Source organism: Pongo pygmaeus, chromosome 4 (assembly GCF_028885625.2).
Source record: "Pongo pygmaeus isolate AG05252 chromosome 4, NHGRI_mPonPyg2-v2.0_pri, whole genome shotgun sequence".
Taxonomy (NCBI): Eukaryota; Metazoa; Chordata; class Mammalia; order Primates; family Hominidae; genus Pongo; species Pongo pygmaeus.
The window spans coordinates 10,674,293-10,795,683 of NC_072377.2; the positions used below are offsets into that span (position 1 = coordinate 10,674,293).

Sequence of the window (121,391 nt, forward strand, 5' to 3'; positions counted from 1 at the left end):
GGGGTGGACTGGATAGGACGAGAGGCTGGGGACGGTGGGAAGGTGCAAGAGGAAGAAGCAGTGGAAAGGAGCTGCCAGGTGTTGGAGACAGTGTGAGGGAAGTGAGGAAGTGGCCCCAGTAGAGTGCCCAAAGCAAGGGTCCCTAGAGTGCTGGAGTGGGGAAAAGGAAGGGCGTTCAGTTGAAGATATCATTAGGGCTTAGGAAAAAAAGACTTAAAAAATACACTGATAGAGTTCAGACACCTTCTTCAAAGAGAGGATCATCTGAAACTAAGGGAGAAGCGAGATTTGCTTCCATTCTTCTGACAACCTGGCGAGGGGCAATTCAGGCCCCAGAATCTGGAACTCAAAGAGAGACAGTAGAGATTGAGTTGTGCAGTGAAAAACCATATGTAAGAGAGAGAAAGAGGCTGGGCTCAGTGGCTCACACCTGTAATCTCAGCACTTTTGGAGGCTGAGGTGGGCGGATCACCTGAGGTCAGGAGTTCGAGACCAGCCTGACCAACATGGTGAAACCCCGTCTCTACTAAAAATACAAAAATTAACTGGGCGTGGTGGCAAGCGCCTGTAATCCCAGCTACTAGAAAGGCTGAGGCAGAAGAATCGCTTGAACCTGGGAGGCGGAGGTTGCAGTGAGCTGAGATTGCACCACTGCACTCCAGCCTGGTCAATAAGAGCAAAATTCCATCTCAAAAACAACAACAACGACAACGACAACAAAAACCAAAAAAAAAAAAAAAAAAAAAGAGAGAGAGAATTCTTATATGAAGTCAAAACCGGCTGTGCTGCTCTGTCCTCTGAGGCATGTGTGTGTGTGTGTCTGGTCTATTCCCCTCAACAGACTATGCTTTCTGCTCCACCACCTAAACTTGAGAGTTTTATTGAGATCCTGTTCTTTTCAGTGACATCCCACCTCTTCAGCAACACCTTCCCGCCCTTCCAGTTTGAGTGCTCTGTAGCTGCACATCCGGTGAACAGGTTGCACACACAGGAATCTCATCATTATGAATAAGTGCAAACAGGACGACACCGGCATCCTTATCTCTCCCTCCCAATGCCTGCAGTGGATGTCTGGACTACATATGTACGTGATACATCAATACTGAGTAAATACTATTGAGGAAAACATTTGCAAAGGATGGGAGGAGAAGTCTATGCCAACAAAGAGACTAGAAGCCACAAGCCCCAAGGCATCCTGGCAGGTCTGCTGCGGGGCCCGGGAGCTGGCTGCTGACACAGGGAATGTGGGCATGAGTCACTGGTGGGGGCTCCTGAGGAGGAAAACCATGACAAAGTGTGCATATTGAGAAGTGGAGTGTGCATCTGCCGCACTCAGTAAGCCAGTTGACTGAATAACTCCAGATTAGGAGAGAGAATAGAACTTGGGAATTTTTATCATTATAAACTTGGGGTATTTTTGGTTCTAAAAATGAAATACCAAAATGTTCTGGAAAATCTATACCTAATATACGTATACGGCCATGGAAACAGAGGCAATCATACTCAAGCGCAAAAAAAAAGTGTGCTAGTGAAAAGTAGTAACCGGCCAGGTGCAGTGGCTTGCACCTGTAATCCCAGCACTGTGGGAGGAAAAAGCAGGAGGACGGCTCGAGCCCAGGAGTTCAAAACCAGCCTGGGCAATATAGCATAGGGAGACTCTATCTCTACAAAAAATAAAAAATTAGCTGGACATGGTGATGCATGCCTGTGATCCCAGCTACTTGGGAGGCTGAGGTGGGAGGACTGCTTGAGCCCAGCAGTTGGAGGCTACAGTGAGTTATGATTTGCCACTGCATCCCAGTCTGGGTGACAGAGCAAGACCCTGTCTCAAAAAAAAAAAGAAAGAACAGGAAGAAAATTAGTAACCATCAGCTCCAGCTCCATTGCCGTCCACGTCTTAGGAGCATGGATTTAGTTCCCACACACTTTGTGCCAGGGTTGAGCTGAGCTTTGGCACTGCTGAGCATGTCGCTTCCTGGTTAGGTAGATGGAGTAGGTTGCTTTAGGTTTAGGGTCACAGGAGAGCTGGGCTGGCTCAGCCATCCCTCCTTCACTTAGTCATCAGAAATGTTTCCCAGGCACTTAGGGCCACGTGCTGCTTTAGGATACAACAGGGAACCGTCTCTGTTCTAGAGAATTCAGTCCTCAGCCTTGCCCCTCTGCAAGGCTATGAGCAGAACTCCAGGCTACTCTCCCTTCCTGTGGTCTCAGGACTGCCAGGGCATAGAGTATGGGGATCCCCACTTTCCAGCTCTGTTTACAGTGCTTGGATGACCATAGTATGGACAGCTGAAGGGAATCCAGGGGGCCGTGTCTGTATTTCCCGGAGATGATCACTGTTCAGGCAAAGTATGGGGTGCATGTCGTCATCAAATATGGCTTAGTGTTGGAAATGTCCACTGAATTTCATAGGAAAGAAACCCCTGTGGGATCCCTGGGGAAGCCAGGGATGGGGGGGGTGTGGGTGGGGCAGGAGCAGATGGCAGCAATTCAAAGAGCAGCAGGAGGAAATGAAAGTAAAGACACTACCTTCTTTAAAAAATGTTTATTTTATTTTACTTTTTGAGACAGGGTCTTGCTCTGTTGCTGAGGTTGGAGTGCAGTACTGTGATCATAGTTCACTATAGCCTCAACTTCTCAGGTTCAAGCAATCCTCCTGCCTCAGCCTCCCAAGTAGCTGGGATGACAGGCACAGCCACCATGCCCGGCTGACACTGCCTTCTTACTGTGTAGAGCATAATGTTTGGGAGGTTTTCCCAAGAAGCATGGATTACTTTTGTAATTTTCGATTGTATGTATTACATATGTCAAATGAAGAAATGGAAGATGAAAAAGTGCAGCTTGTGCAGATCTGTCTTGCAGAAGGTTCAGCTGTGAGCTGAGCTGGTGGGGGTAGCGCAGGAGCGTGTGGGGGCGTAAAGTCTGTTGTGGAGTGGGGATCTGAGTGGGCTGTGGATGCAGAAACAGATGCCACACCATGACGGGAGGACCTCAGGAAGGGTTGGGAGGGATCCAGAGTCCCAGGGAAGGAGGGCTCAGGGTTAGGCTGCAGGGGAGGGTCCTCTTCTGTGTTCCCTCAGATCAGAATGACAAAGTCACGGATGCTGATAGCTGAGCCTCCCAACATGCAGTCGCTGCCCAGCCTGCATTCTCCCTGCCTTCAGCTTTGTCCCCATGGGCACATTTTGACCTGAAACGGACCCAAGGGAGAATAAGCTGAGTGACAAGGGAAGCCAAACTGTGTGATTCACCACGGTAGTTTGAAATCCTGATTTACGCTTTGCTTTGCTGACTGAATTCGTGCTCAGTTAGGGAGAGGATGGGGTGGCAATTTGTAGGCCTGGCATTAAGCACACTGGCCCCAGCTGAGAGCCAGGCACGATGCCCCCATCCCTCCTGGTTCACAAGGTGCTGCCTCCATCAGCTCCAGTCCCCTTGCTTGGTGTCCCTGAAGTCTCAGTCTGGCAGTTTTACACGTGCTAAGGCATTAATCTGGCTTTACAGAGGGCCATTGATCCTCAGAAGCTGACACAGAATCTGAGTATCCTCCTGAGTCCCACATTTACCTACCTATGGCAGGAGGTTTTTAAAAAAATCCTGAAGATACAAAGACTTTGAAGTGTAAGTGGCTAAAGAAAGCTCAGGTTCCTGGTGATCAGCTGCTCTGTGCTGACCTTGTGTACGTTCAGAAGTTTCCAAGATGCAGCAGAGCTGGGTCTAGCAGGCATCACCTTCTCTTTTGTTTAACACATCTGTTGAACATCAGCCAAGATGGTGAGGCATCCTTTTAGATGCTGGGGATTCAAAAAGAAATTAACGAGACCTGGTTCCTGCTCTTGGCAAACTGTCAGCTTACAGAGGAACATAGTTTTGCAAAAAGGTATTGGAAAGCAAGGCAGTAAGAGTGATTACAGGTGCATGTAATAGGGGAAGTGATAGGGAAAAGGGTGGGGTTTCTCCTGCACTTGGGAGAGGGCCATCAGGGTGGGTCATGGGGAATCCCTCAATTAGTAGGTCATTTTTTTTTTTTTTTTTTTTTGAGATGGAGTCTCGCTCTGTTGCCCAGGCTGGGCTACAGTGGCATGATCTCGGGTCACTACAACCTCCACCTCCTGGGTTCAAGCAATTCTCCTGCCTCAGCCTCCCGAGTAGCTGGGATTACAGGCACGTGCCACCACGCCTGGCTAGTTTTTGTATTTTTAGTAGAGATGGGGTTTCACCATGTTAGCCAGGCTGGTCTCCAACTCCTGACCTCATGATCTGCCCACCTCGGCCTCCCAAAGTGCTGGGATTACAGGCGTGAGCCACTGCGCCTGGCCGATGAGTAGGTCTTTTAATAGGTTCTCACCTCATAGGACTCCCTCAACTGGCCTTGTAAATCCAACCACATTTATTCTGTGAATAAAAGTTTCCGTTGGCAAAAGACCCAAGGCCTTTTGTCCTTAGAGCAGGAATGCATTTTCTAGTGATTCCCCACTATTGCTAATCCCATGCAGAGCAGGAAAAAGGTGGCAGAACTGGCAGTTAAGTGCACACATGCATTTACTTCTAGACATTTAACCACAAAGGCAGAAAACTTCCTTAAAAGAAGCTGAAGTTCCGAAATGGTTAAGTGAATTGAGATTATAACAGGTGGGATCTAGTTGCTGTCAATTGAATGGAGTGAGGCCCAAACAGCAGCTAATCTCTTTAATAGGGAGATCCAGAAATACACAGAGACCTTTCTTTATTTTCCTAAACTGATGAGAAAGGTAATCTGGCCTAGCGATTCCGCAGATTGACTTCAGGACACTCTAGGTTGCTCCCACGAGTGTGGGAATCAACTCAGAGAAATTTGCAAAAACTCCAAAACAAATCATTTTGGTTTTTAAAAACATGAGTGTTTTAAAATTGTTTTTTAAAAAAATGAGTGACTTAAAGTATAATAAAAAAAAATGAGTGACTAAGAGATGTCCCATTCCCCACTCACTTCTTCTCTCGTAGGCAGTGGGAGAGCTGGAGGAGCCTGTTACAAACCTCAGCCCATTAGTATCTCCCAGCTCTGTCTTTTGAGAAGATGACTGAGAGGAAGGTGGTATTGAGAAAACAAAGCATCCAGCCTTTGTGAAGCCGAGCCTTAAGGTCCCCTCTCCAGCCCGGGCTGACCCCAGACCCTCGTTTTCTTCTCTGGCGTCCAACTTCAAGGATTGGCCTGTTTCCCTTTAACTATAGCTACCACTCAGCCCACTCACTGAAGAAGGCAGAGCCCACGCCTCCTGGCAGTTTCCCCTGGGCCACCTAAGGCAAGCAAGTGAGTCTTTTTCATTGTAATGAGCTGTATTTCCCTCACTATGGAACAACAGGGGCTAAACAAATTAATAAATATGCTCAGCTTTTCCTTCTTGGTTTGTGAATTCTCTCTACATTTTGGCTATCATCCTAACCACTTGCCACAAGCAGCACAATTAATGTTTTTTCTGCAATTAATGTTTTTTTTCCCATTTAGCTTTCTTTTTTTCCTTCCTTCTTTCCTTATTTATTTCTTTCTTTCTCTTTCTCTCTCTCTCTCTCTCTCTCTCTCCCTCTCTCTCTCGCTCTCTCTCTCTCGCTCTCTCTCTCATTCTCTCCTTCTCTGCTTCTCTCTTTCTTCCTTTTTGTGCTGGGATTACAGGCATAAGCCACCGCGCCCGGCCAAGTGTTTTTTCTTAGTATGCTGTTTTGCTGAACTGAGTTTTAGTTGCTAGTAACAGAAACTAACTCTGGAAAGCTTTAGTCAATGACAATGAAAACAACAGCAGCAAAAGAAATTATCAGACGGTTGTTATCTCATGAGATCTACTTCAGATTAGTGTTGTCATGTTCCCCTCCAAGAATTCACACAGGAATTTGGTCATGTCATCTCTAGAACAGTATGAAGACAAGTAGGAGGTTTACAGCCCTGAGTCTTCCCATCTGAGCTCGAGGTCTGGCTCTCCCAGTCTCTCTCACTGAGAACAATTTTTACACATAATACTGGGGTTTAAAAAGCTCAAGCCACTTGAGGCGGGATGTTTTTCTGAGGAAATACCTGGACAAGGGTGCATTTGTGTCCACTAACGAAAATGTTGGAAATACCCTAAACATCAAGAATAAGAGATTGGTACCCCCATAGTAACAGACATTCAAAATCTAGAACTATTATCATTGTAACTTAGCAGTGGTAAAGCCATAATTGGAAGCCAGTCTGTCTGATATGACTATCTGGTCTTTACCCCAAGCTGTACTGCCTTCTATATGCATTTCTCATTCACTTCACCTGGGCTAGCTCTCTCGGCAAATAAGGCAATGAATCTGGAGGAGCAGGTCCTACAGAACAATTTATATCAAGGTGAATGGATACTTTAATTTTCATACTAATGAAAGTTAACACTGTTGCTAAATTCCAGACAATGTGAGAAGGTTTTAAATCACTCTCTCATTCAGTTCTTCATTTAGCCTTGGGAGGTGGGAGCTGGTTATTTTATTTTCTTCTTTGGTGGGGGATGGAGTCTCACTCTGTCACCCAGGCTGGAGTACAGTGGCACAATTTCGGCTCACTGCAACCTCCGCCTCCCAGGTTCAAGCAATTCTCCTGCCTTAGCCCTTCCTGAGTAGTGGGGACTATAGGCGTGCAGCACCGCATCTGGCTAATTTTTGTATTTTTAGTAGAGATGGGGTTTCACCATGTTGGCCAGGTTGGTCTCGAACTCCTGACCTCAAGTGATCTGCCCACCTTGGCCTCCCAAAGTGCTGGAGCTGGTTATTTTATGAACACTATGGTGCACTTGTGTGCTCCTCCACCATTAGGTTCCCCCTGCCTCCCTCCTTCCAAACCAAGGTGGGGTGGGCCCTATAGGTGTGTGCAGTTTTCTCTCTCTTTGAGATAAACACACTGCTTGTAATTTTGAAAGGCATGTTACAGACATATAACTGAGCTAGTGCTGAATTTTTTAAAAATGGTCCAAAGACAAATTATTCAACTAAATGAACAAATTGTGTAATTGCTATGTATATCTTTCAAAATCATAACAAAATAATTCATTGAAACTTGACAGTCGGATAAAATATAATTTCTCAGAACTTCTCTTTTTGTTTTGAGACAGGGTCTCACTCTGTTGCCCAGGCTGGAGTGCAGTGGCACCATCAGGGCTCACTGCAGCCTCGACTTCCCAGGTTCAGGTGATCCTCCCACCTCAGCCTCCCAAGTAGCTGGGACTGCAGGCACAGGCCAGCACACTAGGCTATATTTTGTATGTTTTGCAGAGATGGGGTTTCACCATGTTGCCCAGGTTGGTCTTGAACTCCTGAGGCTCAAGGGATCCGCTAGACTCAACCTCCCAAAATACTGAAATTACAGGCGTGAGCCACCACATCTGGCCTCCGAATGTTATTAATTTAAAAGTTATCCTGAGTTGGCAGTTTTGATAAGCTACTTTCTCCTACCTATGCAGATTTTGTCCACATAATAAATGTTGGCTTTACTAAAAATGCCTATGCCTGATTTTGTGTCTTTTTTTTTTTTTTTTTGGTTTTTTGTTTTGTTTTTGAGACGGGGTCTCGCTCTGTTGCCCAGGCTGGAGTGCAGTGGCACAATCTCGGCTCACTGCAAGCTCCGCCTCCCGGGTTCACACCATTCTCCAGCCTCAGCCTCCCGAGTAGCCGGGGCTACAGGCGCCCGTCACTGCGCCCGGCTAATTTTGTTTTTGTATTTTGGGTAGAAACGGGGTTTCATCGTGTTAGCCAGGATGGTCTCGATCTCCTGACCTCGTGATCCGCCCGCCTCGGACTCCCAAAATGCTGGGATTACAGGCGTGAGCCACCGCGCCCGGCCAATTTTGGGTTTCTTTTAGCCCATCTTCCAGAAATGTCCAGACTCTACTGTCTTTGTTGTAAAAGAAGCATATTTTATTTTTTATTTATTGTTTCTTCTTAGCGGTTTATTTTTAAAAGACAGGAAAATGATCAGCTTGCATCCTGAATCGGACCACTTACTTATAAACGATAGTTCTTCTTTGAAGCAGACGATGACATTTTAGTTTATATTTAAGGGGAAACACATTCAAATGCTATTTGGACTCAAATTTCTAAGGAAGAAAAGGAAGTGGTAAACTCTGAAGATAGAACCTCAATTCCCTTGCTGAGTGACGCGGTCAACGAGCACCAATCGCCTGCGGTAGGCCAGAAAAGGCTGCGTGGTGCTCCCCTCTCAGGGCCTGGCCCTGTCCACGTCCACCTGGGCCTTGGTGACGCGCAGCCGGGACTCTTGCTGTAAAGTGACGCAGTGCTCTCCCTGGGAGGACAGTGGGTCCAGCAAACCCAACTCAGCCCTCAGGGGGCACTTGAAATTGTAACTACCCCAGGCCTTTGGAAACAACCCTCAACCTTGAAAGGGGAAATTCCCCGTGGGAATTGATGCAAACTGTGGTCAGTTACACAAAAAGGTAGAGTTTACTGTAATCTGGGGGTTATTTTTGGTTGCAAAAAGAATCCCCGGAGTAGAGAAGGAGGCCAGCGAGTCTCAGTTCGCTGCTCGCTCAGAGCCGCCCAGGTTCGAGGGCGTCTTCACCAGAAATCGCTGCTCCCGCGCGCCCCACCCTCCGGGGCCCTGCAGATGCCGGGTCCTGGGCCTGCAGCAGGCCCTTTGGCTCCTGCTGGAGACACTGGAAGACCAGGCGACCAGGACAGCAGGTCGGGCCAGTGCGGTTGTGACACGAGGGCTCGAGCGGCTTCGCAGTTTAAACCTGTCCGCAGCCTACACTTCCCACGGCTGTTTTGGATTCGGTGCCCTCGTACCCCTCAGCTTGCCCAGCGGCACGTGGGCCTCAAGCCTTGTCCCCAGCGGCTGTGCCAGCCTAGCTGTGTTCACCTTGGGGCCGCGAGGGCCTCCCACCCGCTGGCAGCTGGTGGACACGCTGTCAAGATCGGGGGAAAAAAGGAAGGAAGGAGGCTAGGGGGACACAGGGTTGGTGGCCTCCGCAGTCTTTGACCTGCGACGGGCGCGAGCGCACCACCGCGCCTTTGCGCACAGACGTTCTCCCAAGATTGGCTCACGACGCCTCCTACCCCGAAGTCAAGGGCTCCCCGTGGCAAATCCTCACACGCCCTCCTCCTCCCCGCTCATCCCCGGCGCCAGGACTGACGGGGAAAGGGCAAGGCCGGGCCAGAGGGGCTCTGGGCCTGGACTGCGGCTGTCGCCCGCGGCCCTGCTTTTTTGGGCAGCCAGACGCGGGGTCAGCGCCCAGTCGCAGCCTCCGGATCTGCTGAGTCCGCAGATCCCAGCACGTGACACAGGCCAGGCGTGGGGACGCGGAGCTCCTCGTCGTCCATTCCCACCCAGATGCTCCCTGAGGTTCCGGAACACACCGCTCCCAATCCCAGGATCTGACCAACCCTCAAGCCACGGCCGGCCCCGGTTCTGCGAGGCGCGGGACACTGAGGATCGTCCTCCCTTCTGGGCTGGGACTTCCCCACGGCAGCCGACCGCCCCCAGTTCAGAGTGGCCGGGCCCGCAGCGCTCCCTGGGCACAGGTCCCAGGTGGACGGCTCCGCTCCCGCGCCCGGCTCCTTTGCCCGCCAAGCGCCCCGGGGATTCCCCGGCCTCCGAGCGGTCGCTGCCGGGTAGAGTCAGCCCTGAAGCCCGGGATCCCCCGAAGGGAGAAAACCCGCTCGGCACCTCGGAAACGGCGGGAGAAACTGGCCCCACCCAGGCCCGGGGGCCCGACGCCCTCGGCGGGGGCCGGCTCCAGGGGTCCGAGGTTCCCGAAGCTGGAGGCCGGCTCCGCCCCGGCGTCCCCCCGCCGCCACCTCCGCCCCCATTCCGCGGGCCGGCGGAGGGAGGGGCGGGGCCGCTTGCCGCCCGCGACTCGGGTTCGGCTTCTTTAGTGATTGCTTCTGCTTCTCCCGCGCCAGCTGTCCCCAGCTCTGGGGCAACGCTGCCAGGCGCTCCGTCTCCGCGCTCGAGAGAGCGCCTGCCTGGCTCTGAACTCCGGCCAGGAAGGGGCCCGAGGGGAAGGCCCCGGGGGAAGGCGTGTCCCCGCGCCCCGCCCCGCCCCGCCCCGCCTCGGAAAGCCCCCGCGGTCCCGCCCACCCCAGGGGCTCGCTCAGCCTCCGGAGACTTCTTTCTTTGAGCGCAGCCGCCTGGTGCCGGTTTCCGCCGAGCTGGAGCGCGCGGGCCACGGCTTCTCTGGGGACGCAGAAGGGAGAAGCGGGGACCTCGGCGCGCGCCCCGCGTCCCGCTCTTCCTTCTCGCGCCCCGGCCCCCGGCCCGCGCCCCGGCCGCCGGCATGGTGCTGCTGGCCGGGACCGGGCCGGAGGGCGGCGGGGCGCGCTGCATGACCCCGCCACCGCCGTCCCCACCCCGGGTCGCGCAGGTCGAGGAGGACCCCGCTGACTACGAAGAGTTTGAGGACTTCTCGAGTCTGCCCGACACCCGCAGCATCGCCTCGGACGACTCTTTCTACCCTTTCGAGGACGAGGAGGAGCACGGCGTCGAGAGCGCGGAGAGCGTGCCGGAGGGCGTCCCGGAGGCGGCGACCCTCCTGCGCGCCGCCTGCGCCAACAACGTGGGGCTGCTGCGGACGCTGGTGCGGCGCGGGGTGAGCGTCGAGGAGGCGCAGGAGACTGACCGCAACGGCCGGGTAAGCGGGCGTCCCCGCAGGATTTGAGCCCCCGCACTGCCCCCACTCCCCTCCTCCCCACCACATCCCCGCGCCTCCCAGGTCCTGGCTCCGGACGGGTCCCTCGGTCACTCAGCCGCCGCCCAGAGCACCTTTTCCCCGCTGTTTGGGAGCGCGGTGTGCGGGGTGCCCTGGGTGGCCTCCCCGTCCCAGGCTGGGGGACGCGGTGCGGGGAGGGAGCAGTTTGCTCTGCCCGAGGTGTCAGCGCGTCAGGAAACGCCAGTCCGGTGTCCTCACCGCATCCCCTTCTCGTTTACCGGTCCCCGTGGACCGCCTGACTGAATTCGCGCTGGCGGCCCGTGCTGCAATCCAGGATTGGCTTCTTGCTGCCCGGTCCCCTCCTGACCATTACCTTTCCCCAGGTCCCTGGCAGGGGACCATTCCTCCTCGCCTGCAGGAGACAGCCCCTCCTGCCCAGCGCCCCATTTGTCCCCTGGGCCCTTCGCGCCGCCCTTGTCCTAACACGCTGGGGCGCAGATCGGCTCCTCCAGCCGCAATGATTTGGAAGCAACAGTTTCTTCCCTCGCCGGGACGGCTTGGTCCCCTACCCCACCTCCGCTGAGCCTTGTGGCCCGCGCCGCGACCAGCCAACGTGATCTCTGACTGGTCTGTCCGCAGGTCACCTCCGCGAGCCAATGCCAGCCGGGGCTCCCCAGAGGCAGGGCCTGGGGAGAGCCCTAGAGCCGCGGGCATCCACCCGGGTAGGGCAGGAGGCGTGGAGGCAGGCACAGGCTATCCATTCGTTATGACCAGACTCAGAGAAAACAAGAGATGTTTAGAAAAGAAAAGAAAAAAAGTTGGCTTAAGAAGACCTCAGAAGGACTGGCTAGTGGAACACCTTCCACCAAGCAAAGCACTTCAAGGGAAAACTGCAGAGTGACCACGGTGGCCAAGTCCCCAATAGTCTGTGCTCAGTGGGCAAATGGCAGCGTTCTCACCCGATTTTTATATTCCCCAAGGACCGTGGTATCTGCAGATGCAGCCTAGCACAAATGCAGATGCTTTTTGCTCAGGAGCCTGCAGCAGACAGAAAACATGTGCTTTGACTTGGGGACCCGGGTGACCTTGTGCCTTTGGTTTATCCTGCAGTGGGTGGGGCAGGTGGTTTGCCCGACTGTGGTTTGGGCTGGGCTTAGGTGGATGGGAAGCCCTCGAATGTCACTTTCCGCTTGTACTACATTGCCCCGGTGATTCAATTACCTCCCACTGGGTCCCTCCCACAACACGTGGGAATTCAAGATGAGATTTGGGTGGGGACACAGCCAAACCATATCACACAACATTTGAACTTGGAGGAAGGGTCTGTGCTTGTCACATGTTAGGCAGTGAGACCTGAGTTGGGGTCCCTGTAGGTAGCATCACCTGGAGCCCTGTAGTTCCTGCTGCCATTCCTCTTGCAATGCCTCCTCTCCCCAGCCCTGGCGACAGATGCCCTGGCTGGCATGTGATTAGGGCTTGGAGCCCCACCGGAAGTCCTAGGGCCTGTTTCTCAAGTTCTACATTTGGTTTAACTGAGTTTTCAGGCCCAGATGTGTGTAATCAGAAACCTTGCTTTCTGGAAGCCAGTATGGGGGCCAGCTTTAAAGGAAGCCCCACCAAGCTCATAAAGGAACAGGTGGGGTGGGTCTCTCCCCCTGTTCTGGGCAGCCTGGTGGTCTCCAGTGGGCTGGAATGGGCACAGGAGGGGCCTGGCTCGCCCAGTCCCCACTTTAGGGCACCACTGGGCTCAGCTTTATATAATGTTTCCTTTAGGGGCAAAACATAAATGTTTGAAAACAGCTGCATTGAAGAAAACTGACAGCAACGTAAACCATCCCCAGGGGCTTGAGCCTAACAGACTGAGTCTCCAGGCCACACAGCAGAGAGGCAGGGGAGGGCCGTGGTATGGGAGGCTAGCTCCAGCCTCCCAGCAGCTCTCTGCCTCAGTTTCCTCGTCTGTAAAATAGGGATAACGGCAGCCTCTCCTCTTAGGATGTGAGCATAAAATGGCTTAGTGTCCACAAGGCTCTGGGAAGGCCTGGCCCCAGGCTTGTGTTTACCATCTTGTTTCTCATTCGCCTGCCTTCTCTTGGCTTGGAAGAGAGCACCTTCCAGTTTTATTTTGTTTTGTTTTGTTTTTTGTCTTCTGCCAGGTAAAGCTTTTTCTCTCTCTGCTTTTCTTCCCCTTTGATTACAGCAGAAGTGAAGATCTGTTTCTCTGTGTCATGTAAAATAATGATGTAGGCCCGGACATAGCCTGCTAACTTAGAGACCCTTGGACTCTTTCATCTTTGGATCAGAGGGAGCAGGGCCTGTGTTCTGTGCTTTGTGGGACCAGGAGGGGAGCGGGGCAGGAGCCTCCATTCTTTTCATTAGCTTCTCAAGGCTGTTGATCAAACAGTCTCCATCTTCCTGAAAAACAGCTGAAAGAATCAAGTGTGGCAAAGCCCTGATGCCCTGCTCTATGGTAAATGGAGTGAGTCATTGCCAAAGTGTTTACCGCAGACCTACTGTGCTCCCACTAGGTATTTTAGCAGACTCAAAACTGAATCCGGCAGTCCCTGCCTTTGAGAGTCCTAGCCTTTTAGTGAGGAGAAGAACTTGCAGAGGAAGAGCGGCTAGCTAAGACCTAGGAAACTGGGAGATGGACTGCTTTTCGCATGATGGTGTCCAGTCTCCCCCAAGGCAGCATGGCTCACTCCCTCACTGCCTGCTGGCTCCTGGTTTAAGGGCACCTTCCCTGGGAGGCTTTTCTGTCTCCTCTTGTCCAAGCCTACAGAATCTGGAGCTGAGCAAGGGTAATGTAGGCATTCAGACATTTAGGGCTGAAATTATAAATAGGATGGTCATTTAGAGAGCAGGTGACGTTTGAGCAGAGACGGTATCTAGGGGAAAGAGGAGTTAGACGGAGGGAACAGTGTGTGCAAAGACTGGGGTGGGAACCTCGTTGGAGCCTGGTCTCCAAGCTTATCATGATTAGTGGCAGCGAAAACCTTAAAGAAGGCCCGGACAGCTTTGGTGCAGTGGAGGGGTGATTGCATTAATGACAGAATGACAGCTCACAGGTACAGCCCACAGCCGGCTTTCTAGGAGGAAATGATCTCTAAAGGCGTCTAAACTTTTCTGGGACGTGCTTGTTGAGCTCTTCATCTCTGGGCATTTAAGAAGGGAGCTTTGCCTGAGCTGACAGGCATTCCATTTGGTCTGGGTAACTAAGGGTCAGATGTGTTTTGTTTAAGAAAATGCATTCTCTCCTGCCTCCTGAGACTGGTAGGATGTTGGATGTGGCTCAGCACACCATTTTCCTTCTAAAATATTTATTGGTCTAAAAGCATTGCATGATTTAATATGCAACATGTAAATATTTGTCAGATAATTGCCCAATAACATTCAAAGGTTGCTCCCGATGTCTTCTGGATTTATGGTTGTTTTGTTCCCTCTGACTTGAGGCAGTGAAAGCTGCCATAATTCTTTTTCTTAATTCTTCTCTTCCACTTACTATCACCTGAAGTTCACCTTTATGGCCTTGGCGGCTCTTGAGACGACAGTGAAAACACATAAAGTGTGTTGTTTTAATTGTTGCAGAAGGGCAGTTTAAATGTCAGACAGCTCTTGGACTTAATTAGGCCCAAATACGTGCTCAATTTAAAATACTGCACTCCTGTCTTGATGGGATTCTGCTTCTGCATGTTCGTGTTTGTTTTTGAGACTGAGTCTTGCTCTGTCACTCAGGCTGGAGTGCAGTGGCGCAACCTCTGCTCACTGCAACCTCCGCCTCCCGGGTTCAAGTGAATCTCCTGCCTCAGCCTCCCAAGTACCTGGGATTACAGGCATGCGCCATCATGCCTGGCTAATTTTTGTATTTTTAGTAGAGACTGGGTTTCACCGTGATGGCCAGGCTGGTCTCAAACTCCTGACCTCAAGTGATCCTCTTGCTTGGCCTCTCAAAGTTCTGGGATTACACGTGTGAGCCACCGTGACTGGCCTGCTTCTGCGTGTTTAAACTTCCAGGGTCTCTTGGTTACGTTTTCCAAAGGCCCCTCCATTGGTTTGTTTTGTTAGGTCAGCAAAGCCCACATCATACCCAGTGTGGGTGTTTCCCTTTACTCTTGAGGTGCTTAAAATTAAAACTTAATTTTCATACATTTATAGCGATGATCAGGACTTTATCTTGAAATGTACGTGAGAAAATTTTTATTTATTTATTTATTTATTTTTTAGTGCTTCAGAAAGATTTATAAGCTCCAGAATCACTTTTCCCCTAAAATGAGCATCCGGTTAGTGCAACAGCCCTCCATCTTTACTGGGCCTCGGTGCTCATGGCCTGTGTGTGCACAGAAATGGGCTGACTAGCATAGAAAGTGACTTCTCTGGTTCTTGTTAGTTACCATAGAAAGTGAATAGAAAGTGAATAGAAAGTGAATTCTGGCCTCAGGCTTGTGGAGGGCCTGCAAGCACAAGCTTTGCCTTTTAGGAATGTATGTTAGGCTGGGTGTGGTGGCTCCTTCCTGTAATCCCAGCACTTTGGGAGGCCGAGGCAGACAGATCACTTGAGCCTAGGAGTTTGAGAACAGCCTGGGCAACATGGTGAAAGCCCGTCTCTAAAAAAATACAAAAATTAGCCAGGCATGGTGGTGGATGCCTATAGTCCCAGCTACTGGGGAGGCTGAGGCAGGAGACTCACTTGAGCCCAGGAGGCGGAGGTTGCAGTGAGTTGAGATTGCACCACTGCGCCCCAGGCTGGGCGACAGAACAAGACCCGTGTTTGAAAATAAATAAATAAATAAATAGAGGCATGTATGCTAGTGTTTTAGTTGCATCTCCAAATTCTGAACTGTGAGAAAGCGGGTGAGGAGGGCAAATTGAGCAGAATCCTAGACCGGGAGTCCGAGGGGCTAGAATCAGAGGAGGTCTCAGCTGAAATGGGCTTGGCGATGGGTGGGCTGGCAGATATCTGCCTCTTCCTTTTCTGCTGACCGTGGTGGGGAGCACTCTAAGTCTAGCAGCAGTAGAGAGGCCCATGTGTTTTTTCTTTGTTTGTTTTTGTTTTTTTGTTTAGAGATGGAGTCTCACTCTGTCACCCAGTCTAGAGTGCAGTGGTGTGATATCAGCTCACTGCAACCTCCGTCTCCCAGGTTCAAGCAATTCTCCTGACTCAGCCTCCTGACTAGCTGGGATTACAGGCATGCACCACCATGCCCGACTAATTTTTATGTTTTTAGTAGGGATGGGGTTGAGCCATGTTGGCTAGGCTGGTCTCGAACTCCTGAGCTCAAGTGATCCACCCACCTCGGCTTCCCAAAGTGCTGGAATTACAGGCATGAGCCACTGTACCCAGCCCCCATGTGTTTTTGATATGAGTGTCAGTCATCTGTGGCCACAATCATGCTGCCTAACAAATCGCTACAAAACCTCACAGGTGTTTACAACTGTAAATGTTTTGCTGCGGGTAGCCTGTCTCAGCTGATGGAGGCTGGATTTGCCCATTCGTCTGCATTCAGCTGGTGGTCAGCTGCGAATGGCAAGACCAAAACAGTCTTAACTGGGAGGACTCATCGCTGCTCCATTTGGTCTCTCATCTTCCAGCAGGCTGGCTCGGCTTGTTTTCCGTGGCAGGGGCAGGGTTCCAGGAGAGCAGGCTGAGCAGATATGGCCTCATGATGCTTCAGCTTGGCTGAGGTTCAGTATCACTTCTGCTGAAGCAAGCCACAAGGCCAAGCCCAGATTCAAGGCATAGGAAAATAGACTCCTCTCAATGCAAAGTCACATAACAAGAGGTGTGGATAAAGGGAGGGGAAGAATTGTAGCCATTTTTGCAGTCAGTCTGCCAGAATAGGGATGCGACTTTGATAGGGATTCGCTGATAAGCTCTCCCTCTGGGCCATCTCAAGCTGAACATGTGGTCTGCAGTATGCTTCTAGCTTTTGAGCTGGGGCTGGGGAGCTGTGGAGTCCCTGGAGGGGAGCTTAAGGTCTGAAGGAGTCAGTAGGTTTTGCCGGAATTTTCTGGCTGATGCAGTTTGGCTGCTTTGTCAGGTATTGCTTCTTTATTTCATTTTATATTATTTTGAGGTAGAGTCTCACTCTGTTGCCCAGGCTGGAGTACAGTGGCATAATCCTAGCTCACTGAGCCTTGACCTCCTGGGCACAAATGAACCTTCCATCTCAGCCTTCTGAGTAGCTGGGACTACAGGTGCACACCACCATGCCAGGCTAATTTTTATTTATTTTTTGTAGAGACAGGATCTTGCTGTCTCAAACTCCTGGCATCAAGCAGTCCTCCTGCCTCGGCCTCCCAAAGTGCTGGGATTATAGGCATGAGCTACCATGCCTGGCCTCCTTTATTCTTTTTAATGAGATTCTTTAACAACATGACTCAAATATCTTTTTTTTTTTTTTTTTTTTTTGGTCAGTTAAGACTCATGAAAGAAGAGAAAACAGGCATTGAGTTTTTAAAAAGATTCCTTGATATACGTGTGTTTGTGTTTATAACGTTGTAATTATTATTATTATTGGTCAGCTGCCAACCTGAAAACAAACAGAACAGGTAGAATAACCTACTTCAAGCCTGTACTTACAGTGCTGATTTCCCCCATAGTCTGTGACTTTGCCCCTGATCTACAGTGTGAAATGGAGAGGGGGCTCTGCTGCGTTTGGGTTTCTTCAGTACTTATTTTAAAATCTTATTTGTTTATTTATTTATTTTTTTTGAGATGGATCTCGCTCTGTTGCCCAGGCTGGAGTGCAGTGGTGCGATCTCGGCCCACTGCAACCTCCACCTCCTGGGTTTAAGTGATTGTCCTGCCTCAGCCTCCTGAGTAGCTGGGACTACAGGCATGCATCACTATACCCAGCTAAATTTTGAATTTTGAGTAGAGTCGGAGTTTCACCATGTTGGCCAGGCTGGTCTCAAACTCCTGACCTCAGGTGATTCACCCACCTCAGCCTCCCAAAACACTGGGATTACAGGCGTGAGCCACCGCCCCTGGCCTCTTGAGTATTTATTTGAGCCAACAGGTGTCCACATTGGGGCTTGTGCCTGGACCCCAGAGTATGCTTTTCGTTTCCTAGTCCTGATCTCCAGCTCTGATTTTTTTAGATTGAGGAAATATCCATCACCTCAAGGGGTTAATAGTTTTCTGAAATAAATTTAAAAAACAAAATTTGGATAAATTTAAACAACGACAAAGTTGAAAAAAATGTGAGTCCAGATTTCTGAGGTGTTTTGCACCAGGTAGTCTCCCAGAGATGGTGGTTCCCAGCTTGGACTGTACATTAGAATCATCTGGAAAGGTCTGTAAAAGTCCAAGCGCCCAGGCCACATCTCAGAATTAAGTGAGAATCTGAGGGTGAGATAAGGCATCAGTATTTTCTTTTTTTTTTTTGAGACGGAGTTTTGCTCTTATTGCCCAGGCTGGAGTGCAGTGGCGCAATCTCAGCTCACTGCAACCTCTGCCTCCCAGGTTCAAGTAATTCTCCTGCTTCAGCCTCCCAAGTAGCCGGGATTACAGGCACCCGCCACCATGCCTGGCTAATTTTTGTATTTTTAGTAGAGATGGGATTTTACCTTGTTGGCCAGGCTGGTCTTGAACTCCTGACCTCAGGTGATCTGCCTACCTCGGCCTCCCAAAGTGCTGGGATTACAGGCGTGAGCCACCACGCCCGGCCAGGGCATCAGTATTTTCTAAAGCTCCCAGAGTCATTTCAATGTGCAGCCAACATTGACAACCACTGGTGCAGACTCTTGAACTCAAAGTGGGGTCCTCAGACCTGGAGCAGGGGGTTCCCTGCTGGGGAACTTGTTAGGAGTGCAGAATCCCAGCCCTCCCCACCAAGACCTGCTGAGTCAGGGCCTACTTTTCAACAATACCTGCCAGGGGCTTTGGAGGCAATGGAGCCTTTGAGAAGCCTTAGCACAGAGCATCTCATTCTACCCTTGGAGCCCTGCGATGTGGATGTGGGTGTCTGTGGTGAATGGATGAAGTTACAGGTTCAGGTAGGTGCCATAGGTGCTCCTGTGGTGGAGCCAGGAGGCAGTACCAGTGCAGTCTGAGGCTGAAACTTACCATCCCCACAACACATGGCTTCACCTACTGCCTATGCTACAGCGTTAGTGTCAGGCAGCCCCATCTGGGCCTGTTCCCCAAGTGGACACTGGAATGTGACTTCTGTCTTTCCTTGTCTCAGAAAAAGTGTGCCACTATGAATACACTTAACACCCTTCACTGGGCACCTCTGCTGAGCACAGGCTGATGTGGTTACGCCTGCTTCTTCCTGGGCCTCCCTGTCTATGCCTCTCCCAGCTGGAATGTCCCTTGCCAGAAGTGTGGATCCTAATTCAAGGGCCAGGTAAACATCCCAGAAACAGAGGTCAGAGAGAAATGCTTCATTCTTCATTCCCATCTGATCAGATGCCTACTTCTGATCTGAGTTTCATCAGACCTGACATAAATATGCCTCTGGAAGCATACGTCGTTATTTCTCTGTTTCTTTGAAATTGCTCTCAAATCCCACCACTCCAATCCAATCAGTTGCCACTGAGCCAGCTGTGACATGGGATTTCACTTCTACCTCAATTTCTGTATCTCTGACTTAGTAGAAATAAGTAAAATCCACTTTCAACTATCCTTTAAATTTAGGGACACCATTTAAAAATAATCTCTTCCAGCTGGGCACGGTGGCTCACACCTGTAATCCCAGCACTTTGGGAGGCCGAGGTGGGCAGATCACGAGGTCAGGAAATGGAGACCATCCTGGCTAACACGGTGAAACCCCGTCTTTACTAAAAATTCAAAAAATTAGCTCGGTGTAGTGGCACACACATGTAGTCCCAACTACTCGGGAAGCTGAGGCGGGAGAATCACTTGAACCTCGGAGGTGGAGGTTGCAGTGAGCTGAGATCACGCCACTGCACTCCAGCCTGGGCAACAGAGCGAGACTCTGTCTCAAAAACAACAGTAACAACAACAACAACAACAAACTCTTCCAATTCTTTTATGGACATACATACTGTATTAGTCTGTTTTCATACTGCTGTAAAGAAATAAAGAACTGCCTGGGACTGGGTAATTTATAAGAAAAGAGGTTTAATTGACTCACAGTTCCGCATGGCTGGGGAGGCCCCAGGAAACTTACAATCATGGCAAAAGGCAAAGGGGAAGCAAGGCATGTCTTACTACATGGCGGCATGAGAGAGTGAGAGCGAGGGGGGAAGTGCCACATTAAAACCATCAGATCTTGTGAGAAAAGTGGTGTCATAAACACCATGTTCTCTGAATTTGGTTAATTTTTTTTTTTTTTCTGAATCTAACACAATTCTAAATAACTCTTAGGTAAAAAGGGAAACCATAATGTAAATTAGAGCTGAAAAGTAATAAAAATATTACATATCAAAATTTGTGGGGAAAAGCAAAAGTGGTATCTTGAAGGAAAATTACAGGTAGCATAAAACTAAAGGAAGAAATAATCAAATGAAAAGCAGAAATTGATGAAATGATGACGATTATAGATCCAGGACAAAAGCTGATTATTTGAAAGTAATAATAAAATAGATATTTTTGACAATAGCTGTCATCAAAAAGAGAAATAGCACAAATTTGAAAATACAGGCTAACAGGTTATAGCACAGTTAAAACAAAGATTAAAAAGAGATCCTGTAAGAATGTCATCCTATTAAATTTTAAAACTGGCCAGCTGCAGTGGCTCATGCCTGTAATCCCAGCACTTTGGGAGGCTGAAGCGGGAGAGCTGCTTAAGGCCAGGTGCTCAAGACCAGCGTGGGCAACATAGCAAGACTTTGTCTCTACAAAAAAATAAATAAAATAAAAAATAAAAATAAAAATTAGTTGGGCGTGGTGGCACATGCCTGTTGTCTTAGCTCCTGGGAAGGCTGAGGTGGAGGATCACTTGAGCCCAGGAATTCAAGGCTGCAGGATGAGCTAGGATGGTGCCACTGCACTCAGCCTGCATGACACAATGAAACCCTGTTTCCAAGAAAAAAAACAAACAATTCTCACTTAAGAGTCTTGCTGGCGGGTCGGGTGCGGTGGCTCACACCTGTAATCCCAGCACTTTGGGAGGCTGGGGTGGGCGGATCATGAGGTCAAGAGATCGAGACCATCCTGGCCAACATGGTGAAACCCCATCTCTACTAAAAATACAAAAATTAGCTGGGCATGGTGGTGTGCACTTGTGATCCCAGCTACTTGGGAGGCTGAGGCAGGAGAATTGCTTGAACCAGGGAGGCGGAGGTTGCAGTGAGCCGAGATCGCGCCAATGCACTCGAGCCTGGCAACAGAGCGAGACTCTGTCTCAAAAAAAAAAAGAGTCTCGCTGGATTTATTACTCCTTCCCCATAGTCCTAATTCTGTGCCATTGTTGGGCCTTAGCTTTATGAATAAGTAAACAGGGCCTGGCAAACGGAACCAGTTTCCTGTCCTTTAGAGCCAGAGCTAAGGCTAAATGTGATAGGCAGAGTCCCCTATTTAAGTTGGAGAGTTTTCTGTAGTTCCCAGGGCATGGCTAACACCATCTCCAGAGACCTTCTGCTGCACACTCAAGCACTTCTAGGCCACTCTGCTTCCCTTCACAGGGACACTGACTTACCCTTGCTGATTTAAAAATAAAGGAAGGCCAGGGAATTACAGGGAGTGAAAAGAGCCAGTCTCAGAAGGTTCTATGCTGTATGCTTCCATTGACGTCGCAGTCTTGAAATAATGCCATTGTGGAGATGGAGAACTGATCAGAGGCTGCTGGGGCCGAGCGTGGGGAGGGGAGAAGTGTTACCATAAAGGGGTAGCTGGAGGGGGCCTTTCAGTGCTGGAACCTTTTTGCGCCTTGATGGTGGTGGTTACAGGAAGCTACGTGGGGGTTAAAATTGCATAGATGGATGTATACACACACACACATACCCACGATTGTGTGCATACAGGTGCAATCTGAATAAGCTGCGTGGATTCCAGCAATGTCAAGTTCGTGGCATTGTTATTGTACGGTAATTGTGGAAGATGCTACCTTTGGGGAGGACAGGCGAAGGGTACAAGTTCTTGTGGGGCTGTAACTATTTCAAAATAAAAAGTTGAATGAGCGTGAAAAGCTGCATGCGTGACCTTTTTTCTGTAGCCTTGTTTCCATGAATCAATTGAATTTTGGACATGAAAGCAGGGTCAGACCTAGTTATTAATAGGTGGGAAGAGGACTCACTGGAAATATTGGGCGACAGAACCTGGCTACCTTCACTGTGGTTCATGGGCCAGCAGCGTTGGCATCGCCTGGGAGCTTCTACCAAACGCAGGATCTCAGGCCCCTGAGAATCTGCATTTCAAGGTCCTGAGATGATTTGCACATACATTTAAGTTTCAGGAGCTCTAGAACTTTTCTTAGAGTAGAAATCCAGTTTGTTGGTTGCATGATCCTGGACAAGTCCCATGATCTTTTGATCTTTAGTTTCCTTTAGATCCCCATCTAGAAACTGGGAGGCTTACTATGAAGATAATAACACCTCCTAGAGGTTCTAGGCAGAATTAACAAGTAAGTTATAGAGAACGTGCTTGTGCCATAATAGACACTCAGTAAACAGAGCTGTTGTTTCTATGGGCAAATGAATCTCCAGATGGTTTTCCAGTACTGCTAGTTCCATTTTAGCCAAGGGGAAAAGTGGAAGCAAATTGAATGTTTAACCAAAAGAGGAGTAGTTAAGAAAATAGCACGTCCACATGGTGAAGCCTCTTTTGTAACTGTTAGAAGTGGCAGCCACGGGGAGAAGCCCAGAAGAGAGCAGAGGAGGGTGCTGGGGCTTCTGGTGCATCTCGTGGGCACCTCGGATGACGCGAGGGTGGAGCCTGAGACACTGGCCCAGGAAATGGAACAGAAGCCTATTGTGGGTGGGAGGAGAATCGGAAGCGGCATAAGGAGAGTTTTTCAAGAAGGGGGAGGAAGCTGGTGCCGGGGATGGTCAGAAGCCTTTCCTCTTTCTTTTCTCTTCCCTTTCCCCTTTCCCTTCCCCTTTCCCTTTCGCTTTTCTTTTCTTTTTTGAGATAGAGTTTTGCTCTTGTTGCCCAGGCTGGAGTGCAATGGCACAATCTCAGCTCACTGCAACCTTTGCCTCCTGGGCTCAAGCAATTCTCCTGCCTCAGCCTCCCAAGTAGTTGGGATTACAGGCACCCACCACCGTACCTGGCTAATTTTTGTATTTTCAGTAGAGACGGGGTTTCACCATGTTGGCCAGGCATGTCTCGAACTCCTGACCTCAAGTGATCCACCCGCCTCAGCCTCCCATATATTACAGGCGTGAGCCACCCTGCCCGGCCGCCTTTCTCTTTTCTTCAGCATTTCCCTTGAGTACCAGTTACTGCAAAGACCCCTGGAGTCAGGGCCCATCCTGGGTCTTGCAGGGACTGATTCGGTCCGGTGTTGGGCTATGCACAGGCAGCTGTGGTGGATTCCTGGGTTCTCCCCACATCTGCTTCCCTTTAACGTGTCAAGGCAGCCATCCAAAGGGCCTGGCCCTTTCCATGTGTAGCGGGAGAGTCAGTCTGTATCGTTTCCTTCTAGACCTTGCAGCTTTTGTATTTTAAAACTCGAGAGACAATAGTCATCTCCTAAAAATAGCGGCAGTGACATAGCTCCACAGTCAGTTTTGCTGGCACTGGGAATTCAGCTTTTGTCTCTGGTGTTAGATAATGGGCAGGTTTCTAGGAAATGAATTCCATGTACAGTAGAACCAGGTTCAGTTGACCTCACTGGAGAACTTGAACCCAGCTTGCTGTACCGTGTGGTCCTTTAGTCATCTCCCTGCTGACCTCCATGCTTTGGAGGGTCCAGGTCTCAGGGGGACCTGTTTCTTTGGGAGTACGAAGACCCTAGACACTTAAGAGTCGCGTTTTAGGAAGCTGGCACAGCCTGTGATGGGCCCTCAGGAGTGGGGAAAGGGGCAGTGCCTTGTCACCTATATGTCCTCTGTTGAAGAGTGAACTGCACCAGGCCATCTCTGAGGCTCTTTCACACACTGTGATGGGTGGAAGGCCACTTTCAGCTGCAAGTATAGACCCTGTAGATCATCAGCTCATTCTAGTTTGCCTGGGACTTTCCGGTTTTTTGTTTTTAGCACGGAAAATCCTGCATCCTGGGAAACCCCTCTGTCCCCAGGAAACTGGGATGGTTAGTCACCCTGACTATGAACACGGCCACCCTAAGGTTGAGGCTGCACACAGAGTGCTGCCTAAGAGAAGCTGAAGGACCCACCAACCACATAATTTCTCCTTTAGCACTATCTGGCCCCTGACTTCGGAGGAAAGCAGCGTGTTAAGTTACGTTATCTGGAAGGAAGCAGTGGACTAAACTTAGTCCCTTATACTGGGTTCTTTTATCACACAAGAAAGCCATCACCCAGCCAGGGGCAGGACCTGCATGGGGACACAGGACAGGTGGATCTTCTTGGGGGATTTTGGGAGATAGGACAGCCCTTGATCAGAGAGGGCCCATGGGGTGGAGGGTGGGGCTGGATTAGAGTTGGGGAAATGTAGATTAAATACATTTCTTGAAAAAAATTCAGTTACTTAAGATATGCTAGAGAAGCTACGGTCAATTTCTTTTTAATAGAAATAATCATTTTTAAATTTTATCAAGTGTAAACAAATCTGAACCATTGGGTTTGTTTATGAGGCACAAGTGTATTGAGTTAATTTTGAAAAACCCCAAACCTATCTCATTTTTTAGAGATAGTGACTTACAGTGACTCTACTAATAATTTTATTGGGTCTAAGAATACTTAAGATACTCTTGGCTGGGCGCAGTGACTCATGCCTGTAATCCCCCAGTGCTTTGAGGGGCTGAGGTGGGTGGATTGCCTGAGCCCAGGAGTTCAATACCAGCCTGGGCAACATGGCGAAACCCCATCTCTACAAAAAAGTACAAAAGTTTTCTGGTCATGGTGGCATGCACCTGTAATCCCAGCCACACAGGAGGCTGAGGTTGGAGAATCACCTGAGCCCAGGAAGTCAAGGCTGCAGTGAGCCGTGATCGCGCCACTGCACTCTAGTCTGGGCAAGGGAAGTGATACTGTGTCTCAAAAAAAAAAAAAAAAAAAAATACTCTCTATACTCTCTCCTTCTCTCCTTTTTTTTTAATTCCCTAGTTTTAATCTGGTAGAGGGACCTTGAAAATACTTAAATACTCATATCACTCTTATGGATTGGTTTGGGTGTGTGAGTTCTAACATAGACAGGAAGGCTATTTTTCCTATCAGTAACATCCAAGAAGCCTGCTAAGTAATGGTTTTCTTTTTTTTGGAAAAACCATTTGGAAAAGAATAGATTATCCTGAACTTTATTAAAACACAAATCAGGTGCTGAAGGGATAATTTCGAAATTCTGTATTTTGAATGTCTTTCCACTTGCATAAGAGGTATGTAGTTTTAAAAATTTCTGAATAGAACTACTTGTGCGTGACTTTGAAAAAGTCACTTTCACTCAAAAAATACCAGGTTCTTTACCTGGAAAATTAATCGATGCACATATAGATGATCTCTAGCTCTAAAAATTGATGGAATTCTATCTTATGATTAAAAAAATTAAGTGAGTAGAATTAAATGATTAAAATAAAGTAGTCACAGGATGACTAGAAACACATTTTTTTTTTAAAGAAACCTAGTGAGAAAGGTCAAAGTAATGGGAAATCCCCAAAAAGCATAATAAAAGGAAGCAATTTGAAAGTGAAGAAAAAGGAACCTTTTAAATAACAGCTGTATTGATACAGAATTCACATACCATACAATTCAACCGTTTAATGTCTACCGTGGTTTTTAGCATATTCACAGATTTGTGCAATTATCCCCACAGTTAATTTCAGAACATTTTCATCAATTCAGAAAGAACCGCATACCTTTTAGCTTTTACCCTCTATTCCCTACCCCCTCCAGCCCTAAGCAACCATTAATCTACTCTGTGTGCCTGTTTATATGATTTATGGGAGGATTTTTATGAAAGAACCAGATCCTGGTAATTCTATGTCACCCTATCTTGACATTTTCCTCAGTAAGAGAGTAGGACATTCACTCCACCACCAGGAGTGGCTGCCACATGCAAGACATATGTGGGTTCTACCTGCAGGGGTCTCACCATAAATTACCTGTCAATTACAGTGGAGGATGAGGGGCTGAGTCTTTTAAAGTATGCAAAGCCCTAAGTCTGACTCATTCTGTGTTGAGCGTTGGGCCACACTGTCTGCTCATTCATCTCTAGTTGGTTTGCTGACCTGTCGCTGCAGAGGTCCTCCGAGTGTGGTCCCCACCCAGCCTCACTTGGGACCTCATCCTAGACCCCTTGCTGGGGCAGGGTCAGCACTCAGTATGGAGCAAACCCTCCAGCGGATTATGTTGCCTGCTCACGTTTGAGCACCATGGATGGACTGCTTTCAGGACATCATCTATTTTGATGTTTCTTGCCCTCCACCCCCAGCCCCACCCTGCCACCCTTCAGGTTTTCTCTCCCCTGCTTTCTTTTCTGAAGAGAAGGTTGCGATTGGTTTATCTGGGTCTTGTCTATTCCCTCTCACTATTTTCTTTCTTTTCTTGGTCCTGCCTCCGGTTTGGGGTGGGGGCAGCTCTGTGGAGAGTAGGCCAGTTGGTCTTGCCCTTGGTGGGGTGTCCAGGGGTGAGGCTTGGGAGGGACTCGGGAGTGGACAGACGTTGACGGACATCTGCTTCTGCCAGTGGCTTTGGTCCGGACTCGCCCCTGGACCAGGTCTTGTGAGTGGCCTCCTCCCACTGCCTGCTCCATCCTTCCCTCTCTGCTGGTTCTTTCCCTCCTTTTTATGAACATACTTAGATCCCTCCTGTCATAAAAACAAAACCAACGCAACATCCCAAACTCACTTGGCAGTGGGTTGGGCTCTGGCAGGTCTTCTAAGTCTTCTGCTTCCCAAGGCCAAAGGGCTGCCAGTCGGTGGGTCCCATGTCCTTGTCCTGCCTCCAGCCTTGGGGTGGGCTGGTTCTGCCCTTGCCAGCCCAGGGCTTCTGCCTTCTCAGGCTGCTTCTCCGCAGTGTGTGTTGGTTTTATTGGTGGGCGTCATGAAGCATCCGTGCCTGGGGCCTGGCCCCACCCCTCGAGTCCTGATTTCTTCCCCATCCCACCCACTGAGACTTCTCGTGACCTTGGCAGGGCTGCCTCCTCCTGCCCCAGCGTTTTGGGCACTATTGTCAGAATTGGAATATGATGACAAACCTGCTTTGGGGGCTGGGATGCCAGGGCAGAGTCTCAGATTCCCTTGGCCCCCTGCCTCTCAACCAGGTGTCCTGGGGGAGAGCAGCCTGTTCGAGATGCACAGTGGCCCGGCCCTCTGGGCTCGCCAACACTGTTGCTCCTAGGAACTGCTCTGCATCTGGGATCCTCTACCCTGGATCCGGGAGCCTCTTTTTGCTTTTTGCTTCTTTACACTGCTCATTTTTGGTCTCCCCTGGATGGTCTGGTTTCCCTTCCTTTGTTCCATGAGGCACTTTTCACAGGCTGGCCTCTTTACTCCGTCATGGTTAGTTTTATGAGTCAGCTGGGCTAGGCCACAGTACCCAGGTATTCAGTCAAACACTGGTCTAGGTATTCCTGTGCAGGTATTTTGTAGCTATGGTTAACATCTACAATCACTTGACTTTAAGTCAAGGAGATTACTCTCTATAATTTGGGTGGACCTCATCCAATCAGTTGAACAAAAACGGAGGTTTCCCGGAGGAGAAGAAATTCTGCCTCAAAGCTGCAGCCTCAACTCCTGCCTGAATTTCCAGCCTGCCTGCCTGCCCTGTAGATTTTGGACTTGCCAGTCCCCACAATCTCATGAGCCAATTTCTTAAAATAAATCTCTTTATGTCTGTATCTCCTCTTGGTTCTGTCTCTCTGGAGAGCCCTGACTGATGCATTCCCATAGGAATATTGTCTGCTGGCAGAGCTTCCTCAGGCTCACGCAGCTGGTGCCAGCTCTCAGCCCTGGACCACTTTCCTAAGAGTCATGTGTGCATTCAGCCTCATGTGCAGAGTTCCTCCTGCCGGTCTTCCCGCAGCATCTCCTTCTTAACGTATTCCTTTTGCCTCCGGGGCCAGCTTCCTGGGTGTACAGCCTGTCCAGTTCACAGGCCTGTGCTTAAAAGGGCCCTATGTCTGATGTAACACACTGCTGTTACTGATTTGAAATTCTTAATGGTTTTGAACCAGGGCCTGCATTTTCATTTTGTACAGGGCTGCAAAGTACGGAGCTGGTCCTGGCTGTCCCTGCGTTTCTGGCTGCCCATGTTTACAATCCTAGAGTCAGCCCAGCCTTCCTCGTCTCCTGTATCCAGTCACTTCCCAAGCAGGGGGGGATGTCCACCATGATGGTCTGCCACGTTTCACTGGGGTCTCACTTAAACAAGTGCTATAACCCCCCGCCCTGGAGTCTCTCACCAGTCTGTTCTGCTGCCACTTCTAGATTTATCTTCATGTATGTGGCTTTTTAATTTTCTTTTTTACAGCAGCATCATCTTTGGAAACTCTCCCTGCAGGGCTCCTCCCAGCAGTTCTCCAGATGCTTCCCTCTGTGTCACAGAAGCCAGGTGACTTGCTGTCCCCCCCCCAGCTGTGCGCTGTGCCTCCTGCTCCCTGATCCGCCATGGTGGATCCTTGTTCCCCATGGACCACACATCTGTCCCTCCTTTGACTGCAAGGCCACTCAGAGGTCCCCTCCCATGGACTTCCCCTGGGCCCCTTTGCTGCATGGCTTCCCCGACTTTGGACCCTCATCGCAGTTTGCAACTTGGTATAGATGCCTTTCATTCCACTGATTGGTGGATATTTTCTCTTGAAGTTTGGTCAGCTCCATGAGGGAGACGCTTAACCTCATTCAGTTTCTGCCCTGTGCAGTCCGGCAGTTTGTTGGACATGGTTGGTGGATGATTGTCCCTGCTTTTTTTTTTTTTTCTTTTTTCTTTTCTTTTTTTGAGATGGAGTCTTGCTCTGTCGCCCTGGCTGGAGTACAGTGGGGCAATCTCGGCTCACTGCAACCTCCACCTCCAGGGTTCAAGTGACTCTCCTGCCTCAGCCTCCCGAGTAGCTGGGACTACAGGTACATGCTACCACGCCTGAGTAATTTTTTTGTATTGTTAGTAGAGACAGGGTTTCCCCATGTTGGCCAGGCTGGTCTTGAACTCCTGACCTCAGGTGATCCTCCCGCCCCAGGCCTCCCAAAGTGCTGGGATTACAGGCGTGAGCCACCGCGCCCGACCTGTCCCTGCTTTTTGAACGTGATTCAAGTACCGTGCCCTGTTGCCAGTTACATACACTATTTTGAAAATTCTTAAAAATAGGGTAGGTCTCAGCACCGTGGACATTTTGGTTCCAATAATCCTTTGCTGTGGGAACCCGTCCTGTGCATGGCAAGGTGCTGAGTAGCATCCCTGGCCCCTGCTCACTGGATGCCAGCACCAGTGCCTTCCCCTCTGTGACAACGAAAGTCTCCAGACATTGCCAGTTTCCTGTGTTGAAGTCACTGGAATAGGGATAGAGACTGAAGGGAGTAAGATTGTTGGAGTTGTGAACCTGGGCGCCTTCTTACCTGGAAGGATCTGCGGTATTTGGCACACCTTGCTGCTCTCTCCTGCCTCTTCCTCACCAAGAGTTTTGTCAGGTGTTTTTTACAGTTAAAGAATTCATGTACTTTGGTAGGAAAATTGTGTTTACCAGCCCTTCCAACAGGCAGTCCTATTCTGTAAGATGGAAGATACCTATAATTAGAATTACTCGCTCTGTAAATGCTTCTCTTTGTTATTTGGAGTGTTTGTTGTTGTTTGAATCTTAACATTTGACTGTATTTTCCTCTTGGAGTTGTAATAGGACAAGGGAGCTTTTAAAAGTGTAATCTGAGGAGATTAGCCCCAGGAGGCATGAAATATCCCTCCGAAGATCACAGTCGGTCTTTCGAGGACATCCTGCCATGTTTATCCAGTGCCCGGCGTGAGCAGCCTAGAAGATGAGTGGTGGTAGCTGCCACCTGCCCAGAGAAAATGTAATTGACAGGAAGTTAATGAGGGGCCAGAGATGACTGTTTTATGCCTAACAGAACTGCATGACACGTGTTTTACCAAGAAATCATGCATTTGGCTTTGATTTTCAAAGTGATTTTTATGAACTAATAGCACTTCAAGCAGGCACTTTCTGTGTTGGAATTCTCCCTTTAAAAAGAACTGTCAGCTGGGGGCGGTGGCTTATGCGTGTAGTCCCAGAACTTTGGGAGGCTGAAGTGGGCTGATCACTTGAGCTTGGGACTTTGAGACCAGTCTGGGCAACATAGTGAGACCCTGTCTCTACAAAAAATGCAAAAATTAGCCAGACGTGGTGGTACATGCCTATAGTCCCAGCTACTTTGGAGGCTGAGGCAGAAGGATCACTTGAGCTGGAAAGTTGAAGTTGCAGTGAGCCATGATCATGCCACTATATTCCAGCTTGGGAGACAGAGCAAGACCCTGTCTCAAAAAAAAAAAAAAAAAAAAGAAATGTCACAAAACAATTTGCGATTTGCGTTAAATAAGCCTCTTGATTCAGCACGAAGTTGCCTCTTTTTCAGTTTGATGTATTCATTTATTTAGCAAATATTTACTGGACAGGGGTACCTGTGCCAGGTGCTGTTCTAGGGGACAGAATGCCAGACAGAAATGGAGATTGCTGCTGAAGTGGAGCTCATGTGATTTTGGGGGAGAGAAACAATATCAAGCTTAAATACATGCACCTCTTCTCAGGAGGGAGCAAGTGCTCAGGAGATGTGATAAGGCAGGCAGGGAAAGGGTTTCGCAGCACTGGGCTGGTGCTGAAAATTTCCCTCCTCACTGAGGAAGGAACCTTTGAGTAAAGACCTGGAAGGAAGTGAAAGTCTTGCTGTTTGGAGGTCTAGGAAAGAGCCTTCCAGGCTGGTGGAGCAGGTGGTAGAGCTGGAATATTCTAGAAGAGCCAGGAGGCCAGAGGGACTACAGCAGAGCACCGTGGGGAGAGGGCAGGAGATGAGGTCAGAAGTGACCAATGTTTAACTCACAAAGGGAAGGACAGACTTGGGTAAGGAGAGCTGGATGGGAAGGAAGAAGACCCAACTCCAGTGGTAAGTGAGAGCTCTGCTAGCGTCTTGTTGAAGTTTGATCCTCTTTCAAGTGGACAAAGTCTTCCAGGGCAGATCTTAGGCTCTGGTTGTGGTGAGCTCATCTCTTACATTGTGCTTACTTAGATCAATGCCTTTTCAGTGTTTGTTTAAATCAACAAGTGTTTTCCTGGATGCATACAGAGGAAACCTGAGGTCCCCTAAACATTGTACTTGATGGACAAATCCATATTTGGGATGCTGATCTGTGGTCCTCAGCTTAGACGTTTTAGGTCTGACTTCGAGTCTCCATAGTCATTTCCATTTGACAAAGGGAGTTTAAGCATGTGATTAGATGGGGTCTGTGGAGCATGTGGCTTTGCTTGTTCTGGGGAAAAGAAACACACTGAGAAACACCTAGAATTAGAATTAGAATTAGAATTAGAAAGCACTTCCTGGGTGTTTGTGGCTTCCTCTGTCAGCCCCGGAGATGTGGCTGCCCAAAGGCCTGTGTGGCTAACAGGTGTGCTGGAGATGCCTGGGTGGTAGCCTTGCTGGGCGCCCTCATGAAAGACGATGCCCTGGGCCCAGGTGTTTGGTGGGTTCCCATGCTGGGTGAGGGTGCTGTGCCAATGGCATAAAGCATGGGGTCATGCGTAAAGCAGAGCTGTGGGTCTAGGGTCTGACATGTGGGACTCACCGCAAGACCCCTCCTCTCTGTCCTCACCTGAAGCAGATGCATCCATCAGTCCTTCGCCCATCCCAGAGTTTTGGTGATGGCTTCCCCGTGCCAGGCTTTCTGCAGGAGACTGGAGGCCAAGACAAGTACAAGCCATGGGGCTCTATCATCAAGGACCCAACGGGCAGCAACATAGGCTATGGTGAAGACCCTGAATTCTATGTTCTTGTGGGTCTTGGGAGTTTCTCTGTTGTCTCTGCTCGATGCCAATTGCATAGCATTTCTTTCTTCCATTATGTAACACCGAGAAATACAGTCATCGTTCAGGACACGTGAGGAATTTGTTCCAGGACTCCCCCACCTATACCCAAATCTGCATATACTCAAGTCCCACAATCCACTTTGTGGAGCCCCTGTATACAGAGTCGGCCCTCTGTAGGTGGATTTCACTTCCCACGATTTGGTTGAAAAAAATCTACCTGTAAGTGTACTCTGACAGTTCAAGAGTTGTTTAAGGTTCAACTGTAACACAGCCCTATATGAAGAAGAAAGAAAGGGCCGGTGTTGGTGCCACAGCCAGCGGCTCTTTACTTGATTGGAAGTTCTTGTTTAGACCCGATACACTGTAAGAATACGACGTGCATTGGGTTCTTGTAACTTGGTGTGTGTGTGTGTGTATACTGCTTTCTTCTCTTTATTTTCCATACAGTTTATAAGAGGACATTTAGACCAACAAACAGTTCTCATCTTCAGTCTTTTAGTGCTGAATAAGTTTTGCTGTTTGGCATCTTAATGCACAATTTAGGAAATTGCTCTTGGTATCTTGCAGTCACAGCCAGATTCAGTTGGTGAAGGATCTTTCCAGTGCAAACATGGCCTTTTCCAATACATTTACATATCCTGGGACATTACTCATTTGTTTCCTGGCTTTTAACAGCACTGCAAATATGGGCCTTTTCCGATACATTTACATAGACCAGGACATTATTCACATGTGTTGCCTGGCTTTTAAATCAACAGCAGTATTTGCTTAGCTAAGAAGTTGGGAGAATCTTTAGCCTACTGAATTTAAAAAAGCAATGAAGTTGGGGATATGTGAAGTTTTCATTGTGGGAGAGTGTTTCCAATTTTAGTGATTTTATTATTTATTTATTTATTTATTATTTATTTTGAGATGGATTCTCGCTGTGTCGCCCAAGCTGGAATGCAGTGGTGCGATCTCGCCTCACTGCAACCTCTGTCTCCTGGGTTCAAGCAATTCTCCCACCTCAGCCTCCCAAGTAGCTGGGATTACAGACGCCCACCACCATGCCCGGCTGATTTTTGTATTTTTAGTAGAGGTGGGGTTTCACCACGTTGGCCAGGTTGATCTTGAACTCCTGACCTGAAGTGATCTGCCTGGCTAATTTTTGTATTTTTAGTAATGACGGGGTTTCACCATGTTGGCCAGACATGTCTTGAACTCCTGACTTCAAGTGATCCGCCTGCCTCAGCTTCCCAAAGTGCTGGGATTACAGACGTGAACCACCACACCCGGCCAGATTTTAGTGATGTTAAAGATCTTTCTGAGTAGAGTTACTTTGTTTTCACCGTGAATGATCACATTCACAACATGTTCCTTATTCTTTTACTCGGACAACATTGAATAGTAATATTTATTAGGTATTTTATTATTCTTCTGATACAATTTTTTTGTTGTTGTTGTGGAAAATGAAAAAAAAAGAGAAGTACAAAGAAAAAAAACAAAAACCAGTCACCTGTATTCCCAGTACCTGGAGCTAATGATAGTGAATTGTTCAGTGTTCTTTTCTGATGTGTGCTGTGAAATATATATGCTCTGCCTGATTAGCTATCTGTAAAGTTATCTATCTATAAATAAAGTTTTGAGTCCTGGTTTATTCACTTGTAGGGGTCATTTCTGTATTAGAAATACTTCAGAAACTTGATTTTAAAAATCTGTTTTCTGCATATATCATAGTTTATTCACTAATTTTGGATCTTTTTTTGTTTCTGAATTTTTTTGCCGTATAAATAATGCTCTGATGTATGAATGTCTAAATATGTCTGTTATTGGCTGTCTGAGCATTTCTCTTTAGATCAATTCCAAGAAGGTATATTATTGGTATGTTATTATTGCACCAAGTTTTCCTTCCACGAACAGGGTATGAAATTGCCTGTTTCACTATATCCTCGTGACACTGAATGTTAATTATCAAAAATATTGAAACGGCTTTGCTGATCTTCACAATATTAAGTCATGCATACTTATTGTAAAATATTCAGATAACATAAAAAGGTAAAATGCCAAAGATGAAAAAAAAGTGACTGCCAATTCATGATCTAGGCATAATTATGTATTTGAGGTATAACTTTAGCGACATTTAATATAATATGATACTTATAATCTTTTTTCCTTAGCAACTTCATGAGGGCACCTTTCTTTGCCAGCAAATACATGTCGTTTTTAATGACCACAATGTACTCTTTCTGGATATGTTTGTTTCTTTAACCTATGACTTCCTAGTGGACATTGAGGTTATTTCTAGTTTGCAGTTTAGTAACAACACAGAGATTTGCACGTCTTTGTACAAAAATCTACTGACTCTCTTAGCAAATTGTTAGATTTTGTTTGGATCTGTGTGGTAAGTTCTCTTATTTTTGAAAGTAAATCTGCCCTTCCCTGGGGTAGGATTAGACTTCCCTCCCCATAACGTCACACTTGGCCATGTTACTTGCTCTGGCCAATTCAGTGAAAACTGACTTGTGTAACTTTTGGCCAGAAGTTTTAAAATCCAGCGTATGATTTGCCATATCCTTTTTCCCCTCTTCCAGCCAACCCACAATTTTCCAGGTAGAGTTTTCTCCATCAGCCTGAGTCTTGGAAGGGAAAACAATGTGGAAAAAAGCTGCATGCAAACCATGTGGCATGAGCAGGAAGCAGACGTTTGTCGTACGCCATTGGGATGTGGTGATTGCTTGTTCTGCTGCACAGTCTAACTCACCCTGACCCACCAAATGCATATTAGCTAGTGGCCCCCTAGAGAGAGTGAACTTGCTTATAACGTCATCACTTATGCATATGAATACTGCCTCAGTGTCCATCTGCTTGTCCTGTTCCTGGCTTGTCATCCTTGACTAACATATTTTGAGGCAGTCTTCACGCAGCTCCTGTGTTCATGTTCTGGGTAGATAAGACCCCATACCCTGAGCTGCCTGACCACATTACTTCTGCTTTAAGCCTGGGGAACCTGATAAGGTAACCCGAGTTCCTGTGCTGAGTCTCATGCTTCCTTCAAATGAACCAATCCAACTGTGCTGTGGGAAACCCACCTAGGTAACCCCATAAAGGATCCAACCCACAGGCCCCTAGTTTCTCTCTTGTTCTCCACCTGCTGGTCGAAGGAGCAGGTCCTGGATGGCTCCTCCCTGCTTCTCTTTGGTCTTGCCAGGGGTGCTGGCCTCTTCTTTCCAGACCTATAAGTAGTAAACTTGATTCCTTTTCCAGTCTGAGTGTCCCTCACTGTGCTGCACCTGACTACACCAAGCCTCACCACCTCACTTAACATCACAACACTTAAGCTTACTAGCAAGGTAAGGGAGCAACATTTCCTTCTACACTTTTGCCAACACCGATTAATTTGACTCTTTTTACTCTTTTCCAACTTGTCAAAAAATAATACCTCCCTTTTATTTGTGCATTTTTGTTGATTAGTGAGGCTGAGACATATTTCATATCACGTTTACTAGCCCTTTGTATTTCTTTCTTTGAACTACTTTACCAATTTGTTTGTCAATTTTTTGATTAGTCTGTCTTATCTTCTTGAGGTCTAAGGATTTTTTTACATATGCTGAAGTTATTATATTCTGCCTTCTTTTTCTAATTTGTCATTTAAAAAATCCTGTTTGGGGTTTATAGAGTTTCCTGAATATGTGGCTTGATATCTCTTGTCAGTTTTGGAAAATTCTCTGCCATTATCTTGTCAAATATTGTTTTTGTTCCAATCCCTTTTTCTTCCTATCCTGTGACACCAAATTCACACACATTAGACCTTTTACACCATGCTGCCTATGTATGTTTTGCTTTTCTTCCTATCTTTTAAATCTTTTTTTAAAAATTTTCTGGGCATTTTTGATTAAACTTATCTTTTGATTCACTAATTATATCTTTACCCTAATCTACTATTTAATTGCTTTTTACATTCTTAATTTCAATTATGTTGTATTTCTAAAATTTTTGATTATTGATTCTAGTTCTGTAATAAAGTTCTTCATTTGTCAGTATTTGCTTTCACATATTAGTTATTTTAAAGCCTGATAGTTCTAATATCTGGATCTTCTGGGGATGTTTTCTATTTTCTGTTTTTCTCTTGGCCGTGTCTCCTGATACATCTGGTAATTTTTGGAATGCTAGACATTGTGTATGAAAATTGAAGTAGCACTAGATTGTGTTATCTTGTCCAGGGAGTATTTAATTTGCTTCTGGCAGCCAGAGTGGAACAGAAGATTGCAGGCTAGGTTGTAGTTTTTATAAGATCTGGCCTCTTTCTGGCCTGTCTTGTAGGGGATAGCCCTTTTGGCTTCCTATAGAAATATGGCCTGGGCAGATCATGAATGCCACTTTTGTCTCTTTAACCCGAGCTCATCCAACCCCTGGCCTGCGGGCCACATGAGGCCCAGGATGACTTTGAATGCAGCCCAACACAAATTTGTAGACTTGCTTAAAATATTATGAGATGCGTGTGTGTGTGTGTGTTTGTGTTTGTTTTCAGCCAGTGTTAGTGTTAGTATATTTTATGTGTGGCCCAAGACAATTCTTCTTCCATTGAGGCCCAGGGAAGCCAAAAGATTGGATACCCCTCTCTGCAAACCCTCGAGAGTATGTCAGACTCTGCTTAGCTCCTCCTACCCTTCACTACTGCTCTCTGCTTGGTTTCTCAGCACCCAGCCTTATGACTCACCAAATGCCCTTAGGGAAAGCCGTGAGAATGGAAGCTTATCTCAGGATTTCCGCCTTCTTTCTGGAATATAGTCAGGCCTTGAAGTCCTGGTTGTCTTGGAAACTGGATGCCTCCAAATGGATATTTAGGGAAAAAAAAGTATTCAGTTGTTCTCAGGGGAAAAGTGCCTCTGATTGAAGCCAGTTTCTCAGAGTTGAAAGTGAGAGTCCCTGTCATTTGCCTTTTTACTTTCTTTATACTGTTGTTTTGCTGAGAAGGTTTAAATTTTTATATAGTCAGATGTATCTATTTCTTTATGGTTTCCGGCCTTGCTCTATTGCTTCAAAATGCTGTTTCTAAGCCACGTTTATAGAAATAGTCATCTACATTTTTTTTAGTGTTTTTTTTTTTTTTTTTTTTTTGAGATGGAGTCTCATTCTGTTGCCCAGGGTGGAGTGCAGTGGCACCATCTGGGCTCATTGCAACCTCCCCCTACCAGTTTCAAGCAATTCTCCTGCCTCAGCCTCCTGAGTAGCTGGGACAACAGGTGCGTGCCACCATGCCTGGCTAATTTTTTTTGTACTTTTGGTAGAGACAGGATTTCACCATATTGGCCAGGCTAGTCTCGAACTCCTGACCTCTTGATCTGCCAGCCTTGGCCTCCCAAAGTGCTGGGATTACAGGCGTGAGTCACCGCACCGAGCTTTTTTAGTGTTTTTATGGTTGAATATTTAATGATTCATTTCAGCCTGAGATATGAGATAAAGATCCAACCTTATTTTTTTTCCATATGACTAGGACTTTTGTCCAGAACCATTAATTAACTCATCCTTTGTGGAGATCTGAAATGTAATATTTATTGTTAAGCATATGGTGTCTCATTAATATTTTAATTTACATTATTTTGCTTACTAGTGAGATTACATATATTTCACATGTATTTACTGGCTTTTTGCTATTTTTTGGTTTTTCTACTCATTCCTTTACCCTTGAAAAATTGTACTCTTGGTGTATTTATGCTGATATTTAATAAAATATTTCTGTTGATATTTAAATCGTTCTGTGAATGTCACTAATCTTGATTGCTTTTTCATTTTTCTTTCAATTTTACTTATGATTTTGATATAAGGGAATATTGTATTTATGTAGTAAAGTACATTTATATATTTATTGTTATCTTATTCACTATTTTTAGCTTTTGAATCTCTTATCTCGATCAGTAAACTATTTTAGGATATAAGTATGTATGTATATATATTACACCCTTGACTTTTTAGTCCTTTTGTATTATCTTTTGATTTTATGGTATGTGTGTGTGTGTGTGTTTACTGCTCAGTAATCAACTTTTCCAGCAATGTTGGTTGAGTCATCCATCATTGCCCAGATTGCTCCTTTAACACATGTTCCCCTTTAAAGACAGGGTCTTATTTTGGGCCATCTGCTTTATTTTCTTCTCACCAATTTGTGGGAAAACTTTATTCTTGTTAGTATCATACTTTTCTTGTCTCTCATTTTTGTTAAACAGAGCATATATGTGATAGAAAATAGAATCCTGGCTGGGCGTGGTGGCACCCATGCCTGTAATCCCAGCACTTTGGGAGGCCAAGGCGGGCAGATCACCTGAGGTCAGGAGTTTAGGATTAGCCTGGCCAACATGGTGAAACCCCATCTCTACTAAAAAAAAAAAAAAAAAAAAAATTAGCTGGATGTGGTGACGGGCGCCTTAATCCCAGCTACTTGGAAGGCTGAGCATGAGAATCGCTTGAACCCGGGAGGTGGAGGTTGCAATGAGCTGAGCTGAGATTGCACCACTGCACTCCAGCCTGGGCGACAGAGTGAGACTCTGTCAAAAAAAAAAAAAAAAAAAAAGAAAAAGAAAAGAAAATAGAGTCCTGCAGATGAGCTTGCAGTGAGAGACCCCAGGCTTCTTGGCCACCTGTCTGCTTCTCAGAGCTGTCTCTTGCCACTGTTCCCACTTTCATTTTGTCTGGCAGTCCCCTCCCTGCCAATTGCAACCTGCTCATCATAGCTACTCTTGGTTTGTCCATTTGAGGCAGTGGAGATGATTGTGTGCAATGGCAGTGGAGTTTTTTGCTGACTTGCCCTTTTCACCCTTCTGATCAGACCCATCCACCTATCATTTTTCATATGTATTCTTTTAGTTTCTTATATATTTTATTTCAACCCCAGTTCCTTCTCCGTCAATTCTAGCTGGTATTTCCTGACTTTTCCTCTGTTAGGTAAGGACTTTCCTAACCTTTTCCCGCCACCCCGCATCCACCCCTTATATTGTCTTCACTAGCTTTCCACTTACGAGACTAATAACATTTTCTTGGATCTCAATTATGCTTATTATTTCAACTTTATCTATAGTTTGATTCTAAAAGTAGAAAACAAGTAACCCTTATGTTGTTATAACACTACAACTATTATTAGTTGAGTCAACTGACATGCTAGGACTATCTTTTTGCCTGTGCAATAACGTATTTTAAATTATTATAGCAGATAATATATTTTGCTCTGTCTACTTTTTTTAAAAAAAAGCATTAGCTATTAACTCTTTTAAGAAAAAACAAAATAAAGCAAAAACCTGTACCATCAATGAATGTACGACCCCATCTGCAATGAGAGAATACTTTCCTCCCCTTTAGACACTGAATATTTGAGTGGGGAGCTTCTCAAAGGGGTCATCTACACATTTGTTGCATGACATTTACTTTTTAGTGCCTTAACTTGCCTTGTACTGTACCTCGCCCCTGTCTTAGTCCACACCCTACCCTGCTCATCCCAACCCCATCCTGGCTCAGCCTCCTGTTCACCATGACTCCAGCCCAACTCCTCCAACCCTAGCTCACCTCCAAAGCTCTGAGTCTTCCCCTCTCCAGCTTCTCTCCAAGTCACCTCCTCCCTGGCAGGGGGGCTCACATCAGACCCTGACTCAATGCCCCACTCACTCCCCAACCCCTCACCCTGGCTCAACTTCCCTGACCCTGGCTCACCTGGATCCCCATTCCAGCACAACCCCTACCCCTCTCAACTCACTCACCCTCACCTCCCATGAACCCTCTCTCATTTAAGGATAGTTCATCTCCTTTTCTGCTGCAAGACTACTCTTGGCTGTTGAGCTACAGTTTTTTCAGACCCAAGGCCTGTGCTGTCTCTGAGCCAAATTCTGGTCCTGTGGCAAGGCAGAACCTGCCCCAGAGTCTCAGAGCAAAGCCCAGAGACTCAACAGCGAGGAGTAACCACATGTGGGAGCTGTCAGCTCACGGGGATTTTCTCTCCTGTCCAGGGGCAGGAATTCTGTTCATTGTCACAGATCTATTCCTTATTTAAAGCTTTTTTTCACTCTTATTCAGGGAGGGATGTTTAAAGATATCATGTATTTATTTATTGATTGATCTCCAATACTGCAGAAAATATGCATTTTAAAAACACACATCCTTTTTTTTTTTTTTTGAGACAGGGTTTCTTGCTCTTGTTGCCCAGGCTGGAGTACAATGACACGATCTTGGCCCACGACAACCTCCGCTTCCCAGGTTCAAGCGATTCACCTGCCTCAGGCTCCTGAGGAGCTGGGATTACAGGCATGCGCCACCACGCCCGGCTAATTTTTGTATTTTTAGTAGAGACAGGGTTTCTCCATGTTGGTCAGACTGGTTTCGAACTCCCGACCTCAGCTGATCCGCCCTCCTCGGCCTCCCAAAGTGCTGGGATTACAGGTGTGAACCACCACGCCCGGCCAAAAACACATTCTTCTTTCTACTTGTTATTCCCTTTGTTCATGCACTCATCCCCATGCATGCTGAGGGCACATGTTCTGGAAGGCCCCTGGGAGCCACATGGGGTTCACGACCTCAAAACTGAAGCCCTCGGAGGGTGTTTGATTCATTAGGTGGGGTAAGACGTGAACCTAAGAAGAATGACTCCTTGGCAGAAAATGAGGCAGCAGGAAAGGAATTCACTGATACGTGCCAGGAACCCAGAGCTGCCTGCGACGTGGGTGGGATTCGGCACTGGGAAACCTTGTGTGTGGGTCCTTCGGGGAAAGTGGGAGTTGACTGCTGTTGAGGGGTAGGAAAGTGCCTTCCAGGTACAGGCAGCAGGAGTGGTGATTGTCTTGGTAGAGGATGGGTGAACTGCAAATAGAGTTGAAGGAGCTGGGCTGAGCAGTTGGGATTTCACTCCCCGGGTGATTGGTGGGACCCAGCAGGGGCAGTCTTGGCCTTTCCTATGGCAAGTAACTCGAGAGCTGCAGGAGCAGATGTTGTTAAGCAGGGAGGAAACACCAAACATGGATCCCTAATCTCTAGCGAGTGTGCCCTGTGACTGTGGAGGGTGGAGGGGAGTCACGCCAGAGGCAGGTGCTGTGTTGGGGTCAGGCCGGAGGGTGATGTCCTGAGCAGGAGAGGAGGGAGGAGGCCAGGTGGAGGAGCGGCCTGGGGGACATGGGTGGTTGCGGTGTTAGATTGGCAGTGGATTTTTTTCTGAAGTCTGCCGTAACAGATGACCACAAAGTAGGTGGCTTAACATCAGAAATTGATGCTCTCACAATTCTGGGGGGCAGATGTCTGAAGTCCAGGTGACAACAGGGCCACGCTCCCTCTGGCAGAGCTGGGGATTCTGTGGTCTGTGGCAGCATCGCTCCAATCTCTCTCTGTCCTCATCTGTCCTCTCTGCACATCTGTGTCTCAAATCTCCAGGATGATCTCATCTTAGGATCCTTAATTATGATCTATAAAGATGCTATTTCCCAACAGAGTCTCAATCACAGGGACCGGGGTTAGGATGTGGACATATCTTTTCTGGGCGATACATTTCAACCTACTACAGGCAGTTAGTGGGTAACTGAAGGAGAGGGGCTCAGAATCCTCTAGTGGGGCCCAATGTGCAGGGGAGAGACGTGGACACCCTTAAGAGATGAAACAAATCTTCAGAAGTTTAGCCATTGCTTGCGATGTCATCTTCTGGGCTCATCCCTGCACTCCAACCCTGGATATTTTCTCTGGTCTTTTCTAGTGGCCACCATCTGGATGATTATGACTCTGGAAATCTCTGTCCATCATCCATTTTTTTGCCTCCTCTGTGAACGAGCAGGTGTGATGGCCTGAAACCAGAGAGGGAGAAGGCTGAGTGTACCAGGGCAGGAGAAGTGCTTCCTGGAATTACGTGTCCCAGGACAAAAGTGAAACTGCCTTCGCTGACTCATGGGAAAGTTTGAAAATACCATGTTTCGCCTATGCCTGGGAGATCTTTGTTTTTGACATAAGCCGAACAGATTGTTCCAGGCCAGAAAAAAACTAAGCCAAACCAAAACAACAGAATGACTTAATTATGTACCAGCACCCTTTAAAATTAATTATGCTTGCTTTCTTTTTTTTCCCCTCAACTTTTAGTTTAAGTTCTGAGGCACATGTGCAGGATGTGCAGGTTTGTTACACAGGCAGTGTGCCATGCTCATTGTGGTTTGCTGCACAGATGAACCCATCAGCTACGTAGTAAGTGCAGAATTCTTTAGCTATTCTTCCTGATGCTCTCCCGCCTCCCACCCCTTGATAAGCCCCTGTGTGCATTGATCCCCAACTGTGTGTCCATGTGTTCTCATCGTTCAGCTCCCACTTATAAGTGAGAACATGCAGTTTTGTTTTTCTGTTTCTGCATTAATTTGCTGAGGATAATAATGCCTTCCAGCACCATCCATGTTCCTGCAAAGGACATGATCTTGTTCCTTTTTATGGCTGCATAGTATTCCATGGTATATAAGATTATGTAAAGAGATCGAACCTACAACTGATTGGTGTACCTGAAAGACATGGGGAGAATGGAACCAATTTGGAAAACATAATTCAGGATATCATCTGTGAGAACTTCCCCAACCTAGTAAGACAGGCCAACATTTAAATTCAGGAAATGCAGAGAAACCCAGTAAGATGCTCCATGAGACCATCAACCCCAAGACACATCATCATCAGATTCTCCAAGGTTGAAATGAAAGAAAAAATGTTAAGGGCAGCCAGAGAGAAAGGCCAGGTTACCTACAAAGAGAATCCCGTCAGACTAACAGTGGACTTCTCAGCAGAAACCCCACTAGCCAGAAGAGATTGGGGGACAATATTCAACATTCCTAAAGAAAAAAAATTCCAACTCAGTTTCATACCCAGCCAATCTAAGTATTCATAAGTGAAGGAGAAATAAGATCCTTTTCAGAAAAGCAAATGCTGAGGGAATTTGTCACCATCAGGCCTGGCTTGCAAGAGCTCCTGAAGGTAGCACTAAATATGGAAAGGAAAAAACCACTCCCAGCCACAACACACTGAAGTACACAGACAAGTGACACTATGAGGCAAAAACATAAACAACTCTGCAGGTAACCAGCTAGCATCATGATGACAGGATCAGACTCACACATAGCAATATTAACCTTAAGTGTAAATTGGCTAAATGTCCCAATTAAAAGACACAGAATAGCAAGCTGGATAAAGAGTCAAGACCCATCAGTGTGCTTTCTTCAAGAGACTCATCTCACATGTAAAGACACATGTAGGCTGAAAATGAAGGGATGGAGGAAAATTTACCAAGCAAGGGGAAAACAGGAAAAAGCAGGGACTGCAATTCTAGTTTCTGACAAAACAGGCTTTAAACCAACAAAGATAAAAAAAGACAAAGAAGGGCATTACATAATGGTAAAGGAGTCGATTCAAGAAGAAGAGCTAACTATCCTAAATATATATGCACCCAATACAGGGGCACCCAGATTCATAAGGCAAATTTGTAGAGACCTACAAAGAGACTTAGACTCCCACACAGTAATAATGGGAGACTTTAACACCCCACTGACAATATTAGATCATCAAGACAGAAAATTAACAAATATTCAGGACCTACCTGAACTCAGCTCTGGATCAAGCAGACCTCAGAGATATATCCAGTACTCTCCACCCTAAAACAACAGAATATACATTCCTCTCATCAGCACATGGCACTTACTCTAAAGTTGATCACATAATCAGAAGTAAAACACTCCTCAGCAAATGTAAAAGAACTGAAATCATAACAAACAGTCTCTCAGACCACAGCACAAACTAATTGTGCTTTCTAATATGAACCTCTAATTCTTGATTATATCTTGTACATACGTGTGATTTTTCTTTTAGTTTTGGATTTCTGGACCTTGACATGTTTACCAGGAGTACTAGATTTTCTTGCTGTGTTCCTTTTCTTGGCATATGACTTTGATCCTTCTGAGGGGTTGGAGTCAGAAGCCAATTACCACTACTTTTTCCTCCCTCCTCTCACATCCAGATGTCTGTTCTCCAGCCTCCATTTCTTCTAAGTTTGCCTTCTCCTCTCAGCACCTGGATGTGACCACCCCATTCAGTGGTGTCTTCTCTACCTAGTGACTCCTAGGAGACTTTTGAGTATTTTCTGACTTCTAGCCTGCCCCTTCTACCACTCTCAATGCCTTGTTGCATTTTAACCATATTTTATATATATATATATATTTTTTTTTTTTTGGAGATGGAGTCTTGCTCTGTTGCCCAGGCTGGAGTGCAATGGCACAATCTCAGCTCACGGCAACCTCTGCCTCCTGGGTTCAAGCGATTCTCCTGCCTCAGCCTCCCAGGTAGCTGGGATTACAGGCATGTACCACCATGCCTGGCTAATTTTTGTATTTTTTGTAGAGATGGGGTTTCACCATGTTAGCCAGCCTGGTCTCGAACACCTGACCTCAGGTCATCCATCCGCCTCGGCCTCCCAAAGTGCTGGGATTACAGGCATGAGTCACCGTGTCTGGCCATGATTTTTGTTTTGTTTTGTTTTGTTTTGCTTTTAATTAAAAAATTTTTTTTTAATGTTTAGAGACAAGAGTCTTACTATGTTGCACAGACTGGTCTTGGAACTCCTGGGCTCTAGCAATCCTCCCACCTCAGCCTCCCAAAGTTCTGGGATTGCAGGCATTAGCTACTACACCTGGCCAATCATATTTTATGTTAATAATACTTGGTTAGCCAGGCATGGTGGCTCATGTCCGTAATCCCGACACTTTGGAAGGCTGAGGCAGGTGAATCACTTGAGCCCAGAAGTTTGAGACCAGCCTGAGCAACACAGAGAAATCCTGTCTTAAAGAAAGAGAAAATAAAAAAATACTCTGTTGAGGTATAAATTGACATATGATAAAGTACACAAATTCTAAATGAACAGCCGTATGATTTTGACAAATATATACACCTGTGCTGTCATCCCCCTACTCAAGATATAGAGCATTTCCATCACCATAGTAAGTTTCCTCTTGCCCCTTTCTACTCAGTCCCTGTCCCATTGGAGGCAAAGACCTGTTCAGATTTCTGTCACCATGGATTAGTTTAGCCAGTATTGAAACTTCAGTGGAATCACACAGTGTGCGCTCTGGTGCCTGGATTCTTTCACTCAACATAATGGTTTTGAGATTTAGCCATGTTGTGTGTACCACTAGGTTGCTTTCTTTTTTCTTTCCATAGTTAACAACTTTATTGACAATTCATCCATTAAAGTATACAACTTGATAGTTTGAGGCATATTCCATTATTAATTTTAAAAATTGTGGTGAAATATATATAACATAAAATTGTTCATTTTAACCATTGTAACCAGTGTACAGTTCAGTGGCATTTGCAATGTTGTGCAAACATTATCACTATTTCCAAAACGTTTTTATCATCCCTCTCCCCACAGTCCCTCTTCCTCCTCCTTCCCTCTTCCCCTCAGCCCCTGGTAACCTCCAACCTATTTTCTGCCTTTATGAATTTGCCTATTCTAGATATTTGCATAAATAGAATCATACAATATTTGTCTTTTTGTATATGGGTAATATCACTTAGCATGATATGCTCAGTGTTCATCTATGTTATAAAATGTATCAGAATTTCCCTTTTTTAAAGGTTGAATAATATTCCATCATATGTATATACCACATTTTGCCTATCCATTTATCTGTTGATGGACATTAGGTATTCCATGTTTTCACTACTGTGAATAACACTGTTAGGAACATGAGTGTACAAATCTTTGTTTCAACCTCTGCTTTAAACTCATTTGGGCATATACCTAGGAGTGGAATTACTGGATCATATGGCAATTCTATGTTTAGCTTTCTGAGGAACAACCAAGCTATTTTCCACAGTGGCTGCACCCCATTAAACTCTGACCAGCAATGCACAAGGGTTTGTTTCTTCACATCCTTACCAAACAAACACTTGTTATTTTTTATATATAGGTGTGTTTTAAATTGTAGCCATCCTAATAGGGGTGAAGTGATCCCTTATTGTGGTTTAGATGAGCATTTCTCTTGACTCAATGACTAATGATGTTGAGCATTTTTTCACAGGCTTATTCAGCATTTGTATGTCTGCATAGGCAAAGTTGCTTTTTCTTCAATCATTGCTTCATTGAGAGATAATTTACATACAGTGAAATGCGCAACTCTTAAGGGTATAGTTCAATGAATTTTCACAAATGAATATGCACGTGTAAATATCACTCAGATTAAGATATGATTCCATTGCCCCAGGAAGTTCTCTTGTGCCACTTTCTAATAACCCCCTTCACAATTTTTTATTACTGTATACAGTATTAATCTTGCCTGTCCTTGGATTTCATTAAATAGAATCCAACAGCATGCACTTTTTGGTGTCTGGCGTATTTTGTTCAATGTAATATGCATGAGATCCACTGGCATTGCTGTGTGTATCAATATTTTGTTCTTCTTTTGTTGCTCAGTAGTATTCCCAAGTTTGATTATAGCAGACTTTGCTTATCTAGTCTCTTGATGAATATTTGGGTTGTTTGCAATTTCGGGATGTTATGGATAAAGCTGTCCTGAACATTCTTGTATACATCTTCATGTGGATATAGACTTTAATTTATTTTGAGAGTGTATCCGTGAATGGAGTTGCTGGCTTATAAGGTAGACATGTGTTAAACTTTAATGGAAACTGCCAGTTTCCCAATGTGGTTCTTCCATTTTACACTCCCACCTGCTGGGAACATGAGAGTTCCGCACCCTTGCCAACATTTGGCATTGTCAGTCTTTTTAATTTTAGCCATTCTGGTGGGTGTATGGTGGTATCTCATTGTGGGTTTAATTTGCATTTCCCTGTGACTAACGATATCGAGCCCTTTCACATTTGGAAAAGGTTATAATTTAAATTTTGTACATAAAAAAAAAATCAAGTTAGAAGACATTAATGAACACCTGCAGAACAGACATCCCAAAGCCCAGAATGTCATGTGGAAGCCACCGCCCTGACAGCTATGAGTCAGACAGACAGATGTCAGTTTCAGTTACACCTTAAATCACAAGTGAGTTGCCAACTCAGTTCAAAAAGAATAGGGTTGGGGGGCATATATTTAAAGAATATTTTGAAAATAGAAGAAAATGGCAAGGCTGTCTCATCCCACACCAGCTCCCACCTGAGAGCCAGATATTTAGCAGGAAAATCTGATGACGCTGCTTTCTAAGACCCTGCGTGGTTCTCCACCAGCTTTGGATGCACTTCAGCCTCCTCAGCCCTCGTGGAAGCCCGTCATGACCCAGAATTCCCCACTCGTCAGCTCCACGCCTTTGCACATGCTTGCCTCCTGCCTGGGACACGGTCCCTCCACCCTCCCTGGTGCTGTGGACCTCCCACCATTGCTTGGCTAATGAGGCTCAACCTGGCTGGGTGCCAACTCCTCCCAGCCTGGGCCAGTTGCCAGTCGTCTGTGCTCCCACCATCCCCTGGGCCGAGCCTGGCATTGTCATTGTTTACTTCTCTGCCTCCTTCCCCAGACTGAATGTCCTGAGGGGAGGGACTCGCATTTCAGCTATCTTTGTATTTTCAACACACAGCCAGGGACCAGTAAGCCTGCTGATGGTGAATAAATGCTCATGGGTGATGATGACAGCCAGCTGAATGCGGTGCAGCCCTCCTCCCTGCAGGGCACACTCTCCGTGGATGTGCTGGTTTAGTCACACACGTTTTAAGTGTGATGACACCTATATATTCCTAAATCTGTAAGACAAAGTACACGCCACAATATCTTGAGATCTGCCCTTCTCCTTTGACCACTCCACCACAGCCTATGACAGGGGGCTGCCATTTCCCCCCATGGGGCTAGGGATGACTCTTGGGTAGAGCACCCAGGAGCTGGTGCACACGACAACAAGACCAGTTGGGGGCATGTGAGGGAGTGCTGTAGGCACCGAGGCCAGGACTAGGTAAGAATTTATTGGATTTATGTATAGCAGAGACTGGGCAAGACAAGAAGGTGGGTGCATTGCCCCACTGAAAGAAAGCCAATCAAGTAAAAATGAACAAGAACACAAACTGAGCTTTGTGTCCTGTGTCCCCGAAGGGGTGACTGAGCAGCCTCGGTGCCTGGGTGTAGAGTTAACACCACCACTGTCCATCCTGGGGCCTCACCCAGGGCGTCAGCATAGCGTGCTCACACTTTAGGTCCTGTAGGCAAAAGTAATTGCAGGCTCCCAGCCAGGAGCCTGGGCTGAGGCCTGAGGATCTGCATTTCTAACACGCTCCCAGGGGACGCTGATGCCGCTGGTCCTGGGACTGCAGTATGAGTGGCCAAAGTCAAACCTGCGCCTGGCAGAAAACAGTAAATAGGTCGTTTGGCTCAATCATTAGCCAGGTTGTTAATTCTGCATCCATTGGGTTGGCTTATACTAAATTAGGCCACACTTTTTGTGAGGTAGACCAGTATTTGTGCATGACAGGTCCAATATTTGTGAAAACATTGCCTTGAAAATAGTTGGAGAGTTTTATTTCTCATGAATAGAACATGCTGTCATCTGAGAGCCTGCCTCAGAGCAGCTGGCTGGGAGCCTCCGGAGTGGGAACCGCTTGGCAGAGTAGGTAAAACATTCAAAAAGGGTTTCAAGTCTTTGAGTCTGAAACGAATGGACAATGTAGATTCCTTTCTTGAAATTTCGTGCAGCATTTTGCAAGGAACTTATAAAGCTGACCATAGTCTATAGATCCTGAAGGTCCAATTTGCTTCCCATTGATTGCTTGTCATTTTTGTTTGTTTTTGAGACAGTGTTTCAGTCTGTCACCCAGGTTGGAGCGCAGTGGCATGATCACAGCTCACTGCAGACTTGACCTCCCAAACTCAAGCAATCTTCCTGCCTCAGCCTCTAGAGTAGCTAGGACTACAGGTGTGCACCACCACACCCAGCTACTTTTTGTATATTTTTGTAGAGACGGAGTTTTGCCATGTTGCCCAGGCTGGTCTCGAGCTTCTGAGCTCAAGCCATCCTCCGCTTCAGCCTCCCAAGGATCTGGGTTTATAGGTGTGAGCCACCGTGCCCAGCCTGATGGTCTATTTATATCCTCCCGACTCTTTCTAGAAAAGGATGGGAAGCAGCTTTCTGTCTTCTGTACAGTTTTCTCACAGCCCGTGAACCCATTTGCGTAATTAAGCAGGAGACTGGGAAGCTTCATCAGAATTTTTTCATCCTTAAAAAAATTTTTTTTTTTGAGACAGGGTCTCGTTCCCTCGCCCAGGCTGGAGTGCAGTGGAGTGATCTCAGTTCACTGCAACCTGTGCCTCCCGGGTTCAAGTGATTCTCCTGCCTCAGCCTCCTGAGTAGCTAAGATTACAGGTGTGCACCACCACGCCAGGTTAATTGTTGTATTTTTAGTAGAGATGGGGTTTTGCCATGTTGCCTGGTCTTGAACTCCTGACTTCAGGTGATCCACCTGCGTTGGCCTCCCAAAGTGCCGGGATTACAGGGGTGAGCCACTGTGCCCAGCCCCTGTCCTTAAAAATTTTGTATTTTCTGATTATTAACTAAAAATAGATGTTCATTGTAGGGAAAAATGAGACTTTTTACAACTTTTTATAACCTCCTCATTCAGAATCAATTGCTACTGCAGGCTTAGTGCATTTCTCTCTTATTTTTTGTCATGCATTGTTAGTAGATGATTTTATATAATTGTTTTAAATGTATATTTATTTTTATGGTAATTTAAGCCTTTCCTCATGATTAAAATTCTTTATATACCTCAATTTTACTAATATTTGATAACATGTAAGATTATACCATAGAAAAAAGTTTTTTTTTTTAACTTTTTAAAATAATTTCAAAAGGAGAACTTTTTTTTTTTTTTTTTGAGATGGAGTTTCACTCTTTTTGCCGAGGCTGGAGTGCAATGGCACAATCTCGGCTCACTATAACCTCTGCCTCCTGGGTTCAAGTGATTCTCCTGCCTCAGCCTCCCCAGTTAATTTTGTATTTTTAGTAGAGACAGAGTTTCACCATATTGGTCAGGCTGGTCTCAAACTCCTGACCTTGTGATCCACCCTCCTCGGCCTCCCAGAGTGCTGGGATTACAGGTGTGAGCCACCGCACCTGGCTTTTTTTTTTTTTTTTTTCAGACAGAGTCTTTCTCTGTCACCCAGGCTGGAGTGCAGTGGCGTGATCTCGGTTCACTGCAACCTGCACTTCCTGGGTTCAAGTGATTCTCCCGCCTCAGCCTCCTGAGTAGCTGGGACTACAGACATGCGCCACCGCACCCGGCTAATTTTTGTATTTTTTGGTAGAGATGGGGTTTCACCACGTTGACCAGGCTGGTCTCGAACCCCTGACCTCAAACAATCCTCCCACCTCAGCCTCCTAAAGTGCTGGGATTACAGGTGTGAGCCACTGTGCCTGACCAAAAGGAGAACATTTTTGAAAAAAAAAAAGAAAAACGTAGCACTGTCCTAATGTCTTCCGGGAATGTAGTGAAGTCCAGAGAGGAAATTTTCTTAGCTGATTTGTGGCATTAATTATATCTAATCTCGCTGCACCTAACATCTAGTAGATCTCAATGGCTATTAATAAAATACTAATATGTTTTATTTAATTATATATTGTCTTATATACACATATATTCAACTTTAATGAATGATCCAGTTCTCAAGACAGAAACATAGAATTATATGTTAATATGACAGGCTTTGGAAAATTGTAACTGGATTTTGTCATTATTCTATCCTTATGACTTGTTGATGTTTGTATTATCTAATGCTACATGCATCACCCCAAAACATAGTGGCTTAAATAATAATTATCATTTATTTTCTCTCACAGTATCTATGGCTCGGGAATGTGGGAACCTGGTTGGGCAGTTCCGACTAAGGGTTTCTCGTGAGTTGCAGTGGGATGCTGGCTGTGGCTGTAGTTGTCTGAAGGCTTGACTGAGGCCACAGGGTCCTCTTCCAAAGTGGTTCTCTCTCGTGGCTGGCACATTGGTGCTGGCAGTTGGCTGGGGGCCTCAGTTCCTCTCCCTGTGGATCTCTCCATAGGGCTGCTCGAGTGTCCACAGGGCATGGCGGCTGGCTTCCTCAAGAGCCTACAATCCAGGAGACCAGGGTGAAAGCTGCAAGATCTTTTAGGATCTGGCCTTGGAAGGCACACACCATTACTCCTGCCATATGGGGCCAGCCCTGATTCAGCATGGGAGGTGATCACCAAGGATGTGAATACCAGGAGGCAACGAAGATCACTGGGGCCATCTGGGAAGCTGGCTACCACAATTGTGGTTGTGAATATTAGAAGTACAGGGTATGGAATGAATAAGAAAAGTATACTCATGGCAGACATACATGGTACTAGGACGGAGTCCGTGTTTTTGCTGTTGTAATTCATCCCCTGCATGACCTCTTTCTCATTGAGTGAGTTTCTTTCTTTCCTTTTCTTCCTTTTTTTTTTTTGAGGCGGAGTTTTGTTCTTGTTGCCCAGGCTGGAGTGCAGTGGCAAGATTTCAGCTCACAGCAACCTCCGCCTCCCGGGTTCAAGTGATTCTCCTGCCTCAGCCTCCCAAGTAGCTGGGATTACAGGCACTCGCCACCATGCCCAGCTAATTTTTGTATGATTAGTAGAGACAGAGTTTCACCATGTTGGCCAGGCTGGTCTTGAACGTCTGACCTCAGGTGATCCGCCTGCCTCAACCTCCCAAAGTGCTGGGATTACAGGCATGAGCCACCATGCCTGGCCGAGTGAGTTTCTATATTCTGCTCTTCTAGCCTTGCTAATTCCTTTAAGTTCTCTGTCGAGCTTTGTACATCCATTGTAAAAATTCCAAGCTTAATTTCAAAAAGATTAAGTGAATCAATGGTCAGAAGAACATGTAATTGTTACTGACAGTCACTGCCTTCAGGTCAACCGTTAACAGGCTTAGTTTTCTTTCATCACAGAATGCTTGTATGATCACTGCGTGGAAACCACTCCCAGTGTCGGGAAAATTAGACGAGCCTCTGAGATAGCAATAGATTAGGTGTATACATGAACTTGGCAGAGGGAATACAGTTGAACAAAGTAGTAGTTTCATACATTACTAATCTAAAATCATAAATCCCAGCGAGAGGTGATAATAAGATTTACATTTTATGCAAAATTTAGTCTAAAGGGAAATTGTTTTGAATTACTGACAACCTTGAATTTATCAAATCCTGATTACAGGGCTACAAGGTGACCCCATGTTGGAAGGAATTATCTTGATGTATTTTACATATTTATTTATTTAATTAATAAAATGTCTTATTTCTTTATTTAAAACAGTTTATTAGGCATCTCTTTATTTGAAGCAGAAAAGCATAGATAAAAATACAAATATTGGCCTGGTGCAGTAGCTCACGCCTGTATTCCCAGCACTTTGGGAGGCCAAGGTGGGCGGATCACAAGGTCAAGAGATCAAGACCATCCTGGCCAACATGGTGAAGCCCTGTCTCTATTAAAAATACAAAAATTAGCTGGGCGTGGTGGCGCGTGCCTGTAGTCCCAGCTACTCAGGAGGCTGAGGCAGGAGAATTGCTTGAACCCACGAGGTGGAGGTGCAGTGACCTGAGATTGCACCACTGCACTCCAGCCTGGCGACAGAGCGAGACTCTGTCTTTTTTTTTTTTGAGATGGAGTCTCACTCTGTCACCCAGGCTAGAGGGCAGTGGCGCAATCTCGGCTCACTGCAAGCTCCGCCTCCCAGGTTCACACCATTCTCCTGCCTCAGCCTCCCGAGTAGCTGGGACTACAGGCGCCCGCCGCCGTGCCCGGCTAATTTTTTGTATTTTTAGTAGAGATAGGGTTTCACCATGTTAGCCAGGATGGTCTCGATCTCCTGACCTCGTGATCCGCCCTCCTCGGCCTCCCAAAGTGCTGGGATTACAGGCGTGAGCCACCGCGCCTGGCGAGACTCTGTCTCAAAACAGAAAACAAAAAACAAATATCACATATAGCAGCTGCTGCCAACATAACTTTACTTGTATAATTTAAAAATATGTGAAGTCAAAAGGACATTGAAACAGACCCAAAATCTATAATAAAATCCAAAAAGACTCCTCCCTTTCAGTATGTGCCTTGATGATGGCTACTTAAATTTCCTACATCCTCTTTCAGAAAAATGAAAGATCTTTTATGAACATAGCCATGTCAGAGGCACGCACACATTTTAGAAGTTCGCAAAAGAAGAAATAATATCATATCAGCTCCTCTGACCTGTGGCTATTATTATTACTTCTCACTGAAGAGTCTTCCATGAAGATCTTCCCACATCAGCACATGCATCACGGCTTCATTCCTGTCTTGGGTGAGTGACATTGTGTCCATAGCATATATTTGTTTGTTTTTTTGTTTGAGACTGAGTCTTGCTCTGTCACCCAGGCTGGAGTGCAGTAAGTGGCATGACCTTGGCTCACCGCAACCTCTGCCTCCCAGGTTCAAGCAACTCTGGTGCCTCAGCATCCTGAGTAGCTGGGATTACAGGCGTGCACCACCCCGGCCAGCTAATTTTTTGTATTTTTAGTAGAGGTGGAATTTCTCCATGTTGGCCAGGCTGGTCTCGAACTCCTGACCTCAGATGATCTGCCTGCCTTGGCCTCCCAAAGTGTTGGGATTATAGGCGAGAGCCACCATGCCCGGCCTCCATAGCATGTATTTCATTAGCCAGTCATCTCTTGATGTATGTTTTATATTTGGGTGTTTTTCAAGCTGTGTAGTTACAAATCTTTATACAGATACAAATCTTTTGACTTCCTTTTTTTTTTTTTTTTTTTTTGAGACAGGGAGACAGGGCCTGTTGTCCAGGCTGGAGTGCAGTGGCATGATCATAGCTCACTGCAGCCCCCAACTCCTGGGCTCAAGTGATCCTCCCACCTTAGCCTCCCAGATTGCTGGGAGTACACATGTGTGCATTGCACCTGGCTAGTTTTTAAATTTTTTTTTAGCGATAAGGTCTCATTATGTTTTCCAGGCTGCTTTTGAACTCGTAGGCTCCAGCAATCCTCCTGCTTTGGCCTCCCAAAGTGCTGGGATTACAGGTGTGGGCCCAGCTCTTGACATATTGTTGATGTCTCTGAAGTGAATTCCTCAGAGTGGAGTTCTTGGGTCCACTTTCATTTTCTTTTGAGTTTGGCTCTTGCTTTCAGATCTATATTGTTCATCCCCAGATCTTGGGGCACCTACCAAGAGTGACACTACACTGGAAGGGAGCTGCGTCTTTGAGGTCTCTTGGGACCTGAAGTCGTTTCCTTTCCTGACTGTAGAGGAAATGTAAAAAGCTTCAAGCTCACGGCACTGTGTGTCGGCCCTCAGTTTAGAGTAAGCTGGGTATTATTCCGGGTAGGAGGCACTGACCCATTTCAGAGGTGTGTGCCTTCATTCAGCAAATGCTTATTGAGCATCTTGTAAATGTCAGGCACTTGGGAAACAAAATTAAAGATATGATCTTCTTCCACTTGGAGCTTATTGTTCAGTGAGGGCTGGTGTGTGAACGGCAGCCCCGTGAGAGCGTCAGACAATGGGCGTCAAAGGGTTTGGGCCATACTGGAAGGAGACTCAGAAATGTGCAGGCTGACTTGCTGATGGGGCCAGGGGCAGGGAAGACAGGCATTCCCGGCAGAGGCCACTGCACCTGCAAAGGCTTTGAGGCCTGAAAACGTGAGGCGCGGCACCAGGGGGAACCCAAATCACCAGGAGTTTGGTGTGGCCACGGGGAGTTCAGAAGCGATGGGTGTGGCACGCTCGGCTGCTCAGTGGCATAGCACAGGACCGTGGCGCCCAGGCTGCTGGCTTCACCTGGTGTAAAATGGTTTTGGAGTAGGTGGCATGACATAGTTGCCAAATTTTTGTTTTGCAAGCTAAGAAATAAAAAGTCATAAACGCATGTCGCCATCATTTATTTATTTATTTATTTATTTTGAGACAGGGTCTCACTCTGTCACCTAGGCTGGAGTGCAGTGGTACGATCTTGGCTCACTGCAACCTCCACCTCCTGGGTTCAAGCGATTCTCGTGCCTCAGCCTCCTGAGTAGTTGTGATTACAGGTGTGCATTACCACGCCCGGCTCATTTTTTTGTATAGAGACAGGATTTCGCCATGTTGGCCAGGCTAGTCTTGAACTCCTGACCTCAAGTGGTCCACCCACCTCAGCCTCCCAAAGTGTTGGGGTTATAGGCATGAGCCACCACGCCCAGCCCATTTTATAAGTACATTTTGTGCCCAATCAAGTATCAAAGGTATAATCTTAAAATAAAGGACAGTTCTTCCCAAGGGAGAAAGAAAGTAGGCAACCTGACACATGACTAGATGATGTACGCTACTGTTACGTGCACACACATACACTCAGAATAGACTGTGTTGCTGTGATAACAAACCACTTCAAGTCCCAGTGGCTTAAAATAACAAAGGTTTGCGTCTTGCTCATTCATGCTCTTGTGCGCCAGCTGGAGGGGGCAGGGCTTTGTTCTCTCTGCCCTCACCCCGGAGGCCCAGGCTGGGAGCAGTCGCATCTCTGAGCTTCAAGGGCAGTCAAGTCAAGAAAAGGGAAGGTGGCACATCATCCACCGTCTCTTGAAACTTCCTCCTGGAAGCGACACCTGCTATTTCACTTACATTTAATTACCCAAAACAAACCAGATGGTCAAGTCAGAACTCAGAAAGGGTGGGGAAATGCAATTTTACCAAGAGGCAGGAAGAAATAGATAACGGAATAACGCCAGTGACTACTGCAGCTGAATCCAGTGCAACTGAATTGTCCTGGTTCAAACAATTAAAAAAGACTTTGTGTGTGTACTTTCACCAGCTTCTTCACAGACCGTTGCCCATACTTGAATGAATATTCCTCCTGTGCGTGCTACTGTATAGGATAAGTGGAAGAGAACGGAGAGTGTTGTCAGGGACATTTTTGAGGAATACTGAAGTCTGCTTGGGACGGTGAAACACACTGGACGATGAGCTTCCAGCTGCTTGTTTTCCTGCTGGACTCTCTGTGAGTTCATCTTCTTATTTAAAGCTCCTTGTTACTGAGTGCCTCCTAGCAGCAGCTTCCTTTAGCCCTCTCTAGGAGGAGCACAAATGCCTATTCCTGGCAGCCTGAGCATGTCGTCTTAGGCATCCTCTGGTGACCTGTGGTCTGGTGTTTTGCACAATCTTCATCACCACTCCTTCTAGGAGGATTGAGAACTAAATTCGATTTTTAAAACGAAGCTTGGTAATCAGGAATAGCAACAGCAGGCTGAGTACGGGGGCTCACGCCTATAATCCTAGGACTTTGGGAGGCTGAGGTGGGTGGATCACTTGAGGTCAGGAGCTCGAGACCAGACATGGTGAAACCCTGTCTCTACTAAAAAAATACAAAAAACAAACAAAAAAAACTGGGCGTGGTGGTGCATGACTGTAGTCTCAGCTACTCAGGAGGCTGGGGCAGGAGAATCGCTTGAACCCATGAGGCGGACATTGCAGTGAGCCGAGATTGCACCACTGCATTCCAGCCTAGGCAACAGAGCGAGACTCCTTCTCAAAAAAAAAAAAAAAAAAAAAAAAAAAAAGAGCCATGGCAGTTCTTAACGGGAAGAGCAAGGAAGGTGTCTTCCCTGCAAAACACAAGGCTGCAGTAGCAAATCTGGATTGCCTTGGGGCCGAGGTAGATTGCTAGACCAATGTGAGCAACTCTCGGGTTCATTCATGTGTTTATGGGGAGGTGGGATAAGCTTGAGCGTGCTGTTACTACCAATGGGAAAAGAATGAATATGTTTGTATATTGTGCTAGGAAAACAGAAAAAGGTAAAATTAAACTTCTATAATAAAAACCATGGTGGATTCAAGACCTCACTATGAAAAAAAATAAACTTTGAAACTTTTGAAATTAAATACAGGGGAATATCTTTAGGGTTTTTGAATAGGAGGCATTGCTTAAATGCATGACAAAAAAGCATTCCTATAAAGGAAAAGATTAATAATATGACTGCATCGAAATGTAAAATGGGATGGTAAATGAAAAAGCAAGTGGTGCAGAGAAAACAATCACAACACCCTTGACAGAGCTTCAGGTCCAGGGGCAGCATTTACAGAGGTACCTACTCTCTGTGGTGACTGAGAGGGAGCACCTCTTTAAATTTGGTGCCCCAGGGCCTCCTTTGCCACATCTTAGTGCCAGCCTTGGGCGCCAGTGCCATCTTGATGCCAGCTTTAGTGTCTAGGGCTGTGTTGCCCAGTAGTGTAGCTGGTAGCTCCAAGTGGCTGTGGAACACAGTGCAACTGAGGTGTGCTGTAAGTGTAAAATACGCACTAGATTCATCCAAAAAAAGTAAAATAGCTCATTAAAATTTTTCTATTGATTACATTTTGAAATGATAATATTTTGGATATGTTGAGTTAAATACAATATATTCATTAGGATTTCATTTGGCTTTTATTAATTTGGCCACTTGAAAATTTAAAATTATCAGCCAGGTACAGTAGCTCACGCCTGTAATCTCCGCACTTTGGGAGGCAGCGGCGCGCATATCACTTGAGCCCAGGAGTTCGAGACCAGCCTCGGTAACATGGCAAAACCCCATCTCTACAAAAATACAAAAATTAGCTGGGTGTGGTGGTGCTCAACCATAGTCCCAGCTATTAGGGAGGCTGAGGGGGGAGGATTGTTTGAGCCTGGGAGGTGAAGGCTGCAGTGAGCTGTGATGCACTCCAGCAGGTAACAGACCAAGACCTGTCTCCAAAAAAAAATTTTATATTACATTTGTGGCTCCCCTTATGTCTTTATTGGACAGCACTGTCCTCAAGTATTATGAAGAATTCAAACTGGGCTGGGTGCTGTGGCTCACTCCTGTAATCCCAGCACTTTGGGAGGCTGAGGCGGGCAGATCATTTGAAATTGTGTGTGTGTGTGTGTGTGTGTGTGTATAAACATACATGTAGAGAAAGATTTGTTTTGAGGAACTGGTGTGCATGATTGTAGGGGCTGGCAAGTTCAAAACCTGGGGATCTGGGTAAGAGTTGCAGTTTGACTCTGAAGACAGCACTGCTGGTCAAGTTTCTTCTTTCCAGGGTGTGGGGAGGCCAGCCTTTTTTCTCTTAAGGTCTTCAAATGATTGGATGAGGCCCACTCACGTGATCAATCAACTCAAAGTCTGTTGATTTAAATATCAGTCTCATTTAAAGAATACCTTCACAGAAATATCTAGAATAATGTTTGACCAAATACCTAGGTACTGTGGCCTAGCCAACTTGATGCATGAAATTAACCATCACACACCTCCCATTCATCTTCCTTCCGTTCTTAATATTTTTGTGTGGTTCTTCTAGATGTTTTCTATGCAGTTTCCTGTGTGTGCTTGTGTATGTGTTGAGAGCTTTAACTCACTTAGATAATGATCATCTTCCCCCGTCCCCAACTTTTTTTGAGACAGGGTCTTGCTTTGTCACCCAGGCTGGAGTTGGCAGTCGCATGATCTTGGCTCACTGCAGCCTTGACCTCCCAGGCACAAGCAATCCTCCCATCTCAGCCTCCTGAGTAGCTGGGACTACAGGCATGTGCCACCGTGTCTGGCTAATTAAAAAAAAATTTTTTTTGTAGAGATGGGGTCTCACTGTCTTGCCCAGGCTGGTCTCAAACTCCTGGCCTCAGGTGGTCTTCCTACCTTGGCCTCCCAAAGTACTGGAATTATAGACATGAGCCACTGCACCTGGCCTCATTTAATTTGTTAATATAATAAGTGATGTTCTGGCTTGGTGCCATGGCTCATGCCTGTAATCCCAACACTTTGGGAGGCTGAGGTGGGTGGATCATTCGAGGTCAGGAGTTCGAGACCAGCCTGGCCAACAAGGTAAAACCCTGTCCCTACTAAAAATACAAAAATTAGCCGGGCTTGGTGGTAGGCACCTGTAGTCCTAGCTGCTCAGGAGGCTGAGGCAGGAGAATCGCTTGAACCCAGGAGGCAGAGATTGCAGTGAGCCAAGATTGCACCACTGCATTCCAGCCTGGGCAACAGAGCAAAACTCTGTTTCAAAAAAAAAAAAAAAAGTGATGTTCTTAGGCTTCTAAATATTATATCAGCCTTCCCAAGGTGGCTGTCAGCAGGTGCCTGCTGCACATTTTGGGAAGTTTTACCTTAGGAAGCTGGAGGAGTGTCGTGGGGAGAAGGAGGTGCTATTAGTCCAGAGCAGAACCCTTCTCTGGTTGACGTGAGAAGGAGGGGAGAGGAGGGTGGTCCTGAAAGAGACCTAATTCAGGAGCCAGATACTTCCAGAGCCCTGAGAGTGTCTTTCTTGTATCCACCTAGGGAAGGTGTTCCTTTTAACCTGAGCCCTTTAAGTGCAGGTTGGATGTCAGGGTTGGCAAAGGCAGATGCCATCTGGGACCTTCCTGAAGAGCAGGTTTGCAGTATATGCTAAAAGCTTTCAAAATACCTATTTTCTTTAATCCAGAAATCCTACTTCTAACAATGTCTCCTGAGAAAACAAGAAACAAAATACACAAAGCCTTAGCTCTAGGGGTTTTCATTGCGGGTTTTACTCATAAGAAAGAAAGTGAGAAACAGATCATCTGAGTATCCAAGAATAGGGATTTGTTAAATAATGACAATTCTACCTTGCATAGAATAGAATACTCTGTATCTACCAGAAATTTTGACACAGAGTTACTTTTATTGATGTGAAGTTATTGCTGATATAGTCCTAGCTAAGACATATAGCAAATGGTCCTGTTTTAGTTTGAAGAAAAATGTGTGCATATGTGTGTGTCTGGTCTATAACTTTTTTTCTTCTCTTTAAATTTTGGATCTTTTTCTGCAATAAATATGAGCTACTTGTGTAATTATATGCAAAGGAAGATGTTACATTATGTTCAATATGTTTTATTTATAAGTCAGGAAATTGTAGACTACTAGAGCAATATCTCCATCCAAAGAAGTTAAAAATGATTTTTGGGTGCTCCCTGGTGGGATGACAAGTTTTCCGGCACATTTATGCGAAAGCAGGTGGGTAGGTTAGCTGGGAGAATGGAGGTGGTGACGGCAGCGAACTCTTAGTTCCCAGAGAGGCTGAAAACCTCAGCGGCTTCTAAGTAGAGCCTGCCTGCAGCCCACTCTTTTCTATTTAAAATTAGATTATTGTGAAACATTTCACCGTATAGATGGAATGACCTATTTCAAAGGGTGCATAAGCTAGAGTATATTAAAGAGCCTTTACCATAGTCAACAGTTATTGAGTTGATTATGCCGTGGTATGGATGTCAGTGTTAGAAAATCAATGGTATTCTGTAGAACTTTAAACATGTGAATATTTGTGATTTAATATTCTTCTGTGGGGCAACTAGGAGCCTTATTGAGATAAGTGGGCAGGGCTACTGGAGTCCTGTTGTTGTTCCATGAAAAATTATATTCTTACTAAAAATTGGCTGGGCGTGTTGGCTCCCACCTGTAATCCCAGCACTTTGGGAGACTGAGGTGGGTGGATCACGAGGTCAGGAATTCGAGACCAGCCTGACCAACATGATGAAACTCTGTCTCTACTAAAAATACAAAATTAGCCGGGTGTGGTGGCACATGACTGTAATCCCAGTTTCTTGAGAGACTGAGGCAGGAGAATCGCTTGAACCCAGGAGGTGGAGGTTGCAATGAGCTGAAATCGCACCATTGCACTCCAGCCTGGGCAACAAGAGTGAAACTCTGTCTCAAAAAAAAAAAAAAAAAAAAAATTCTGGCGAAAATTGGGCTGGGCCACTGTGGAGTTGCTCTCAATATAAACTTTGTGCCTCTCCTGCAGTGGTGGTGTGACTGGCAGTGCCAAGAGTGACACTTTGACACTTGATTGCCCAGTCATTAGCTCCTACCCTGGGTTGAATTTTAGCATCTCACTGTATCTCCGTCTATGAGGCGGTGAGCCTCACACCTGAGTCTATGCTGTTCTTTGTTACGAGGTCTCTTCGTCAACTTGGGTTGCTGCAACAAAGCACCATAGACTGGGTACTTATTCAGAATGGAAGTTTATTCCTCACAGTTCTAGAAGTCCAAGATCTTATACAGAGTGGAAATTTATTTCTCACAGTTCTTGAGGCTGGAAGCCCAGGATCAGGGCGCTAGCATGGTGGGGTTCTGGCCCGGGCCCTCTTCCAGGATGCAGACTTCAGACTTCTTTCTGTGTCTTCACATGGAGGAAAAAGGCACAGGAGAGCTCTTGAGGTCCTTTTTATAGGACACTAATCCCATTCATGAGGGCTCCACCCTCATGATCTAATCACCCCACCAAAGCCCCACTTCCTGCGCTATTCCACTGGGAGCTAGGATTTTAACATTTGGTAATAATAGATCTACAAAATCAACTATCAGTGTATGTATCCAGCTTGGTTCTCTCTCCATGACTCCACGCTGCTATCCATCTCTACCTGACGTCACCACTGGGTTGTCCAGAGACAGTCTCATACAGTACACTGAAGTCTGCATGCTATCTGTAGCCACGCCCGCTCTGTCCCACATCCTGTCCCTCTCATTTGATGGCAACTGCATCCTCTCAGCTGCTAGGGCCGAAACTTTGGGGTCATCCTGGACTCTTTTTCTATTCAACCTCACCTCCATTCTAACAGCAAATCTTCCTTTCCAGAATCCAAATTCGCCTCCCCAGCTGCTGCCCCCACCCTGGTGTGACACCATCTTCGCCTGCCTGGCCCCACAGTGGTCTTCCATCAGCCCCCCGCCTCCACCCCATTCTTCTAGAGCCTGTTTCCCACCCAGCAGCCAGAGTGGATGCAGATGATTGGCAGCCGATGGCTCAGGACACTCCCCCTACTCAGGGGGTCCCCAGGGCCCTGTCCACAGTCTCTGAGACCCCCCGTTGCCTCCTGGACCCGGGTTACTCCTCTTCTTCTCACTCACTCTGGGCTAGCCCCGCCGGCCGCTGGGCTGCTCCCTGGATGCACCAGGCACGGTCCTGAGTTGGAGCCTTTGCTTGAGCTGTTTCCTCTACTGGGGCATTTCCCCCTCTGTGTATCCCTGTGGCCCATTGCCTTGCCTCTTTCACACACGGGCCCCAACATCACCTCTGCCAAGCCCAGCCTGACCACTCTATTCCCTAGAGAGCTGCACCCCGCCCTGCACGCACCTTTTTTACCCCATCGCCGTCTGCCGTGCTCTGTCGTTTATTTCTCTACGCGCCCCATAGTTGGTGCGTTTCCCTCCCTGGAGAAAGCACACCCCAGGAGGGCTGAGACCTTAGCAGTTCACTGATGTTTTCACGTCTAGGCCCTCACTCGAGTCAGTGCTCAACACACATTTGAGAAGGATCGAGCGGCTGACTCACTCTAAACCATCTCTGAGAAATGGGACTCCAGGTCCCTGTCATTGCCTTGTCCAGCCCCCTGGAGGGTAGTGGGTGCCCCTCGGGGTCCCCAGTGCTGACCCAGCATGCTCCGGCTCTGCCCCTCTGACCCGCTTCCCCTCTTCATTTCTAGACCGGCCTTATTGTCGCCTGCTACCACGGCTTTGTGGATACCGTGGTGGCCTTAGCAGAGTGCCCCCACGTTGACGTCAACTGGCAGGACAGCGAGGGGAACACAGCCCTAATCACAGCTGCACAGGCAGGTAAGAGCTGGCTTTCCCCTTTCTTCTCAGAGTCGTGGCCAGAGCAACACTGCCGGGCAGCCCGGGCTCCCGGTGCGATGCAGTCAGGATGGAAATGATCAGAAACCATGTCCTGCTACCAGGGGGTGCCAGGGAAGGGCTGATCGCTGTGACCACATGCTATGCATTTACCCACTTGTTCAGAATTCAGTATGGGCAGATCAAGCTCTGATACTGCCCAAAGTTTTTGAATATGAATCTGCACCAGAAAGCCACCCTTGTCACTGCTTCACCTGAAGCCTCACACTCCATCCTGCTCCCGAAGACTGGCGGTGGCACGAGGCTGGCAGACCCACCAGTGGAAGAGACACAATCATGTGTCTCAGTGATAGTTAATCATGAAAGTAGACACGTGTAGAAGGTGAGCTTGCACTTTACCTGTAGAGTTAAAGAAACGCCAGGAACCATTTCTGAGAGCTGTTAGAGCATCCGTATAACAAGCTGAGACGAAATCAGTGGGAGCATCTTGTGAGCGGGTATCCAAGCACGTGGCCCTCAGCCCACCAGTCATCAAGAAGACGGCACTTATGTCAATATTGCCAAGTGCATTGCGACTCTCCTCCTTTGGAACTGTATCCAGACATTTTTTTGAGGACAGACATGAAACCTGTGCTTGCCTCTTCATAATCACACTTCATTTGGAACAGTGGTCTTGACCAGGTTTATCACTGACCCCTTTCAAATTTCTTGGCCTCCAAAGATTTTGTCTGTTTCATCGGTCGAGTTCTCAGTTGCAAGCAAAGAAGCTGCCTGCGGCTGAGCCAGGAAGAACAGGCGCTTGTGTGTTGAGGGAAGGAGGGGAAGCGTACATGGTTGTCAGGGGTTGTTGAGAATCCCACTCAGGGCCTGGAAACTGGAGGAAGTGCCCCTGACCACACTGTGTGTTGATTCTGGTTGGGAAATGGCTGTTGCTGTCACCAAAAGGAGACCTCCTTGTCCCTTGTTGCTTCACAAGCCCCTGTACCAAAACCACCCTGGGTGGATCTGATGGGTGAGGGGCCAGGGAGGCTGGAAAAACCAGTGTTTGACAGTTTCATCCCCCTGTGGTGGGAGTGGTCTGGGCACCTCACTTTTCAATCAAGACGAATAGAATGGGGAACTCTTCAAACTTAGAAAGGGCCAGGGGCTGTGCTAACATGTGTTCACCTCCTCAGGTTTCGAAGCGTGAGGCATCACTTCCATGGAGGATTCCAGGCTTTGAAAGCCTAGCAGGAGTGTGAAAGGGCTTTGTAAGAAGGCATTCAGTGATTCATTTCCTCTCGTGGGCCAGCCGCCATGTCAGGGACCAAGGATATAGAAGTGCAGGGCAGCCCCGTCCCTGAGTAATTCTGCAGCTCATGGGACAGAGAAACACACGAAGCCCAGCACCATCTGTCTGCCGGAGCTCGGTGCTGTGGGATGAGAACACTCTATCTAGCCTGAAGTTCATGATAAGGCCTTGCAAGAAGGGGGTTTGAGCTGGGGCTGAGAGGGAGCCGGGCAGTTCTCAGGAATGGCGAGTCTTAGGGACAGTGTACGTGGGCATGGCTGTAGGATGGCATGTGTCTAGGAGAGATGAGGGGAGGATGGGGACCAGACCATTAAGGGTCTAAGCCCAGTGCAAGGGAATCTATTTCAGTAGCGTGAGACTGCGTGAGTGGTGACAGGGGTGAGAGGATCCCAGGGGCCTAGCAGAGGGCTCAGAGCACAGGGAAGGGCCGGGAGCTGTGTGGCTGGAAACGCAGTTGGCGGTGGTGGTGATGCGGGCCATGGAGGAGAGCTGGGGGTCTAGGATGGCTTTGGGCTTTGGTACAGGGGATAACACCAACTGCAAAGGGTGTATAAGTAAAAGAAGATGAATGGGAGGAACATTGGTTTTGAGCTGGCTATCACGACTTTGAAATGCTCTGAGACCTCTAAGTAAAGAGGTCTCCATGGCAAGTCAGGAAGAGATGGAGCTCCAAAATCTGGTCCCTGCTAGAAATACAGATGAGGGACAGGTGTTGCTGGTGAGAGCTGGGACAAGGATTAGGTCATGACAGTATGAGAATGTACGATAAGAGGGGATTTCTTTTCTTACTGATCTGCCAGAGCTCTTTTTGTGTGTTAGAGATAATAGCTGTGCTTTGACACCCATGAGGTGCTTTCCAAAGTCTTGCCTGTTTGCAGGTGTTTTGATTTTATATTCACCCATGATTGTTTTTTCAGAGTCAGGAGCACATTGTATATTTTTGGCAAGAATATGGCATTGGCCATGATATGTCCTTGGTGTGTCCTATCAGGAGCACATACTGCCAGTTTGTCCTGGTGTGGGTGATGCTAAATTTGACGAACTGCTTACATTTCTCCATTTTAAAGGCAGATATTTCCCCTGTGTAATTAATAAGTAATCTGCAAGGTGATTCTTAGAGATGTATGAATATCCTGTTTCCCCACCAATTTTTGCCATTGATAATCCTTTTCTGAATCATTTATTTTACACTTATTATCTGATATTTTTCTATAAAGAAGAGCTTTCCTTTAGCCCCACCCTTTTTTTGGTACCATTACTCATTTTTTAAAAATTTCGTGTGTTCTACTTCAATAACGCCTTCGTTCTTTTCAGTGCTGAAGTTATCCCAAACCCAGCCAGTTGGTAACCCTGGAGATGGCTCCAGTGTCCTTTTGTCATATTTCTGTCAGTTTTGGGTATTTTCTTGATTTATGGCACACCAAAGTGTTCCACATTCTCCCTGGACTTTCCCAGTCCCCGTCTGTAACCAGCTGTATCTTCAAGGAATGATAGTTCTTTTTAGTGAGGAATGGTATTTAGAAACCAAAATCTGGGCTGTAGCTGTGCTCATTCGCACTAAATGTTATTGCTTCTAGGCGTTTCAGTGAGCAGAGTTAGAAAAAAAAAATATTTAAAAAATAAGGATACCTCCAATCCAAATGCAACACCATAGTCTTCCTCCTCTTCACCCTTTCCATATGCTTCCCCCATTCTTTGTCAGCAAGAAACCTGGTTTGCAGCAATCACAATGCATTTACCCATTTTCCTGTCCTACGACAAATGTGCACAAAGTGGTGATACTAAAGGATAATTTTCAAAAGCTTAAAAATTTGACTCTCTGGCTTCTCTCTGTTGCCTTTGGTCACAGATGGTGTCTTCATCTGCTCAGGCTGCGATAAGGAAATAAGCAGCTCTCTGGGGCCTCTTTTGTGAGGGCACTAATCCCACCACGAGGACCCCTCCCTCAGGACCTAATCACCTCCCAAAGCCACCTGCTGTGGTGTCGTCCTGGAGGCAGGATTTTCGCACAGGAATTTCGGAGGACAGAAACATTCAGACTGTGGCAGGTGGGAAGCTGGGTAGGAGCGAAGATTCCTGTGTTCTCAGCTCTCTTGGGAGCTGGCCCACCCAGGGGGAGCCATGCTGCCAGACAGAGCTGGAGTCCAAGTCAGGTAGCAGGATTGGGTGGCTGGGGTGTGTACCAGGGTCTGGGCCATCCTGAGGGCAGCGTCACAGCTGGAAACCTGCCTGGGTGGACAGGAGGAGGTGGGCAGAGGCCTCAGCCGTTATCCTGCTTCCTCCACTTGGCCTGGCTGATGTTCTTGGAGGCTGATTTAAAAATACAATGCACAGTGTTTTGGGGGAAAATAACCCCACGTGAGCAAGGAAATTACAGGTGAATATCTCTTCCACCTCACTCTCAGCCCTCTCTTCAGTCTGCTCTCTGGAGATAACTGTTGTTAATGATTTGATGCCTAGATGGGTTTACTCTGCCTTTTCAATTTAACTAAAATCATTATTATAATGTATTTTTTCTTTACTTCTTGTTGTTTTCTTTCCTTCTTTCTTTTTTTTTTTGAGTCTGTCTTGCTCTGTCGCCCAGGCTGGGGTGCAGTGGTGCGATCTCAGCTTTCTGCAACCTCTACTTCCCAGGTTCAAGCGATTCTCTTGCCTCAGCCTCCCGAGTAGCTGGGATTATAGGCGCCAGTCACCATGCCCAGCTACTTTTTGTATTTTCAGCAGAGGCGGGGTTTCACCATGTAGGGCAGACTGGTTTCGAACTCCTGACCTCAAGTGATCCGCCCGCCTTGACCTCCCAAAGTGCTGGAATTACAGGCATGAGCCACTGGGCCTGGCCTTTTTTTTCTTTTTTACTGGCTTTTGTTATCTTCCCCTATTTACTGATTTGCTTGAGCTCTCTGTGGCCGCCAGTGTGTGCACCCACCCTCTGGCCTGGGCTCTGATCCCTGGACACCCAACCTAGGCCGCTGCCTGAGGCTTTGGGACTGAATTGTTGAGGTTGCATAGGGAGGCAGAGGGGAGAGGGACTTTACACCATTTAAACAAACACAGATTAAAAAGCTTCCTTGTGTGTGTCTTAATTGCCTCAATGTGCCGAAGAGATTTTCCCTAATTTCTTTCTGAACCTCCAGGGGCTGCCCCTGTCCCCATGGGCATAGTTGCCTTAGACACTGGCTCCCAACCTTGCACCTCCGGTGTCAGCATCACCTGGGCTGGCTCATGTGAGCATTAACACAGATCTGGTGGAAACACAGACTGCCAGGCCCTGCCCCTGGAGTCTTTCTTTGAATAGGCCTGGGGTGGGGCCCAAGAATGAGCAGATCAACAGGTTTCCTGGTGAGGCTGATGCCACTGGCCCAGGGACCCCACGTTGAGGATGGAGAGCTTTGAGGATTTTATGCCTGATGACGGCAAAGGACCCCTATCAGTGGGCACTGAAGACCAGCAGAGTCACAGACCCCACGAGAGATGTTGTCAGACAGACACAGAGGCATCACGGAATTAAAGTGAAAATGAGGAAAGCAGGTGAGCATCTGTTCATGACTTTCCTGTGCTGTTTTGTCAAAGAGGCTGCTTAGGCCCAATCAGGTGATGTCCCATTTTAATCAATTTCATAACCAGTTTTATTTATTTGATGATTTGTTAATTTCAAAAGCTGTCCATGCATATGTGCTTACAGCCAAAAATGACTACAAAAGTATTATCAGGAAGGAAGAAAAAGATCCCTTCTCAGTCTTCCAAATAGTCCAGCTCCATTATCAGCACTCAGGAGTCACCTCTTTAGACCTGATTCAGTCCTTTCCAAACACACACGTATGTACGTGCGCTTTTTATTCACATGACTAAGCTAGTTCTGTTGAGATTGTGTTTTTAGTGGTTTTGTTCACTTGATTATTAATCTAGAAGCTCCTGCTGCGTCGATGTCCCTGAGCCCTGCTGGGTGCTCGTAGCCCTGCCTTCCTGCACGGGGATATGTGGCTCATGACTGGTTCCCCACCAAGACTTCAAGTTTGAGAGGCTGCGTTATGACTGGCTTTCACTCATTGTGGTGGACCCGGCTTTTAGGCCAGTCCTTGGACATGAAGCACTTGCTTCTTAAACTTGTTTGAAAAGAGGATATTGTGTAAAATGCATGAACCATGGTATACTTAACTGTCCCAGTTACTGGACAGGTGGGCTTTTGAGTTAACCAGCAGCAGCAAGGCTGTAGTGAAGTCGTTGGGTCTGGGGTGCATCTCTGAGGAGAGCGTGTTAGGGTCCTGGCAGGAAGCATGTTGAGCGACAGTTGTGCACAGAGGGCTGAACAGAGGAATTGATGAGGGCCTGTCAATTATGGGGGAAGGGTTGAGTTAAGGGAACCAACATTGAAAGGATTAAGGGGAGGGGCTCTGCAGAGAGTGACCCAGGCCAAGAAGCTGGAACCCGAGAGGCAGCCTTGGCCTAGAATCCCAGCCAGGGGCTGGAGTGGGAGGTAGGGCCAGATATCCCGCTTCTTCCACCCTGGTCCCCTGCTGAGCCAACCCAGAAACCTCACTGGGGCAGAAACCGGGCAGGTGCTGTTGGTGCAGGTCAGCTTCCTAGGCCAAAAGCAGGGCAAGGAAGAGGAGAAGCAATGTGCAGACGCACTCTTAGAACAGAATTGCTTCCGCAAGGGCTGTGCCTGTTTTAAGTGTACGCAGCTGCCAAGCGGCCTTTAGAAAGCTGTGGCGATTTCTCCTTTCCCCTGAGTGTCCAAGAGTGTTCTTGCCAGCCCTGGCTGAGATCAGTCTTTTCAGTATTTCCCCACTCAAAATGAACCAAAACTCTGGTTTTCAGTTGTGTTTCCCCAGCTCTCTTTTGAGCCTAGTACCTGTTAGGATGCTTTTGGCTTCAACCACAAGGACACTGCCTTCTCTTGCAACACAAGACATCTGCGGGCGATGTTGCAGGGTTGCTTCACTGAGTAGCTGGGTGATGCTGGGACCCAGTGCCACTTCTCAGAAATACTTTCGCTTTTTCCTTCATGGTCCCGAGGTGGCCCCAGCCGCTAGAAGCACCACGGCTTCACGTTGCAACACTCAGGGACATCAAGGAAGAGGAGCAAATCCCTGTCAGGTTTCCTTTTATAAGACAGGAAACATTTCCAGAAGCCTCCAGCAGAGTGTCGTTGCCATCTCACCAACCAGGGTTGCGTCACAAGCCCGTGCCAAACCAATGATGGAGGATGGCTTGTGTAGACAGCAGTCACACTAAGCAGAATCAGCATTGTGAAGCACAATCTTAAAGCAACCATATGTTTATATTATTTGCTATGGCAACTGGGTTGGTTGTCTGAGAGTTGGGAGCTCTGGGTTTCTGGAGGACACAGCATTTATGAGTACGAATTCGGATGCAAATGCCTTCATCTGCCTTTTGAGTGTTCTCTAAAATGTCTAATTTCCTCGGCTATTTAATGCACAATAAAAATACAGCCAAATCTGTACTAGATCTGTAAATGGAGAGAACGTATGAAAATAAATCCTCATGTAATCCCTAAATCTCATTTAGCCAGTCATTTCAACTTTCACCACCGCTCCGCTAACAAAAATAAAATAAGATAACCAAATAAATGAATAAGAAGTCCCATGGATAGAGTTGTGTGTTTATTTCTGTTTCCTTGTTGTGCTTTAACAGAATAGCATGGACGTGGTGAAGTGAGGAAACGCCAGGGGTCTCTTTGAGCTGGTGATGGGATAGAGCCCGTGAAGCTTGTTTTGGGTATAAGGAACCTCTGAAGTGTGCTTGCAACTTGTTATTTCTTGCATTTAATTGTAAAATTCTGAAGGCTATGTGCTGAGAGCCAGCCTGGCAGGATGCTGCCCAGGGACGGGGACGGAACGGGAGGGATTCTCAGGGGTAGCTGTGGGTTTGGGCTGCGGGGGAGCCCTGGTTCCTGAGCTGAATCAGGGAGAGTCCCAGTTCAGAGGAGAATTTATGACTTGGTCAGAACCCAGGAACAATGCCTCTTCATGTTATTTATCTTATTTTATTAGCAGTGCACATGATCACGATCTTAGTGTGATCTCATTGTGATGTTCATGTTGTTTTGAAGTGCTTCCTTTTTTCTCAGTTTATACTGTTTCAAATAAGAGAGTAGAACTTGGCGAGTCTCGCTTTCCCAGCGTTGCCTTATCTTTTCCTGTGAGCTTTTCTGAGCTCTTCTGATTGGCCATGGCAGCGCCACACCCCTGCCCACTGGCCAGCCAGAAGGGCTCCTCAGCCAGCTTGGGGCTTGCCTGGCTCCTCCATCAGACCCCTGCCTGCCCTGCAAAGAGCAGGGATGCTGCCCTCCCCTACTAACCCTGCCCCTCCATCTGCATGGTAAATGCCTTATGCTAAGAATTCCTGGAGTCTGTTCATGCCGCGTGGCTGGTATGATGTCATATTTCCAAAGCCGACAGCCCCCTCTACTGGCCTGGTCTGGAGAACTGCAGTTTGAGTGCCTTGAGTCAGTCAATCTTAGACAACCCAATTCTGTAACATTTTCCCATTTTTAGAGCAGTTTGTGTTTATTGCCTGCTTTTTTTAGATGGAGTTTTTCTCTTGTTGCCCAGGCTGGAGTGCAGTGATGTTATCTTGGCTCACTGCAATCTCCGCCTCCCGGGTTCAAGTGATTCTCCTGCCTCAGCCTCCCGAGTAGCTGGGATTACAGGTGCCTGCCACCACGCCCGGCCAATTTTTTGTATTTTTAGTAGAGATGGGGTTTCACCATGTTGGCCAGGCTGGTCTCGAACTCCTGATCTCAGCTGATCCACCCACTTCGGCCTCCCAAAGTGCTGGGATTACAGGCGTGAACCATTGCGCCCGGCCAGCCCAGCTAATTTTTATTTTTTGAGATGGGATCTTGCCATGTTGTCCAGGCTTGTATCTAACTCCTAGGCTCAAGTGATCCTCTAGCCTCAGCCTCCCTGGCCTCTTCTGGCCTCGGCCTCTCTGCTGGGATTACAGGCATGAGCCACCTTGCCCACCCTGATACTTTCAATAAATCAACTTTTCCCAAAGGAGAAGTAGGAATGTTTCAGCCTTTTCATCTAATGCATATTTGTTCAGCACCCCAGAGCATGCACTCAGTTGGAAGTTTTCAGCTTGTGAGCTGGGTAATGAGGGCTGTGGCGGCTGTGGGAACCCACATGTGCATGGGAACGTGGACGATGAGACACTGTGGGTCAAGGGGCACCAGGGAAGACCTGGCGTTGGAAGGGATGGCTCATCAGGTCACCAGGTAAAAAGAGGAGGCAGAATATTCCAGGTAGAGGGACTCCTTGTGCAGAGGCCACTAGATTAGAGGAAGTGTGGCTCGTGGGTGAATTACACGGAGAGCTGGCTATGTGACCAGAAGTGGATTGGGAGGGCATTGGCGGTGAGAGCTGAGGGTGAAGAGGTAAAAACCAGCTCATTGAAGAGTTGAGACCTCATCTAAAGAGCAGAGCCCATGAAGAGTTTCGGATGAGTAGTGGGGATGGTCAGAGGCCCCTGTTGGTGTCACCGTGCTGCTGGTGCGGAGAATGAATGGGGGCAGAAGTGGGACCAAGGAGGCTAGTCAGGACAGGAGCTGTGGCCCTATGGGGATGTAGTAGCCCAGGTCAGGGATGGAGAAACAAGGACAGCTTTAGGAAATTTTAAATTTTTTTTGTAGAGATGAGGTCTTGCCATGCTGCCCATGCTGGTCTCAAACTCCTGGGCTCAAGTGATGTCAGAGGTGCAGTTGGCAGAATGTGCTGATTGCTTGGGTGAGGGAGGATGTGGAGGGCTTGAGACTGAGTCCAGCCGTCTGGCTTGGGTGATGGGGTGACTGGTGGTGTTCATCACTGAATAACGGATGTGGGAGAGGAGCAGCTTTGGAGGAAAGATGTTTTGGGTTTGATGCCTTGAGTTTGTAGGATACCCATGATGAAATACTCAGTAGACAGATACTCAGGTAAAAAACTGAAGAAAAGAGATAGAACTGGAGAGAGTTGATGTGGAAGCTTTAGAGCTGAAACGTGGATCCACAGGAGTGTATAGGATCACCAAAGGAGAGTGTATGAGATGAGGAGGGGGCTTAGCAGGTAGCTGAGAAACAGCAGCATTTCAGGAAGGAGAGAACAGGAGCTCAGAACGTTGAGAAGGCGGAAAATCAGAAGGGTGAGCATCTGCATGTCCATGGAAAGAGTGTGTTTCAGAAAGGATGAAAGAGAGGAGTGAGTGGGAAATGCTGGGGAGATGTTGAGTGTGATGAGAACGGACAAATCACCATTGAGTCTCATTGTAAGAAGGTCACTGGGGACTGCTGGGGGTGGTTTCAGCAAAGTCAGAGAGTGTCGGTAGCAAGAGTGAGAGTAGATAGGTCTGGAAGTGGACTGAAGCGGAGTTGAATGGTTGATGGAGGGTGGCGGGAACATGAAGTCAGGCCCACAGGGATTGCTGTGAGTCACATATGCTTTTAAGATGAGAGACCCTTGAGCATGCATGTCAGCTAGTTATTGCTGTGTAACAAACAACTCCCATGCTCTGGGATGTTTTTATTGCTTATGCATCTGTGGACGGGCTGGGGATCCGTTGATCTAAACTCTCCTTGCTCAAGTCTGTGGGCAAGTCGGGGACCTGTTCTTGGGCACTTCGGCTGGGGCAGCTCTGCTGCATGCATTACTCATCCTCTTCCTGGGAGCAGTGAGCCAGCCTGGGCATGTTCTTCCTGGGGAGACAGCTGAGGCACAAACATGCATGTAAGTCTGGATAAGTAAATTTCAACCTTCTGCTTCCATCATGACTGCAAACATCCCATCGGCCAAGGTTCCACTAGACAGAGAACTGGGAAGTCACTCAACAGAGGGCAGTGTGAAGAATACAGGCCATTAGTGCATTGTAGGAACTAAGGGCCTTCTGAAGTTTCACTGAAATCAACTTGCAAAAGGCAGGTGAATGAGAGAAGAGGCATACAAAAAACATGCGTACATGGGAGCCTTCAGAATGAGCAAAAATACAGGAGGAATTTTCCATTTTTCTGCTTAGGTTCAACAATGTGTGGACAGTTATGTAGAAATATAGTTGGACAGGCCAGGCGCAGTGGCTCATGCCTATAATCCTAGCACGTTGGGAGGCTGAGGCAGGAGAAGGGCTTGAACCCAGGAGGCAGAGGTTGCAGTGAGCCGAGATTGCGCCACTGCACTCCAGCCTGGGTGACAGAGTGAGACTGTGTCTCAAAAAAAAAAAAAAAAAAAAAAAAGAAGAAATATAATGCTAATAGACTGAGTGGGGAAACCCCACAGGCCTGCCTGTCTCCTCGATTCTTCCAGGTTTCTCTGAGCAGCACTCCTTCCTTCTGGGAATGACCCTCCCTGGAACAGGGGTCTTATGACCTACAGTCAGACTTGGCAAGTCAGATAATTTCTATATTAGAGCAGTATTTTTAGGTTTTATGGCTGGCTTTAGGGAAAAGGGGTTCTGGTTTCAAAGATCCGCCTTGGGGAAGGGATTCCAGTTTGGATGGCTGGCCTCAGGGAAGAAGGGACTGAGAGACGAGAGGGCAGGAGGGCAGAGAGAAACCTTTGCTTCTGAGGCCTTCACTGTGGGGTATTGCTTTCTGAGCCCCAACAGCATTCTGAGGGAAGTGGGTCTGCAAGGAAGGAGAGGTTGATGAGAAACAGGAGGGATCTGATAAATATTCCACAGCAGTGGGCAGGGAGTGGCTGTCAAGCACAGGAGGGGAGGAGCAGGGATAAGCCTCTTTCAGCAAGAGGAGAATCCCCTGTGTTTTCAATAGGAAATGTGAACTGAGGACTGACTAGGTTCATAAACTTGGAAAGAAGGACTTTCTTCTCATAAAAGGTTGCAGCCTGCAGGGTGGCCATTGTGGCAGGGAAGCAGAGCCTCCGGCCAGAAGCCAGAAACAGACCCTTCCAGGGGCAGAAGAACAAGACAGAAGAACAACGCATGCTGAACGAGGTGGCTCAATACACAATACACATATTCCGTAAGCTATGGGAGAAGCATTGAATATCAATGAGAGGAGAAACACACACGTGTGCAATCGAGCTCCGTGCCTCTCCCTGGGACCTGTGTTCAAAAAGTGACAGCGTTAGCATGATCTGAGGGTGGAGTTTTCAGGCCCTGACCTCAAAAGGTGAAGCAGAGGACATGAAAACCCTCACTGCGTGTCCTCTGTGGACCTGCTGGACCCACTCCAAAGCCATGGCCAGTGTCTCTCATGAGGACGGAATGCTGGTCGGTTGTTTCGTTCAAATTGCAGAAGGGTGGGGCAGCATCAGGCAGTTGGTTTATATCAGTGGAGGAGTCTTTAGAACGGGCTGGTTTCTATTTAGACTTAGGAAAGAAAGCCTCACAGTTAGCAAGGAATGGGTATAACGAGGCATATCACCCTTCCATCCTGTCATAGACAGGACTCAGTTTTCAAGGGTTCTCTGGGGTCCCCTTGGCCAGGAGGGGGTCAGTTCAGTCCGTTGGAGGGCTCAGGATTTCACTTTTCTTTCTCGGAGGCCCATGAATGTTGGCAGCATGGGGGGCGATGGGGGAAAGCCGAGGGACTTCCCTTCTGGTGGTTTCGGTTCCCTCTGTGAACTTGAAGACGAGTCATACAGGAGAGGGGTTTGCGTGAGGTCGGTGACTTCCATGTGAAAAGTTTAACATTTTCCCCATGGGGCCTGGGGAAGAGTCAAACGGGAAGCACAGGAGCACTGTTGGGCCAGGCTGAGAGGCCGGTCAGGCCCAGTGGCATGGGTGTCCACCTCTCTGTGTCTCCCAACAAAGGCGCCTTGGCATCCATGCACAGCGGAACCAGGGGTGCGGCGGGGCCAGGCGTCATTTCCAGCTTTCCTCTTTTGCATACCACAGACCTGTCCATCCACTCATTTAGGAGCTCTCTGAATTAAGCACTCCTCTCCCTCCTTCTGCCTGGGGTTGGGGGCTGGGCTCCATCTCTGCCTCCTGAATGCTCTGGTGGCCTCCTGGTGAGCTCCCCACCGCTGGGAGAGCCTCAGGTCCAGGGTGGAGAAGGCCCCACACCAGGCTGCACAGCCAGCTGTGAATCATCGTCCCGACCTTGCATTCGTTTTGAACGGCTTTGTGCTAGTTTCCCCTTTTTTATTTTTATTTTTATTTATGTATTTATTTTGAGACAGCGTCTTGCTCTGTTGCCCAGGCTGGAGTACAGTGGCATGATCTCTGCTCACTGCAACCTCCACCTCCTGGGTTCAAGTGATTCTCCTGCCTCAGCCTCCCGAGTAGCTGGGATTACAGGCACCCGCCACCACTCCCAGCTAATTTTTGTATTTTTAGTAGAGATGGAGTTTCCCCATGTTGGCCAGTCTGGTCTTGAACTCCTGACCTCAGGTGATCCGCCCCCCTCGGCTTCCCAAAGTGCTAGGATTACAGGCGTGAGCCACCATGCCCAGCCAGTTCTCCTCTTTTTTTTTTTTTTTTGAGATGGCATCTTGCTCTGTCACCAGGCTGGAGTGCAGTGGTGCGATCTTGGCTCACCGCAACCTCCACCTCCTGGATTCAAGTGATTCTCCTGCCTCAGCCTCTGGAGTAACTGGGACTACAGGTGCACGCCACCATGCCCAGCTAATTTTTGTATTTTTGGTAGAGATGAGGTTTCACCATGTTGGCCAGGATGGTTTGATCTCTTTGCCACGTGATCCACCCATCTCGGCCTCCCAGAGTGCTGGGATTACAGGCGTGCGCCACCGCGCCAGGCCTATCTCCTCTTTTTTTAAAATAAACTTTTGATTTGAGAATAGTTTATGCTTACAGAGAAACCACAAACATTGTACAGAGAATGCCTGCGTGCCTCACACCGGTTCCCTCTGTTGTTAAGATCTGATGTCCATGATGCATTGGACACAATGAATGGACCCGTGTCAATGCACCATTATTAACTGAAGTCCATTCTTTATTCAGATTTCCTCAGCGGTTCCCGGATTTCCTTTTTCTGTTGCAGGATCGCATGTGGCGTTTAGCACTCAGGCGCCTCAGGCTCCTCTTGGCTGTGAGCTTCTCAGACTTGTCTTGTTTTTCATGACTTTGACAGTTTTGAGGAGGACTGGTCGGGTACGTTGCAGAATATTCCTTAATTTGGATGTGTCTGATGCTTTTCTTGTGATGAGACTGGAGTTATGAGTTTTTGGAGGAAGACCCCCGATAAAGGGCCGTTCTCAGCACATGGTATCAGGAGACACGCTACCAACCTGACACATCGCTGATGATATTGGCCTTTGTCACCTGGCTGAGGTCATGTTAGCAGGTTTCTCCACAGGGCGGTTCTCTCCCTCCTCCCCCATTTCCGTGTAATAGTCTTTCACGGGGAGTCAGTGCACACAGCCCGCGGGTTAAGGAGAGGGGAACACGTTCTAGCCCCTTGACAGTGGAGTGCCTGCCTGGATTATTCAGAATTTTTCTTCCAGATTTTTCTATTCTGCTGGGCACCTTTTACACATATTGTCTCCCGTAATTTTCACAAATGGGAGGTTGATATTATCCCTCATTGTACAGATATGGAAAAGCTGACTTCCAAAAGCCACCCAGATTCTGAGTGGCAGGCCTGGGCCTCGAACCTGGCTGTTCTCAGAGCCAGCTCTCTTCAGTACTGAGCTCACTGTCTACACTGTGTTCCAGTGATGCGATTTCATTCAAATTCACTTCCTCCCTGGGTCACTTGTGACCCTCTCTTAAGCAGGGTAGGCCTTATTGGGGGAGAGTGGGTGTTCTGGGGTTCTCTAGGTGAACCTACCCTTTAAAAGAGCTTCTCTGAGGATTTCAGGAACCAAGTCCGATTCCATAATGTCCAAGTTGGACTGGGCTCAAACTAGATTTTTTTTTTTTTTTTTTTTTTTTTTTTTTTTTGAGACAGGGTCTCACTCTGTCGTCCAGGCTGGAGTTCAGTGGCGTGATCTCAGCTCACTGCAACCTCCACCTCCTGGGTTCAAGCAATTCTCCTGCCTCAACCTCCTGAGTAGCTGAGAATATAGGCAAGCACCAGCACACCCAGCTAATTTTTGTATTTTTAGTAGAGACAGGGTTTCACTATGTTGCCCAGGCCGGTCTCGAACTCCTGGCCTCAAGTGATCTGCCTGCCTTGGCCTCCCAAAGTGCTGGAATTACAGGAGTGAGCCACTGCACCTGGCCTCAAACTAGATTTCAATATGGCGTGTGTTTGGGTTCCCTCGTGCAAGGAAGGCTGTGTGTCTCATATATGTAAAGAAAAGGAAAGCTCCCTTTGGTTACTTATCATGGTTTTTAAAGAAGAAAGGTTAAAACTTATACATTCTTAGAAGTATTGGGTCCACCTTTGATTTCCATTGAATGGGGTCATCTGTGTGATGAGAAGTATTATTCTGCCATCCTGGGAAAACCCGTGGGAAGCAGGGCGTGATTTCTTGGATCATCGAAAGCTCAGGCCTGTAGTCAGAAAAAGTTGGCTGCATGTTGGTTTTTCTGGACTCAACATAATATGCAGAACAGATCTGTATAATGGGCGGTTTGCTCTGTAGACTTTCAATTTTTCCTCTTTCCACCTGTTCAAAGTGCTGAGGATATATCAGTGCAAAGGAACATCCTGCAGAAGATTGTGACGGACGTGCTATTTCACAGTTTAAAGAAATGGCTCCAAATGAATTGCAATTCGTTTTACTATGCCCCTGGCTAAATCTAACTGACAGGTGTCGCCAAGCATTTAACTGGACCATAAACCAAACTGAGATCAAAGGATTCGCTCACCTTCCCACACCGCCCAGTTGAGAGTAATTCAGCAGTTCTGGGTACCTGACAGCTGGCCTTAGCCCCTCCCCGCACATAGTAAAGGACGAGGGAGGGCAGTGTGGTGTAAATGAGTCAAAAAAGCACCAGTGACTGACTGTGAGTCACGCAGCGAGGGGATCGTACCCTTTGTTTCCCGCTTATAACCTGAACACTGTTAGACTCATCAGGGCTTCCTTTTCAAAAAAATACGTGGTTCCCCTTTTCACATTTGTGGAGAGCTCAGGAGATGGGCTGAAGTCAATGGCAAGCTTGCTCCTCAGCAGAGTTCACCCCTGATTTTGGTTGACTGTTCCTTCTTTGCTTGGATTGATGAAGAGCAAACCCACAGGATTTCATACTGGTGGGGCAGCAGCCTGGAGTGGCCCTCAAAGGAGGAAACTGGGTTCCAGCCCCGGCAGTACTATCCCTCAGGGTATGGCTGGGGAGACAGAAGCCACTTGATATATCAGAGGGTTTCATATTGGATTTGCTGAACTGAAGGGGCTCTGGGAGAGCAGAGGCCAAGGGTGCCCAGCCCTGCCTACTGGAGATCTCAGCTGCAGCAGGGAATCCTGGAAGCTGCTGCAGCCTCATGCTCACGTAGTATTCTGTCTGCAGAGGCGGGCTGGGCTGGGGAGGCACCTCAGGTCTCATGCCTGCCCGACCCCAGAGTAATGTCCTTACCACCTCTCTCCCATCCCAAATCTCAGGCAGTGCCACCCATTGGAAGTTTCTGTGCAAACCAGATGCCTGTGGGGATTCTGGGCCCAGGGCCCGGCTTCTCCATGATTCAGGGATTCCTGGGGGGAGGTGATGCCAAGTTAAGGAGAGAGTGCATAGAAATATCCACGAGGCCCCTGCAGCTGCCACAGTGGGGGCTGAAAGGAACATGCTTGAGTTGGAATGAATAAGTGGGGATTTCTGTGCACTGCATCATTGGTGCATAAGAATGGGGACTGTAGCCAGGCACAGTGGCTCACGCCTGGAATCCCAGCACTTTGGGAGGCTGAGGCAGGAGAACTGCTTGAATGCAGGAGTTTCAGACCAGCCTTGGCAACGTTGGGAGATCCCATCTCTACACACAAAAAAAATTGTTTTAATTAGCTGGGCATGATGATGCTTGCCCGGGAGCCCAGCTACTTGGGAGGCTGAGGGAGGATCTCTTGAGCCCAGGAGATCCACACTACAGTGAGCTATGATTGTGACAAAGAGAGACTCCATCTCTCAAATAAACAAAAAGGATGGGAACTGGGTATCCAGCACCTCCTCCCCTGGGGTTCAGGAGGAGAGACTCGGGCAGATTGCTCATATTCCCAAGGGTTTCAGACGTCATCAGCAGGGGCCTGGATGGAGGTGGCAGCTAAGGGGAGGGTTTCAGACGTCATCAGCAGGGGCCTGGATGGAGGTGGCAGCTAAGGGGAGGGTGCAGTGGAGGGAGAGAGGAAGGAAGCTCTTTCCACCTGGTGGCCATGAAGGAGTGAAGTCTGAGCTTCGGGGACAGTGGTTCTCACCTGGGGTGTTCTTGCTCCACCAATGGCAGTTTGGCGGTGTCTGGACACAGTTTTGGTTGTCACAACCTGTGCGAGAGTGGGGGTGGTTGCTACTGGCATCTAACGGGTAGAGACCAGGGATCTGCCCAGCGTCCTGCAGTGCACAGGGCAGTCCCCACAACCAAGAGTCATGCGGCCCCCTGTGTCCACTGTACCAAGGCTGGGATGGACCCTGCTCCAAGGCACTGAAGTGGGGGAGGGGGAGGTGTACTCACACAAGGACTTATGGGCTAGCTGGCATCAGGTGGCGTGGACAGTTGACCCAAGAGGATGCTCTTCCACTCCATTTTGGTTTTCCATGGGAGAATCCTGGAAACAGGACTGTTGCTGTGATGTTCTCCTTATTCACCATTAACTGAGAGCACCATGGGCGTGCCTGGGAATGAGCAGAAAGTTAGATCCTTTTTGGAGGTGCAAGGTGAGAAAGGGGAGAAATCTGTGTTCTCTGAGAAATCTCCTTACCTACTTTGCTTTATAGCTGAGGGCCTTGCCTGCAACACTCTGTGGGATGTGTGTGGGGGTAGGTAGGTAGTTAGAGAGAGAGAGAGAGAGAGACACACACACACACACACATACACACTGCGACGGGGGGAGGGGGGTGGCGGGTACGGGTGGAGAGAGAGACTCCTGCTTCTGGGTGGGAACAGAGGGTGCCAGCGTGAATTGGCACTGTCCTATTGCTATGATGATGACTTTTTCCTCCCTGCAGCTCTGGAGCACTTGGAAGTGGTTCTGAAGCTCATTTGCAGCTTTGCGTCTGTTTGCACGGGCGTCTCCTGCTGGGAGTTGAGGCTTCCTGCCCGCATTGGCTGTCTGAGGCTGTGCTCCCTACCTGCCCGCAGTGTCCCTGTCCCCCACATCCACCCCCAATAGTGTGATGGGACAGCTCCTCCCTCGAGTGCTTTGCGGAAGGGGACCTGCAAGAACCCAAAACAGCAGTGCTGCAGCCAGGGTGGTGCCTTCTGCTTTCCTCTGTTTCCTGGGCTCCAGGAGAATTCTGTCTTGGGGTCCAAGAAAAACTCACACATCAGACCGGCTGGCCCAGGGCTGACTCGGTGTTTCTTTCTTTCTCTAGGAAGGCCTGGCTGGAACCAGCACATTTTGTGGAAGTGGGAACCAATACACATGTACACTTCTCTTTACAGGGCACGCTATCATCACTAACTACTTGTTGAACTATTTCCCTGGTCTTGACCTTGAAAGGAGGAACGCGTTCGGGTTCACCGCCCTGATGAAAGCCGCCATGCAGGGTCGAACGGACTGCATCCGAGCCCTGATGCTAGCAGGTATGTCCACCTGTCCTATGCAGCTTCCAGGGGCCCTGGGACACCAGAGCTGCTCCTTAACAGAATATGTTTTGAGATGAATCACTCCCATAGAAACAATGCCTAGTTGCTGCAATAAATAATAGTTTCTTCACTGACATATACTTCTGTAATTATCTGAGTTTTTAAAAAAGCCACAGCATTGGTTCCCTTTAGGACGCCCCTTCCTGCTCCCTGCTGAGCTTTGCAGTGGGTGGCACCTTCCCTCACCTGCTGTTTTCCTCCTGCCCACCCATTCTACACCCCAAGCCCTGTCCATATCTGTTCCTCCTCAGAAAGGGGTGATCTCTTGGCTGTAAATGGCAAGACTGTGCTGTTGAAGGTGGGCGTAGGGATGGTGGGAACGGCCCAGGCCATCTTAGGTCACTGCTTGCTGGTGGGTGGCATTGCATAGTAACGTTAGGAGGCGATGTGGAGTTGCATTGTAACATTACGAGGTGATGCAGAGTTGCATGTTAATGTTGGGATGTGATGTGGAGTTGCATGGTGACGTTAGGAGGGACGTGTTGCATGGTAACGTTAGAAGGTGATGTGGAGTTGCATGGTAACATTAGGAGGTAACGTGGAGTTGCAGGGTAACATTAGGAGGTGATCCGGGGTTACATGGTAATGTTAGGAGGCAACATGGTGTTGCATGGTAATGTTAAGAGGCAATGTGGAGTTGCGTGGTAATGTTAGGAGGTGATGTGGAGTTGCGTGGTAATGTTAGGAGGTGATGTGGAGTTGCGTGGTAATGTTAGGAGGTGATGTGGAGTTGCGTGGTAATGTTAGGAAGTGATGTGGAGTTGCATGGTAACGTTAGGTGATGTGGAGTTGCGTGGTGACGTTAGGAGGTGATGTGGAGTTGCGTGGTGACGTTAGCAGGTGATGTGGAGTTGCGTGGTGACATTAGGAGGTGATGTGGAGTTGCGTGGTAATGTTAGTGGGTGATGTGGAGTTGCGTGGTGACGTTAGGAGGTGATGTGGAGTTGCGTGGTGACGTTAGCAGGTGATGTGGAGTTGCGTGGTGACATTAGGAGGTGATGTGGAGTTGTGTGGTAATGTTAGTGGGTGATGTGGAGTTGCGTGGTGACATTAGGAGGTGATGTGGAGTTGCGTGGTGACGTTAGGAGGTGATGTGGAGTTGCGTGGTGACGTTAGCAGGTGATGTGGAGTTGCGTGGTGACATTAGGAGGTGATGTGGAGTTGCGTGGTGACGTTAGCAGGTGATGTGGAGTTGCGTGGTGACGTTAGGAGGTGATGTGGAGTTGCGTGGTGACGTTAGGAGGTGATGTGGAGTTGCGTGGTGACATTAGGAGGTGATGTGGAGTTGCGTGGTAATGTTAGTGGGTGATGTGGAGTTGCGTGGTGACGTTAGGAGGTGATGTGGAGTTGCGTGGTGACATTAGGAGGTGATGTGGAGTTGCGTGGTAATGTTGGGGGTGATGTGGAGTTGCGTGGTAACGTTAGGAGGTGATGTGGAGTTGCCTGGTGACGTTAGCAGGTGATGTGGAGTTGCGTGGTAACATTAGGAGGTGATGTGGAGTTGCGTGGTAATGTTAGTGGGTGATGTGGAGTTGCGTGGTGACGTTAGGAGGTGATGTGGAGTTGCGTGGTGACGTTAGCAGGTGATGTGGAGTTGCATGGTGACGTTAGGAGGTGATGTGGAGTTGCGTGGTAATGTTAGTGGGTGATGTGGAGTTGCGTGGTGACGTTAGCAGGTGATGTGGAGTTGCGTGGTGACGTTAGGAGGTGATGTGGGCGTGGTAATGTTAGTGGGTGATGTGGAGTTGCGTGGTGACGTTAGGAGGTGATGTGGGCGTGGTAATGTTAGTGGGTGATGTGGAGTTGCGTGGTGACGTTAGCAGGTGATGTGGAGTTGCGTGGTGACGTTAAGAGGTGATGTGGAGTTGCGTGGTGACGTTAGCAGGTGATGTGGAGTTGTGTGGTGACATTAGGAGGTGATGTGGAGTTGCGTGGTGACATTAGGAGGTGATGTGGAGTTGCGTGGTAATGTTAGTGGGTGATGTGGAGTTGCGTGGTGACGTTAGGAGGTGATGTGGAGTTGCGTGGTGACGTTAGCAGGTGATGTGGAGTTGTGTGGTGACATTAGGAGGTGATGTGGAGTTGCGTGGTAATGTTAGTGGGTGATGTGGAGTTGCGTGGTGACGTTAGCAGGTGATGTGGAGTTGCATGGTGATGCTAGCGGGTGATGTGGAGTTGCATGGTGACAGCGGGTGATGTGGAGTTGCATGGTGACAGCGGGTGATGTGGAGTTGTGCGGTAATGCTAGTGGGTGATGAGGAGTTGCGTGGTAATGTTAGGAGGCAATGTGGTATTGCATGGTGATGTGTGTGGCAATTTCCGTTTTCTATGATGTGTCATAGAGTGGAAAATTCTCAGGCTATCAACCTGGATCAGCTCCCCTTTGTCTTTTGCGCCATCTTGGAGAACGCACTTTCCTGTTCCCATCTGTGAAATGGGAATAATGACCTCTTTCTCCCTCACCTCCCTGAGGCTAAAATATGACAATACTTTATACACTCCTAAAGGCTGTCCAGCTTCAATGAGCTACTAAGCTAAATCCCACACAACTAATAGCTTTAACTCTTTTCTTCACTCTGAAATAGAATCAATGATCATCCTTCGTGCAACCTCATCGGGTTATTTTGAGAATTAAATGAGAAAATACGTGTCAAGCACATGTCGTGTTAGATTCAGTTAGCAGCTGACATCTCAGATGCTGCTTTTACCGTTACTTAATTCTGTTATTTTAATTTCTCTTTATTTTTGTTTTTGGCACTGGGTTCAGCCAGTCCTGCTTGGCGCTGCAAGTTCCTGAAGAAGTGGATTTCCTCTCTGTCTTAGTTGTTCTGCTGCTATAACAAAATACCTCACCTGTGTAATTTATAACTGTAGAAATTTATTGCTCACACTTGGGGAGGCTGAGAAGTCCAAGATCAAGGTGCCGGCAGGTTCGATGTCTGCTGATGCCCATTCCTTCTTACTGTCTCCTCTCATGGCAGAGGGGACACCGAGGTACCCTCAAAACCTCTTTCATAAGGCACTAGTTTGATTCAGGAGGACACAGCCCTCATGATCTAATCACCCCCTAAAGGCCTCACCTCTTAATACCATCCCAGTGGGTCTGAAGTTCCAGCATAGGAATTTTGGAGGGTCGTCAACATTCAGATCACAGCACCACCCCTGTCTTGGTTATCCTGAAGGTGGCATCAGAGTTTTCCCAGGCATCAGAGTTTTCCCAGGCATCAGTGCTTCCCCTAATGTCACTTTTCTGTTCCAGGACCCCTGCTGGGCTCCCACATTTAGTTGTCTTCTTCTTAGTTGTCCCCAGTCTTCTTTTTTTTTTTTTGAGACAATCTCACTCTGTTGCCCAGGCTGGAGTGCAGTGGTGCAATCTCGGCTCACTGCAACCTCCACCTCCCGGATTCAAGCGATTCTCCTTCCTCACCCTCCGGAGTAGCTAGGATTACAGGCAGCTGCCACCACGCGCAGCTAATTTTTGTATTTTTAGTAGAGACGGGGTTTCACCATGTTGGCCAGGTTGGTCTCAAACTCCTGACGTCCCGTGATCTGCCTGCCTTAGCCTCCCAAAGTGCTGGGATTACAGGTATGAGCCACCGCGCCCTGCCCCTAGTCTTTTTGGGTCTGTGAAGTTTCTGTCATAACCTGTTGCCCATGACAGGACAGTCTTGATTCTAACCAGTGTGCAGCACCGCCCAGTCTGAGCCCGTCTGTTGTTTTTCTCGAGATCAATCTGGAGTTACAGGATTCACAATTGCTTCAGATTATCTTTCTTTCTGCTTTAACCTTAGGGGATTCTTTAGTCTTAGGAGATGCTATAAGAAAAATAAGTTCAGTGAATGAGAATAGAGGCTTCAAAGATGAAAACTTTCTTGGAAATAAAAAAAATCATAATTAAAAACGAGTCCCATCGATTGTACTTTTGATTCAGAGATGATAGTTTCATTTTAAAAAAAGGAGATATCAGTTTCAACAGAGTTTCAGCCCTGCCTGCCCTCATCAATGAGAAATGGTTCCTACTAATTAAATGGTAATTATGTGATGCTTTTGTGTTTGGCGGGAGCTTCAGACACTTTTACTATTTCTGGATCTAGTTATAATTGGGCGTAGATGTTTGGTAATTGACTTTTTCAACTGAACATTTATGATGTCAGTCACATCACTGCACTTTCCCATTGAATTAGTTTGAACTGCAAACCTTTTTTAGGTCAGTTGCCCTCTAATCACTCCATTTGACTGCCGTGCTTTCTTCCCTGGGTCTCCTGGGGGTTTCAGGCATGTGTGACAGCATTTAGAGGATTCCAGAAACACCTTGCACATCTCTTGGAACGATGAGTCTGCGGGCAGTGGGTTTTCTGCTGACATTGCTCTTCCCCATCAGTTATTTGGATACAAATTTGGCATTAGATTTGAGACTCTCCCTCCCCTATTCTGCACTTTGCAAGCCCATCCCCCATCACAGTCTAGAACAATCCACAGATTATTGTCTGTGGGATCCTCTAGTGAGTCTCTCCCTGTACTATATGAGGTACAGAGCAGGGAGCTGAACAGAAACAGTCCAGGAGCCAGGACCCAGTTTCAAATTCGTCTTCTCCACTTCCCATCTCTACACCTGCAGCCTGTCACTCACCTCTCTGGGCCCCAGTTTCTTCTTCTATAAAATGAGGCTAATGATAGCACCCACCGCAGGAAAGCGGGGTGCGGATTGAGCAAGTTCACAACAGAACAGCCCTTGGGTGCATGCTGGGCTTGGAGAAGCCTTCGGACGTGTTGGTTGTGATTATTGTTATTATTATGATTATTGGTGAGTTTATGTGTTCAATAGTTATCTGTTAAGTGAATGAAAAAATGTGGTTTGTTTTCCCTTTGAAAAATATCTTGTGAATGAGATACTTAAACTTTCTTAATGAGGGTAGTAAGCCCCTACCTCAGGGTTTTTGTTTTTTGCTTTTTTGTTCTGTTTTTTTTTTTTTTTTTTTTAAGACGGAGTCTCACTCTGTCGCCCAGGGTGGAGTGCAGTGGCGCAATCTCGGTTGACTGCAATCTCTGCCTCCTGGGTTCAAGCGATTCTCTTGCTTCAGCCTCTTGAGTAGCTGGGACTATAAGCATGCACCACCACACCAGCTAATGTTTGTATTTTTAGTAGAGACAAGGTTTCTCCATATTGGCCAGGCTGGTCTCAAACTCCTGACCTTGTGATCTGCATGCCTCATCCTCCCAAAGTGCTGGGATTACAGGTGTGAGCCACCGCACCTGGCCAGGGGTTTCTTAATTTTAGCACTACTGGCATGTAGAGCCAGATAATTCTTTGTTGTGGGGGCTGTCTTTCAAATTGTAGGATTTCTAGTGGCATCCCTGGCCTCTACCCACAAGATGACTGTAGCACCTCCTCAGTTGTGACAACCAAAAATGTCTCTAGATGTTGCTAAAAGTCTCCCAGGTTGGGGAAAAAATTGCTTCCCATCGAGAACCACTGATATAAATAATTTAAGGGAAAGGATATACAAAGTGAGAAGAGACATTTTCCCCTCTGTGTACTCTTCCTCACTTGTTCTGTATTCCTCCCTCAAATAAAAGTGTGACATCTTGGCCGGGCATGGTGGCTCACGTCTGTAATCTCAGCATTGTGGGAGGCTGAGGCGGGTGGATCACCTGAGGACAGGAGTTCGAGACCAGCCTGGCCAACATGGTGAAATCCCGCCTCTACTGAAAATACAAAAAAAATTTAGCCGGGGATGGTAGCACAAGCCTGTAATCCCAGCTACTCGGGAGGCTGAGGCAAGAGAATCGCTTGAACCTAGGAGGCGGAGGTTGCAGTGAGCCCATATCATGCCACTGCATTCCAGCCTAGGCAACAGAGTGAGACTCTGTCTCAAAAGAAAAAAAAGAAAAGTGACATCTTTTTTAGGGAGCTTTTGAGCTGCCCTCTTAAGCTTTGGTTGTAGTGTAGAACTTATGGAATATTTTCATCTTCTACTATTACTACTAAGCTTACAGTTCTCCCAAGAAAAGTGGGTTTTGTTTTCCTTTTACAGTAGATGGGTAAGAATTAAAAAAAAAAAAAAAAAGTGTTGAACTGCTTCCCCAGGATTAGTGGACAGCAATAAGGACAGATGTTGATATATTTCTAAACTTCACACAAATATTTTAAGTCTTATTCTTTCCATTTAAATATGTGATATTAAGAAAAAAATAAACCATTTAAAGAAACTAATAGCCAGAGCCTTTCTTTTAGATTGACACTTCAGATTGTAATAAAAAGTATAACTGGGTTCTGAGAGACTGATCGATTGCATCTTTGGTTTGGCTTCGTAAGGAGTAACGCAGGCTCTGCTGAAGAGCATCACAAGGGAGTTGCAGAACCTTGTTAATTCACTGAAGTATTAATGCCCACAGTGACAGGTCTATTTAAATAGGTGGCTCTGAGAAGCGTATCGAGGATGTGATTTTTTTTCTGAAGAGAGGCAGAATCTGTGGAGGTTGGCAGGTTCCAGGCTTGCTTAAGGGAGCTCACTTTCAGACCTGAAGTGTGGTGTAACTGCCGCAGCCTTCAGGAAGCAAAAACAAGCAGCAATAACCTCAAATCTTGCTGTGATTCCAAGCAGCAAAGTGGATTTAAAGGAAGGTGAGGAACAGAGATCAGAGATGCTCCCCTGTGGGTCAGAGGGTTGCTCTTGTCTCAGGGAAGCCCTGGTTATCTCTTTCTGGAAAGTCAGATGATTTCCAACCACATAGAGGTTTCTTTCTGTTTATAAGGAAAACTTAAATTTCCTATGAAGTGTGAATTTGCCAAGTAGAATTGTTTGAAGTCATTAGCCAGAGAAAGGATGAAAAGTCAAGCATTCTGTGTCACCTGAAAAGCAAACCTCGAGACAAGGACTTCGGGGCAAGTAGTTTTGTGGGACAGTGGCCCCAGGAAGTGGAGTGAGGGGGCGGCAAGCGAGATTGGGAAGAATGGAAGCTAAGAAATGTCCACCAATGAGCAGGTTCTCCTAGTGGGCAGCTGGGACTCAGACCCCCTGGACCCTCCAATATGAGGAAAAGATATCTCAGAGATGCTGGAAAGTTTATTTCCCAACTCCAGTGCCTCTTTGAGGGGAGATGAGAACTTTGAGCACACTTCCCACCTGCTATGTGGTGGGGGTGGCTTGTCCTCCCTGCCGGGCTGGAGCACAAGCTCTTTCTTGGGACCCTGCGTCCAGATTTGTCATCCCGATTATACCCACAATGCCCAAGATACAGGCTGGAGGTGACACGAGGGGAGGCAGTGAGGGCTGGTCCACAGTGGTCCCCTGTGGCCAGGAAAGGCCCCCTGGCAAGAGGGAGACCTGAGCTGGGGTTTGTAGGGTGGATAACATGGGGGTGGGTGGGGGCTGGTGGAGAAACAGGAAAGGAAGTGACACATTCAGGGCTTCATGCTCCACCCACCTCCTGCTAGTCCTAGGCCTGGCCATGGCTCCCAGAGAAAGCCTTCTTGAGGATGAGTGATGGAAAGTATAGATTTTTTCCCATTAGCACCTGTTTGGAATGTTTTTGGCTGCAAGTAACAGAAATCCTGACTAGACAGCGGCTTAAAGAAAACAGGCCGCATTTCTCAGCTCCCTGGAAGTCTGAGGTTGGCAGTCACCCTCCAGAGCTCACCCTGGATTCCATGAGGACAACACAGACCCCAGTGGTTTCCTCCCGTCCATTTGGCTCCCCTTAGCCTGTTGATCTGTCACCCCTTGATTCCACGAGAATCACCCAATCCATGTTTCAGACAGGAAGCTGCAGCAGCACCAACCATGCTGGTCCCTTTTCGTCAGGAGGCAAAACCCTCTTTAGGGCTCAGTCACCAGTGCTGGGTTGCTTGGCTACTTTTAGCTGTAAGGGAGGCTGGAAGAATGAGGAACAGGATTGCAGCCGTTAGATTCGACTAGTGATTCTCAGCTGGAGGTAATGTTGCCTCAGGGGACATTTGGCCATGTCTGGAGACATTTTTGGTTGTCAGAACTGGCGGAGTGCTACTGGCATCTAGAAGAAGGTAGAGATCAGGGATGCTGTTAAATGTTCTCCAATGCAAAGGACAGCCCACACCAAATAATTACCTGGCCTAATATGTCAATAGTGCTGAGGTTCAGAAGTCCTGGGTTAGACTGATCGTGATGCATTACCAAGAACTGAGGATGTTGCTGCCTCAAGTGAAATAGAGGATTTTGTGTAGACTTAGAGCACTCAACAAGGCAGCGAGTGGACCCAGGGGTGGCAGCTCCACTTTTGTCCACATGGTTGAGCCCTGGGCAAAACAACACTGGGTGGGAGGTGAGGATGCTGGGGGGTCTGCTGGTGAGAAGATGGATACAGTGGCATTTCAGAAATCCTCTGTATTCTCTGGAAGATATTTGTATAAAATGTTAATAATCGGTACTTTTATAATTTAATTACTGTGTTCATGTCATTAATATAACGCTTTACAGTCGCTTCCTAAGGCAGCAGATCCCTAATTTATAGCATGACTCTGATTCTAGGGCTCAGTGGCCTTTGTTCCTTAGAGTATTTGTATTTTCTGAGATCATTTTGAAAAGATGGACATCAGGACGAAGAGTGCAAAACTTTGGACAGATCTTCCTCTCGTTTTCCATTAGCATTTGAAAAATGTCTTTTTCAGGCAGTGTTCATTAAGATTTTAATTTTGTAGTTTGTTCCTTTTTTAAGTGACATGCAATTAATTAAGGTTTAATGTGTCATCTATTTTTTGCAATGACACTTTTACTGCCCCCTTTTCATTTTAGTCAGTTTATAAATTGTACTCTAGCTAATGAGTTCCATCCTGATATCCAGTTCCAAATAATTACCACTCTTCTAATATGGCTATTCTTTAATGTGTCACAGAATTAAGATCCTTACCAGGCAAGCTCAGGTGAGCTGGGTCTGCCAGAGCCATGAGGCCACTGTGGGCCGGCAGGCCAGGGCAGTGGCTGGGGACCCGACCTTCCTCAGTTCAGCACACATTGATCAACCATCACATGTCAGACACCTGGGTCTGCATGGGGTATAAATGAAGAAGCATCTGTTGGGTCCGGTCCCCGATGAGCTCACAGACTAGATAATTGCCCTAGTTCTCCACGTTGCTTTGCTGGTGGAGATACGACTAATGGGACTTGAAATCCTCAATGATTTTTTTTTGTTTTTGAAATGGAGTCTCGCTCTGTTAATCAGGCTGGAGTGCGGTGGTGCGATCTCGGCTCACTGCAACCTCTGCCTCCCGGGTTGAAGTGATTCTCCTGCCTCAGCCTCCTGAGTAGCTGGGATTACAGGTGCCCGCCACCATGCCCAGCTAATTTTTTGTGTGTTTTTCGTAGAGGTGGGGTTTCACCATGTGTTGGCCAGGCTGGTCTCAAACCCCTGACGTCAGGAGATCTGCCCTCCTTGGCCTCCAAAGTGCTAGGATTACAGGTGTGAGCCACTGTGCCTGGCCCCTCAATGATTTTTAACAGTATGTGGGACTGAGATTGGACCAAGATTAATTGAACAGCAATTCCGTATTAATTTCTATACTACAAGGTTGAAATTTATGCAGATTTCATCAAGTTGAGTTGAAGTTTAACTTTGCAATATTTGGGGGCAGTGGGTGGCCTGGGGAGATTGATTAAGGGAGTGACTAGTGTCAGGGAGACTCTGTAAGGGGACCTATCAGTCAACCAATAGGATGTGGATATCAAGAGATTTATTTTAAGGAATTGGCTGTGTGGTTTGGGGGGTTGGTGAGTCTGAAATTGGTGCAGTAGGCTCAAAGGCTGGAAACTCAGGCAGCAGTTAAGTAGATGCTGCAGTCTTGAGGTGGAATTTCTTTGTTTCCAGGAAACCTTGGTCTTTGCTCTTAATGCCCTCAACTAATTGGGCGAGGCCCACCCACATTATGAAGGGTAATCTCCTTGACTTAGAGTCAACTGATTATAGATGTTAACCACAGCTGCAAAATACCTTTGAGGCAACACTTAGATCCATGTTTGATTAAATCACTGGGTATTCTAGCCTAGCCAAGTTGACATAGAAAACTAAAACTAACCATCACACCAGGACTGCCAGGTGGTAGGAAGTACATTAGACTGAGGTTAGGACACCCAAGTCTTAGACCCTCTCTCTGTTACTAGCCCACAGCCACTGTGACTGCCATTCATTTTGCAACAAGCCTTTTAAAAATTCATGCCCCCTACCCACCAGGATGAAATGTGTTGAGCAAACAAAAATGAATTTTTCTATCCTGGAAAAGCCCACCATCGGTTAAAGGTAGACAGACCCCGGCCAGCTAGGCCGCAGTGGGAGAGGCGAAGGAACCACCCATTTCCCACAGTCCAGGACCCATGGCAGTCCTCAAGAGTGAGACCACAGCTGGGGTGCCACCACTTTGCAAGTGACTGTTACTGGTCATATTTTTAGAACTTTGTAGCCACAGCATTCAAGTATGCAAGGCAGCTTTGTTGTCTGGTCATCTCTCCATTGATGGAAAGCTATAGGATCTTATTTCTTTAAAAAATGCTGTAATTTGGCCGGGCGCAGTGGCTCACGCCTGTAATCCCAGCACTTTGGGAGGCCGAGGCGGGTGGATCACCTGAGGTTGGGAGTTTGAGACTAGCCTGACCAACATGGAGAAACCCCCTCTCTACTAAAAATACAAAATTAGCCTGGCGTGGTGGCACATGCCTGTAATCCCAGCTACTCGGGAGGCTGAGGCAGGAGAATCGCTTGAACCCGGGAGGCAGAGGTTGCGGTGAGCGGAGGTCGTGCCATTGCACTCCAGCCTGGGCAACAAGAGTGAAATTCTGTCTCGGAAAAAAAACAAACATTCTGTAATTTAGGTGCTGAATTCAGGCGGGGTTTTATTCAAGACAGATAATCAATGGAGCACTTAAAAGGCAGGTTGGGCTGGGCACGGTGGCTCACGTCCCTAATCCCAGCACTTTGGAAGGTGGAGGCTGGAGGATTGCTTGAACCCAGCAGTTCGAAACCAGCCTGGGCAACATAGCCAGGCCCCATCTCTACAGAAAATTACCTGGGCGGTGGTGTAGTCCCAGCTATGCGGGAGGCTGACTTGGGGGGATGGCTTGAGCCCCGGAAGTCGAGGCTGCAGTAGGCCGTGTTCCCGCCACTGCACTCCAGGCCCGCCTTCTGGCGCTCAGATGAGCACAGGGTTCACAGAGTGAACTAGGTGCAGTCTGTTAGGAGACTTGGGGCCAGGGGTGGGGGGTGAGGGGTGGGGGCAGTTTTGCCTTTGCCCCAGGCTCTGCCTTGGGAGGGAAGAGTCCTTGTTGCCGCCACCCACTTGTTTGTGTTTTGCGTTTTGCAGGGGCGGATGTCCACGCGAGGGACCCCCGCCGTGGGATGTCGCCGCAGGAGTGGGCCACTTACACGGGCCGCGTGGATGCCGTCCGTCTCATGCAGAGGCTGCTGGAGCGCCCCTGCCCGGAGCAGTTCTGGGAGAAGTACCGGCCCGAGCTGCCGCCGCCCCCTGAAACGGCGCGGAAGCCCGCGGGCTCCAAGAACTGCCTGCAGAGGCTCACAGACTGCGTGCTGTCCGTGCTGACGCCGCGCTCCGTGCGGGGCCCGGAGGACGGGGGCGTCCTGGACCACATGGTCCGAATGACCACGAGCCTCTACAGCCCCGCTGTGGCCATCGTGTGCCAGACCGTGTGCCCTGAGAGCCCTCCGAGCGTGGGGAAGAGGCGGCTGGCGGTGCAGGAGATCCTGGCGGCGCGGGCTGCGCGGGGCCCCCAGGCGCAGGAGGCGGATGAGGTGGGGGGCGCGGGGCAGCGCGGGCGGACCGGGCAGGAGGACGCGGACTCCCGGGAGGGCTCCCCGAGAGCCGGCCTTCCGCCCGCCTCGGGGTCCCGGGGCCCCGCCGCGCCCGCCCCGCGGAAGGCCAGCCTCCTGCCCCTGCAGCGCCTGCGGCGGAGAAGCGTGCGGCCCGGCGTGGTGGTGCCCCGGGTCCGAGTCAGCAAGGCGCCCGCGCCCACCTTCCAGCCCGAGCGGCCGGCGCGGAAGGGCAGCACCAAGGACAGCGGCCACCTGCAGATCCCAAAGTGGCGGTACAAGGAGGCCAAGGAGGAGAAGAGAAAGGCGGAGGAGGCCGAGAAGAAGCGCCAGGCCGAGGCGCAGAAGGAGAGGCGCACTGCGCCCTGGAAGAAGAGGACGTGAGGGCCCGTGTGCCTGGCGCGGGGTCCGGGGCCGGGGCGAGGCCGCGGGGCTGCGCGTGGAGAAAGGCGGCCCCGTTGCGCATCGCACCACGGCCGCTCCCATGGACCACGGGGCCGCGTGCATTTCCAGGCTGTTTGTCCAGGCTGCTTCCAGGAGAGGGCTGGGGGAGCCACATCGATTCGCCTGTCACCAGCCCTCCTAGCAATCAGTATACCTAGCGGGTACGTTGCCTAAAAGGCTCCCTTTAGAGAACCTCAATTAAGATTTTTTTTTAAAGATCAATTTATCAAAGGGGGTTTTCTGCATAATTTTGTATTTTTAATCATTATTTATCAAATTTGCAACGTTTTACAAGTGATAGGGCCCCTTATATCCAAGGCAGTTTTAATACACTTGCCTGAAGACCTTTGGTTTAAAATACTGTTTCTAGCAGTAAGTATTCATGATACCTGTATGAGTTCACACAGACATCATGGGATTCTCCCCTTTTTGGCTGTTTGGTCTTTTCTCCTCATCGTGGGTGTAGGTGCACACTGGATGTTCTTAGTCATTAGATTAAGTGATGCCGGATATTTCTATTTGACAGAGGCACTGGCTCGTTCAGCCACATGATCAAGTGAGACAGAGGATCAGATGTTATCGTATCTTTTTAAAACTCTTATCCATATAGTAATATATTGAGGAAAAACATATTGTCAAATTATAAAACAATGGAGTGATAAACATGTATTTATTGCTAGAATTAAACTCATTTTAAGCAAGGGGTTTTAGGTAAACTGGATACGAAATAGATATGAGAAAAAAACTGTCATTTGATAAAATGGGGCAAATTTAATAATAAATGATTACCAGAAATACAAAATTAAGCCATATGTGCTCTTAAGTAATTCGAATCCAGATATCCTTAAAATGTCAAAAAGATGCAACAAGAGTCAGGAGCCCAGAATGATGCAAATTACAGGAATGGGGAGGAGGTGATTTTTAGAACAGGTGAGAGAATGGAATGGGGAACAGACTTGTTTTCGGCAAATTCTCCTGGAGCAGACCAGGCAGCCCCCTCCTCCAGGCTCAGTTCCAAAGAGTCCCTTGGGTGGGTATTTCTTTTACTTTTCCTTTGAGGACTGCACTTGGTGTTTAGTTCATCCTCATGCTGACCTCTTAGAATTTCCAAGATTCGGGGCCTTGGGCAGGGCAGGGCACGGGTGCGATTTGCCTTGGGCCACAAGCTCTCGGTGAGAGTTTTACGTCCACACTTTTATCTCCAAAGTGGCATGGAGATCACTTTTCTCAGTGATCAAATTTGAATTTATCAAAGGGGGTTTTCTGCATAATTTTGTATTTTTAATCATTATCAGATTTGCAGCATTCTAATTCGGCAGGGCAGGGTATGAAAGCTGGAAACTCAGGCTGGAGTTTCTAGTTCTAATGGCTCTCTGGCCATGTGGGTTGTAGAGTGTCTGTCACATATGCACTTTATTTCAGTATTAATTGAAATACTTGGACACGCACGATCACAGGCCTATTTGGAGGCTCTGTACTATGACCCTAATAACCCTAGATACATCATGATACGTGGTGTCTGTCTCAGGACGCAGGCATGGCTGGTGCAGGCTTCTCTGTACTCCCTTTCACTTGGCACCAGTAGGCATCGAGCAACCAGGGATCTTAAACTGGCCTTTCCAAAAACTGCATTGAACAGGACTGCAGGCTGCACCCAGGCTAATGGGAGATTGGTGTGATGATGATACAGTGTTTAAGATCAGATTGCAGTGAGTTCCTCCTTAATCCCAGAAAGGCACCATGATGAATGCCGCAGGAGACTGGACCCTCTTGGAGAACTGCAGATATTAGTTGACTGTGGGTCACCCTCATGGCCAAGGAGTTGGGATTGGCCACGTCCCCTTCGAGGAGGTGGGGACTGTAACTGACACTGGTTATCTTTGGGGTTGTCTTTCCTGAATCCTTTGGCATGTGGCACCTTCCTGCCACACGTAGATAATTCACGGCATTACCAAGTCACCACGAGCCCCACCCTCACCTCTGTCAACCGAGGGCCCAGCCAGGCGGTGCCACGTGGTATCCCAGGCACGCTTCTCAACACCGGCTACCCCTGCTGTGAAGGTTCTCAAGGCCCTGGTCCGGGGAGCCAAGTCCTGGGAGCGTCCTAAAGCTCCGCAGGTAACTGCACTGCAGCATGCATTGAGAACTGCGGCTCTAACACAGTGATTGCGAGAGGACACCCATTCTGAGCTCCCACAAAGGGCTCCACCTTCCCAAGAATGTCTAATTGTCATTGGAACAGCCAGGGTCAGGCAGCTTCTGCTCGGGCTGACGTGGCGTCTGACCCTTGGTGGGTTGCCAGACGTTCCTGCCTGTTTCCACCATGGGAAGCTGGCACCAGGAATGGTATGGAGCCCTCACTTCTACCCCAAGCCTGGGTGTCTGCTGCCTCCACGTCAAAAATGGACATTTCTGGTCCTGCCCAGCTGCTACCTCACCACAACCCATGCTCAGAGTCTCCAGGGATGCATGGAACAGCAATGACGGGACAGCAAATGACTGACGATTTCCCCAGGTCCCACGCTGTTCTGGAGTGGACGTGTTGCAGCCCTGCCTCCGATGTGTTCCAGCCTCATCCAGGTGCACAGGATACTCTGGGGCCAGCACAGGGCTTGTCCAGTGATGCTGCTGGTGTCCACAAAACAGCTCTAGAGATACCTGCATTTTGAAAAGGCTGCTGAGCCAACAAGCTTGGGCCAGGACACGGATTTCTTTAGCAAATCTGCAGGCGAGCTGACCACTTGCCTGGTGAGTGGAAGCTGCTGTTACCTGGCCAGTGTTTGCAACTCAAGGGAAAATGACAGCTGCATGGGGGGAAGCCTGACTTCCTGGGGAGCTTTATTGTGGCCTTAGTGGAAAGATTGGGATTTTGAAACCTGCCAGACCCAACTGAAAGAAGGGTCATTCCTGATTGAGTTGGAGACTCTCCCCAGTCCCTCTCTCTAGACTCATTCTAGCTGTGGTCTGCCTGTGGACAGCCCTTCCCTTTGGCCCATGCGGTGGGTCCAGGCAGCTCCTGCAGCTGTGCTCATGGCTGCTGGCCCAGAACTTCTCATTTTTGCCATGTGGAAGCAGATTTGCTAGTAGAGGAATTTTCCAAGTCAAGGGAAGTGTTGCCAAGCCTCTTGCCTTGACCTGTGGGGGGCCTGCTGCTCTTGTTTTCTCATTCTCTCTGGAGTGGGCACCGAGGGGACAAGTCGGCCCCCAGTGAGGCTCAGGGAGTGCAGGAGACCAGGGAGGGAAGCCCAGATGATGGGGAAATGGAGCCACCTTGAGGGGGTGTCGTGGGGTCAGTGTTGGGGTGATCTGACGGGTCAGTTTATACTTAAGCAACATTATTCTGTTCACTTCTTTTGGGTAAGGGATTCCTCATGGGAGGTGTGGTCATCTGGTCGTAGAGATGGAGAGAAACACCCCCTTGTCTTCCTGAGCCATTTGGAAGCCCTTTCCTCTAGCCCTAGGTAGTGGTGACACAGGCCCCTCGGTCTCAGGATGTGGACAGGGCTGGGAGGTGCAGGCTTCTTGTCCGATCCCCACTCAGCATCATCAGGTATCTGGTAGTCAGGGGTCTCACAGTGGCCTCTCCAAAAGCCTGGTGTCCTTGGAGAACATTTTTCATTTTGTCTGTTTTCGTTGCTTTGAACAGCTGCATTCACTCACCGAGGGCTCACCCTCCCTGGATCTGCCATGTGGTTCAGGGAGGAGGGGACCGATGAGCACCGACCCCTTCTCCTCGCCTGTCAGTGGCCACCGCAGTGCCCCCTCTGGCTTTGCCACCACGTTCTCCTGCCCCCATCACCTCATCTCTTCTTCCTCATTAGGCTTTCCTTCCTTTGCCTGTTTTCTTCTCCCAGCTGGTTAAGTTCTTGATCATCCCTGGCACCACCTACCCTAAGGTCTACCAAGGACAGAAAAGCCAGGGCTTCTGTGAGGCAATGTGGTGTCCCTGTGGGGTTATCATGGTGGGACCTCCTAGACCCCAGAGTGAATGAATGGCAGTCCTGCCAGTGACTGTGCTGATGGCTTAGAATTCCTACACAGCTGTGCCTCTCCCACCCCGTCCTCTTTGCTTGGAAGGGAGACCTGGTTTGCTCTCCTCCATGACAGCCTAGCCCCTGCTGTGCACAGGGGTGGGGCTCGGGATCCCTCCCTGCACCCTGATGTTTATTAACTGTAGATAGTGAATTTCAAGTTGACAGGTACCTTCTCAGGGATTTATATATAAATATAGTTAGAGCAGAAGTTGAAGTCTATTTTACTACTTTTTAGTGTTTGAGTAAATTATGCTTTAACTGGACAGAAGAAATATTTCTCAGACAATGTCGATGCTGCTGATGACAACTGAGATGCCTGGAGCTCACCCTTGATGGAGACTTCCTTGGTGATTGGAGATCGGGGACTCTGGTAGCAGAAATGGCTTTGGGGTGGGTGTGAAGTCGCTTCAGTCCCTCTGAGTTGCCTCTTGTGGATGGAACGTGTGTATCAACAACAATGAAATGCACCTCCGTGTGCATGGAGGCGGCTGATGAGAATACAGATAGGCCAGTCCTTGCTCTTTCCTCCAGAACCGGCCGCTCCCGGTCTGACGTTGGAGCACGTGAACTAAGAGTGACAATTTTTTCTACTTGCTTCTGTGAATAAAGTGTTCTACAGTCAGCCCAGCACTAAACTCACCAGAAAAGAGGAGGGAACAGCATGGAGCCATTCATCTGGAATTACATGATGTGCAGAGGCTGCCCCTTGGCTGCACTTGGGAACATCGTGGACATCTTCCTTCCTCTCAGGCTCCTCCTGACAGACTCCTGGCAGCACTGGAGACCTCAGGACTATGGAGATCAGAATTGCAATGGCTTTGTCGTCTCAGCGTGGCCACTCCTGAGGCAAGAGGCTCCTCCTGGGAGCAGGAGAGAGAGAGTTCGTGATGTCGGTTGGAAAATAGGATTTATGGATGCAGGAGGGCCGTGCTAGGCCCCTCTGCCCGCTTCTCTCCCTGCTGTTGGCGGTGACCAGGTCTCAGGAGTGGAGACGAAGCTGTTGTGAGTGAAACAGAAGCCCCTGGGGTAGGGCCAGACCCTAGGCCTGAAAAGGATGCAAAGCCTGCTGTTTTCAGGCTGTTGGGAAGAATCGTGGGTACCGAGTGATTATGATGAAATGCATCCCAGAGAGGAAATGAATGGGACCTGAAAAGTGGGTCTGCCACGTCCCCGGTAGCCCACCTGCAAGAGCACTACACTCCCCCCAGCCCCGCTGGCCACACTACATGACGTGGGAAGGCTGTCTGTTCATCCTTACCCTGGGGACTCAAGTGTGCTCTGCGGAGTGAGTCACAGCCCTGATGTGCGCCTTGCACTACTCTTTCCCCAGGTGCACCGGAGACGCAGGCTTGCTCATTTCCATCCTAACACAGCTCAGTTTCTGCGGTGGTCAGAGTCCCCCTGTGCTGTGTCAGCTCCTAGACACTATTAGTCTTTCACATGATAAAGCGCGAGCACTTTCTCCCTTTTGCAGTATTTGGGGAAATTCTAACACATTCCCTGGGGATTTGCACAGGTTCCCTCAACCTCCCACGGTGGGTAACTGTGTGGATTCTGCACCTGGCAATCGGTGCTCCCCCTTGGAAACACCTGGGGGCCCTGTTTCTTCAGGCCTGGTCCTTGGTTTCTACCCCAGCCCCTTTCAGCCGGCACCTGCCTGGGACTGCCTGGAGGGCCACGGTCCAGGGAAGGACAGGTGGGACCCTGACCATGACAGATCTTTCTAAAACAATGAAGTCCCATTGATGACAACTGCAGTGGGATGAATGCCATTGCAGCGGTCATGCTGGGAGCTGCCGAGAGCTTACAACAAAAGCAGTTCCTTTCAAGACACTGCTTGCATCTTCCCCTCCACGCCTCTCGGTGCATTTGGAACTTGCTTATGCGCTGGTATAACTCGAGTCAGCTGCTTATTTCTGTGCCCTTGCACTCACAGGTTCCTTCATTAACATTTTAAATAAGTTGCTAAAAAAACTCCTCTGGAGGTTTTTTTTTGAAAGAAACAAGAAAAAGAAACACACAGTACCTGGATTGTTTTGACTTATTTTCAAGCGACTCAGCTGAAAGCTGGTGTTGCATACAGAGTTCCCTCACGCTGACCCAGGCTGACTAAGACTTGATAAAAGGCACAGCCCTTGGCAGCAGGCAGTGCCAACGTGGAGAGTGTACACTAAGCTGTGAGTGTGTGCACGGGCGAGCACATGTATGTGTACTCATACATACAAATGAACTAAAGGGACACTGGGCTTTGTGCTAGCAAAGGTTACGATGCTGCTGTAGCTTGGCTGTGGGCCCCAGGCAGTGTCAGATGGAACCTGCTTTGAAGGCGTGTTGTTCAGTGTACTCAGTGGGGTCTCACATGGCCCGAGGACCCACTGTGAGCACTCTGCCTGCTGTGGCACAGAACACAGCTGAGGTAATCATAGCGCAGGTCTTTGTTGAAAGGCGGTGTTGAACCAGGCGGCTCATATAGAACCCATTTGGCCAGGTCTGGGCTATCTCTCTGCTTCTGCCCTACCTTGGCTGCCCGGAGGGACCCAGACCCGAGGGGCTCAGGCCCAGGAGGATTCTTTACCCCTGGAAGAGCTCCCCAGGCATTCAGCCTATGGCCCTTGACATTTGGCTGCAGGTTACCCTCAGAATCAACACCTTATCCTGAGGAAGCCCTGGTATTTCCCCAAGTCTGCCTATGTATTAGACACTCTAATCAGTGCTAACACAGTTCGGTTTTTGAGGGAACTAGTTTTGTCATAATACTACACCCCTCTATTGTTTTTAAATAATAAGAGAAAAAAAAACCACGAAACTTTCCATCAAAGCAATGGTCCGTGTTGACCTGAGGCTTTAAGAAGTTTGAGGAGGTAGATATGGAGGCACCTTAACACCAGTTTTTGAGCAGAAGTTCTAGAAGCTGGTTTAGAACTACACAGCTATGGATACACCTGATGAAAACCACAAAAGGCGATGACAGGCCCAGAAATATGACCAGCAAGCCCGTGAGCCTTTGGGGCATCCGACGGAATTTGAAAATAAAACCCCATTCAGATGAACACTAAAAGCCAATATACTGGAATTCTCTTTTTTCTGCCTGGCATTTGGGGGTGTCCAAGGACCTGTGTTTTTAACAAAGATGATTTTATGACCGTTCTAAGGATTGAACAGATTCCTGCACAGGGTGCCAGGTTTCAAGTTAGGTCCTCTTAGTATAAGCTCTCTTTTTTTCTGAATGTAAACCTATTTGCATTGTCATTTCTAATAATCCAGTAGGTTTCTGGATATTGTAAAGATACTGAGTACAGATATAACTGTGTAAATTTCATAGTGTTTTATTTTGAGGTGAGAGTTTTGTTATAGTTTATAAAAGATATTTTCCTATTCAGACCTCAGGGCTATTTTGGGACCTACAAATAAATGTGATTCCCAGCAGCTTCAATTTTTGATATTCAAAAAGTTAATAATCTTTAAGCTAAATATAATGTGATATTATTCAGAAAAAAAAGTTTTTCCCTTTTAACTTCTAACAAATTATGTATCTAATGTTTAAAAAATATGGAAAAAAAGGGATAATGTAAAAATGTGGGAGAATTGTGGCTAAAGAATAAAAAATCACTTGTTAAAACACATTCTTATGGTACAAACGTGTGATATTTAAATAAACTTAAGTGTGTATAAATTAGAGAATGATACAATGAAATATACCAGGATTTTTTATGTCACTTCCTTTTTTTCATTGAAATAGACGTGCACTTTCTTTTTTTTTTTTTTTTTCTTTTTTTTCTTTTATTATTATTATTATTATTATCATTATTATACTTTAGGTTTTATGGTACATGTGCGCAATGTGCAGGTAAGTTACATATGTATACATGTGCCATGCTGGTGCGCTGCACCCACCAACTTGTCATCTAGCATTAGGTATATCTCCCAATGCTATCCCTCCCCCCTCCCCCCACCCCACAACAGTCCCCAAAGTGTGATGTTCCCCTTCCTGTGTCCATGTGTTCTCATTGTTCAGTTCCCACCTATGAGTGAGAATATGCAGTGTTTGGTTTTTTGTTCTTGCGATAGTTTACTGAGAATGATGATTTCCAGTTTCATCCATGTCCCTACAAAGGACGTGAACTCATCATTTTTTATGGCTGCATAGTATTCCATGGTGTATATGTGCCACATTTTCTTAATCCAGTCTATCATTGTTGGACATTTGGGTTGGTTCCAAGTCTTTGCTATTGTGAATAATGCGGCAATAAACATACGTGAGACGTGCACTTTCTTATTGTGACAAACTTTCACTTGATTTTTCAAAGGTAAGATTTAAAAATTGTGAGTTCCCCACAAATAGTTTGTCACATGTTCAGATGATCTCATTACAATCCTCCTCTTCTCAGAAGAACCCACTGGCAGGTGGGCATCCTTCAGGGATGTTGCCATGAATTTATGTACATACATAAAAACAAGAATATAGTTCAGTTTCTGTGTGTACTTTTACCTAAATGGTACACTCTACAGGTTGTCCGTTAGTTTCTTTTCTTTACTTAAAATATGTCCCTAGAGAGCTTTTTAAAGAATTTAAATATTAGTTTTATTTTCTTTTGACAGCTAAAAAAGTAATACACAAATATGAGAAAAAATGTAAACATTGTACAAAGTTCTCAGATGAAAGTGACTTTACCTTCCCCCAAGACAGTCCCTCAGACCAGCTACTTGTACATCCTTCTAGAAATACCTTTTTAATGCGTTCTTCCCTCCGTACTGTGCAAACAGAACTCGATGGGATACAGAGTCCCATTCACTCACTGTGTTTTGGGAAGGGCGTGTTGGTCCCTGCTTTGTTCTTTTTCATTGCTGTGTAGTATTCCTCAGCAGAAGTGCACCATGGTTCATTTAACCATTTTTTCATGGGTGAACTTTTCAAATGGTCCTGGTTTTTACGATTTGCTAGTAATGAAGATCCTTGTACCTACCCAATTGTATACACAAATGGATGTTTTTAAGATAGGAGTGTAGAAGTGAGATCTGCCAGGTTTAAAAGAATATGTGTTTTAATTGCTGTAGTCACTGCCAAGGCGCCCTTTTCAAAGCTCTGTGGTGTGTGCAACCACCAACAGGGAGCAAGAGAGGCCCTTTCCCAATAGTTAGAAAAATGTATCTCGTTTTAATTTTCATTTTCCCAGTTGTTGATGTGGCTGAACATCTTTTCACCTGTTTTTCAACATTTTAATTTCCTATTTTTACACATTTCTTATTTATATCCATGTCTCATTTGGTGTTTTTTTTTTTTTTTCTTTCTAAGGATGGGGCTGGTGGGTGGAATTTTATTTATTTTGTTTGTTTTTATTTTTGAGACGGAGTCTTGCTCTGCCTCCCAGGCTGGAGTGCAGTGGCACGACCTCGGCTCACTTCAAACTCTGCCTCCTGGGTTCAAGCGATTCTCCTGCCTCAGCCTCCTGAGCAGCTGGGATTATGGGCACTAATTTTTGTATTTTTAGTAGAGATGGGGTTTTGTCATGTTGGCCAGGCTTGTCTCGAACTGCTGATCTCAAGTGATCCGCCCGCCTCGGCCTCCCAAAATGCTGGGATTACAGGCATGAGCCACAGTACGTGGCCCCTCATTTGGTTTTTATTTCACTTTTTGGTGTCATTTTTGCTGGAGGTTGATATGTATTTGGGATCATATTTCATTCATGTGTGCATTTTCTCGTTTTATCACTTATTAAGGTATTTTCGGTAGTGTAGAAGATTTAAATTATGATTTAGTCAAATTTGTCTAACTTTTGTTTGTTTTGGTATTTGCATCCTGTGTTTTTTTTAAGAAGGCCTTACCTACCCCAAATGAACAATCTTTTTCTTCTATATTTTCTTCTAATGACCTATAGGTACTTTGCTTTTTTCCTTTTAGCTGAAAGACATGTACATGTATACACAACTCGTTTAGGTTATATTTGATGGGACTGAAAACAACCAGCCCCTATTTATTTGGGAAGCTCCATTTCGAACGTAGGAAATCGGAAGTCTCAATCATTAAATATCATAATCTACTTGATTATTAAGGAAGGGTCTAAGTAGGGAATAAAATTTTACATATGAACCTTTGTCCTAGGGCAACAGTGTTATTGGAGATTATTTGTGCTCATTTGTGAAAGAGCCAATGATGCATGTGTGTTGGGTGAAATATGATTGAACAGGAGGGTAACACACAAGGGAGGATCCCCACAGGAAATCCGAAGAACTGTGATGGGAAACGGGAAATGGGGTTGAGGAGGGTTGGGAGAAAGGTGATCTTGTCTCCTTCATCTTCCTGACTGGAGATACTGGGGGAACGGTGCACTAAGTTCTTTCCTGTGGAAGATGGGAGCATCTTCCCAGGGAGCTCGCCCAGTCCAGCTGCCTCGCGGCTGTGTCTGCCCACGCTGGGCTGAACTGGTCAAGAATGTCTGCTGAGGATTTTGCGCATAGCCCCTTGTGGTCCTCCTTCACCAAGGCCCTTTACGTGGTCTTTGCTCCCAGCAGGTCATGCCTGCCATTTTCCTTGATGATGTCCAGGCTGGTTTCCATCCAGGGACATGAAAGGTGGCCCCAAAGCTTCCAGTCTGATGACAACTTTGATGTGCAAATTGCTAGGCAGAAATTGTCAGCTTGCCAGCCAGGGGTTTCCCAGTCCTGAGGGGTCACTGTTCCTCCAGCAGCGTGGCCTGGGCAGGGGTGGAGAAGGGGTGACAGCCCCCGGGCAGGACGGCCACCACCGCCATCCCCCTCACATCGCCTGTACTTCCAGCCTTATGCTGCCTAAGCCCTTTACTGCTTTCCCTTAAAAAGCCAACAGGGCCGGGCATGGTGGCTCACGCCTGTAATCCTAGCACTTTGGGAGGCCGAGGCGGGTGGATCACAAGGTCAGGAGATCGAGACCATCCTGGCTAACACGGTGAAACCCCGTCTCTACTAAAAAAATACAAAAAATTAGCCAGGCGTGGTGGTGGGTGCCTGTAGTTCCAGCTACTCGGGAGGCTGAGGCAGGAGAATGGGCATGAACCGGGGAGGCGGAGCTTGCAGTGAGCCAAGATTGCGCCACTGCACTCCAGCCTGGGCAACAGAGAAAGACTCCGTCTCAAAAAAAAACAACGACAAAAAAAGCCAACAGAAACCTAGCAAAAGGTTAATAGGTTCTTTTGGCTAAAAATAATTAAAATACATCAATCCAACTCAAAAGCACCTTGATATTCCAAAAGCAGTATTTTAAAAACAAGAAAATCAAGAAATCGGTCAGCTGCAAGGAAAAGACTTCACCTTTTTATTAGCTCTTATATAAGAAAGAAGCCTTATTCATCTCCACAGCCTAGGTGAGAAGCTAGACCAGGAGGCCCCTCTCTGGGCCAAGGGAGACAGGAGGGTTCAGGCGCACGGACTGTGAGGGGAAGCCGGTGCCCTGTACTGAAAAAGCTGTGGACTGTCCTCACTCCCAGTGCAAGGGGGATACTTGGGGAAGCCACCCTCCAGCCTGGGCTAAAGATGGCCAGTCTGTGTCCTGCAAAAAGGGCCTGCCTTGGTGTCGGCCCTGGGCACCCCAATGCCCCTTCACCCCTTGTCGGGGGCCCTGACCTGCTCATAGGCCAGGGTGATCATTTGAAGGGATGAAAAGTCCTGCCTCGCCAAGCCCCATCTGAAAGGGCCTCCCAGGTGCACATGAGCTTCTCCTGGCTTGATTTAAGCTCACAATGTCTGTTGGAGGGTGAGAGGCGGCAGGTAGGGGTGGTAGAGCCATGGCCACCTGCGCTTCCTCCCCCTGCTTTGCAGGTGCTGCCCCTGAGTGTCTCCTCCGCGTGCTCAGCCCCAGGCTGTGTTCCTCTAACTCTACACGCTGGTCCTCATCGTGGACTCAGGGCCAGGTGGCCCTTGAGACATTGCGGCAACTCTCATCTTCTCAGTGATGAACCGCAATTACCTGCACCGTGGCTCTCCATGGGCGGTCCCCGGACCAGTAACATCAGCACCACCTGGAAAATTGTCAGAAATGCAGGTTCTCCAGCTCCACCTGTATGCCTTTCTTCGCGTTGCCTTAGCCAATTACCGCAAACGTGGATAGCTGGAAACAAATGTATTCTCTCAAAGCTTTGGAGGCCAGAAGTTCAAGGCCACGTGACGTTGTCAGGGCCGCGCGCCCCATGAAGGCTCTGCGGGAATTCCCTCCCACCTCCTCCAGCCTCTGGCAGCTGCTGGCCACCCTTGTTATTTCTTGGAGAGGGCCTCCTTGTGGAGAGGGCCTCCAGTCTCTGTCTCTGTCATCACGAGGCCATCGTCTATGTGTGTGTGTCCAAATGTTCCTCCTTCTATAAGACCACCAGCCATTGGCTCATTGCTACCCTCATCCAGTGCAACCTCATCTTAACTTGCTTGTATGGACAGAGACCTTATTTCCAAATAAGGTCACATTCACAGGGACATGGGTGAGAACTTGAACATATCTTGGTGGGGACACAATTAAACCCACACCACAGACTATTGAATCAGGATGCTGAGAGCCCGGGAGGGCCCTCACCCCACCACCCTGGCCAGCCGCAAATCTGATGGTAACTTCTCCATCTGCGTGAGGGAGAGATTTCCACCCTGGGGCATCGGGATGGCTGCACGCCCAACACCCGACACTGGACACACTATCAACAGTGGTGTATTCACCACATGCACTCACAGCCCGGGAGGAGGCCACTGCCTGCCACACAGACCACAGGGGGAACAGTGTGAACAACCAGGGCCTGGGAGAGGCAGGCTCCGTGGTATTGAGAAGGTGGGGTGCCCCCACCCCGTCTCCATAGGAAGATACAATCGGCTTGTTAGGAACATTGCAGGGGCTGGTGGGCCATGGAAGCCGCTCTGCAGGGGTAGCAGGACTGCGTCTGGTCCGGCGACAGGAGGGTAAGTTGGCTGGGGGCCGTATCCACGGTAGCAGAGCAGGGAGCACAGCGCATGGTTGGACCACTCCCTTCTCTCCTGGGTTCACCCAGTGTCAGGAGCAAAAAATCTTGAATTTTAATTTCAGGATTTATATTGTATTATTTGTAAAATAGACCTCAAATCCTTCACTCGTTCTCTGCTACCAGCCTAGCCTGAGCTACCATCACACCTCCCAGACAAGGGCCTCAGTCCACGTTCGTTCCCCGCAAATCCATCCTTCCCTTAATGGGCAGAAGGATCTGTTGAGAGTATGGATGAGATCCTGCCACTGTCCTGCTCAAAACCTGCCAGCAGTCTTTGGTTGCACCTAGAAAAACCACCCAGCCCCTGCCCCATGGCCTGGAGGCCCATGGGGTGTGGCCCTATCTGCTGTTCCTCTTCCTGCTTTCCCTGCTCAGCCTTCAGCCCAGTGTCATTGCTCAGGTCCTTGCCAGGCCCCAGCGAAATTTAGCTCCCCTTGGGGTGCGCTGCCTCCCATCACCCTCCTCTTTCCTTTATGGCATTTTCTATACTCTTCTGCTTGGTGTCCATTCCCCATGATGCGTCCATCCCAGCACCTAAACTGGGCTTGGCCCACGGGAGTTGCTCCCAGGTATTGGTGAGCTGACAGGAGGGCCGGGGCCACTTTTTGACTTGGGCCTTGCGACTGAGTGGGGACCATGAGCAGAGCACAGCTCTCCACCCCAGGGCAGCAGCGTGGACCTCGGAGTCATGGCATAGCCTGTGGGTCAACCCTGCCCGCCTTGGCTGTGGGACATGGGCATGTTATTTAATATCCCATGCCCAGGGTCCTCATTTGTAAAGTGGGGATTGTAGAGTTTGCATAACAACTTAATTAAATGACAGAAATTCTACTCAGATCTTTAACGAGGCTGCTGCAGAGTTGGAGGCCACTAAAAGGTAGTTTCCTGCCTTCCTCTGTCCTGCTTCAAACTAAATAACAGATGGCTACAAAACCCAGGACCACCCAGGGTCATCTTCCAGAGGGCCAGTCACTGAGGCTGCAGGTGAGGGAGTTTTAACCCTCCCCCCAACCCCTGTCTCCCACGCCCACCCGCTCATGTTCCATCAGCTCTAAAAGTTTCTTGATTGTCCAGGGGCCACAGCTGCGGCTGCCTGGGCTTTTCCATTCCTGAGACTAAAAGAATGTTCACAGCTGGAACCTGCACCAAACCCACCCAGTGACCCCAGATGAAAGCCCCCTGCACCCCATAGAGAGGCAGGAGCAGAAAGAGGGCCTCCAGTCACTCCGTGCTCCAGGGTCCAGGGCCCAGCTGGGGTTTCCGGCTCCCCTGTTGGCACCTGTTCCCCTCTGCATCTCCGGCAATGACTCATTCCCAGGGACAGAGCTGCCTTCCTGGGGGATGAGCAGGAGCTGGAGGAAGCCAGAAGCGAGGCTCGGGGCAGTGGTCCACCTCCTCACCCCTTGTGCCCAGGGGTCAGAAAAGTGACCTGCCACCAGCAGCCGCCTATTGGCGTGTGGGAGGTGGCTGTTCTCCCAAATGCTGCAGGACATTGCTGATTAGGCTGCTTCGATGTGGGCGTTGTTTGACTAAGGGGCATATTAAATGGCAATGGAAACCAGTGAAATCAACCCTCCAGGAGACAGCAACGCGGAAAGTACCTGCTCCATTAGGCTCAGCCTGGCTCTCCTCCCAGAAAAGCAGACTGGATGAAGGCACTGGGCCAGCTTAATGAAACCCAGCAGCAGTCCACGTATTCTTTTTTTTTTTCATTTATTTATTTTGTTAATTAAAAAGCTAAAATATATATTTAAAAATAACTTTAAAACTATTGAAAGCACCTGTGCAAAGGTGGGGGAAAGTCAATTTGAGTAACTAGGAAAGCCACAAAAGGACCCACTACCCTGTGTTTTTGTAATTTTTGCTCCTATCTCTGCAAGTAATAACTCAAACATTGTGATCACATACAACTAAGGTAAAATGAGGTAAACTGCTCTGCAGTGAGTTATACTTAGAAGGCAGTAGGTGATCATGCTGGAAGTCACATGATCAAGGCTGCATCTCCCATCATCCCTCTGGGCAGTGATATGGGATAGTGGGTCTCTTTGAGGACTTTCAAGCCTGAGGGGGGGATGGACAACATATGATTCATTGCTGGCTTGGGTCCATGTCTGGTCAGCTTCACATAATTGGATGGGAAGAGCCCCACTTGTCCATTGACTTCTCCTTTCCACCAGTCAGGGTCCTCCTTGTTGAGGACGTTGATGATCTGGCCCTTGTTGAAGGCCAGCTCATCATCATTCTGCGTGGTGTAGTTGTACATCCCAATCACCTGGCACACTGCCGCTAATGCTGTTGACTTAGGTGGCTCTGTTGGAGTAATTTTGCTCGTCCCAGGGCTTAGAAGCTTTATATAATTAGCTGGGAACTAGCCTATCTGGCGCTTTTTCCCACGTGCTTGCAGCTCTCCTTCCCACCATCCACCTGGGTTCTTTTTTCGGATCAAAATCAGCTGACTAGGGGTGAGAGTGAGCTGCTCGGGGCCGGTGGCGGTGTGTGAGGAAATAACCTGGGCAATTTCAGGTTTCTTTCCTAAACTCCCTGTTTTCCCAGCAGTTCCAGAGCCCTCTGAATCTTTAAGCCTCACATAGTTAGAAGGTAAGACTCTGGTCTTGTCGCTCACTGTTCCTGTCTACCAGTCACCATCTTTCTTGGTAACCAAAATCACATCCCCTTGCTGAAAGGTTAAATCTCTTGCTCAGAACTCTCGTAAGTGTACATGGCAATAAATTCTTCTCCCGAAATGACCGGCTTAGCAGTCCACGTATTCTAGGCTGTGTGAGAAGGGGGCTTCAGGGGCAGAGACGGGGTTCCAGCCCTGGCTACACAGTTTCTCCAGCCTTGGATGCATACTCTCTGTGTGACTCTGACAGTGTTTGTTACGTCCTAGAGAAGAGCAAACTTCTGAATTTGCTGCACACCCTGCCTGGGCCAGTCCTGGACAGAACGATGCTGGGGGCCACTCAGCACAGACTCTGTGCCCATCACCTTGACTGACAGTCCTCAGGGGTTCTCCATCTGTTCTCTGCTTCCACACCCTCCCAGTGATCAGGAACAGTTCCCCAACCTCCCCCACCCCCCAGCAATTCTTGATGGAAGGTAGATCAGCATAATACAGCCTGCAGTGGGGTGTGTTTTAAAGCAGGGGCCCCAACCCCCGGGCTAAGGCCTGGTGCTGGCCAAGGCCACACAGCAGGAGGTGAGTGGTGGGTGGGCGAGCGTTACCGCCTGGGCTCTGCCTCCTGTCAGATCAGCGGTGGCATTAGATTCTCATGGCAGCTTGAACCCTATTGTGAACTGTGCATGCCAGGGATCTGGGTCTCGCACTCCTCATGAGAATCTAGCACCTGCCTGATGATCTGAGGGGGAACAGTTTCATTCTGAAACCATCTGCTGCCCCTCTCCGGCCACCCATCCACCCCCAGTCATAGGAAAAATTGTCTTTCATGAAACCAGTTCCTGGTGCTAAAAAGGTTGGGGACTGCTGTTTAAAATCCTTCTGAATTCTCACACCTTCCATTATAGGTCTTCCTCCAGGAGAATCAGACCACAGCTCTTTGCCCCAGGCCCTGGGTGAGCCCCGGCTCTGGTGTGTGGCCTTCCAGCAGGTGAAGAGATGCTTTGGCTCCTTGCCCGTAGGGCCATGCTGTCGTCATGGTCTGGAAGACCCCGTGGTGTCCTCAGTACCAGCAACAGCGTCCCAGACCATCTGGGCCCAAATCTTTCCAATCCTGGTAAGAATAGTCGGGAACCCCCAGGAGAAGCCCCCCGCTTCTCTCAGAGCCTAGAGTGAGGTGTGGTGAAGAAGCCTGGCCTGGGGCCTTCTGAGAGGAGGGGACCCCTCCGGGGTGGATGGTGTCCCAAATCTGCTCTCCCACCATCCAGCCACTTGGAACTAGGAGAAAAGCTAGGGTGACAGGAAACATGGGTCTTGTGTGAAACAATGGAGCCTCTCCTCTCGGCCCCTTCACCCTGCAGGTGGCACCCAACTGCAGTCCGTGCTGGCATCCTCAGGGCTAGAGCTCCAGCAAGCATGGCCTGCTGCTGCCTCTAGAGACTGCAGAACACAGCCAATAGATGATTTCATTATGTCCAGCTTCTTTTCTCATTTCCAAGCGAGGAAAAATCATGCCGCTTTTGTAAAGAAATTATGGACACATGGGAAGCTTCAGAAAATCAGGGCTGAAAAAGGCATGTGACAACCTGCTCAGACACAGCCCACTGCCCCTGTATTTCTAGCCAATGAAACAGTACGCAAGGGGGTCTTATTTGAGACTCCATGCCCAGACCGAGCATCGAGAGTGGCGTGCTCCTGACCCTCGGGCAGCAACTGCTCCCCCAAGAGAAGGGCCTTGGCCAGAGGCAGCTGCATAAAGAAATAGGGCTGAGGTGGCTACGGAGCCATTTGATGCCTGTGTCTGCATCTGTTTCCCAAAAAGGTTATGGGTGCACCAGGCACCCAGACTGTGAAGTTTCAGGAAATAGTTTCCAAGTCTGCCCTCACTTCTGACAGCAGCTGCAAGCTTGGAGGGTTCCCCAAGCTACCTCCCACATTAAGAGTTTGCTAACAGGATTCACATAACTCAGTGAAAGCTATTATACTCGTTGAATACAGGGCAAGGGCACTGACAGAAATGAGCCAAAGGCAGAGAAGCATGGGGCGTCAGGGAGCGTCTGAAATGTGAACCTCCCACTGTCCTAAAGATGTGTCAACCTCCTGCCATTGACGTGTGACAAATGCATGGAGAATTGTCAACCAAGGAAGCCTGCCAGAGCTTCAGTGTGCAGGATTTTTATTGGGGCCTCACTACATAAGCATGAAAGAATGATTGATTGATTGATCACATGCATAACTGAAATCAGGCACCAAGGCCACTGATATTGTGTAACTCAAAGCCACCATGGTTGGTCTTTCCTGCATGGCCAGCTCTTATCCCGAGACTGTCAGATGTGGCTGGCTCTATGCTAAGGTTCCATGTGGCCAGCCTTTGCCACCAACAAAGACACTCCTATCAGGTATGCCATCAGTCACCTCCTAGAGCGGAGGGAAATGGCCAGAACCCCTCTGTGGGCAAGGCCACATTTTTTCCTATGTACCTGGCTCCAGGCTGCACTGGTAACAAATCCCATGAGGCCCACTGACATCCATGCAGACATACTTGATACTGGGTCTGATTGTATCCCAGGGTCATGCCATGAGAACAGACACAGAGAAAATGGCAGAACCCAGCTTCCACAGCCAGTGATGCAGAGCTTACCAAATGAAGGTTAAAGAGGAGGTGAAGGATGAGTCAGTTACAACAGGCCCCACCCAAGGAGACAACTCCACCAACCCCCCTGCTGGGCACCCATGCTCCTTATGGGGCCTCAGCCTTGACTTTTAGTCTCTGTATGTTTTCTTCCCTCCTTTGCCCCACACATCCTTGGAGATCCTTTCTATTGTCCACAACTTGAATGCTGACTTAGCACAATTGAACCAGTAATTGGCTAGGTGGGTTATTTTCTGTTGCCCCAGTGTGCTCTGTCTTGAAAGTGGGTTCTGCTCTATTTTTTTGGAGACAGAGTCTGGCTCTGTTGCTCAGGCTGGAGTGCAGTGGTGGGGATCTTGGCTCACTGCAGCCTCAACCTCCCAGGCTCAAGCGATCCTCCCATCTCAGCCACCCAAGTAGCTGGGACTACAGGTGTGTGCTACCATGCCTGGTTACTTTTTGCATTTTTTGTGGAGATGGGGTTTCGTCATGTTTCCCAGGCTGCTCTTGAATGTCTGGGCTCAGCTGATCCTCCCACCTTGGCCTCCCAAAGTGCTAGGATTACAGGTGTGAGCCACACGTCTGGTCGGCCTCTGCTCTTCTGAGCTCATGGTTTCACAGGGGAGCTACTGAAAGGTATTGAAGGGTAATGTCTCTTCCTTTGTTCAAGGTTCTGGAAAACCCATTCTGGCTTGGCCATTGTGAGCATATGTACCAGGTTAGGTTTACCTGCACATAACAGAAAACCCAGTAACCATCATTGTCTCTGTCATTGTCATCATGATCATGATCATGGCCTATACTTATAAAAGTGCCTACCATAGTAGGACACCAAGAGTTAGAGGAACAGTTAGGTCCTCTAATTGCAAGTCACGTAAAAACGCCATAACATAGAGACCATTTCATGCTCGTTTTACAGATGGGGAAACAGATACAGAGAGGTCAAGTAACCTATCCAAGGACTTGATGCTAGTGAGTGAAGGTGCTGAGATATAATCCAGGGTGTTCAGCCTCAAAATCTGTACTCCAAACTTTTCTGTTACAACCAAGAAAATAGTGGCTTAAATACTTAAGGGTTTGTGTCTCCATAAGCAAAGTCCAGAGAGGCAGGCTGGGGCGATCATGGTGGGGCCACTGTCACCAGGGACCCAGGCTCCTTCTGTTCAGTCATCCTTGCAAGGGGCTGGCATTCCCTCATTGCCTCATGATCTGAAGTAGCTGCTGGAGGACAAGCCATCACACCTGTTTTCCAGGCAGGAGGAAGAAGTGAGGGGGAAAAACAGGCAAATCATCTGGATGAGTCAGCTCCCTTTAAGATACCATCCTTTTATATAGCCTATTAACCAGAACTCAGTCATGAGTCACACTTACCTGCTAGGTTGGAAAATGGAGCAGTAGAACTGGGCCAGTTGCTGGCATGGATATAACGCGGCTCCAATCCAAAGACAGGGGAGAATGGACATTGGGAAGCAACTTGGCAGCAAAGCCATGAAAATCAGTTTCTTAATTGTGTTTTCTTTCCTGAAACGTCTCCTGGGGGGCAATAGGGAAGAGGCCCCATTCTTTTCTCTGTCTGATTTTTGGAGCTCTTCATCATTCTAGATCTGCTTGCCCCATAGGACTTTCTCTTACAGTTCCCTGTTCCAGGGCTCCTGAAGACCAGCCCTGCAATGTGTGCATAGGGGGTCCTATTTGGTGCTGAGAGAGACAGGGTCTAGAGCATAGAGTTGGATTTCTGCACAGTGAAAGCAGGACTGAAGTCTGGTCTTTAAAGATTTCCTCCTTTTCCTGATATGGCCCACTGTCATTGTCATTGTCATCATTCACAATGATGACATCTCTTCAAGATTAATAGGTTTCAGACTTATAGTGTTACCATCCTGGGAACAGGACCTAGACACCTGTGAGGTTCCAATTATTGACCTAAACGGTGGACAATTGGAGGACCTAGCTGTCCTCTAACTCTTGGGGTCCTACTTTCACCTGAATGATGGATTGATTGGTTCCATCAATCAAATGTGTGAAAATGACAGTGGAGCTTCCTGTTCTTTAAAAGTTGGTGGTAGAAATCATAGCTGTCATATTGATCTTAGCTTTGCCACCTACTAGCTATATGATTTAAGTATGTTATTTTACCACACTAAGCCTCAGTTTCCTTATCTGTAAAACAGCAATGATGAAAATGTCTACCAGTAGGATATGTGAGCATCTAGCACATAGTAAGTGTCCAATAAATGTGAGGAGGAGGATGATAATGATGATCATGATGGTGGTGATAGTGATGGTGGTGGTGGTGATAGTGATGACAAATGATGGTGGTGGTAATGATGGTGAAAACAGCAATGATGGTAATGATGGTGATATGATGAAGGTGGTGATGGTGATGACAGTGATGATGATAATGGTAATGATGATGGTGGTGGTAATTACGGCGATGGTGATGATGGTAATGATGATGGCGATGATGGCAATGATGATGATGAGGGTGATGATGGTGATGGTAGTTATGGTAATGGTGATGGTGATGATGGTGGTGATGATGGTGATGATGCTGAGGGTGATGATGATGGTAATTATGGTAATGGTAATGACAATGATGGCAATGATGGTGATGATGGTGCTGGTGATGATGGTGATGGGGATCATGATGATGGTGATTTAGGACCAGAATCTCCTTCAGTGGGAAATTTGTCTACTTCAACACTTTTGTGATTAATGAAAGAAACAGTATAACTCTGGCTAAATTTATATGGGTTAAACAAAGCATTAATTAATAAATGCCCATTTGTCATTGTCTTATTATGTTCAGGTTAGTTAATTGTCCTTGAAGAAAATGCTGGTTTAGTGATCTAATGCTCTTTCTTAGACACTGCAATAGTGTTGCCCCTGAAAAGTAATAATCTTTTGGTTTTGTTATTGTTTCCTAGGATAACTTTCTTGGGATCCTTTTGATATACTAAGAGCATCTGTGAGGATAGCCGAATAACTATTAGGCTGAAAAAAAAAGTATTAAGGCAGGAAAAATACTTTAGCTGTGAAACTAAACAATACATATATGAAGTCCTTAGCATCATGTTAGGGCTGTTAAATATATGTGATGTGACATTACGAAGTAATTTGAGATGATTTCCTTAGTATGCATGATGGAAATGATTCATAATTACCCCAAACACCATTTCTTAGGTATTGTTTTTATGCATGTATTAATTATGGCTGTGGTGGTTTTTGTTTAGAGATGCTTTGTACTCCAGTCTGTCTTCTTAGGCACAGCCTTGCCTGTGATGGGGCAAGTCTCAGGATGTGGGTTTCTTGCATTGGCCACTGGTCCCACTGGGTGAGGATGGAGGTGTCATTGCTATAGAAGGTAGGGAATTTGTGATGAAACTTGCATCTTTTGAAAAGTTTTGTTTTGTACAGTGCTCTGAAATTTGTCTTTTATATATGCGTGACGCAATCTAGTTGCACATGTTGCAGCTAAAAGCGGAACCAACTAATTGAACATTTTCAGAGTCTGACGGAAATGGTGGGTGCCAGCATTCCTAGTCTATCGTCCAGTTAGTTTGGAGGCTTGGGTAAGTGCCAGGTACGGTGAGAAATGACCACTTTCCCCCAGAACTCACATCTAGCTTTCACTCCTGTGATAGAAACAGGGATTTGTTGAGGGGCTGCGATAGGTAGGAATTCTGCTAGCAGACAGGGACACAGGACAAGGGCAAAGTCCCTGCCCTGAAGGAGATCGTTACCTACATGAGTTTCTTTTCATGCTGCTGTTCTGCAGACACACACATTTTCCTCTCAGCTATTTATCCCTTTGCCATGCACACTCATAACTGGGAGGTTAATCAGCTTGAGGGACACATGGTTCATTCTGGAAAGCAGCTGCAATTGTTTGCAAAGAGGTTTCTAGACCTGTTTTTGAGAATACTTAAATAGCTGAGCCAAAAGCCAGTGTGACTGTCCTTCCTGCCCTAGGTGAGTGTGCTGGGAAGCCACCAAGGACATTGATCTTGGCTCTTCTTTGTATCAGTGATTGAGAAAACAACCATTATGCTGGAGAGCCACTGAACGCTCTCCCTGAAGGCAAAGATTTGCTTTATCTAAAATTTTCCATTGCGTCCAGGAGCAAATCTGCATCATAGCAATTTACTATTTTCTGCTCCAGGAACTGGAAAACACAAACAAGCTTGAGCTACGTTAGCTGCTTCCACGAAACGTGTTGTCATCACTGAAACACATGTATTTTTTTTTTTTTTTAAGGATTCCAGGTTGAGGGAAATTTGCTTTTAATTGTTTAATTGCATTATTATAGATTTTTAGTGGCATCTCTGGCCTCCATCCACTAGAAACCTCCAGACAGTGTCAAATATTCCCTGGAGGGCAACATCACCCCCAGGTGAAAGTCATTGCCCTAGAAATAATGAAGATCATTATTAGTCCTCTAAGCACATTCCATGTTCTCAGTACATCCCTGTTTTAACACAAGTGGGTTTCTGGTGACTTGCACAGGAAACTGAGTCCTTATGCTACAAAATGTTGGAGTCTTTCTTTTAAGTGACCCTTGGCAGTGCAGAATGCTGATGTCGAAATGTAATCAAAAGCTCATTCCGAGCTTCTGGGTAGAGTTCCAAATCCTCCAGATTATATTAGTTCATTATAGCAGACCATGCTGGGGCTTTTCCAGTTGACAAATTAGATTTTTTTGAAAGCATGGCAGTTGGATTTATGAAAATATTTAGGATTAAAGGGGAGGATGAGGGAAACTAATTTTCTCTTGTCATGAATGCCCTTAATTGAATTTTAGAAACTCTGTTTGGAAGAGCAAGGCGAATGCTAGACAGAAGCTAGTAAAGATGTGCAGATACGTCGAAGTAAAAACACATCCGAGATGCTTTAAGGACCCAGAGAAAAATCAGCCGCAATGAACACTTACATTAGCTAATTTTATGTGTCAACTCGGCTGGGTCATGACACCCAGATATGTCGTTAAACATTATCCTAGATGTTTCTGTAAGGGTGTTTTGGGAGGAGATTAACATTTAAATCAGTAGACTTTCTGAGTCAAGTGGACTGTCCTCCATTATGTGGGTGGGCCGCATCCAATCAGTTGAAGGCTTGAATAGAACAGAAGACCGACCTTCCCTGAGCAAGAGGGAGTTCTGCCAGCAGACAGCTTTCGGACTTGAATAGCAGCACCAGCTCTTCCTGGGCCTCCAGCTTCCTGCCATCCCTGCAGATATGGGATTTGCTAGGCTCCATAATCTCATGAGCCAATTCCTTAAAATAAGTCTCTTCCTATATGTGTGCATGTGTGTGTTCGCATGGATAAACACGTGCACACAAACACACCCCCTACTGGTTCTATTTCTCTGGAGGACCTGGTGAATACAACTGTGATGAGGATGTCTCAAGTTCGCAAAGCCTCATGGTTCGCCACCACCAGCCACTCCCTCCCTCCCTCCCCGTTCTTCAGGCGCATATGGCTGCAGGCGCCTCCTGGGAGGGTTACAAAATGCCTGTTTTTTTTTTGTTTTGTTTTGTTTTTGTTTTTATACTGCAGAGGCCAGCAGGATGCCAAGTCTTAGGGAAAAAGAAGTTTACTTTCGAACTTGTAAAAAGAAGCATTTAACCAGCACAGCAGCTGTGAAGACAAGAAAAGCTGCAGAACAGCAGAATAGCACAGGCTGCCGAGGCAGAGGCAGATGCAGATGCTTTAACAATAACCAATGAATGACAAACCCACTGGGTCTGGCCATATCTCCCCATGGCTCTGCTCTCTCGCCCCCAATCCCTGCCCTTTCTCAGGCTGCCCGCCAGGCCTGGGTGCGCCCTCCGCTTGGCTGTTGGTCATTCCACGGTCTCCTTGGCCAGGTTCCTGTCCAAGCCATGGGCACATCACACCCTGTAGCTTCACTTCCTGATACACACACGGGGGTTCACCTGGTGCCCAAACCTAGTAAGTGGCAGGAGGCACCTGAACCTGAGCCCTGCCTGAGCTTCCGGGTTCTGCGGTCCAGGCACTGGCTCCATCAGGGGCCGGCTCTAGTTTGAAGAACTGGAGCTAAGGAGGTTCTTTGAAATGGTGTCGAGGTGGCAGAACTCCAGGACACATTTGAATAGGGTCCCTGTTCTCCTTCCTCCCTGGACCCAGAAAGGAAATGTCCCAGGGATTCTCTCCCTCCAGGAAGGGTCTGCGGAGAGAGGGGGTGGCCCCAGGGACCTGGCCTCTGGGTCAGGGCGGGGCAGCAGGGATGTCCCAGGGGCACACTGCAGGCGTGAGGAGTGGCTGCTTGCTTCTCGGGTGGTCGCAGGGGAGAGCTCAGGGCTTGTGGTCCATGGGGCAGCATATGAATGAGTCAGGGGCACTGGAAAACGACGTGCTCCTCTTGGTAACCCCTCCAGTCTTGGATCATTCCAGTAACTTGTAAACGTTATGAAGAAATTTCTCAGTGAAAACATTCAAGGCACTGTGCTTTGTGCTGGGGCCACCTGAGCCCAGAGACTGCGGTGGATGGCATGTGGGAACCAGAGGCACGCACGCGCCGCTGACCTCTGGGTGACAGGTGGCCCCTGGAGGGTCCTTAGGGCCCAGCACCCTCCTGCCCATCCCTGCTCCGCCAACACTCACCTGGGCCCCTGGCCTCCTCTCCATCTCCTCATTGTTCCTGAACACAATCTTGATTGGCATTGATCCAACCATCCCTTTCTGGAATCTTCTTGCCAACTGCAAATCTCTGTACCCCTCTAGCACCCTTTGTCCATACTAGGACCCCTGTCCTCGTGATCCCAGTCACGCCTCTCATTTACTGAGCATCTGTATTAACCAAGAGGTTAGTGTGTATGACTTCTTTTCATGCTCACAAAACAGAGTGCAGAGGTGCAATTGGGTAGGTGGAGACTGGGGTCCAGAGACGCTGATGGAGGAATCTCTCGTTCCAGCAGGGCTGAGGTTTGAGCCTGCGCAGGGGTGACTCTAGAGCCTGTGCTTGCCCCGGTGCAGTGCCATCCCCCCTCACCCTTCCTCAAGCCTGCCATTCACCACCTGGCCATTACCACCCGTAGGTGCTCACGACCCTGTCTTCCCCGGCTCTGCACAGCAGAGGACAGCTTGTCCCCCACACCGTGTCCCTAATCCAGGGGCAGCAGCTAAGCAGAGCTTCTTGCTCCCTGTGGGGGTTTTTAGGTCGGCATTTGTCCTCCTTACAGGTCTCCTTTCTCCGTGTTTTATGCCTTCTGTTGAAGCTCAGGCTTTCCCAGTCCTTACTGCTATCATCTAATCACCCCTGGGATGTGCTGTTTCCCTGAGGATTTCAGTATCAGTTTCATAGTCTCTGGGGTCTCAGCATCCACACTGGCCCTTCCAGGTTTTCTCGTTTCCTCGACTTTCCTCAAATGGCTCCTTGCCATGCTGCTGACTAGCTCCCCTGAGTTTCTCTGACTGCCAGTCTCTCTTGCCTCCTTCATACCTCCGAGCTGCCCTCTCCATGGTATCTGTCCCTTCTGGGCTAGCAGGTGATAAGGTTTGTTTGATAATTGAACATAAGCCTTTATGGTGACACTGCCTGTGTGCAAGTCCCAAGTCCTCCAAGCCTCAGTTTCCTCATCTTGTAAATGGGTATGACGATATGGGGATCCATCTCCTGGAGCAGATGGTCCACGTCTATGGCTCAGCACAGTAACGCACGCCAGCACAGAAGGAGCACCTGGTGTGAGTCAGCCATCCCTGTCCCCTGGGCTGGGCCCCAGGCTTGGTGATTCCGGGCACTGCGGGAAGCACTCTCGATCCTTCGGCCCATGGCCATGCTCTGGCCCCATGTTAATCCCCACACTTCACTGCAGGCAGCCTCTACCTCTTCCAAGCTCCCCCAGTCATGGCTAGAGAAAGTCCTAAGATTGGATGCATCACTTCCACTACAGATCCACTCTCCTCTGTCTCAGCTCAGTCTTTCCAGGCTCAGCAATCTTTCGAATCATCTGTTAGTGGCCTTGTATCTCAAACATCCCGATCTTCTCAGCGCTCCACTCTGCAGAAGCTTTCTCATAGGTTTGTTGAGAAGGCTGGCTGTACATCTGCGGTGGGTGCTCTCTGCTGTCCTCTTCCCAACCTCATGTGACTTTCCCGTGTCCACACTGACTTCTGTCCCTCTCACCTCCCCTCAAGGGTGACCTTCCTGCTCTGGCTCATGAGCTCACCCTCTGTGAGGCCCCAGGACCTCTGCTGTCAATGAACATCATGCAGTTGTTCTCTTTCTTATGCCTTAAATCACTCTGGGGCCTTTCTCCACAAGCATGTTCAAGTCTCCCTGTAGTTCAGGCTAAAAACAACTTTTCTTCTTCAAACCTCCCCTCCCCTCCAGTGAAAGTCTTACCTATAGCTTCCCATTATAGGCAAACTTTTCCATTCCTAATTTTGCGAAATCTGGCTTCCATCTCTCCACTTACCAGAAGCCCCTGCTCTAGGGCCACAGGGTGATGGAATGCAGTCACCTGTCTGCAGCTCCCTGTGTCCCACCTGCCAGAGCCTCTGGCACTCATGACCTCGTGTGTGCTGGTGTGCCTCTCCAACCTTCCCTCACCTGGCACCTCTGCACTCACGCCTTCAGTGTGTCTCCATGGTCTCTCCATCACTGAGTCCCCGCCTTTATCAGCATCTCCAAGCAGATGGATCCCAGATGGCTCTCCAGCCCTGGCATCCCTCCAAGCACTGGTCTCACCTTGTCAAAGCCCTGCACAGTAGCTCTGCTTGGAGGCCACGTGGGCACACTGGACTCTGCCCGGAATGGTCTCTTGCTTCCCACATTAATTCCTCCTCCATTCACGTTGGCTTTTCTTAACACCTTCGCCAACATCCTGGCCATCCAGCCTTGAAACTGCAGCATGCTCCTGACCCCCTTGCCCTTCACATCAAACCACATTCTGTGTTTTCTGTTATTTAGTCCCAAGACCATGGCAGGGTGAGGTGTGATGTGTTGTGGGATCACAATAATCTGGATTCAAGCCTCAGCTCTGCCATTTGCTAACAGTGACTTTTAAAAGAAACATCTTTATTGACATGTATTTCCCATACCACACAATTCGCCTAAAGTGTATAATTCAAGGCTTTTAAAAAGCATATTAATGGTTATGTGCAAGTATTAACATGGTTGATTTTAGAATATTTGCATCACCTCAAGAAGAGACTCTGTACCCTTTGGCCATCACTTTCCTACTCCCCCTGCCCCCCACCAGCCCTAAGCAAGCACTGTCTCTACAGATTTCTCTGTTGTGGACATTTCATATGAATGGCATCACACGTGATCTTTGGTGACTGGCTTCTTTCACTTAGCATGATGTTTTCAAAGTTCATCCATGTTGTAGTGTGTATCAGTCCTTCATTCCTTTTCATGGCTGAGTAGTACTCTACTATGTGGCTATACATTTTGTTCATTCATTCTTCAGTGGATGGACATTTGTGTTGTTTCTTCCTTTTGGCTATTATGAATAATGCTACTATAATCATTTCTTTACAAGTTTTTGCATGGACATGTCGTTTCATTTTTCTTGGGTGTATATACCTAGGAGTGGATTGCTGGGTCATATAACTCTATGTTTAATTGTTTGAGGAACTGTTTTCTCACTTGAGGAACTGTTTTTCTCAGTGTTTTTTCACTTGGGACTGTTTTCCCAAGTGGCTGCACCATTTTGCACTCCCAACAGCATTGTATGAGTTCCAATTTTTCTGCATTCCTGTCAGTACCCTTGTGCCATTGACTTTTTGGTTCTAGCCATCTTGCTGAAGTGGTATTTCATTGTGGCTTTGATCTGCATCTCCCTGGTGACTAAAGACGTTGAGCATCTTTTGATGTGCTTATTGGCCATCTGCTAACAGTGGCTTTGACACTGGACACTGAACTTCAGTCTTTCCTCCTGTAAAATGGTACAACCACCATCCATGGAGCACAGTGGCAACACCGCGACTCTCTGGGCTGAGGACACATGCTACAGCAAGTAATCCCACAGCCACTGGACCCAGGGACAGGCAGCCTCTGCAGCCAAGTGTCCTGTCCCTTCATGTCTCCGCTTCCAGTCTTTTCTCTGTATATCCTGCAGCCAGGCTTGGGCTGCTGCACGGCTAGAGATGCTCTATCATGAAACCTGCAGCAGGTGAAGGTTCTCCCAGCAAAGTTTTTGCAGAAAAGCGATGCACTAAGTGAACTGTTCTTCAAATGGTGTGAGCTGGGAGTCAGGTTTCTGGCTTTTCAGCACATGGGTGATGTTCTTGGGTGAACGATGTTTCCCCAAAAGATATGTTGAAGTCCTAAATCTCAGTGCCTCTGAATGTGACCTTAATTGGAAACAGAGTCTCTGCAGGTGTAATTAGTGAAGGTGAGGTCATACTGGAATAGGGTGGGCATTCATCTAATGACGGGTATCCTCAGAAAACAAGGGAGAGTTGGAGACAGACACACAGACAGGGGATGGCCATATGACAGCAGAGTCAGAGACCGGAGTGATGCTGCCCACAAGCCAAGGAACGCCAAGGATGGCCACAGCCGCCAGGAGCTGGGTGAGGCCAGGAACTCCCACTGAGCCTGCGGAGGGAGTGTGGCCTGGCCAACACACTGATTTCAAACCTCTCCAGAACTGTGAGAGAATACACGCCAGTTTTAAGCCACCCAGTTTGTGGCTTAATTTGTGACTTTGTTAAGGCAGCAATAGAAGACTGACACAGGATAATGATGTTCGGGAAT

General features: G+C 47.8%; 2 protein-coding genes across 2 annotated transcripts; one reads left to right on the forward strand and one right to left on the reverse strand.

The window, feature by feature from the left end:
* Nucleotides 1-9,788: 9,788 nt before the first annotated feature.
* Nucleotides 9,789-100,069, forward strand: ANKRD33B (ankyrin repeat domain 33B). Its single transcript, XM_054488219.2, has 4 exons — nt 9,789-10,634; nt 62,086-62,215; nt 79,975-80,115; nt 91,505-100,069. The coding sequence occupies exons 1-4, from the start codon at nt 10,281-10,283 to the stop codon at nt 92,350-92,352; spliced, it is 1,473 nt and encodes a 490-aa protein (XP_054344194.1). The 5' UTR covers nt 9,789-10,280; the 3' UTR covers nt 92,353-100,069.
* A 7,044-nt stretch (nt 100,070-107,113) lies between these two features.
* Nucleotides 107,114-108,261, reverse strand: LOC129036714 (intersectin-1-like). Its single transcript, XM_054488251.2, has one exon. It carries the CDS (start codon nt 107,676-107,678, stop codon nt 107,397-107,399), a length of 282 nt encoding a protein of 93 aa, XP_054344226.1. The 5' UTR covers nt 107,679-108,261; the 3' UTR covers nt 107,114-107,396.
* Between the last annotated feature and the right edge of the window lie 13,130 nt (nt 108,262-121,391).

Bases quoted from the DNA above. Each gene is read 5' to 3' on its own strand.
- LOC129036714 (XM_054488251.2), bottom strand. From the start codon at position 107,678: ATGTACAACTACACCACGCAGAATGATGATGAGCTGGCCTTCAACAAG.
- ANKRD33B (XM_054488219.2), top strand. From the start codon at position 10,281: ATGGTGCTGCTGGCCGGGACCGGGCCGGAGGGCGGCGGGGCGCGCTGC. The intron at 10,635-62,085 runs GTAAGCGGGCGT...CTTCATTTCTAG, and splicing joins AGACTGACCGCAACGGCCGG to ACCGGCCTTATTGTCGCCTG. The intron at 62,216-79,974 runs GTAAGAGCTGGC...TTCTCTTTACAG, and splicing joins AATCACAGCTGCACAGGCAG to GGCACGCTATCATCACTAAC.